Here is a 144,179-nt window from a genome sequence, read left to right on the forward strand (position 1 = left end):
ATATCCACCACTGATAGTATGTAGGCAAAAACATGTATTGTTAATTATTGCCTTAAAAGTAACGCCAAAGAGAGGACTATGCCTTGTTACAAACAAATAACAGTATTATAGGTAAGTCCATGAAAGGGGGTGCCAACCTCCCTTTCTTCCACAGATATGCTTCTTGAGAGTAGCAATTCAGTAGTGCAGTTGTTCTCAACAGAAGCCCGGTGATCTTTCTGTTTCAGCGATTAACGCCTTCTTCAGGGACCAACACTGGCTGTTATTAACATTCTCTGCGTTGGCCTGTTAATAACAGCCAGCGTTGGTCCCTGTATGTGTGGTGTGAGTGTGTGTGTAAAGATTTTAACTTCCCCTTTTCCACCCACATGGCTGAATCAGGGCCCTGCATGACTGATTTTAAAACCGAGGAGGCTCCGTTCACAGATTCCTCAGTGCCTTATCTGTTTGTGGGTTTGGGGGGGGGGGTTTGTTTTGTTTTTTGATAGTTCAGCCTGAGGAAATAAGCACTGAGCAGCTGACTCCTGTGTGTGTAATTCTGCACTGAGGCCTGGCGGCATTGTTTTTTGTAGACATTTTAAACCATTCTACTTTGGGTTTCCTGTGAGACATTAGAAGTGCCCATGCTGTCTTGCAAAACATCGGAAGCAAGTACATCTGAAAATGCTGACCAGAAATTACAAAACAATCTTATGCTGGAAACCGACACTGAAGAATACTAAGAGACAGGCAGCATCTAGACACAAGAAAATACTTTTCCAAAGAGAAGCAAAGGGCTGGTGCCTGTGACTCATACTGACCTTTAGCCTCCCCTTGTCTGGCAGAAGAGCCAGGCTGAATTGCTGTGTGTCCTTAATTAGTTCCAAGACTCTTTGTGAATGCTGAGGTCCTTGGATGTGCAAGTTAATGTACTGCATCTGTCAGTATGCAACCAGCACACCCCTTAGGCGGAGATGCGAAGATTTCTTGCAAAGGCATGGAGTAGCATTTTGTTTTCCCTTTGTGACTAACCAGAACTGCAGAAAGCATAGTCTGCACTAAATGGCAAATAGTTTTGGACTTGTGATTTCCTTGTGAGTGGAAGAGGAGAAAAAATATCTGGGGAGAGAGAGAGGGACCAAAAGCGGGCAGCAGGAAATTGACCTCTGATTTTTCCACCCAAACCCAGTCTTCTATGGAGAACAGCAAAAGGCTGCCATCTTGTGGAAAGAATTAGGAACTTCATCAACAACCCGACAAGGAATCTATGGGTGGTGGATTCAACTATTTGTTTATATATTTTATTTACATTATTTAGAGTCTGCCATTCTCACTGGGACTCACGGTGGATGACACAGAGTGAATCAAAACAATTCACAGGATGGGACATTCAGTTAAAAATGAAATAGGATTTGGGTTGTAAAACCAACCAACCGTCTAAAAAACAACTGAAAGCAAAGCATAAGTGTTAACATGATACATGAAAAGATGCAAAATTGCACAAGGGGATCTAACCCATAGCAAACTATATGCAACAGTACAGACCACAGTCCCCAATAATTTTTCCAAGTAACTTTGTGAAGCCTTTTGTACAGTTCTACCCTATTACCTGAGTAGAAAAGCCCTCATGAATAATTCAGTTTTGCATAGTTTGCTGAAAGCCAAAGAGAGCGGAAGCCTTCCTGTCCTCCTCAGGCAGGCTGTTCCATAAGGTGGGGGCCACACCAGAGAAAGCACGTGTAAGGGCAGCTGTTAATTTTGCCCATTTGGAGGTTGGCACTTGCGGAAGGCCTTGCTCGGATGAACGAAGCTGCTATGGCAGAGCACAGGGAGAGAGAGGGTCTCACAGATGTGAGGGTCCAAGGCCATGAAGGGCTTTGTATGTGAAAGCCCAATACTTTATATTGAATCTGGTAACTGATGGGCAGCCAGTGGAGTGACTGAAGACTGAAGAAGAAGAAGAGTTGGTTTTTATATGCTGACTTTCTCCACCACTTAAGGGAGAATCAAACCGGCTTACAATCATGTTCCCTTCCCCTCCTCACAACAGACACCCTGTGAGGTAGGTGGGGCTGAGAGAGTGTGACTAGCCCAAGGTCACCCAGCTGGCTTCATGTGTAGGAGTGGGGAAACAAATCCACATCACCAGACTAGCCTCCGCCACTCATGTGGAGACGTGGGGAATCAAACCTGATTCTCCAGATTCTCCACCGCTCCAAACCACCACTCTTAACCTCTACACCACACTGGCTCTCTTAACCACTATACCACAATGGGAGTAATATGCATGCTCCACCTAGCTGAGCTGCAGCATTCTGCACCAGCTGGAGTTTCCAAATTGATTTTGAGGGGAGATTAATGTACGGTGCATTACAGTAGTCTAAGCTCTATGTCACCTTGGCTTGGAGCCAGGTGGCCACTTTTTGAGGTAGCCTGAGTTGGAAGAAAGCCTCCTATGCAACTGCATTAACTTGCTTCTCTAGTAATAATGTTGAGTCCAGTATGACCCCAAGGCTCTTAGGTGAGTCAGCAAGGGTCAGCTGAACCCCATCAAAAGTGGGAGGTACAATGTCCTTCAAGACCTCCACCTTCTCAACCAGCATTACTTCTGCCTTTCCAGGGTTTAGTTTAGCCATTTAACCACAGCAGCCAGACAGCAATTTAGGACCGCTACCATATCACCAGGAGATTTGGATAAAGGTATATACAGCTATGTATTGTCTGCATATTGATTTAGGCTTTTAAGTAAAAGAAAACAAAACATTGGTTTTGAAGAAATGAGAAAGGACTAAAGGCTTTATATGAAAAAGCAGATGGCTGATCATCAAACCAACAAAAGTGGAATGGGTTTACAGTATGTCTGTATACACTCCTGTGTTTCTATTCAGAAGGTTGTGTTTTGTTGAAAGCTAACCACTTTTATTTATTATAAGGGGGTGGTTAAGCATGTGCTTAAAACTTTCCAGTTGGAAATTGTTAGGATTTAAAGTGCTTCAGTTTGCCTGGATTATACCATGATGATTTGCCTCAAGATGGTAGTGATCTGGTTTGTGAGAACAACAGAGTTATTAATTAATCAGAGATACATGTAACTTTGTCACATGTTTATCTTCAGAACAACTCCTTACAAGCACTCGGGTTGCCAGGTGGGTGGTTTCGGCAGGCAACTGCCCGCCAATCCACCCAGCCGCTCTGGAGCCACAGCCGCATGCGCACACAGCTGCACACACGTAATGACTTCCCTTCCAGGTTTACCCCTGGAAGTGCTGCATCGGCGCAGCTGCTTTAGCACTCAACCCCCCAAAATCAGGTGAACTGATCTCTGTTGCCTGGAGATCAGTTCTAATAGCAGGAGATCTCAAGCTACCACCTGGAGGTTGGCAACCCTATCCCAAATCTTGCACTCCCCAGGCTCCACCACTCAAATCTCCAGATATTTCCCTGCCCTGAGTTGACAGCCCTAGGTATTTAGTGTACTATGATTGATAGCAACTCTCCCCAGTATCAGAAAGTACCAGTGCCTGCTACTTGAGATTCTTAACTGGAGATGCCAGAGACTGAACTGTAAGAAACATATCACCCATATGAGCAAATCCATGATGTGAAATCAGTTGGTGGAGCCCCTCTCTGCCTACCCATGCCAATGGAGCTGTGGTTGGTGGGCACGAGGAGCAGGGTTTTTCCAGCTATTATGGCCAGATTATAGAATTATTTGCTCCAAGAAACCCTCCTGACCCTCTTAAGATGCTTTTATTTTGGAAAGCGCTGGTAGGTGAGGCTGATTCACCGATAAAATTTGCATTTGCTGTTTGCATTGCTTGCTGCCTATTGATATAGTTTGTTGCTACGCTTTGATTTTATGTGCTGTTTTACCTTTTTATAGCAGTTTTAAGTAATTTGTTCATAATTTTTAATAAAATATTTTCATGAGATGCCTTGAGTTCTACCTACACATAGAAAAGAATGATATACTCCAACAAATATAAACAAATACATAAGAATCCTTATACATGCAAAATATGTACTCGACCACTGCACTAATGGCCCCCTTACAATTAACCTGCATGGCATTTTAATCTGTTTAGTCCATAACTAAAACATCCCATATTATCTGAAAACATATTTTTGGCACCTCTGGGTGGTTTCTGAGTTTTCCATCTTTGTACCACTGAAAATCTTGCTGTATCAGGAAAGTCCAGTGCTTCATTTTTTAAAAACAAAACAAAAGTACTGGGGCGCAAGACTTAATCGAAGACCTGAACCTAAATTAAGAGTGCAGAGACATAGTGATGAAAAAATCACTCTGCATGTGTTCAGAGGCATTCCATTTTTTTATTATTACTTCATATGTTCTAGGTCTAAAGCCTAGTACTGAAAATGAATTCTGAGGTCACGGCCTAATGACTCCTGCCACAAATAATGTTTGAAAAACCTTATTCTTTTCTGATATTCTGCTCTGTTTCCTATCAAATTAACACATTGAAGGAAGCCGGTACTTTATTTTATTGCTCTCTTGCTTTCTGCATTTTATTTTAAAACAGATCTCAAATAGGCTTTGGATAATACATCCATTAATGTAAAGTGAAGTTTTAAAAAATGCTGCTGTTTTATTTTATTTTTTATACAAACTAAAACACCAGAGGTCATTGAATCCTATATTAAATACATAAATTAAAAAATAACCATAAAACTTTACATACAATAAGGATTCTCATCTACACGTTAATACATACAGTACATATACATGGCCAGCAGTGCTTATCAAAGGATCATTCTGCCAAATAATTTACAGTTTTCTTCTGGAATTATAGACACAAAAATGGGAGCAAGTTATATACAGAGGTCAGATGCCATGGAGAGAAAACAGGACTCTGCCAAGTAAACAAGCAGTTTGCGGAATTTAAACTGAGTGGAATAAAAAGGATCTGACTAGCTCAATCCAAATGGGATACAGTAGAAAGAAATGCTTTGGTGGTTCAGTGCGTGTTCATACTGTCCTTGAGCTGAAAATGGAAAGGTTTACCATACTTGCAAGTAACCAAGTGGTGTGTCCCTTTAATATGTCAAAAGAGAAAGGTGGTAGGTTGTGATGAGTGGGAATATAATACTGCTGAATGGTTTGTGAATTGCCTGTCTTTTGCCCATTTGTCTCTGAAAGCACCTTCTCCTAACCTGCACGGCACCAGACTAATCTGAGAGATCACTTTCAACACTCTCGGTCAATAAGACTGAGGAACCACATGGCAAAAATTGCAGGAAAAGAGCCACAGGGCACTGATAGTAAAACGAAAATCAGATGCCAAACTGAAACATGAGGATCTTCTAGAGATGGGTGGAACCATCTTGCTCCACTGCAATAAAAAGGTTTAGAGAACCCAGATTTTCATATGAACGTCCCAGAATCTGTTTTCAGATCTGGATGCCCTGATTCCACCTTTGAATCTTCCAGGATTCAGATGTGGTTCTGTAAGATTCTGTGACATTAGGCCAAGCCGTACATGCAGAGAAACCTTCTGTGTGCGAGAACATCCTTCTGTCCTGAAGAAGTGAGCAGTGGCTCACGAAAGCTCATACCTTGCCAGAAATTTTGTTGTCTTGAAGGTGCTACTGGACTCTTGGTCTTTTCTACCGCTAGTGACAGACGAACATGGCTACCCATCGTGATCTATCCTTTTGTCCTGTCATTGCAAACGCCTCTCCACATATACACCAAGGCCTACCACAGAAGCCAGAACAGCACTGGAGTCTGGGAAGTTCTTTGAGTGTCCTGGTACGGTTTCACCATGGGAGGACTTCCACAATGGCCACCAAAACTCACCAGTCCTTGGCCTCACATCCTCAGTCTTAGAGTACATTTTTATAAGATCTAATAGCATCCTACTATATACATTATATGTACAATAGTAAAGGTATGTATTTTTTTCATACATACATTTTAAGGGTAAACTAAATTTCATCTGGCTGACTAGGGGGTTGCAGAGTTAGTGTCAAGAAGTGGATATTGGGCACAGAATGTGTTGCGCTGAGGGGAATGAAAAAAAACCCCTTCCAACTCCCCCCCCCTTCAAGTCTCCAGAGCAATTTGACAGACCACTCAACTCTAGGGCTAACAGAATTTTCACCAAGTGGCTTTGAACCTGTCACCAAGTTTGTCGTCATCCAGAGCCTTTGTCAAAAGATATGCTTGTACGTATTAGATAAAGTGGGATGAGCATGCATACACAAAGGACATACTGCAATACCAAAGACAGAGCTTAGAACATGAAAGCTTTTTTTGCAGCACACTACGCTATGGAACAAAATTAGTCCCATCTTTCTGTACCATTCAAGAGCCTGAATTACAACTGGGATGCATGAGAGTTTAGCCATTTGTTTCAATGGAAATAGGAATACATCTTATAACAAGATTGGTGTGACGCAGAACAGCCATACACTGTCAAAGCAACCTTGGCTGCAGCAAAGATCTATGCCTATGATTCGTTATCCAGACCAAGCATGAATTACCGTATATCAAGGAGCCCAAATGGCAACAACACATCAAAATGAATGACATAGGTATGTAGATTACAAGTTATCTAGTGACATCTGCAATTGGCCAGAGAGGAGGAGTTACAGTGGTAGGCATATACATGATTAAACAAATCAATAATGTTAGATGGTCATTAACAATAGTAGGGACAATAATGTTCACATTTGGATTGGTTTTGATTAGAAGCAGAGCTCAAACAAATAATCGTGATACCTGGCATATGGATACACAAGGCAAATTTTTTCACACGCCAACAGTGGTTTTGAATGCAGAAATGGGTCTTTAGGAATCTGTCTGGTAATAGTGTGCACTTTTAAAACGGACATAGCAAAAATGGCAGTAGAAGCCCAAAGAAAACCCCATGGTAGACCCAAGGTCATGCTGCAGCATTCTGGGCTGCTGTTGTACAATTTGGAAGGGTCTTTAGTGTACAAGTGGTCAGTTTCCTGTGCCAGATGTACTAATCACAAAATCATGATCACGAATGAGAAATGCTACAACATTGGAGGCATACCTACGCCGTTATTGTACAGCTGCAACAATAATTTGCTCACTGTACATTTTGGGAATATGGTGCAACATATCCTAATAGTTTCTCTTGTTTTGCATTGCAAATATTGCATCACCCCTATAAAGGGGAAGCATACAGTGGTAGTTTCAGGAACTCATGTGTTTTTTGAAAGGGAAATTTGGACCAATAGGATGAACAACACTCCCTCCCTAGGGATCAGTAACTATTTTGGATTCTGAAGATTTCTTCCACCATAATTACAGAGCCACAAACAATTTGAATTTGTGCACTATGAATAGCACTATCAAGTGGTACAGCACAGACCATTTCATTTCTTTTTCAGATCACAGTAGATCATTCCCCTGGTGGAACAAAGAAGATGGTGTGGCTGTTCAGTGTTCAAGCACGATCCCATCCTTCCTCCCCCAGATTTTTGAAAAATGAGAACCAAATCCTATCCTCCAGCTGTATTCCATTATCGCCATATTTGCTAGGTTTCAGAACACTCTCTTATGAAACCACACTTTAAAAATCTATGCCACGCAACGGTTAAAAGTTCTACAAACCCTGGCTTCATCATCTGCCACGACTGCAATTATACAGCAGCAGGCAAGCCCTGCCATATGTGACAAAAAGATGGCATGCCAAATTGTTGTGCTCTCCATGCAGGACTGATTCTCTGCCCAAGGGCCTGCTCCCAGTGTTTCTCCCAGTCTCTTCCCCCCCCCCTTCAGTTTGCCAGGATAGCAACATCTTCAATAGCAGGCATTGGGAGAGACTGGGGTTGGCATTCAGCCCCCAAAAGGTCACTTATCCTGATACAAAGATAGGGTTGCCAGGTCCCTCTTCACTACCAGTGGGAGGCTTTTGGAGTGGAGCCTAAGGAGGATGGGGTCTGGGAGAGGAAGGACTTCAATGCCATGGAGTCCAATGGCCAAAGCGGCCATTTTCTCCAGGTGAACTGATCTCTATCGGGTGGAGATCACTTCTAATAGCAGGAGGTCTCCAGCTAGTACCTGGAGGTTGGCAACCCTATTCAGAGATATCTAGCAGAACATACAAAAAGTCAAACCACTAGTAGTAGCAGTAGGGTTGCCAACCTCCATAGTATCACCAATGACACAAAAAATAAGTACTAAGACACACACTGAGGACAAGGCATCACCTTAGTGGCAACAGTTAATAACCTGGGATTTCCCAAAAAGGTAAAGGAACTGCATTACATGAATACTGTGGCATTATTGCACAGACAGTCAATTCTGATGTACTTTCTCATATCCTTGCTCTGATTAGGCAGAATCTACACACACCATGGTAAGACAAGACTAGTTTTGAGTCCGGGACATTTGAATTTGAAGTAAGACAAGGATGGATTCTGAACTTCTTGCATGTGCGAAATGGCCTCTTGCAGGGCAATTGCCTATGCAAAGAGTTTGAGATGGAGTTCAGATTTGACATAGGGAAGCAACTTCTACCCTGACTTTTCATCTGATGCCATGTAAAAGGTGAATCTGAAGCAAAACAAACAAACTCTGACAAGCACAATCCCCTCACCCCCATCTAAAATGTTAAATTTTATTATAGAATATGGGCACAAGACCTACCTGCACAGCAGGTTAAGGTCAATCTAAACCTGCAGTGAAAGGTCAGTGTAGGACCTTTCCATGAGTTTCCCAGTTGCACTGTAGCAATGCTAACAGTATTCCAAGCACAATTTAACCTGATGATACACAAAAGGAATAGGGCCTCTATCCCTTTAAGACAGTGGTTTTCAAAATAAGCTCCTCAATGGAAAGGTCAGGAATGGCAGACCAGTATCTTTGAAAGATTGCTTTCCCACTGCTTAAAAGTGCAGTCGGAGGGCTGTGCTCCATGTGTTCTGGTGTTGTGTCATCAACCAGGCTCAGAACAATGTATGCTGGGAGATGTAGTTTTGAGAGGACAAGGAGCAGAAGCATAAAGACTGCACAGATATTGTATTCCTTATGGAAGTTTTACTTTTGCATTAGGGGTTTTGTAATTTCTTCTGTGAGTTTGTTACCAGACACAATCTGTCCTTCTTACTTCTGAAAAATGCATATCCTTTAGACTATATGAACTCTGACTGTTAACACTACACCTCTTGGCATTGGGTTATGATTTAGAGGTAATCTAGGGTTGCCAGGTCCCTCTTCGCCATCGGCGGGAGTTTTTTTGGGCAGAGCCTGAGGAGGGCAGGGTTTGGGGAGGGACTTCAATGCCATAGAGTCCAATGGCCAAAGCGGCTGTTTTCTCTAGGTGAACTGATCTCTGTTGGCTGGAGATCAGTTGTAATAGCAGGAGATCTCCAGCTAACGCCCGGAGACCCTAAGGTAATCTGTAGTGAAACTGTTCTCAGCAAGGCAGTCTATTAGAATGATAAAAAACAAATGGCATGGGGTTTGGATCCTAAATCACTGTGACATTGGCATTAACAGAAATTCCATCAACTGGCATTTCCATTTGCAGAGGGTGATTTTTGCTGACCCCGATATCTCTCCCCAGTGTTTCTGGGTACCCACTGACCTGCAGGAGCAGTTTTGTGGGGCACTGAAGGCTGCAGAGAGAGGCAGGGAAATGGTCTTCCTGTAGCATGACACTCTGTTTAGGAACCAAGCCACAAAATCAAAATTTTTAAAAAGTCGGAAACAAAGCTCCACATGACTGAATGACTAGTTGCTGTCTGCATGCCCTGTCGTAGAAGTCTAAATCCGGGAACATCACAATATTTCTGCTGTAGAAGCACATCTGTGAGATACAGTTGGCCAATGAAATCTGTAATTTCAAGGTACATGCTGCATGTTCAGCAAAACTGTCATGATGAAAGGAAAAAGTGATGACATGCATCCACCATAGGGTTGTCAACCTCCAGGTATTAGCTGGAGATCTCCTGCTATTACAACTGACCTCCCGCCAATAGAGATCAGTTCTCCTGGAGAAAATGGCCACTTTGGCAATTGGACTCTAGGGCATTGAAGTCCCTCTCCCCCTCAAACCCCACCCTCCTCAGGCTCCACCCCAAAAACCTCCCACCGGTAGCAAAGAGGGACCTGGCAACTCTAATCCACCAAGACAGTGTTGTTCATCCATTTCAATCCAAATGTTCACTGTATGAGGAACTGGTAGGAAAGCCTCAGCTTTTCAAAGAGCTGACATCAGAACAAGCAATGCATACAGGCAATAGGGAACCAGGCATGATGACTTGAAGAGAGAAGGGGTGCTTAAAGTGCTCTTGCAGCATTTTGACATTCAAAAGAACCCTATGGTTTTGCTGTCTGTCCATGCTAAGTTCCATTTTGGACACTAAGCAATGTACAACTGAAGCTCTAGGCTGCTCATTGTTATGAGAACCAGACAACTGCCAGCAAATGCTGGGCTTGCTTTATTTAAGTTTCTTGAATTTATTCAAACTGTGTGAGTGCACAGGTAAGAAACGTACTCCCTGTGACTCCACGGGGAGAGGAAGAGTCCTAAAATAGCGAAATGGAAGAGCAGGTCAATGGGGCCAACAAGGAACAGAACTCAGGTTGTGCTAAGAAACAGAAGCAAGTTCTGTTGCTGCCTTTAGCAAAGGGATGATGTTACCTCCATGCTAATTGATGGTACGCAGGATACAAACCAATGACTCTAAAAGGGAAGCTACATGAGCCAGGGCCACTTCCCCAAGAAAATCTAGCAAAATTGAGAGAAGTGTACTGTAAACTGGGAGATAAAAGTTGAACCTTAATTATGAACACAAGGCTGCCTTTAACACCTCCATATGCCTTTATGTGTGGGTGCAACAGCCAGAGAGTATTCCACGGGTGTCCTGATTTTGGTTCATGCAGCTGACCGAGAAGGTGGCCATGACAAGAGGAAACAAATTGTTTGTAAGTATTTCGTGTGTACATTAACAGGTGAGCTGAGGCAGAAACTCTTTTTGGAAGCTGAGGTCTGATTAATAGGCATCGGCTTCCTCTCTGACGTAACTATTTTGGAGACGGGAAACGCTTCCACCTTAATTCCAGTTACTAAAGGTACACTAAACGGTGAGGGGAATGAAAGCGGAGTTCTTGCAGGGTTCTTCATTTGATGTAACAAAACATGTCCAACACACTGTCCTTCGTGGAAGGATCTTGATGACAGATAAGGCTGCAGCATTGTTAGGAATCCTCAAGAGCATCGTCAGCCGTTCTCGCCACGTTGATTCTCCACACTCTTCCTTTCCTTGCTGCTCCAGACAGTGGCAAGGTCACGTTCAAACTGTATCTATCCGGTTGACAAGTTCTACCCATTACAAAACAAAAACAGAGTACATTTCCCCCCCATTTTGTTCACATTGCAGCTGTCATTGTTCCTGAGTTTAAAATCAGAGAGAGAGAAAAAGAGTCCCTGTATTAAGAAAGCCAGACTTTCCAAATTGACTGTTTTATTGTCCCCTTAGAGTTCTGAATACATTTCTTTTGCTCTGTTCCCTTTATTACTGAAGACTTTCATGGGAAGTTGGTGTTTAAAATAATCCTCCTGCACAGCAGGGATAGATTGTTCATAGTTAACTTTGGTTCCTTGCCTGACATACCTTCGTTCAATCTTCTGAATGTGGTTTCTTGCTGTTTCTTTAGCTAAAAAATTGAATTCTAGTGATATACGCTGATGGAATATTCTTTTCCCTCTTATAGAATTTCATTTAAGTGCAGCATATATTGTAGCTTTAGACAGGAACTGTCAAGTAACAAATCTTGAATAATGGCTTTGAACTACGTGGTGGGTGTGGTCTCGGCTACAGAGTGTTTTGAAGTGGTTGTAAACAGTGTTCTCTCCTTCATGGGTTTGGAAGCATCTGCCCTTCTGAGGACTTCTCTGTGTATTTCAGTCACCCTAAAAAGTAAGAAAAATATTACAGGAAAGGAGACTGCATTAATCAGATTCTAGTTGCCTACCTATTTCAGACTGCTCTTCAGGAAACCCTGTAGGAAAGCTAGACATTGCCTATACAGAAGTATTTAAAACTGCCCTTGAGATTTCCTAGTCCCATTTAGATAACACAGCACACAAAATTTTGATTCGATATTCAGCCTGGGCCTGATTCAAGTATCTAGTCTGTGATCCTAGTGAAACCTCCAGTGAATTTTTGTGTTTAATTCATTAACAGGCATAGAATCTTTTGACTTTAGATAAGGATCACGCAAATAGTTTCATTGAGAATTTGGCTTTCATCATTAGAAAACCATGAAGCAATTTGCTTAAACCTTTTAACGATAAATTTGATGTCTGAAGCACAGTTAAATATATTGATCCTCTTTTTTATATTAAAAAACTGTCACCTTAAGCTTATTTATAGCTCAAATGATATCTGTTTATAAATTTTTATCCTCCAAAGAACTCAGAGTGGTATTATTCCTTCTATATATAATAATAGATGAGGACATCAAATGTTAAGGTGAGTGAAGTGTCACCTGTCACTAAAGATAGTGGCAAAACAATATAATATATAAGTGGCTCCAGTTATAATTGCAGCAATATCATCATCATCCCTAGCTGAGGGAAGATGGGGTAGAAAGAAAAGCTTATCATCATCATCATCATCATCATCATCATCATCATCATCTACTTGTAGCAAAGTCAGCCAATCTAAGGATACTTAAATCCGGTGACTGGAGCTGTGAATGGGGAAAACAGATCTTACACTGTGGGGGTTCAAAAACTTGAAAATGATAAAAAGAGCTCCTGTAGCTTTAAGGAACAGATTCCCTCAGTGGCTGTTGTTGGCAAATACAGCATTCCAGTCTTCAGTTTCTATCAGTAAAAGGCAGGAGGAAGGGAAGGGCCCTTTCCAGGACTGTTTTGGCCTTTGATGGAGGGCACCTTGAGGCCAGGCCTGACTAGAGTTGCTAGCTTTAGGTTGGGAAACTCCTGGAGATTTTGTGGTGGAGTCTGAGGAGGGCAAGGTTTGGGAAGGGAAGAGGACTCAGCTTAATGTAATGCCTTACAGTCTACCCTCCAAAGGAGTCATTTGACAATTGGACTCTATGGCAATGAAGTCCCTCCTGTCCCCAAACCCTGCCCTTCACAGTCTCTGCCCCAAAAACCTCCTGCCAGTGGCGAAGAGAGACCTGGCAACCCTAGGACGCAGGGGAAGGAAAGAGAGTATGACAGTTTCCAGGAGGAGGGAAAGAGGAAATAGTGTGGGTAGGAGAATACAGAGGAAAGTAAGGTGCCACCCCACAAGTCCCTGAGGGTTCCCTACCATGTAAGTGGGCCTGGCCCAGAGGCCAGCACCACACAACTGCTTCACAGTTTTCCTAGGTAAAGGCTGCCCAGAGGAGGGGGGAGAAGGAAAGATTAAGACAGAATGGTAGATAAAGGTTGCCGGTGGAAAGAGAAAATAGTGTTGGGAAGTTGAGACATGGGAAAATGAACTCGGCCCACCGTTGCAACTGGCACTGTGCAATAGGGCTATAGTTTACCTGGGGAGAGAGCCAGCATGTTGTAGTGATTAAGAGTGGTGGTTAAGAGCTGTAGACTCTGATCTGGAGAAGCAGGTTTGATTCCCTACTCCTCCACATGAGAGGCGGAGGCTAATCTGGTGAACTGGATTTGTTTCCCCACTACTCCACATGAAGCCAGCTGGGTGAACTTGGGCTAGTCACTAGAGTTGTCAACTGCCAGGTAGTAGCTGGAGATCTCCTGCTAATTCAGCTGATCTCCAGCTGATAGAGATCAGATCCCCTGGAGAAAAATGGCTGCTTTGGCAATTGAACTCTATGGCATTGAAGTCCCTCCCCTCCCCAAACCCCACCCTCCTCAGGCTCCGCCCCAAAAACCTCCCACCGGTGGCGAAGAGGGACCTGGCAACCCTACTAGTCACACTCTTTCAGCCTCACCTACCGCAGAGTTAGCCAGCATGGTATAGTGGTTAAGTGGTTAAGAGCGGTGGTTTGGAGCGGTGGACTTTAATCTGGAGAAACGGGTTTGATTCCCTGCTCTTCCACATGAGCGGCGGAGGCTAATCTGGTGAACTAGATTTGCTTCCCCACTCCTCCACATGAAGCCAGCTGGGTGACCTTGGGCTAGTCACAGCTTTCTTAGAGCTCTTTCAGCCCCACCTACCTCACAGGGTGTCTGTTGTGGGGAGGGGAAGGGAAGGTGATTGTAAGCCGGTTTGAGTCTCCCTTAAGTGGTAGAGAGACACCCTGTGAGGTAGATAGGGCTGAGAGAGCTCTAAGAGACCTGTGATTAGCCCAAGGTCACCCAGCTGGCTTCATGTGTAGGGAGTGGGGAAACAAATCCAGTTCAACAGATTAGTGTTCACCACTCATATGGAGGAGTGGGAAATCAATCTCGGTTCTCCAGATCAGAGTCAACTGCTCCAAACCACAGCTCTTAACCATTACACCACTCTGGCTGAGCAGTGATTCTTTCCTTGTGAACATGGGAAATTTTACATATGTGCTATTGTAAGGGAAAATAAAGGCTGTCTTACCTTCCCAAGAGGCACAATGACATCAAGGCCAAAGAATAAAGGCAAGAGAGAAGAACAAGAACAGAAAGAGAAACTGCAGAAAGAAAGAAAAAATAGATGTTAGGTTGCATTTTTTCCTAAACTTTATTCCTAAATTTTTTCCTAAACTTTATTCCTAAATTTTATTATTTATTTATTATAATTTTTTTGGGGGGGTCACCAAAGGTTAAAGAGCCAAAGGATCTTATGGCAACTTACAACACATAAACAAATTTCATAATGTATAAGTTAAAAACCAACAAAAATCAGATAATACATATAAAATTAAGATATATAACTCAGCACCATACCAACGTCAGATATCAATTGACACTAAAAAGATATTAAAGGATCAATGATGTTTGGTAAATTTCCACAGAGACATGTACCCCCTAACTGAGAAGCTTAGAGCTTATGGAGGATCCTCTATTCATTGGAGAGATCCAGGCTATGTGCATAGGGCAATACATGTTCTGAAATTAAGGAGAGTACTCCTTGAGTGCCTTGGAGATACCATGGCTGGAGTATGATGCTGGACTTGTGTGAAGGACTTTAATTTCTAAAACTGGGCTTTTAAATAATTCCAAAAGGCAAAAATTATAGCATAATTGTTGTGTACTGCCTCTTTAAGAGGCTAACCCTGAAGGCATCAGTGCAAGCAGGAAAATAGGAAGGAGAGAGCTTAATTTTTCTGCTAGTAAGCTACAGGAGTGCAGGGCCTATTCAAACTGTTTACGATCAGTCCAGGGCAAACCTGGGCCTAGTGGACAATAAACATCTTTTAGCTAAGTGTTGTTGTATCTCCTTTTTCAAGCCAAGTTATCGTTTTGACGTTTCATTATTAATTAATGAATCATTAAGTTAAAGGAAACTGGGTGTTTGTTGTAGCTCCAATATATAATAATAACGGTTTATTTTGATGTGCAAAAATAGGCCCTAAGCAGTGATAGCCAGTGAATTATGAACAACATAAACTATCAGTGCACCAAGATGGAAAAAGGATAGACTGACTTAAAACCAAGCAGAGCAGGGTCACCTTGAGAAGTGGTCTGAATATCTATTCCTCTCCATCTTCCTTCCACTCTGCCACAAAATAAACTATGCTGGAATAAGATATGGGTTAAGAGAAGATCCTTTCTTTTCCTGGACACTAATACCATTGGTTTCTGGGTTGTCATTCTCACAAACAGTCCTGGGGAGAGAGAATTCCCTGGGGCCACTAGGTGGTAGGTTACCTATTGGGGCTGACACTAAGGGATGATACCAAAAAGTATTTTCCTTCTGGAGTCACCCCTCTGGGGATGTGATGAGTTCAAGGGCTGTTTCTTAACCATGTTGGTAATGTTGCTGAACTCCAGGTGTCACCTGGAGAACTCCTGGAATTACAACTGGTATCCAGACTGCGGAGATCAGTTTCCCCTGGAGAAAATGGCTACTTTGGATGATTGACAGTAGTATACCTTGCTGAGGTCCCTCCCCTTCCCAAACCCTGCCATCCCCAGGCTCCACCCCCAAACCTCCAGGAATTTTCCAACCCAGAATTGGCAACCCTAGTTGAATAGTTTATACCCCCTTCCTTACGTGAGAACCATTGGGGAAATCCCCTTCAGATAACAACTGGAGAGGAAGAATTGTTGGTGAAAGTAGCATTGCTATAGTGATCTGGCTAGAGGGTTTGTACTTCAGTGTTCTCTGGGCTGTGTGTGAGAGAGCTTGGGAAGAAGGGTCTGTTACTTTCTTCTTTTTTCTGGATATGTGATGTGTTTAGGGGAGATCTACAGGTAGGGTTGCCAGTCTCCAGGTGGTGGCTGGAGATCTCCTGGAATTACAAGTGGTCTCCAGGTTACAGAGATCAGTTTCATGGGATCAGTTTCATCAGCTTCATATGTACCAAGGAGTCCACTGACTGAAGAGGGCAGGGACACACCTGGTCTGAAAAAGGGATCTTTAGCATACTGCCCAGCAAAACCCTTGAAAAAGAGCAATTAAAGATTCTACATAACTTTGGACTAACCAGGGAATCCAGATAGAAAGGAAGATTACCCTTAGATAACAGGCCCAGGGCAAGTGGACAACATGTCCTCTGAGCATCAAAATGAGTGTAACTCTTATCTCTAGCATAGATCAATTTGGCCTCATGTTTTTTACATTAATCTACAGAAGAAAGGTCTTCCACCTTCAAATTTACAAGCAATAGCTTATGTTCAAAATGCTGGAACCAGGGAGCCTTATAAGAGTCCTTGAGGGTTAAGCTTACCAAGCTATCCTCCAGGGCCTCAAAAAATAGATGAAACCAATAATTAAAGGCACGTACCCAGGCACAAGTTTCTATTGAGCTAAGACCAAACTCATAACGACAGGCTGATGATGAAATGCACCTGGGGAGCCCTCCAGGTTAGCTTTATAAGTGTAAACAGGATAACAATTTTAATAGAAACAGCTTATTTCATAGTGGAAAAGAAGAGGTTTACAGAAAAGCTCTTGAAACAATACTGGATGAGAATCCATAGAGTGAAAAATGCAAAAGCACAGGGTGATTAACTCACATTAGTGATGCTAATAAAAGAAGTTAGAGTTGATAACGTCTGAAAATACTTTAATGTGCTGTACTGTTTCTTTTTAAATATATAAAGCAACCAACCTTTTCTTCTAAATCCTTTATCTGTCTCTTCTGGATGTCAGTTTTATCTTCTAAATCTCGGATCCTCTAATAAATAAATCACAAAGCAGGAATAAACTTTAGGTTGGATGAATTTTGGCTGAGCAAAATTCATGTAAGTTTCCCGAGCTAAGATCCGGTATATATGAGAAGGAGCTGTAACTTTAGCAGAATATAAAGAATCCAGCTACAGTTAAGCACTTTGGGATCACATTGGGCTTCCGTGGGGAGTGAAATACGGGTTTCATTTAGCAGTATCAACAAGATTCACAAGTAATTTAGCTGGATTGTATCTGTTGTTTTACAGATCATAAAACAAGGGCAATTGATAATACACTGCACACAACTGCACAATAAAGCTGCATAGATTTCTTCTGTGATCTTAATCTCACCTGATGTGCCTGCTGAAGCAACTCCATCCTCTCCTGTAGGATCTGGCAGTCATATTCTCTGCTTTTTCTCAGCATCTGTCTTCTTAATTTTTCTACAGCAGTCCTCAGTTCTTCCTGCTGTTTCTCACTTAGCAATTCTCCAAACTTTATCACCGTTTCTTGCTGCAAAGCATTGTACAAGGTAGCTTCAAGCTCCTGGATTCTCTAATCAACACAACAGCAAAATATGGTTATGGAATACAACCTCAGGAATCGTGCGGGTATCCACCTGCGCCTTTGATTCAAGCAGATCAATTTCCACTGTCACGTAGAAGCCAGACAGAATTCATAGGTTAAGATGAAAATGGGAATGTTATGACATTTATCTACAGCAATATGTATTACAATGTCTAAACTTTAATGAATATTGACAAGCACGTTTAGGTTTTTCCATTCACTTCAATGGTACAGGCAGCTGCAAGTACACAGGATGAGGGGTGCCATGAACCACCTTGGAAGACACAGATGGTCCAAGATTTGATTTGATTTATTTGATTTTTAGGCTGTTCTTTCCTGGCCAAGCCAAGCTCAGAGTGGCTCACAACCCTTTAAAACCATTTTTAAAAGTAAGTAATTACATAAAATACAACTGTAAAACCGGCGCCCATACTAATACAGCAGCAAATACATCTATAATATAACATAATAATACAGCAGCATTAACAGTTTACACTATTTGTGGGAAATAGCAGCAGCAGCAGCAGCAGAAGAGTTGCTTTTTATATGATGACTTTCTCTGTCTTTTAAGGAGAATCAAACTGGTTTACAATTTCCTTCCCTCCCTCTTCCCACAACAGACACCTTGTGAGGTCGGTGGGGATGAGAGAGCTCTAAGAGAGCTGTGACTAGCCCAAATTTCACCCAGCTGACTTCATGTGTAGGAGTGGTGAGAAACCAACCTGGTTCACCAGATTAGAGTCTTCCGTTCATGTGGAGAAGTGGGGAATCAAACCCAGTTCTCCAGATTAGAGTCCACTGCTCTTAACCGCTACACCAGACTGGCTCGTAGAGAGGGAGGAGGGAAACAGGAGAAGGAGAAGGGGCCCCAGCCAGATGGAAGACCATCGCTGCCCTCAACCATACGCTTGGCGGAACAGCGCAGTTTTACAGGTCTTGTGGAATTGTTTTAGATCCCTCAGGGCCTGAACATCACTGGGCATACTGTTCCACAGGGTAAAAAAGGCTCTGGCACTGGTTGAGGACAGCTAGATGTTTTTCGGGCCAGAGATCACCAGAAGACTTTCTCCAGATGAGCAAAGTGTTTTTTTTTTGGGGGGGGGTATATTGGGAGACTAAGAGCCTTAGTCTTAATGAGTACCCAGCTTGCTGGGGGTAAAGGGAAGATGACTGGGGAAGGCACTGGAAAACCACCCCGTAAACAAAGTCTCCCTAGGAAACATTGGGATGTGACGTCGCCCCATGGGTCAGGAATGACCCGGTGTTTGCACAGGGGACCTTTACCTTTTTATATTGGGAGAGGCAGTCCCACAGGTATGATGGTCCCAGACCATTTAGGGCTTTAAAGGTTAACACCAAAACCTTAAACTTGATCCGGTGCTCTGTCTGGAGCCAGTGCAGCAGGTGGAGCACACGTTGAATATGTACCTTCCAAGGGGTCCCCGTAAGTACCTGCACTGCTGCATTCTGGACCAGTTGAAGTTTCCGGATCAGTCTGAAGGGCAGCCCTGTGTAGAGATCTTCCTCATCCTCACATCACCCTGAAGCCATTTCATGCCTCTTGTATGAGTAGAGCTCTGCTCACAGAAGGGAAAAGGAGCAACTTTGCCCCCTTCCCACCACAGCAGCCCAACACATGTGGCTATTAGTACACACAAATCCCTCCATCCTGGGAATAAACTTTCCCAAAATTGGAAAGTGCTCAAGGAGAAGAGAAGATCCAGTGATCCTTGTGTCTGGGGATGGCCTCCCCGGCCTCCCCCAGCCAGCCACTTCCTCACATACCATAGGCCAAGACAAAGGCAGCCGGCGGGCTGGTGGCTTGCTGAGGCCCAGAAGAGAGGGGGGAGCCAGTAAGCTCACGACAGCAGAGAGAAGTGTCACTGCAGCAGAAGCCGCTACAAGTGGGATCGGCAGCATGGAAGAGGCTCCAGGACAAGAGGTGGACTCAGCCGGCCTCAGCAGGGCGCGAAGCCTCAGAGCGGGAAAAGGGAGGGGCGGGCCAAGCCTGTGCAGGAACACCCAAATTGCCTGCCTGGTTGTCGGTGGCAGGCTGGGCATGGGAGCCAACTGATGAGAGGGTGCAAGGTCGGGCACTGCCTCGCTTGCTGGGTGGGGCGTTGGAGAAGCCAGATTCCAGAGGAGGGCAGAGCTGAATACAGAGGATGGGGGAGACAGCATGCGGGATCATGGAGGTGGAGAGAGCTAGAGTCTGGGAGCAGCATGGGCAATGGGAGCGCCAAAGGTCATTTTCCCCAGCTGGGGAGATTTAGGGGTGGGGCTGGTAATTGGAGGGAGGGTAAGAAGGCCAGCACCCAGATAGCCAGAAAGGAAGTTGGCTGACCACTTCTGAAGAGGAAGGAACCAGGCAGCCAGGGAGAACCAAGATGCCTGGTTGAGGATCTGGCCCCTTTCTGAGGCCAGAGGAAGGTTCACCAACACCATGGCAGAGGTCAAGGGGACTGAGCAAGCTCAGGAGGAGTGCCACACCTTGCATCTTCAGATGGCACACCTCCTGAGCTTGCTCAGCCCTCTTTCCCTCTGCCATGGTGTCGATCACCCTTCCTCTGGCCTCAGAATGGGGCTGGACTCTCAACCAGGCATCTTGGTTCTCCCTGGCTGCCTGGTTAAAAAAAAAAAAGCACCATAAGCAGGGTTGAATTTATTTTTACCTTGCCTAGGAAAATGGTCTATCTCCTTAATACTTAAAAAAGAAACATATTATTTGAACATCAGTTCCATTAAACAATGAGAGCTCACTTCCAAGTCCATGTATTTAGTATTAGATTGCAAATAATCTGTCTTCTGTTCAAGTGTATGTGTTAGCCAAATAAAAACCTTCAAGCTAACAGCAAGTGGGATCGATATTCTAAATGGATGAACAAAGCACCTTGATTTTAACTTACCATGTAGGCTTGGTCGAGAGCTTGTTTCCTGTAGTCCAGTTCTTCTTCTAGATAACCTTTGATTTTGCAGAATTGCTCCTACAATTGATAACAATTTTGGGGGGAAAACCACAAAACTAATTAGTGATTCAGTTAGTTATTCAGTAATGATGGATGATCAGGCAATGGAGGGGGAAAAAAGGGAACACTTTCATATTCAAAATAATGTGTGTGAATCAAACACACCCAAAAAATCTGAAGGCAGTCTTATGTTTCGCCTTACCATGTCACTCTCCAGTTCCATCATCTTCTGGTGCAGGGCCGCTTCCGCCCCTTCAATCTGCTGTATCCACTACAGGACAAAACAATGGCAAAATAGTCTTATCCAAAATACTGGGAAATAGTTATTCAATATATTATACACAATATGATGCAGTAACTTCTATACATTTATATTTCTCCTGACTCACTGCGATTAGTAAAAATTTCTGCACAGAAATGAAAAGAAATGTGCAGCCTGTTGTTTGCAACATTTTTCGTCAACATAAATGACAAACAACGGAACACAAATAAAAAGAATCTGCTTTCTTTTCAGAAACTGGAAAATCAGATCATAGCATTTTTGCCTATGGTTGTTTGCATTATCAGGTGTTACTGTATAAATAGAGAGTTGCCGGCGCAGACCTGGAATCACTACGTACGACTCTTAGATGTCTAGCAGCCAGCTGTGGTTATTCCGTGGGACCTGTGCATTCACACATGCACACAGCTATTACTATTAATCTCTCAAGCACTGAAAATGTTTTGTCTACCCTTAAGGTGGCAAAATTTTGTGCACTGGCATGCTCAATAAGACAGAAGAAGGTAGCTTAAATTTTAAACACTGTTATTAATGATAGTTAATGTATAGACATTTAGGTGTTTTAAATGTACTTTTTGCTAATGTGTATATTAACAGATTGTGTGCAGGTGTGCATGATGAGGAGATGTCCTTGCCCGTAAAATGGAGTAGAGTACAGTAGTCATGTATTTAGACAAAGGATTTATCACCTTGGATCAGAAATGTGCTGTATTATTGTAATGGTAATATCCGATAATTTTAATATGGCTGGAACTATGTCAACTGTTGCTGGTGTTTGACTGTAAATAAACTTGATTTGATTTGAAAATGTTTTGTGAGGCTAAGCCGCTTTGAGCCTGGCTTTGGCCCGGAAGAGTGGGGTAACAAATAGAAATAATAAATAAATAAATAAATAAATAAAGGCAAAACCTCTACAGGTTTTGTGAGGCTAAGTACAGGCAAAAGTCTCTCTAACAGAGACTGGGCCTTTTATGCAGGGATGGTTCCCTGTGGTCACCCCCGCCGTCTACTTCAGGGCTTCCTTTTGATTATGCATGCCTTTTCCTCCCATCAGGGGTCGCCTCACTCTCCCTGCACGTTTTGCCCATGTTTTCCAGATTCTGGCTAAACCAGGATCTGAAAAACATGGGAAAAATGCACAGGGAGAGCGAGGCGCCCTCTGACGGGTGGAAATGGCATGCATAATCAAAAGGAAGCCCAGAAGCAGACGGCAGGGGTGATGGCAGGAAAATGTCCCTGCATAAAAGGCCTAGGATAGTGTGCACATCCCTCTAATGTCTTTTTGCAGTTATTTTCACCTGGCAAACACTGGTATGGTATAGGACAATTTTGAGGAGATCCAAATTTTATTATTATTCATTCCATTCATTCACTGGATCCAGTTGAGTGGTTCCCTAAATGGAATGATTTCCATCTGTGCAGCACAACTTTCATTATTTCACTATCATTCATTTAGTCTTAACTGTTACTGAAACTGCATACTTCCCCATAATTAATGAAAAGGGAAGTTGATGTCTGGTCTGTAGAATGTGGCTCATAATAGATATGCTTGACCCTGCAACTACACAATAGTACCTTTTCTGCCAGGGATAACACAGTGCTTGCTTGAATTATGGCCACTTGCTCTTCATTTCTTAAATTCTGTAAATTCAAAAAGCAGAAAATCAAGGAAGCAGCAGTAACTTTCTAAACAGGTAATGATTTTTTTAAAAAGAGAAAAATCCAATTTTGATTTCTCTATCCAGAGTACCATTATCATTGCAAAGATTCTAATGTGCTCTCGCAGCTCCCATGTCTGCAAGGGATTCTCTATTTCTTCCTCCAAATGGAGGAAACAACTTTATGTATGCAAAAGGATGCATGTGCAAAACTCAAACTAAATGAGGAAGTCTGCATACACACTGCTATGTGCCCATTACAAAGTGCATTTGACACTGGATTAGTGTCAGAGACATTCTTACCAACAAAAGGAAATTGGCAGAAATACTATATGATAGGAATCTCAACATAAAACTATAGAAAGGAACTATAACAGCCAGGAGAGTCACATCTGATTTATCACAGGGCAAACAATCTATTTTTTCTTCTGTAACCTTGCAGTTTTCCTTGTGTTGCTGTAAATAACATGAACTGGTCAGGTATACATTTTGTACTGTTTATCAGAGATCTCATGTTATCATGCTATTCAACTGCACTGTTTTATACTGTCTAACCCGCCTTGAATCTCAGTGAGAAAGCTGGGTTGTAAATAAAATAAAACCGAACAAAAGAAAATAAATTACTTACCCCGTTGTCGCCCAAGATGTCTAACTGCTTTATGAGGTCTGGAATACTAACATCCTAAGGAACAGATGGTACAAATAAGACTTACAAGAATTGTAACTTTTCAGAATCAGTATTGAGAAGAATTCTATACAGTGTCAGAGGGAGGAAATTTCTCCTAACTCCGCTTCCCAAAGCAGCTGCCTACAGCTCCAAAAATACAATGCTGAGTACTGGATACCTACATGAATGAAAAGCCAAGAAAAGTTAGAGGTTGAACTGAGGAGGGGGAGCAAATCACTCCTCCTGCCTGCTCCATGTCATGCTGACAGAAGGAGGAAGAGGGGGTGGTACGATTGCTTCCCTCTCCTCAATGCAGCAGCTCTTGTTGCATGACTTTTCAGCCATGTGGCCCCCCCCAACCCTCAGCCTCACTTTTTTGAGGCTAACAGATAACTGCTGGGGGCGGGGGAATCTGCCGCCGCCGCTTTCCACTGGCATTGCATAAAAGCCAGTCCGATGTTGCTTTCCCTATTAGCTTTTAAAAGGATTGAAAAAGAAGAAGAAGAGTTGGTTTTAATATGCTGACTTTCTCTACCACTCAAGGGAGATTCAAACCAGTTTACAATCACCTTCCCTTCCCCTTCCCACAACAGACACCCTTTGAGGTAGGTGAGGCTGAGAGAGCTGTGACTAGCCCAAGGACACCCAGATGGCTTCATGTGTAGGAGGGGGAAAACAAATCCAGTTCACCAGATTAGCCTCCGCTGCTCATGTGGAGGAGTGGGGAATCAAACCTGCTTCTCCAGATTAGAGTCCACCACTCCAAATCACCATTCTTAACCACTGCACCACGCTAGATTCCCCAACTGTATTCACTACTGCTGAATTAGGAAAAAAGAATTTCACCCAACAACCAAGCTGCAAAACCAGGATTGGGATGGAAGGTTTAGCATTTGCCAAAACCTTGTGTCTCCTCCTCTTTAACCAGGGATCTATTTAATCTAACAGTATATTTTCCACTGCCCGTGTTTTCCAGTCTGAGTAACAGCTCCCTATATGGCATTGTATCCAGTGCTTTCCTTAAATCAAATGAATATTACTGAACCACGCAGTAGTTTGAGCTGCATTCTGGCACGGGGAAGCACCATCCGCTGTCACTTTGTCTTCCCTATAGGAGACACTCAGCTGTGTCCCAACCCATGATTGCCGAACTCATGATTTCGGCACTCAAGATTGCAAACGTTGAAGGGTCTAATTAGCAGAGAAGCTTGGATAACCATGAGCAGATCCTCCCAATGTGCGGTGTCAGGTTCAGTTGACAAAACCATCCCCAGTCGAAGGGTCAACCCCCGTCTTTGACTGCAGCCCCTACGCAGCTGTTATTTATCAAAACATCTTTTCTAGCGCTCACCTTTTCTAGCACTCGGAATTGTGAGTCAGGGTCCTTGATCAAAACAGCGACTTCTTTTGTTCATAAAAGCCCTGTTCAGACATTAAATGAATGTGTGGAGGGAGAGGAATGGGGTTGTGCCTATGGGCTACTTGCCCAACCCACACACATTCCAGGGTCTTGTGCACTCACAGCCTATATAGGAATGCACATAGGCTTCTGTATTTGTGATCTGTTACCCTGGAAAATAGGGGATTATGCATATAGCAACCTATGAATATTCAGGTGTATCTATGTAAACTCTGCATACAGATAACGATGGGTAGCCGTGTTAGTCTGTCTGTAGCAGTGGAAAAGAGCAAGAGTCCAGTAGCACCTTAAAAAGGTAAAGGTAGTCCCCTGTGCAAGCACTGGGTCATTCCTGACCCATGGAGTGACGTCACATCCCGACATTTACTAGACAGACTATGTTTACGGGGTGGTTTTCCAGTGCCTTCCCCAGTCATCTTCCCTTTACCTCCAGCAAGCTGGGTACTCATTTTACCAACCTTGGAAGGATGGAAGGCCAAGTCAACCTTGAGCCGGTTACCTGAAACCGACTTCTGTCAGGATCAAACTCAAGTCGTGAGCAGAGCATTTGACTGCAGTACTGCAGTACCACTCTGTGCCACGGGACTCTCTAAGCACCTTAAAGACTAACAAAATTTCTGCCAGGGTATGAACTTTTGTGAGTCACAGCTGAAGAAGTATCCGAAAGCTCATACCCTGCCAGAAATATCGTTAGTCTTTAAGGTGCTACTGGACTCGGCGTACAAAATGCTTGAACACACTGACACTGGGGGCAGGGCCAGTGAATGTCATTCCAAAAAGCATGTCATGTGCTTACTTGCATCTAAATGACAGAATAAGCAGGACTGCTCCGGCATGAGCTCCACCTTTTTAGTGAGTCTGTCGACATACCTTGACACCTTCTTTCATGCAGTAGATCTGCAGAGCGCTTACACCATCAGAGAATGGGTGGATTTGGAGATTAAATGGTGGAGACCTTCTTTCTCTTTCCTTGCAATAAAATATAAAGGCATGAGAAATTATGCTTATGTTGGAATCGACAGAGTACATTGGTTAAATCCCACACTCCACAAGAGGCACAAGGTTGATGGGAGCTTCCCCACCTTGTCACCACTGGTAGATCCCTTTCTGATGCCAGGAATAAACTTTTCTAGGGGCAGAAAGGACTCCACAGGGGATGGGAAGCTTGAGAGACTCATATGCACTAACAGTCATGCAGGTTGGGCAGATGTAGTGGGGAGGGGAAAGGGGAAAAGATCCCTTTTTCTGCCTCTTGGGTGAGCAGAGTGCTGCTCATGGAGGAGAAAGGAGCAATTTTGTGCATTCCCCCTCACCACTGCAGCTGCCTGACCCATGTGGCTATTAGTACACGCGAGTCCCTCAGTCATGGGTATAAACTTCCCTGGGGTAGGGAAAGGGCTCCAAAAGGGGGAAATAGGGAAAGTTCCGGACCCTCAGTGCCTCCGCCTGGCAGTTCACTGGATCCGAGCCATTGTCTATTTATCAGATACCCATTCTTCATTTCATTTTCTAAAACAATGAGTTCTTCGTCCTTTAAGAAGAGGCAAAGACAGATGCATCATGTTGTTTGGGGAGGGGGGTTGCTGTTCATTTTTATGGCAAGGAACCGATGCCTAAAGTCAGTCGCGTATTTTGCAGTGCTGAATTCACTGTGCTTCTCTATGAATTATGAATAGCCTTTGGTTTCTTTATATATTTATAACATTCAGAATTACTTGGGGATTTGAACACTATTCATTGCCGGAGGCCTGGCTCGGAAGCCCCTTAAATCCTTCCAGAGCTGGAATGGTGCAGTGTGGGTGAGCCTAGCAGCAACAAATTTATGCAAGTGAGGATCTCAGTATTAATCTGTTGTATAGATGTTTTTGGTTGGAAGCTCGGGCACAGGCTGAATGGAATCGTGGTATACCACCGCAAAACAAGGACACAACAGTCCTGGCCAAAGAGTTCCAGCACAGACATCTGCCCTGTTCAGATGTTTGTCAACACATCCACTGAACGCATGTAGATTAACAGACCCGCATTAAAAGAGCGTGCTCTCCTGAATATGTTGTAAGACATCTTAATGGGATTGCCCTGAAGGAGAAACTTCAAGCATGTATTCTGATTTTCTAAGCACACTGTTTGTGGCTAGATATGGCAATTAAGACTTCCTGGTGAACCTACATAATCATTTCAATAGATATTGTTGAAGGCTTTCACGGTCTGAGTGCAATGGTTCTTGTAGGTTATCCGGGCTGTGTGACCGTGGTCTAGACCACGGTCACACAGCCCGGATAACCTACAAGATCCAATTTCAATAGATCTTTGAATGAAAAAAAAAAGGCATTAGTTTCATCACATGCTCCTGCTTTAAGCTCAGTTGTAATTGCTAATCAATTATGCTTAAAGATATAATCAAAGCAGATCAGTTCCAGTCTCTCTCCTTAAGAATCACTCATGGCAGTACAATAAGGAGTTTACAACTTCTTACTTCCAGTTCTAGATTTCGGAATTCCAACAGCTCATTCTGATCCCTGGCATCCTGCAGCTCTTGTTGCAACCGACTGTTGTCTGCTTCCAATTTTTCTATCTAGAAGGAAGACATAAATTTACAATTGGTTGGATTGTTTCCAAAACACTCAGACAGAAATTCGTTACAACCTTCCCTCTCCTGTTCCCATGCAGTACACTTAAGGGGGAAAAGTGTTCAATTGTTTTGGCTTAATTGTCAATGTGATAATGAAAAACATAACAAAGCCGCAAAGAAGTTACAAATCAGGTGCTGTAAGTTAGCACGCCCTGACCTGGATAGCCCCAGGCTAGAGTCCCATCAAATCTCAGAAGCTAAGCATGGTCAGCCCTGGTTAGAATTCGGATGGGCAACCTCCAAGGAACACCAGAGTCATGATGCGGAGGCAGGCAATGGCAAACCACCTACAAATGTCTCTTGCCTTGAAAACCTTATGGGGTAACCATAACTCAAAAGCAAAAGTTGGCACAGTTGCTTTTAAAAATGGAAAAATCAGATCAGCACATTGCACCATTTTTATATGTGCTGATTTGGGACTTTGGGGGGATTTTTAGTTTCCTGTGGTTGAAAAGAAAAGTACAGACAGCGCAGAGGGGCTTGACAACCCACCGCCCGCCTTTCCGGGACTCCCAGGAAGAGGGGCGGGGGTCTTTAAACCCCTCTGCCCCCCCGCGCCTTCAGGGGGCTTCCCTGAAGGCGCACGGGGGGCCCTTTAAACAGATCTGCGCCTTCCAGGTGGAAGGCGCAGATCTGTTTAAAGAGCGCCCCGCGCGCCTTCATGGAAGCCCCGTGAAGGCCCGCGGGGGGGGGATTTTCCCACGAACCTTGGATCTCGCCCGAATTTCGGGGATCCGAAGCGGGGGAGTTCGGACTTTGGCACAGCCCGAATTTAAAAGGGCCAAATTTTGCCGAAGCCGAACTTTCCCAAATTTCTTTTTCAACAGCCCTATGCAGAACTCATTTCCCCCCCCACCCACATTCCACACAACTCAGAAAGCTTTTCCTGAGAGATAGTGTGGGATGTATAATTGGGAATTCTACTTTGAAAAATCGGGGGAAATAATGGACTCTCCCTTTCCTGCACACAAGGGCACCTTTGGAACTGTACCAGTCTGGTTTTCTTCATAAACAAATTTTGGTAAAGTGTATCTATCTATTCTTTGTGTCAGTCTGCAAGCTGGACTATCATTTCTTGAATTTAGAAAGAAACAAATGTCTTCTGATGATATAATGAGGATCTGGGTAGGCTAGCCTACAGCTGTTCCACTTTTGGGCACCAAAATCCACATTATGGTGTGCCATGTGGGCAAGCATGATTGAACATACCTTATCCAAAAGCTCCTGATTCCTCTTAATAAAAAGTTGCTTATCTTCCACCCAGTGTGAGTCCTGTTTGATTAAAAGAAAACAGCTTAAAAGTAGTAATAATGCTTAGCATTTGTACAGTGATTCCAAGTGTTCAAAGCATTTCATGTTTATTGAAATGTTGTAATCCTTGACGGCACTTTACACACACACAATCCTTACCAAAACCAGATTGGAGATGGTGGGCTGAGGCTTGGAGGGAGTACCTTCTTGCCTAAGACCACCCTAATAAGTTAATGGCAGAGGTAAGATTCACACCAGGGACTTCCTGGTACCTAGCTCACTCTGCCAGCTCTCATACTAATTATTACTCAGCAGTGAATGAGGCATCTGCAGTACAAGTTTAATTATGGTATAAGTGACGTAATCATCAGTCATGAAACCCTAGAATGGCAGGTAGTGCCGGTGTCTCTCAGCATCCCCGGTTGCAGAACTGTGATCCGGCTATGCTGAACTTAACAAAAATACTTAACAAAAATATATGCAAGCTAAATCACCACGATGTGGACTTATTACTAAAGTCCAAAGCAATGACTTGTGTATTCTTATCCCACACTGAAAATCTCAGGATTTACAATGCAGAAGACTGTGATCTTTTGATCACCAGACCTCCAGAGTATTTTGTGTTTATGTCGAATCCCTCATGAAAGATAAGAAAGACTTTTCAGCTGCAGCCAGTGTGGCGTAAAAGGCCAGAGCACATTGGAGGACACTCAATGGGTGACTTTTGGCCCATCAGTCATTTTCAGCTTAACCTACCTCGAAGGATTATGGTGAGGATAAAATACAAGCAGGGGAGTAGAAGAAGAAGAAGAGTTGGTTTTTATATGCCAACTTTCTCTACCACTTAAGGAAGAATCAAATCGGCTTACGATCATCTTCCTTTCCCCTCACAGACACCCTGTGAGGTAGGTGGGGCTCAGTGAGCTCTAAGAGAGCTGTGACTAGCCCAAGGTCACCCAGCTGGCTTCATGTGGAGGAGTGGGGGAACAAATCCAGTTCACCAGATTAGTGTCCAACGCTCATGTGGAGGAGTGGGGAATCAAACCCGTTTCTCCAGATCAGAGTACCATGCAAGCTACTGACAGGAAGAATGGGATAAAAATGTAGTTTAAAAATTGTATTTATTTGTTTACTTCTTTTATACCTTGCCTTTCTTCCCAATGGGGACCCAAAGCAGGTCACGTCATTCTCCTCTCCTGCATTTTATCTTCACAACAACCCTATGTAGTACATTAAATTGAGAGGGCGTGACTGGCCCAAGATCGCCTTGCGAGCTTCCTTGGCAGAGTTGGGATTCATACCTGGGTCTCCCAGATCCTATTCCAGCACTCTGATTTTGATAGCACACTGGCTATCCTATCCCCCCAATCACTCCAGTGTGGTGTAGAAGTTAAGAGCGGTGGTTTGGAGTGGTGGAGTCTGATCTGGAGAACCGGGTTTGATTCCCCACTCCTCCACATGAGCAGTGGAGGCTAATTTGGTGAACCGGGTTGGTTTCCCCACTCCTCCACATGAAGCCAGCTGGGTGACCTCGGGCTAGTCACAGCTCTTAGAGCTCCCTCAGCCCCATCTACCAACCAGGGTGTCTGTTGTGGGGAGGGGAAGGGAAGGTGATTGTAAGCCGGTTTGATTCTCCCTTAAGTGGCAAAGAAAGTTGGCATATAAAAACCAACTCTTCTTCTTCTTCCATCTTTACAACAGTTATAGAGGACAGCAAAGTAGTCCCTGATCCCAGTCAGGGTCACAACTTTACTGCAAACACAGCATATGCTGACTCTCCAACACCTAATGCCCGGCCAAGGTGGAACACTGCCAAAGAAGCATTTACCCGGCAACTCACAGAGTTCTTTAATGCTACACTAGCGGTGGGTTGGAAGATAGCCAAATAGATTCTTCTTTGCTTCACTAGCACTTAAGGCACAGATGAGCTCTGACCAGTACTGCTGTCCGGAGATCTGGAAAGACCTAGCTTTTCCATGAAATGTGACTAATCCTGAAGTCTGGGGTTTGTATCGCATGTTTAATTGCATATGTGTTGAATGTAACATGAGAATTACCTCCCAAAATCAAGTGTGCATTGCACATGGATTGTGCGTGCATTCATTGGAACCTGTGAACAGGGCTTCTGTCAGACATTTTACGTAGAACTGATATATGGGTAGGGAAAAGATCTTGCATTAATTGGCCCTGTTTGGGCTGACCTTTAGGACAACGTGAGATCATGATCGTGAGGGCCCTTAAAACCCCTATAATGCAGAAAAGATAGACATTACTCTCCCTGTGCTGGTTCAACTCCTATTCAGTGTTACCACACTTAGTACCAAATTAATCAAGCATTCTGCTGCACATTCACAGTGGCTGCATTTCATGGATAGGAAAGAAATCAGAATTGTATCCCGCATAGCTGAAGACTGTCACTCTTTTCTGTGCTTCTCTCATATTCTTTGCAGGCCCTCTTTGGATAGTTGCTTTGCCTGTGAAGCATATTTTTGAGCATCATCTTATATAGCAAACCACATTGTTAACAGCTACAGACTTAGACCAAAGCAAATTACGAAACATGCTGTGTAAAGTATCTACCTGTCCTTTCTGGGCCAGTGTTTTTTCCAGATCTTCTATTTTAGCTTTATACCTCTGGACTTCAGCTTGGAGTTGCTCCTGTGCCTGTTAAAGTAAATGTCATAGAGTCATAGAAGCATAGAGTTGGAAGGGGTCATACAGGCCATCTAGTCCAACCCCCTGCTTAATGCAGGATCAGACTAGAGCATCCCTGACAAGTGCTTGTCCAGCCTCTGCTTAAAGACTGCCAGCGAGGGGGAGCTAACCTCCTCCCTAGGTAGCTGATTCCACTGTTGAACAACTGCTATATATCCTCTGCTGCTATATAAAGATTTTTCCTAATATTTAGCAGGTACCTTACCTCCCGCAATTTAAACCCATTATTGTGAGTCCTATCCTCTGCTGCCAACAGGAACAGATCCCTGCCCTCTTCTAAGTGACAACACCTTCAAATACTTAAAGAGAGCAATCATGTCCCCCCTCAACTTCCTCAGACTAAACATTCCCAAATTGAAATGTGCCTAATTTTCTTTGCATCTTATGTCTATATGCCGATTGAGTCCGACCACCATAGCTTTCGTCCAGTAGTATTTGACCGGTGGTAGCTCAACAATGGGTCCTGCCTATGGTTGCTCCCTCCCCTCCACTGTCTCTCACTACCTCCACCCAGGAGCTGGGACAGCTAACACTCTTTCACCCCTACTTCCCCAGGGCCATGCCCCCCACCCCAATCCACTGCCCAGGGCCACATGCCTTGTAGAGCCAGCCATGATTTGGCAGTATTTTAGGCAGACTTTCCACTCAGCTTTGCCTTTGGCTTGATGCGGGACCAGAAGTCTTCTGGTTTTAGAGTTATTAAATTTTCATACTCCAGCACTGAACTAGGCCATGTGTGCTGAGTGTGGAAAATTTCACCTTAGCGCCAGTGACCTTCAGTACATCCTCTACTCAACAAAATGACTCAACAAAACAGTGGCAGCTCTACTGAAGAAATTGTGTTGGTAACAGAGAAGACAGAAAAGTGAGAGAACGAAAACAGTTGCTGTTGCTAATATACTGGCATCATTTAACATTTTATTTCATGTCAAAAGCACATGTCTATGGCCCAGCATCTTGTCTAGTGTGCGCTGCATATAACTAACTTGGATGATTCTGAAACTCAGCACTGCAGTATCTTGGTTAGATTTTTGAATGGCCACATCTACCCGTTTCTTATTTGCAAATGCGTGCCCATGAATGGGAGGCAATGCCTACTCAGTATGGACACATGAAGCTGCCTTATACTGAATTAGACCCTTGGTCCATCAAAGTCAGTTTTGTCTACTCAGACCAGCAGCGGCGCTCCAGGGTCTCAGGCAGAGGTGGTTCACATCACCTACTTGCCTAGTTCCTGTAAGTGGAGATGGCAGGGATTGAACCTGGGATCTTCTGCATGCCAAGCAGATGCTCTACCACTGAGCCACAGCCCCTCTACTGAACCCAGAAAACATGTGGCATCTGTTCCATTTAGCAAATCTGCATTCATGCATACCATACAAAATGGGGATTCACATCTGTGTCAGTGTGTAAATTTCACATGTGTATGCTTTTTGAAATTACACTAATCCAGACTATATAGCCAAGCATACTGCAGATGTGTACCCACAATGGGTTGGTGTTTGATAGTATTTCTCTAGAAATGCACAAAGCCTGCATATGTGAAACATGCACTTGCTCACATTGATCCCTCAGCATCCTTGCTTCTCTCCCACTCTCCCCTCCCTCTACTATCTTTTTCTCTGTAAATGCAATCCTAAACAGCCTTAAACACTTCTGTCCACTGAAGTCAAAGAAGAGCGTAACTTTGTTTAGGATTGCCTTGTTAGACTGTAATCTCCTTGGAGTAAGGATCCTTTTGCTTATGCAGCTCTGAAAAGAGCCACATTCATTGATGATTATCTATAAATAACAAAGCCTACATACAATCTATAAGTAACAAAGCCTACATAACAACAACAACAGTCTCATTTTGCTACACCTATCCAGGCTTCTTCCAACGTCCATCTCATTTGCTCCCGTTATGATCAAATCTGGGATATTTGTGCATTGCCCTTGCCAAATGCTGACCTTGGCTTCTCGTTCAGCATCTATGATCCCTCCAGTTTGTTCCTGCAGTAACGCATATGCTCTCTGCAGGGCCTGGTATTCCTTTGTTAATTGCCGAAATCGCAGCTCTGATTCTTCAGCTGCTAAACTCTGCAGGAGAAGGAAGGACACCCTAGATAAATATCAGGTGCAAAAACTTTGAAAAAAAAAAAGTGGAATGCCTTATGGTGGCTTAGAATGGGCCTTTACTCCGAAGCCACAAATATTTCTATGTAGTGTTCAGGAGTTTAGAAACATTTTACAAAATTGTAATAGAAAAGGAGTAATTACTCTTGAATGCATGCATCAAAAATGCATTTTAAAGCAAGGAAAATATGATGTTTAACTATATAAGAACTGATCAAATTAAGGGAAGACAATCTCTGTCTGGTAAGATGAAAATAGCCAACAAGGTATATTCTTGTAGCTCATGTTATAATTTGTTTATTTGAATTAAACAAACTCTCAATTGTTCTTTTAAAAAAATATCTAAGATCAGAAGCAAGACATCTGAAAAAAGAGAGTTCCCAGTGTATTTCCCTCTTAATTTATGATTTTGAGTTAAGCAATACCAAACTCTTGTTCACCTGGGCTGTTCTGACGACTCAGTTGATTTAAGGGTGATGATCATATTTTTAAAATACCAGGAACCCCCCCCCCCCAATGAAAACAGAATACTGTACAAGGCTAGGGTTCACAGCAGGTAGCTTATGTGGAGAAATAAATCAAACATTTCTATCATGGTAGTCTTCCACAGAATACCTTGAAGAATTGCTTAACTCTCATGTTCACAAACGTTTTAAAGAAAGAGGCATTCTGTTTCACATAACTTCCTCCTCCTATGAAGACCTAATAAACTGATGTGTTCTGTGTTGGGTTCAATAATGTCAGAATGGTGTTTTGTTTTGTTTTTTAATTCTCATCAGTCACTGTTAAGGTCCCTGTAAACCACTGCCCTACCCATACAGAAAATCTTACTTCATCCAGGTCTTCATCTGGAGTTGCTGGTGTTCTGTCCGTCCTGAATGAAGCCATGGACGAGGTTTCAGAGTCCATGGAGTCATCATCACCCCCATAAACGGTGTCTAATATATGCCTCTAAAGAAAGGGGGGGGGAAACAAGAAAATATTACCAGTATTATCCACTTCTCATAAGCAATATTCAGTCACGAGTACAACTCCAGCCATTATACTACATTGTTCAGTACCTAGGCAGAGTCTGGTTGGCTGGTTGTACAGGTGGACTAGATTCAGAATTGGAAGTAACCCACAGAATCTGAACAAGAATCTGGCATGACTGCTTGCAAGGCTGTGCATAATGGACAAAGTGGTATTAATGGTGGATTCTCTTTGGTTTTATAATGCTAATGTATACCTCAACACTTCTTCTTGCTCTCCACTGTATCATAGCAGTGACAACAGTTGATGAATACATGTTCATGGTTTACTTTACAATTGTAGTAAAGTGATCGCAGTAAGATCAGAACACATGAGCACCAGGGTTCCAATCTCTTCCATTCTCAATTATAGTGGCTCCTACTTACAAAATATGCCATTCATCCTCAGGTTTTTTTAATAGTGTCTTCAGACTTGATAATTGAATTAAAACATCAAAGGAAAACATGACTCATCCCTAAGATGACAGAGTCACTTAATCAGCGGGTTTGAATATTAAAGTCCTGATTTCAGCATTTTATACTTGGCAAACAAATTGAAACAGGCAGACAGACTGATCAATGAGAATTTAAGATGCACTCATATTACACTGTATTATTTTCTCCACATAAAGGGCGACAATGCATGTCGTTTTAGCCTCCTTTATTCCCTGTTTCAGCCAGGATTCAGCCAGGATCGAATGTATGTGTTTTCACCGAACGTATGTTCGATCCTGGCTGAATCCTGGCTGAAACAGGGAATAAAGCGACCATGCATTTTTGACCCAAGAGTACAACATCACAGGATGGAAAACATATGGTATGCATGCAGTCAAATGACTTCTATTTTGCATCTCCCCTTTCCCATAAACATAAGCTCCAGAAATGCACCATGCTGGGAAACAGAGAAGTAGATTTAAAGTTACTACCAGTTTCATTTGGCTCTGTACTCCCACAGCTGGGAGCTGCTTCCTGGATTTACTTGCCATTTGGACAAATGCAATATTTCTGTTATATAACTTCTGGTATACAAGGACTAGTACAGGGGTGGGGAACGTCAGGCCTGGGGGCCATATGAGGCCCATCATTTGGTCTGGCTTTCGTGGGCCCTGGCAGATCTCTAGCTCAGAAGGATCTAAGACTGGCGATCCGCCCCTCCCGCGGACAGGAATAGCCTCTATTCAAGGAGGATGTGAGTTTGTTTTGCCAAAAAAAGGAACCTTCTTTCCCCCTTGCAGAAGAGTCATTAGCTATGGAGCTGCTAGGACCGCCCAAGAAACTGTGTTAACCCTTTCCCACCCGGGCCATGGAGAAACGTATATCCTTTGTACTACAAGAGGGCTGGGGGCAGAAGTGGCGACAATGGAGGGGTTAAAGGGGGCAGGGCCACAATGTGCGGGGGCGAGTTCTTAGCCAGTGTGTCCTCATTTCATCCCTGCAGGCGGAGGTAGCAGGAGCCAGCGTGCGGCTGGACAGCTACGCCCGGCTGGTGCAACAGACCATCCTGTGCCACCAGGTGGGCGAGTGCGCCACCAATTGGATGCTTGCCTGCTTGCCCGCATGGGGGGTCATCTGGGCAGCTGCCTGCTTGGGGCTTGGTCGGTACCCCCTCTCCCTTCTGGTTCTTTCCCCTCTAAGTCCTGCAAAAGACGCATAGGGTGGGAAAGTGTCAGATTGGGGTGTTACTGGACCAGGCTCCTTCGCCTACAAGCCCCGAGTGGCTTGTCGCTCACTCTGTCTTGTGTTTGCTGCCCTGCCTGAATCTCTTGGGCCCAGCTGGGGATGGCAGAGCTCAAAAGCGAGTCGGATTCGTGGCAGAGACTTAGAGCTGTCTCTGGTTGTGCCTCTTGGCTAAATGTTTGACCAAATATAGCAGGCTAATTTTTAAGTTGATAATTTTGTATGGCCTACAAATGATGTTATAAATATCCAAATGGCCCTTGGCAGAAAAAAGGTTCCCCACCCCTGGACTAGTACCTTACCCATTGAATTGATTGGAACACTGGATGCTAACTATGACGGAACTCCTCTTTTTATTTTTATTTTTTTATTTTTATTTTTTAATTTTCACACACACCAACCCTCACTATCTCTATTGAGACTTATAACTTATTATGACACTGTTGCCACTAATTATGACAGATCCCTTCTTTTCTATGAAAGGTCAGAAATATATGGTGCTCGAGAGGCTTTTTCAAGTACAACTTAAAATGATTTTATTTGTCTCTTTGGGGGGAATTTAAAAGTCAGGTTAGCAAAGCTACATAACAGGAATGTGGTTTGTAACAGAATAACAGAACTGAGGAACTTGAGATGGTTATGTTCAAGAGATATATTGTAGTTCTAAATGTATCAAAATGGTTCACAAACAAGAGTTTAAATTTTTATTTTCTACTGAGAGTGATTTCTCTTGGCAGTCACTGGTTTGTTTATTAAAATTAAGCTTCTTTTACACCGTTGTTCTTTAGTTGGAGGAGTTAGGGACATTACCATATTTCCCCAGTTTCTCCTTTAAACTGGCCTGGGATCACTCCTTTCAACAGAGCTATTTCCCATAAAATTCTTAGGGTTCACTCTATCAACCTTAGAGCTAGATAACTGGTTATGGATCCTTCCTGATCCAAGCCCCAAATGTGTTCCTTTTCACTCAAAGGAGAATCCTCCACCAGACAACTTGCAGCTCACACTGCTGTCTCCAAGGTCTGTCTGTTAACTTCTCTTTCAGTCAACTATCAGTTCTTAACTGTCAGAACTCTCCATTCTCAGAATTCTGTTTGAACCCCCTGTGAATCAAGGTGTTCTATGACCAGGGTAACTCTTTAGAGTTATCCATCACAACTTCAATTGGATTTGAGATTAATAGGGTGAAGTGAAAAAAGCATCTATTGAGAGGGACATATAAAACATTTGATGTTTGAATTACCTTAATTGGCTTTCTTTTATGCTTCCGGCGCCGAATAAGTTTCTCTCTGTCCTGTACAAGAAAATCAAGGAACAGTAAAAGTCAAAGAATATTTTCAAACAGCAAGACTGAAAGGATAAGAAGGATAGTAACAAAGTAGTAACCACTGAGAGATCTAGCCTTTTGCTTAGACCTGATCCTGGAAGCCAACACTTGGGTTTAAAAGGAAGATGGCAGACCTATTCCCTTCATTATTAATCGTCCGCCATTGATATCTTGCCCCCTTTGCTTTCCTTATGCCTACAACCTACCCGTGTCAACTCATCAATTATGTTCTGTTGTTCTATAACCTGAAGCTTCAAAAATTCAGTTTCTTGCTCTTCATTAGCTTGATCCAAGTCATTGAGAGATTTTAATTTCTTCAGAGGAGGATGTGTTGTCATTTTTTCTTTCTGTGAAACAATGCACATAAAAGGAGAAGAACTTAATGGTAGTGTTTTCTGCTTCTCTTGGATCGTTATGACCTTTCTTAAAAGGGTTTTTTGATTTCTGCCTTAAGTATAAAGTAATTATGTATGTCAGACAGTTAGGCTGTAATATATGTTTCCAATGGGTGAGTTTTAAGTGATATGTTGCTGCATGGGGGATATGCTTCTGTGTCCAGAAAAGTGCTGGTTACTTTTCTGAAATGCCAACATCCTGGTATGATCTATTGTGTTTTGGTCAATTTAGAAAATTCATTTATGTTAGTAGATTACTTCTCTAACTTTAATCTCTGGCGAATCAGACGTCCAGTTTTGCTTGAATTAAGTAATAGAAATGAATCTCTCATCATTTAAAGTTTTAATTACTTATTTTGATTTAATATTGATAATTTATTATGTTTTTATGGTATTGTTTATACTTGTAACTCCCTCAAGCAGTATTATGGAGACATGGCATATAAATTCCTTAAATAAATAAATATTTTTGAAGAGTCACTGAATGAATCTTTTCAAATACATTCAAATCAAATGTTGGTTTGAGTATTTTAAGTATAGTGGCAAGCAGGTGAGATGTGTTATAGGGAAAAACTGTTCAGATTTTATTTTATCCTAGTCTTACTTCACAATTTCCCCTTGCCTAAAAGCAATGCAAAACTGAGAATAAGTCAAGTGAAGCATATAAACCTTAGCTGGCTTCACCGAGGACTGGCTCAAAAATCAGCAGGCCCAGAAATCTCATACATGTGGTGTGACAAAGCAAGCAAGTTATGTACTCAAACCTGTGCGTATATAATGCACTGGAGTGCCCAAGAATGGGTCCTGTTGGGTAAGAAACCCTGCAAAATATGATCCTTTACATAAGTTCTTGGAAGAATAAAGGGTAGCATGAAATTGACTTAATTTTAATGATTGGTTTCAAATCCTTAAAATCATCACATTCAGTTATGAATAGGAAAAATATTCACCCAACAAAGAAGGATTTTGTCATGTGCCAGGAATGGCCTTTTGTTCTGAAGTCCCAGAAATCTCATGTGTGAAAATGTATGAGCACTGCTCAGTACAAACCATTTCTAAATTTTCCTTAGTGATTGCTTTGAGCTTGTCTTCCATGCGCTGCAGTGACTGCATGAGTTCATCGTTTCTCTTGGAGAGGCACTTATTTCTTTCCAGGAGAGGTTTGCATTGTTTTTCAGCTTCCCGAACACGTTTCAACTGAAACAATAATAATTAATCATAATTAATATCCACTCTTTGCTCACTTTTGCATTGATTTTCCAATCACGACCCAGGGAAGCTTCTAGAGTTTCTTATGGAATTGATGACAATGTGGTAATAATCTATATTTAAGCAGCAGGGCTGTAACTGGGAGGGGGGCGGGGCGGGCAGCAGCCACCCCTGTGGCATGCAGAGAAGGCAGCAGAACTGCCTCTCCTTGTAGGCACCTCTGTGTGGGTAGGAGAGGCAGTTCTGATGCCCTCTCTGCATGCCACAGGGGTGGCGGCTGCCCTCCTCAACTCCCCCTAGCTATGGCCCTGTTAAGTAGAGAGAGACAATGACTTTTCCAGAGCCCTGAAGGGCATTTGAAACAGGAACAACACTTCACAGAACATATATTTTCCCTCTTATTTGTAGGTTTCTGTAGCATTTCAAAAGCTTGCAAAACACGTTTGACCTGAGGCAACAGTGGAACACAATAAACGTGTAGTAAATTAAGGGTAGTGATGCCTATTCCTCTTTTTAAAAGAGTCATCATTTCCCAGACTTTAGTACAGCAATCTCATCAAAACGTTTGAAAGACAATCCAAGCAAAAGTAAGTGAATATGTATCTAAGAACAAAGTAGAGCATGTTAAGCAATCTACAAATTTAATCTACCTTGGAGTGAAAGGATGTTTCATGACCGTTCTCACCATGCATCTCATAGCAAGGAAGAAAGAATAATCTCCACTCCAGTTTCTACTAACTGAAGCCTGGGGTAGATAAGCTTTTCACTGTTGTTTCAAGAAGCATGTGCTTCTTCTCCCTCTTTCCAACCCATGCTGTGGGGTATTGAACTGAGAACTTTGCGTCTTCCTTCCTTCTAGGAGAAATGGGAAGCCATATGAATCATCCAGTAGGAATTACATAGTGACGGGCACAGTACTGTAACTACGGTAAGAAGAGGGGCTAAAATAAGGAAATAGAAGTCATATGGGGTAAAGCTGGGGTTTGTCAGCTGCGGGTTGGGAAATACCTGGAGATTTTGGGGGTGGAGCATGGAGAGGGGAGGGTTTGGAGAGGGAAGGGACTTCAATGCCATAGAGTCTAACTGCCAAAGCTGCCATTTTCTCCAGGGGAACTAATATCTGTTGCCTGGAGATCAGTTGTAATAGCAGATCTCCAGCCACCACCTGGAAGTTGGCAACCCTAGGTAAAGCAGAGCTGCTGCACTCACTGTTAGATGTGTTACCTGCCACTACCTTTTCAAACACAAGAGCAACTTATATTGCTACTAAAAGTGCTGGACCAGTTACTGAAGATAAGGGTCATGTTCATTTAGATAATAGAAAAACTGTTGACAGTGTGTGGGTTTCACTCAATCTAAAATAGCAGTAGAACATTCACCACCCTCTTTTGACGTGAAAAAGTAGACTTTCTTAATATCCCTTAACCTTTACATCCAGGAATACTTGGATGAGGATAAAACATGAGCCATCAGCACTGAGATTGCTAATTCAGTAATTCCACTTTATGAGGTCTTTCTCTTCCTTTCCATATAGCCTACTGAACCCCCTTCTGGAAATGCTAAGGGCACACACCAGTTCGTTCCGCTCATCGACAAGCAATGTGTTCCTATCCTCGAGCTTCCGTATAGTAGCATTGAGCTCTGCCATCCTCTTCTGGTTTCTGCGTAGATCCTGTGAAGGAAAAAGTTGCATTCATTTCATAGAAGAGCTGTATATAGGTGAACGTCCATAGATTTACTATTACGGTCCTTAGACCAAACATAAAATATTGGCACTACATTGCCTTACCCAACTGACAGTATAAAACAATACATTTTGGTTAAAACATTATGCAAAATATTACTCTCTTTAAAACGGTTAAAAATTGGTCAACAATATAAATTACAGGTGAACGTACATATAACATTTTTGTCCGGGATTGAGGCATTTAAATATTATGGCCGTGGAAGTCACATTGCTGTGGATTCATTCCATAGTGTGAATGTAATGTTTAAAGACTTAGACCCAATGACTTCCCTCCATGAGAAGTCTTCTTGTGATGGTAAAAGACGCCTCCCATAGTGGAAAGAAGTATCTGGATCCAACCCCTTGTGGATGGGGCAACTAGTATAAGATCTTAATACAAAATTGTACTCTCTGATCCCAGCTGGATGATAATTTAAGCAAATTTATGGGTGAAAATTTGTGCTTGGCCCAGGGATCTTAAATGTTAAAGTCATACAGTGCAGGAAAAGATGCTCTCAAAGCACAGCTGTAAATTTTAAAAGGTACCGAGACAGTTTTCCAGAATAAGACACCACCACAAAGGATTGTCCATCAAAAATTCCCACCTGCCTCACTGCACTGGAGAGGCCGGTAGGAATTTAAAAGGTTTTAGAGTTAGCACCTGGGCCTACGTATCAAACCCAACCTTAGTAATTTGTAGCATTAAACTGTAGCATTCAAATTACCACAAGAGGGTGTAGATCATATATCACAGATGGATGCTTTCCTCTTAAAAGCGAGAAAATGATGCAATAAGTGGTCTAAGCGGATCTTATCAAAGCCCCGGTGTTTGTGATGAAATAGAAAATTCTTCTTACAGGGCTGCTGCAGTGTTCAGAGCCATCTCCTGCTCTGCCCGGGATCTCTCTTTTGGGACTGCTCATGTTACATTCAGCCTCTTTCACTAAGAAGAGTTGCTCATCCAAAGCCTCTTTTTGCAACTGAAGCTTCTGAACGTATCCAGTCTGGGTCTCCAGCTCCTTCTCCAAGGAAAAGATTATTCTGTCTTTTGCTTTGATCTCATCCATCTGAATTAAGATACAGAAGGACAATATTCTTTCATGAGCACAGCAACAAATGGATGCAATTCATACTGTCGATGGGTTGAACGCCCTGCTTTTCTGCTCATTCGTTAAGGTAGTTTCCACTTCATAAAATGCAAAAGCACAGAACTCCCCATTTCACCTTAAGAAAAACTTTAGATTCAAACACAGATTTTGACCTATATTTAAGAATTCCCTTCCATCCATCTCCTACAGTTGCTCTCTGTTTATGGTAAACCTCCTGAGCTACATGACAGGCATAAAATCAACAGGTAAAGCTGTCCCTATCATAAAGCTTGTACTGATAGAATGGCCACTTGTCATCTGCTGTTGGGCCACAAAGTGAAGCCAGATATCAAAAATATAAGGATAGGTGAGAAAGCGCTGGGAAGGAAAGCAGCAAGGTATAGCTCCATCTCATCAGATCTCAGAAACGAAGCAGGGACAGTGCTTGGAAGGGAGACCACAGAGAAAGGCTCTGCAGAGGAAGGCAATGGCAAACCACCTCTGCTTCTCACTTGCCTTGAAACCCCCTTGTTGGGGTGGCCATAAATTGGCTGTGACTTGTCGGCACTTTACACACACACAAGAAAGAGCTAAAGCCAGGAAAAGCTTTTCTTTAAAAGGCATGGTGGTTTGGTGTTGCTTTTACATTTGGAGCGCACTGATAGGAAAACACCTGCAACTTTGTACTTTCTATATTTGAGATCATTTCATTTTTTTGCTTGTCAGTGTTTCATGTCAGTCCTAATTCCATGCTGATACTCTGCTTACCTATCCAGCAGAATAATATCAAAATTCTTTTGCTTCATTTCTACAAGGAAAGTCAAGGCATTTCCAATGGGCTAATGAATAAGTGGGGTGGTAGCACTTAATAGTGTATACAGGTTTCACAGGATGGGTCAGGGAAATCACATGGCAGTTCAGAGAAAAGTTTTAGGCATAAAGAAATTTTTGTAAAACCTCAGTTGTCTCCACAAACACAGATAAACAATACCCATGGGATGGGGTGGGGGTGGGAAAATCAATGGACCACCAGGTAATGTGTGGTACAGCTCACTTCTTTGAGCCATTTCTTTTACTAACACATTCCTTGGACTCTGACATGGTGCATTTTAGCATTTTCTGTATACTTCAGTTTGGATGATGTAAGCTAATCAATTAGTCAAAGAAATTGCTAGAGCTGATTCTGGCTTAGATCCAACCAGCTTTTCAACTGGTGAGAAAAGGAGATGGCACTTTCAATCACCCAAATAGGCTACTCTGGGGATTAGGGGACCTCCTTGGCAAAAGTCATGTGGGATGGGGATTGTAGTAAGGAAGGGAATTGGGTAAAAGTGTGTGAAAAACCTGGCTAGATCCAACCCACTGTTTCTTGGCAGAGAGGATTTGTGACTCTAATTGATATTCGACTACCAAAACCAACAGGTACTTTTACTAGGCAAAGCCATGATTCATCATGTTTTGCACATTGAACACACAGGTTAGCATGTTCCGTTCAGGTACCCAGTGTAGCTCTGCTGATCTATACCTGTTCTGATACATAGGAGATACTTTCACTGGCTCGGAGGAGACCCCATCAAACTCTGATAAGGCAGAAAAAATCAAGCCTTTGTTTTGTCTTACCTACTACTATTCTTGCCTAAAGTTTCAGGCAAAGCCATTTCTTTTCAGAAGAACCCAGGAACAATATCTGCTATAACTGGTTGCCCGCAGCTTTTTACAAGTTCCATGAATTAAAACTAAATCTGTGTTTAAAACCAAGTTCTCTCAGCGTGAGTCCAGAAAACTCAAAGGCCAGAATAAACCAGATGACAGCAATCACCCAGCAATCCAACAATGCAGGACTGGCTAAATAGGGAGGGGAAATATTACTTTAATTTGAAAAAGAAACACATGAGTAATTTGCTAATAACAACAACAATAATAGCAATATAGCATTTCCAGTACTGAATTCAAAGCTGCAATTCAGATCCTGCCACATGTTGCATCTCCAGAAATCTGAATAAGAGTTACTTTATTAAAAGTGAGGCAAGGTGACCAGGAAGGGGCTGCTCTTGTTTACAGTGGTGCCAGGTGGATTTAATGCGCCTTCAGAGTATGATTCAAAGATCAGGCTTTGTACAATGCTTCCAAATCTCTTAATTTACATGCTAGTTATCAAGGTCAATCCTGGGGTCTATATCAGTACTCCATAGAATCATAGAGTTTGAAGGGACCACCAGGGTCATCTAGTCCAACCCCCTGCACAATGCAGGAATTTCACAACTACCTCTCCCCACACACCCAGTGACCCCTACTCCATGCCCAGAAGATGGCCAAGATGCCCTCCCTCTCATCATCTGCCTAAGGTCATAGAATCAGCCATCTAGCCTCTGCTTAAAAACCTCCAGGGAGGGTTTACCACCTCCCGAGGAAGCCTGTTCCACTGAGGAACCACTCTAACTGTTAGAAATTTCTTCCTAATGTCTAGATGGAAACTCTTTTGATTTAATTTCAACCCGTTGGTTCTGGCACCCTCCTCTATATGACAGCTCTTCAAGTACTTGAAGATGGTTATCATGTCCCCTCTCAGTCTTCTCCTCTTCAGGCTCCTTTCTGGTGTACTCTGTAGTATGTGTTCACGCTCACACACAGAGTGAGCAGTTGCTGCATTATTTCTTCCCAGAGCTCTGTTTGCCACTGAGCCTCTTGCAGAACCATAGGAGAGGGATCTGTTGATTTTAAAAGAGTCACCACGCAAGTTGATAATTTTTATGGGAAGTGCTTTAGTGCTGACAGAATACTTCTTATCTAGCAATGTGAAGCAGGTAGGTGTTTTCTAAGCTATGAGGCCAGAAGAAGGAGAGATTACTTTCTTAATCAGCAGCAAGAAGTTCAGGATCTGAATTCTGTAAAATCCCTACTTTCTACTCTTTGCCCAATTTCCCCCCCACACACACATTGTCAATTTTTTTTAACTTTGAAAGAGCTTCTTCACTCCATGATCCCAACCAATTAGGCATCACATAGAGAACATAAGGACAACACAAAGCCAGATTGGATGTACACTTTTTGTGGATGTTACAGGTCAATACTGCATTAATTTGAACAGGTTGTGCATCCAGACACCATCTACATTCTGCCCCAATAGACAACTACTTGCATAGTTAATTTGTCAGCCACCTTGGTGATCCTTGTGAGGGTGGGAAGACAGGATATAAAATAAAACAACTTATGAGCAGCTGTATTAAGGGTGAAAATGTTCTAGCTTGGCCACCAGTGCGATGGGTTCCTCTCACAGCTATCCCCCCCCTGAGATCAGTTGCAAAGGGGGTGGAAAAGGGAAGATGTTTTTCATGGTGGGATGAAAAATGCTCATAAAACACACTTCCTGTTTAATCTTTACAGCCTTCTCTCCTCATGCTTAAAATATTAGCTAGAATCAGAGAAGCAGCACAAGGACAGCTTACAGGGTTACCCATACTTTCCCCAGCTGCCATAGTAACAGAAATGGCTTCACGTACAGCTGCTCTTGACTCACAGCATTTCCCCCCCAAGGCAGTTGTGAACCCAAGTACTATACATGAATTATATGGAGGCAACAATGGCTTGTGTGAACCAGGTCCTCTATTTGTTCAGATGCCCTAACAACACGAGAAATTAATTAGCATTATGTAAGTTTCGAGAGCCCCGTAGCACAGAGTGGTAAGTACTGCAGTCCAAGCTCTGCTCACGACCTGAGTTCAATCCCAATGGAAATCCCAATCCCTCAGGTAGCCAGCTCGAGGTTGACTCAGCCTTCAATCCTTCCGAGGTCGGTAAAATGAGTACCCAGCTTGCTGGGGGTAAGGGGAAGATGACTGGGGAAGGCACTGGCAAACCACCCCGTAAACAAAGTCTGCCTAGTAAACGTCGGGATGTGATGTCACCCATGGGTCAGGAATGACCCGGTGCTTGCACAGGGGACCTTTACCTTTTATTTACGTTTCGAGAGCTAACTTTGCTAGTCAGTCATGATGAACTGCAAAAGAACTCTGTATTCCTATTGACTTTGATCCACATGTAGGGTTGCCAGTTCCCTCTTCGCTACCGGCAGGAGGTTTTTGGGACAGAGCCTGAGGAGGGCGGAGTTTGGGGAGGGGAGGGATTTCAATGCCATAGAGTCCAATTGCCAAAGTGGCTATTTTCTCCAGGAGAACTCCAGCTAGTACCTGGAGGTTGGCAGCCCTAGAGGGGAGGGACTTCAGTGCCATAGAGTCCAATTGCCAAAGCGGCCATTTCCTCCAGATGATCTCTATTGGCTGGAGGACAGTTGTAATAGCGGGAGATCACCAGCTACCACCTGGAGGTTGGCAACCCTATCCATGTGGTATGAATGTGTGTGCTCGTGTATGCACAGGAAAGGGCAGGTGTGTCTCAAGCCAAAAAAGTTAGATTTCCCACCCACTACACTCCTGAATTTGCCTCTGTGCCTCTGTGATTGCACCCTTTACATAAGCATTGTGATAACCAAGTACTCATAAAACATTATGCGCAGGGCCTTTATAAGCCACTTGTCATCCAGACAGGTTACTAACCAGCCTGCGGATATCCCTTTCGCTGTCCCATTTGATCTTAGAGATAGCCTCCTGATGGGACTGGTGCTCACTCCGCAGATCACCGGCTTTGATCTTATCAGCCTGGATCATGTTGTTAAGGGCTTCGTCCACCTGTTTTTTGGCAGACTTCAGTTCAGTGATTTCCTGCAAAAGCTTAAGACGCTCAGAGTCAAATTGTTTCCTGGCCTCTTCACGAGCCTCAATAGTCAGTGCGGTCCGTACTTTGTCGCTGCTCCCTTCTCTCAAGGAATACAGTGCCGATTTAAGCCTCTGGATTTCACTATCTCTAATTTTCATTGTCCGTGCCATTTCCTGCTCGTGCTGTTTGATCAGGTTTTCCCGCACAGCTTGTAACTCCTTCATCTTCTCCTCGTGGAGCTTGGCTTTCAGTTCAGTGATCTGCACTGTCTGCTTACGCTGCTCCAGCTCCCGGATCCGCTTTGTTTCTTGGGTTTTCTCCCTTTCGAGTCTATTTACCTATGGAGCGAGAAAACAAAAGAGAAAGGGGCTGGTGTTACACAACCACAACAAGAATATAGTGCTTATTCAGCCTAAGGACACATAGATTCTACAGTGCTAATTTGCAAATGTCACACGGAATAAAATGATGATAGTTGAAAATTAAGAACTTGTTCCCAAATGTGGCTGAGACTTGAGCAGGTCTGAAAATTTAGCCTTAGCTAAGAAGGAAAACTCCAGTTTTCTGACAATTCACACCGTACCAGAAATGTGCAAGTTTACTTTGGAGAATACTTCACGGACCTAGCCAGCTGAATTCCATTCACTCTCAGTTACAGAGCTAACGTTAGATGGGATTTCTTTGCACTTTGAGAGTTCAATTCTTTGATTTGTTGTCTTCAATGTAGCCATTAAATGAAAATAACATTAAATGTGCTGGACAGTTAGGCTTTGGGTCAGCCTACAGTCTTGTATTCCATCTACCATTGGCAAGGTTACAGTTGTGTTCCTCCTCCACTGGTGCAAAACTTAAGAATGAAAGACTTCTATTTTTGCCATGCAAGGTATATGTCTGTGCAATCTGCTCATACCAAATCATATGAATAAACCAAAAACTGTGTTTGCCCTCTTTCTTCCAAACCAGGATTCTCAACTCTAGGGCTGCATTCAGACATCATAACCAGCTGACATTAAGCCACAATATGCACAAACCCAGCATGCTGCCATGCTCCTATGCCCATCCCTCTCCTCCCCACCTTCTTCTGCTCAGCAAGGTGAAGGAATCTCAGTATACTTACAACATCTAGAGGCAGGTGCAGACGTTAACAGGGGCTAGTTTTCCTCGTACAACTGGGATTCTAAGCTTGGACTAAACCATGGTTTGGCATCCCAGTTTGTGGAACGAAAACCAGCTCCGGTGAACCCATTCATACATCAAAAGTAACCGGATTTAGTATCTAATTAGGAATTCCTTCTTTGCTCTTGTGAGAGAAGGGAAAGATGGGTGTGTGTGTGCAACAAACACACAAGCACAGCAACAAGCTGGATTTGTGCATACTCTCACTTAATGCTGTGCTATCCCACTAAATCCTTATTTAATCTTGATTTGGAATCCAGGAAGGCAGATAGCCAGCCATAGTTGGTGGTGCACACACAATGTCACATTGTGGTTTATAGCAAAACTGGAAGACTTCGACTTTTGAATTGCATGCAAAAATGAGGAGGGGAGTGCAAGAGCCCAAAGAACCCCCAGACTGGATCTGGTAATGATGAACAATTTGACCCACACCACGGCTTTGAAAGTACTACTGGACACGAATTTTTCACCACTCCTTTGTCAGTTTACCATAGAATAAGATAATATACCAAGCTTACTGTGAAAGGGAATACATAGCTTTCAGTGCAATCCTGATTCTGGAAATGGACATTCACAAAGTGGAAGCTAAACATTGTGACTTCACAGAGGATAACCACCCCCTCCATTACGCAGACTATTTTGGAAGAATACAGTGATATCATGCATACTCTCTTATGGCATTTGACTCCTGCTCTCTGGAGACTTCAGTACAGTTGTGCTATTCTCTTTATTGTTTTCTTACTGGTCCAGCAGTCAGGTGAATTTAGCTTTATTTCAGCTATCTTTAGGGTTGCCAACCTCCAGGTGGTGGCTGGAGATCTCCTGCTATTACAATTGATATCCAGGTGACAGAGATCAATTCCCATGGGAAAAATGGCCACTTTGGCAACTGGACTCTATGGCAATAAAGTCCTTCCCCGCTCCAAACCCCGCCTTCCTCAGGCTCCACCCCCAAAATCTACAGGTATTTCCCCACCCAGAGCTGGCAGCCTTAGCTATCTTCCATCACACAGATGCATATATCTTTGTGTCGCTACAAGATTTGGTATTTGCTTTACAAGTTTCTTGGTGTAAGTATAAACCGACTTCAGCTGGAAAGATTGCAAATAAGGTGCCTTTATAGTTTTAAGAATAAGAGTTTGGCGTAGCCACCTCCATGTTCACTACCTTTTCTGGATCAATTGAGTAGTATCCTATATAAAGGTTATTGATGTTGTTGCGCTTGAGACCAGTAAGCCCAAGACCTAATCTTCCAGAGATATAGCTAGATCTCTATAGATTTTAGTTACCAGGCCTTCTCCCCTCCCTTGCCCTCCCCATAGTTTCACTATTAAATGCAAAGATTGTGAGGAAAAGGCAATTTAAATTCCATTAATTGTGAATTTCTAATTGCGGTTATAATACCCCATTAATCAAAAGTCTAGCTGTTTGTTGAGTATATATACTCTCAATCGCTGTTTGATTGGAGATTGGTTTATGTATTATAAATTAAAGGACATATTTAATAAAGATAAATTAATAGGGTTTAATAGAAATAAATCTAAATTGGAATTAATATTAAATATGGGAAATAAAGGTCAGATAGCGAGGATGTATAAACTCTTAATTGAAACAAATTTAGAGCAAGAAAGGATTAAACCAGTAATGGTAAAATGGATGAGAGATTTGGGTTATAATATTAATCTTGAGGTTTGGGAGAAATTATGGAAAACAGAATTCAGATTTACAATTACTAATGAAATAAGAGAGAATTTATATAAGATGTTTTATAGATGGTATATTACACCAGTGATGGTTAGTAAATTTAAAGCAGGAAATACTGATTTATGTTGGAAATGTGGATTGGGAAAAGGAACTTTTATGCATGCCTGGTGGGTTTGTAAAAAAATTAAAAAGTTTAGGAGAAAGGTAGTAAGGAAGACTAACAATTTGATTAATAAATAAAAATTGATCCAGGTTTTTGTTTATTAGGCATCCCTAAAGATAATATGAATAGAAATGATAGAGTTATATGTCAATATAGTTTTGCAGCGGCAAGGATTATTATTGCAAAATCCTGGAAGCTAGTAAATAGACCCCTAATTAAGGACTGGAGAGAAAAGTTATGGTTATATATGCGGATGGCTAAAATAACAGATTCCCTTCATGGGAAGGATGTGGAAGAATTTAAAATGATGTGGTCAAAAGCCTTCACATATTGGGACAAGCTAGCAAAAATGAATTTTACTAATATAGTGAACGAGTTGTAGATTCAATTTATGGTAGTCTTGATTATTGTTAAAATATTGTATTAATAAACTGCTTAGACACTTCTCTGGAAGTCGAACATGGTGGTGGGAGGAATTAAGGGCACATTGGTGGAGAGTGGTGGGAAAGGGTAGAACAAATGTAATAAGACTGTAAAGAATGTATTTTGTTTTTTTAATTTTTTTACATATATGTCATTCTTATTACACAGCTTTCTATATTGTTATACTTTTTTTCTTTTATCTGTTTGTATTTTTATGTTGGAAAATATAATAAAAATATTTAAATTAAAAAAAAATCCATTAATTGTTTTTTTACTTTCATCTGTCTATAACAGAGTATCTCCAGCGTCTCAAAGCCACTTTACCCATGGCAATCTTTTTATACAGATGAAACTTCAGTGTAGCAAAACCATCCATACATGGTCACACATGAAGCTGCCTTATGCTGAATCAGGCTATTATTCTGTTAAGGTCAGTATTTTCTACTCTAACTGGCAGCAGTTCTCTAAGCAGACCAGGCAGGGTCTTTAATATCTGACCCTATGTACCTGGAGACGTTGGGGATTGAACCTGGGACCTTTTGCATGCAGAGCAGACATTCTACTGCTGAGCCATGACCCCTACCCATTTCTAGTTAATTACATGCACACACAATGTTGAAAAGCTATAAACACCATTTTACCATTATTTCTATGGTCTTGTTGGCCTTGCCTACTAATATTATCAGCCAAATTTGCCCCAAACAGATTTTGGGAGGGGTCATTTATTACTGTTTTCCAGACCCATTTGATTATTGTGGAAGAATAGTAAAAGTTGTTATTCATATAATAGTACCAAGAATGTACATGGCAGTTTTCTAGAGTTGCCCATAGGCCCGGAGAGAAATGTCCTGTCCCTTTAACACAGACTTAATGTGTGGAAATGGGCAGCTGAAGCTTTTGGGGGCATAGAAAAAAAATAATATCACCCAGTAAAAAACAGTCCATTAAGGCCCTGTTAAAGGGATAGGGATTTCCCCTCCCCCCCAGGCAATTGGTAAATCAACACTTTTCTGTTCAATAAGCAAAAAGGAGACAGGCTGCTTCCCCAAGGAGCATGGAGTCTAATTCTTGTAAAACTGGGGATAACAAGAGGAGAGGTAAGGAAAGAGGGGGATGGATATAAGCAAATATTATTACACAGGTTAGGTTTTGAAATGGAAGACCACCCTGCTCATATTTGAAGAAGTGGTGTTGGTTTTTATACCCTCCTTTTCCCCACATTTAAGGAGTCTCAAAGCAGTTTACAATCACCTTCTCCCCACCCCCCACAACAGGCACTTTTTGTGAGGCAGGTGGGGCTGAGAGAGTTCGGAGAGAACTGTAACTAGCCCAAGCTCACCCAGCTGGCTTCATGTGGAGGAGTGGGGAATCAAACCCGTTTTTTCCAGATTAGAGTCTGCCACTCTTAACCACAACACCATGCTGACAGACGGTTGGGTTGCCAAGTCCAGATCGGGAAATTCCTGGAGATTTGGAAGTGGAGCCTGGGGAGGGGAGGGAGCTCAGCAAGGATGTGATGCCATAGGGTCTACCCTCCAAAGTGGCCATTTTCTCCAGGGGAACTGATCTCTAGTCTGGAGATCAGCTGTAATTCCGGGAGATCTCCAGGCCCCACCTGGAGGTGGATCAAGTCCTACTTTTCTCTTCTAGGGGAAAGGCCAGGTTTGAACCATGCTTGCCCCCATGCCAATTAACAGTAATATTTTTTTGCACTATGGCATTAATTGCTATACAAATTAGATTCAACCGTACTATGCTAAGAACACTCGCCTGGGAGTAAGCCTTGGGTTGCCTGTCCCTCTTAGCAACTGGCGGGAGGTTTTGGGGGTGAAGCCCGATGAGGGCGGGGTTTGGGGAGGAACTTCAATGCCATAGAGTCCAATTGCCAAAATGGCCATTTTTTCCATGTGAACTCATCTTTTATCAGCTGGAGATCAGTTGTAATAGCAGGAGATCTCCAGCTAGTACCTGGAGGTTGGAAACCCTAAGTAAGCCCCATTGAATAGACGAGCAGGATTCTGAGTAGACCTGTTTAAGCTTGCTCTCTAAGGGACCACAGCAGTGAATCATCCATTGTCGTGACCTCTCATGAGATGCTGCCCTCAGCTTTATCACTGCAACCCCTTAGCAAATGACTTTGGCTGGGAGTCTGCTGTTCTGCTGCTCTCTGTGATATTTGCTTTGAAAATCTTTAGTGGACTACAAGGTGTTATTAATAGAGATCAGAAGACTCCGTCGTGCACCTTCTGTTGCAGGCCACGAAACCAAAGCCCTCTTTTCAAAAGGAAACAAAGCAAATCCTGAAGATCTTGTTATATTTCCCTTAACATTTCCTTGCTCCACTCCTCCTAAAACCTGAAATGGCACTCTCTTATGCGTAGCACTGCCTGCCTTGAAAATATCTTTGGGCTCTTTTTTTGTTTTGTTTTGTTAACAATGTAGCCTAAATAACTGCAGGAAACCAGGAGATGCAGACAGTAAAGAGGGTGATGAGGCAATTGTCAAGGCAAACCTTCCTATCTTTCAGGTTTTGGCAACATGCCCATGGCTCTTAAGGAAAATGAGCTGCTAATTTGTGTCTAAAACTTAAGTACCAAAGAAGAAGAAGAGTTGGTTTTTATATGCCGACTTTCTCTACCACATAAGGGAGACTCCAACCGTCTTACAATCACCTTCCCTTCCCCTCCCCACAACAAACACCCTGTGAGGTGGGTGGGGCTGAGAGAGCCCTAACAGAGCTGTGACTTGCCCAAGGTCACCCAACTGGCTTCATGTGTAGGAGTAGGGAAACAAATCCAGTTCACCTGATTAGCCTCTGCTGCTCATGTGGAGGAGCAGGGAATCACACCTGGTTTCCAGATTAGAGTCCACCGCTCCAAACCACTGCTCTTAACCACTACACCATGCATGGTGTAGAAGAAGAAGAGTTAGTTTTTATATGCCGATTTTCTCTACCTCTTAAGGAGAATCAAAGTGGCTTACAATCACCTTCCCTTCCTCTCCCCACAACAGACACCTTGTGAGGTAGGTGGGGCTGAGAGAGTTCTGAGAGAACTGTGACTGGCCCAAGGTCACCCAGCTGGCTTCATGTGTAGGAGAGGGGAATCAAACCCGGATCTCCAGATTAGAGTCCGTCACTTTTAACCACTACACCATGCTGGCTGTCTTGGATGGAGGGGGATGTGTCTTTGAAGGCTGTAAAAAACAGTGCTAAACTGGAGAATTGGAAACAAAAGCTGGAATTCAGCTACCCATGGGTAAACCCCATTGACTCAAACAGGCTTCCCATGCATAACCTGTGGAGAGGATTGCAGCCAAACATGGCATTGTTTCCATCTCATTCAAAAATTCTTTTCTCTGGTTAAAACATGCTGCAAATTAATGACTATCAATCTCACTGGAGGGTGAAAGGAAGAACCTTCTGGAGCACAGAAGCCTGTCAGATAAATAATGCCATCTACAAGTCTTTCTTTCATCCTAGCCTCTCTACAATTAAAGAAACTGATTCCCACAGAATTGGTTGATTGTCCTCTGGGGTTAATCGTAACCATGATGTATGGGCAGCCCAGAACAGTTTTAATGAGGAAAGACTTCATGAAAGCTGGGACTCTGCTGCTTAGTTCTGGAATCTAGTGGCAGCCTAGATTTGCTGTGCCTGCTTATTGATGAAAGAGTCAAAGTCGTCAATTACAGCTAGCGGGACAGATAACGGGGGAAAATCTTCACCAAAAAGAACCTTAGGGACTTGGTATTGTAGCTGTGCTACCAATTCAGAATATCAAATCCAAGCTGCTCATTACAAATGAAATAAACATGATTATAAAATAGGACATTTGTGGGTTTTTTGGCAGCTCATATAGATGCACACATACCAAAATAAATGGGTCAAATCCCAAGGTGGTAGAAGGGACTTTAGACCACAAGTACATGTACTATTTTTAAATGTAAATAAAAAAAAAATCCTTGCAAGTAAACACACGGAAAAACTGAATCTAGCCCAGCCCGCTCCCATTTTGTTCTTGTAGGGAATTTATCATATGGAGAAGGAACATATAAGAATGAGTTAGTTACATACACAAAATACAGAACAAAAGACTAAGAGTCATCCTTTTGAACTGCTATTATGCAGTCAGGTAAGAATAAACATTTTGGATAAGGGGCTGGGTTTTGCATGTCTTATATGGCATATGGGATATTATTATGATTGTTTGTTTTGTAGAATATAAATGCACAGTCTGAGGAAGCAAGTTGTACTCAATGCGAAACAAGAGACAACCGGGATCTTGTAACATCTGTGCATGGAAATGGCGGGGATTTGCCTAGCTCTTGTCTCAAAGCAGAATTTAAATTTGTTATAAAATAGCATCCTAGAACTGCGGGGAAAGAAGGAGGCCAAAGCGAAGTGACTTCTAAAGGTTGGTAAAATCATAAATAATGCAAAGGCAGCCTCGAAGCAGTCCAGCAGGGCTCGTGAGCTAAATACCCCTGCATAATTGGCCATAATCTGTCTACCCCAGAAGAAGGGATGAAAGGCATCTTTTGTTAAATATTTGTCCTGTGATCACCTCTTAAAATCATCTGCCCCTTTACTACCAATTCTTCACTCACCTTAGATTTCTCCTGATGAAGCTCAATTTGAATGTCTGTTAGTTTGGTCCTGAGATCTTCATTGGCAGCTTGTAAGGACATAATGAGCGCCTCAGGCTTTTCAGCCTTGCTGCGTCCTTTTTTTGACATGGCTGTTGGCTACTGTGATTCTGCGCGTGAGAAATGTTTTTCAAATAGGAACGGCCATTTTTTACTTCTTTCCATCCAATTCGTCTCAGCTCTTACTGTGTGACATTACTCAAGATTCCCACATCTGCTCCTCTGGAAATCCTATAATAAACAAGATGGCAAAACATGTGTTAGAGAAGTCAGTGAATTCATGGCGAGATGAAAGAGAAGCTAATAAGGAACACCGGGGCACAACATTCTTGAATATGTTTCACAAACATATCAAGGACTAACCAAAAGTTACAAAATCCTCAACCAGATGTGTTCTGGAAGTTCTCAGTTCAGAATCTAATTTTCAAACATATGCATAGAAACTTGGCCAATGAAACTTTGCCATTTACTTAAGGGTCATAGAATCTCATTCCTCTGTTTCAGCTGTGTTTCATTTCGCGCTCAAATGAACCAATGCATTTGACCAATTAATGGCTTTGTTATACATTAAAACAGACCCGTGATCAACTAGGAACCAGTCGTGTTTGCTATCATTTTAAAGACTTTTTTATAGTCACTTCCATGCAACTAACAAAAGCTGTCTGTAGCTGGTGGTACTGGCATGTGTACTAAATGGGATAGCAAAAGAAAGTGGGTGAGGAGTTATACATCAGTAGAGTGGTTTCCGGCCTTCTCTCTAGAGTGCACGGTCTAATGGGTATTTGCTGATGTCACTCGTGTTATTAATATCACCTTGTATTTGTTCTGTCCCTTTAAAATTCTGTCTCTTCTGGTTCTATCTCCCCTGGTCTTTCTGTACTCCCAGCTATAAGAAGCAGAACTCCAGGGAAAGGAATGGGTGGGTGGAACTATGGCTTGTAGGGTTGCCAACTTCCAGGTATTAGCTGGAGATCTCCTGCTATTACAACTGATCTCCAGCCAATACAGATCAGTTCACCTGGCCGCTTTGGCAATTGGACTCTATGGCATTGAAGTCCCTTCCCTCTTCAAACCTTGCCCTCTCAGGCTTCGCCCCAAAAACCTCCTGCTGATGGCAAAGAGGGACTTGGCAACCCTAATGCCTTGGCATCTACAGTTGAATTAGCAGTTATTGAGGCACAGAACAGATCTCCAAACAGCTGCCTGGCAATGCTATGTGGGAATGGGTTTTTACTCTGAAATAAAATCTTATCTTTGTGTGTGTGTGTGTGTGTGTGTGTGTGTGTGTGTGTGTGTGTGTGTGAGAGGGGTTAATGGCTGTAGCCCTTCTGTCGTTGTACTGAAGAGGACAGAAATGCAATGGCAATGCATCCTGAAAGCTCAGAAAGCAGAAGGCAAATCAAACAACCTGCACATTAGTTTTTTGAACATTTGGAGTTGGCAATACATGAGCTTTTTTTGTTTGGAAGTCTGTCGGAAGACCCAGCTGGAGAAAAAGAGAATTTGTCACAATTCCCATACTGCTGATCATCAAAATGTTCAATTACATTAATTAAATGTGCAAGATAGCAGTAGCCCATCGGCTCAGGATAGGTTCCCCTGTTGATCCCAGTGTAGCCTGCCCCTGGGGCCTGATGCAAGAATACTAGTACCAGTAGCCTGTATGGCAGCCCCACTGCTCAAGCCTGCAGCTGTTTACTCATATGATTGAACCACTAGCGATTTATCCCTAAGAGCAAAACAGTGGGAAAGTGACACTTCTGAAGAATGCACATGCAGTGGATTCATTTGGACGCAAAGGAAACATCCGAGTTCAGGAGAAAGGGGAGAGGGAGGACTAAAGATAATTTTTGCCAGGAGATGCTTGTTTAAAATCATGAATGACACCAAATGTCCGTCACTATGGCTTGGAATGTTATTATAGCAGTGAGCAGAAACTGCTCCTTAGATATTTGTCTTCGTTGGCTGCAGGTTAAACCCCCCCCAATGTGAACTCTGTAATAATACTGCAGATGCCACTGTTTGCCAACTGCAGTCCTGCAGTCTGATCGCTGCTCAGCGTGTGCTGTTTTAAAGCCGGCTTCCTGTGAGAGAGCAGTGGCCCATAAAAGATGGATGCTTTGGCTTCTAATGTAAGATGCCATGGCTGTTTATGACTGAGAGCACAAAGAATGATGATTAAATATACAATTGATATACAGATGGAATGTCTCCATGCTACCCTACACAGCATGGAGACAAAGGAAGGTGCAATAGGAACAGAGGAACACATGAAGACCTAGAGAAAGAAAGAAAAATGAAAGATTGGAAAAAGGAGGATGAGGTACAGGAAATGAGTTTCCTGATACCTTTAAAAAGGCTTGCTTATTCCCTCTTGGTTTATCAGATGTAAACAGATTTTTAAAAAATATCTCTGCAGACAGACATATGTTTGGCATTCGTGTTTTGTTACAAATTTATGCAGGCAGCTGTGACACATTGAACTAGTGAGATAACAAGCATTAGCACAGATGCACTGGGAAGGCTTACTTGTACTGCTTAGAATGATGACTTAAAATTATTACCAGGCTACCAGAGGACTCTAATCTGGAGAACCGGGTTCGATTCCCCACTCCTTCGCATTAAGCCTGCTGGGTGATTTGGGGCCAGTCCCAGTTCTCTCAGGACTCTCTCATCCCACACGGAGGCAGGCAATGGCACAACCACCTCTGAACATCTCTTGCCTTGAAAACCCGACAGGGTTGGCCATGAATCAACTGTAACTTGACGGCACTTCCCACCACCACACTAGCCTGAAAGATGAGGTGCCCAGTGTTTTAAAATTAGGGCGTTGGGTGTTCAAGAAGCAGGTTTAGGACTGAATCAATACCATAAAATTTCAACACATGGTGGAAAATCAAAGCCAGCTCAAACTACCAAGCTGCCCTCCCTGCAATCCCAGAAGGCCCCAGGGCAAGGTTAAGAGGATGCTGAGTAGGCAGCAGCAGAGAAAGTGCACTCCTTTTCTTATGCCACCCAGGCTTCATTGTCCCGCCTTGGATGGATCCTGGTGACACAAGAGGAGGCACATAACTTCTTTCATGGCACTACTGCCCGCCTTGGATCCATCCAAGACTGGGTGCAGACAAACTTCCTTTTATTCTATCTGCTATCTGTCAAATGTGGAGCAGAGAGAAAAGAACCTCGGCAAGTCGCCTTGGGTGGAAATGGCATAAGAGGAGGTGTGGGCATTTTGTGTGCAACAGTATAAGAGGAGGTGTGGGCATTTTGTATGCAATGGCATTAGAAGAGGTGTAGGCATTTTGTGTTCAATGGCATAGGAGGACGTTGGGCATTTTGTGTGCAATGGCATTAGAGGAGGTGTGGGTATTTGGGGTGCAATGACATTAGAGGAGGTGTGGGTATTTGGGGTGCAATGGCATAAGAGGAGGTGTGGGCATTTTTTGTGCAATGGCATTAGAGGAGCTGTGGGCATTTTGTGTGCAATGGCATAAGAGGAGGTTGGGCATTTTGTGTGCAACGGCATAGGAGGTGTGGGCAGTTTGTGTACAATGGCATAAGAGGAGGTTGGGCATTTTGTGTGCACCATCATAAGACAAAGTGTGGGCATTTCCTGTGTTGCTTCTACTATGCCATCCAGCAAGCTGAAGAAGCAGTTCTGCAGCCCACCTTGATTGCCAGTGGCAACAGCAATGGCGCTGAAGGTGACAGCAGACAGGCCATACCTGCTGCCTCCTCCCTGGGAAAAGTCCCCCCAGCCTTTGTGAAGCCACAAGCAGCCCTTTGCGTTATGCAGTGAACAGACTCCGCTTGAAACAGCTGACTCAAACCATTTATATAAACAGCTAAGGATTATTAATTGCTGAAATGCACTGCTTACTCTGCTTTTGACATTTTTCCATACAGTTGTGCTCACGAACATAAGTGAATTGAGGTGATTACTGTAAACAGTAAGCGCTGACGGCAGTTAGCTGTTCAAAGTGGTCTGATGCCAGTGTTCAGAAAAATCCACAAACCAGGAGAGCAATCTTCAGTGGATAATTAGGGGGACAATCCCACTATAGTGTATAACTGCAGAGTTCAAATTAACCTCTGAGGAAATGAGAGGTGATTATCATTTGTACACTGCAATCTATGGGTATGGTACTACATGAAGTTTCATCACACACAAAAAGGACACAGATCTTTGCCTCCGAGGAATTTATGAGCCAACTAAAGCACAGAATTGAAGCCTTGATGTTTAATATATATTATTTTTCTGTTCATTTAAAATGTGTTCTATACCAGCATACCAGCTCTTGAGCCTATTAAGCATTAAGTTTAGAATCAAGCAAAAACAGACCTTAAATTTTTGTCCTTCTCTTTTTTAGTTATGTTTTCAGTGTTTTTATTTGTTTGTTGAATATTGACTGTCCTTTAATTTTTTTATCCAGGTCTGGGGCATGAGAAGGCAGTGTGTATAGTCCTCAAAGCCTGTTTTCTAATGTTTCTAGGGATGTGTATAGCTAGGGTTGCCAACCTCCAGGTACTAGCTGGAGATCTCCTGCTACTACAACTGATCTCCAGCAGATAGAGATCACTTCACCTGGAGAAAATGGCCACTTTGGCAATTGGACTCTATCGCATTGAAGTCCCTCCCTTCCCCAAACCCCACCCTCCTCAGGCTCCGCCCCAAAAACCTTCCACAGGTGGCAAAGAGGGACCTGGCAACCCTATGTACAGCTCCGGGAAGCTCACAAGCTGTGGGCCCAAAGAAGCTCCACCTGTCTGAGCATACAGAAGGAGCCCAGCTAAGGTAAACATTACTCAGAGCCCTTCAATATAAACTAATCCTATCCATCTGACTTGTAATTCTCAAGCCTTGCTCCAGCTCCTCCTACAGATATGATTAGCAGGGGAGAGGGGATATATTGAGCCCACATTAATAGAGCTTGCCTAAGAGTTATTTCTACACTTGATCTTAGCCAAAAGGCCGAGAAGCGGTGAGTTATTTCAATAGGAGCTTACAAATCCTCCCTCCCACACTTAGGGAAAACATAGCTTCCTTGTTTCCAAGGCTCATGGTCTAGTCTGTTAATCCCCCTTGAGACTCAACAAGAATTTAGATGGAAAATACATGTAGGGGTGCCAGCCTAGAAGTGGTGGCTAGAGATCTCCTGCTATTACAACTGATCTCCAGCCAACAGAGATTAGTTCACCTGGAGAAAATGGCCACTTTGGAAGGTGGACTCTATGGCATTGAAGTCCCTCTCCTCCACAAACCCTGTACTTCTTAGGCTCCACCCCCACAAATCTCCAGGTATTTCTCACCCAGAGCTGGCAACCCTACATGCTATAAGTAAGAAATTAAAGCATTAGAGCTTCCCTGAGCCATGTCCTGTGGGCCAATATATGGGAGGTCCATTTTTCCTTTGGCTCTCATTTCCTAAGAACCTTTGTTCAGATATGTTCAGTAAGTGATTTGTTAGGAACCACCTGAAAATGCTGCTTCAGCACATTTCTGTTCTAACACATGTAAAAAAAAAGAAGCAACATTATTATTTTTGACACAGCAATTCAGCCTAGTTATAGATTTATTGGACATTAAATTCTTCTGCTGTTTAATCTTGGAGGGTAGCAGTTAAAACTATGTAGTGAATACACATTGCAGTTGATCCTGCGGCGAGACTGTCTGTCTACAGCTGCACTTAATGTACACCACAAAATATGAATCTGGTTAAAAGTGACCTTGCAAGATCAAAGGTATCCCTAAAGACAAGCCATATGGTCCAATAGCAAGAGAAGGCCAGGGCTCTTCTGGTAAGTATTTTGCTGTATGACCCAGCCAAGCACCCTACCTGTTACTGCTTTGGTAGTCTTCTGTGAAATGGTCATGCCATCAAATTTCCTCTTGCTACGGGCATTTTGACATCAACCAGTTAATGTGCAGCTGCATGAGTGAACTAAACTGAAGCAACCTTCAGTGAAAAGAAACTTGCCTGGGGAGTAGGGTTCCCAGGTACCTCCTGGCAACCAGTGGGAGATGGGTGAGTGGGTGGGCAACTTACCAGCAGCAAACTGAGGCCTAGGCCTCTGTTGCTCTGGAAGTAGGGTTGCCAGGTCCCTCTTAGCCACCGGCGGGAGATTTTTGGGGCGAAGCCTGAGGAGGGCGGGGTTCGGAGAGGGGAGGGACTTCAGTGCCATTGAGTCCAATTGCCAAAGCGGCCATTTTCTCCAGGGGAACTGATCTCTATCAGCTTTCTCAGACTAACCTAACTCAAAGGGTTGTTGTGTGAGGATAAAATGGGGGAGAAGGGGAATGATGTACACCAGCCTGAACTTCTTTGAAGAACGGTGGGATAAAAATGTACTGAATAAAAAAAAACGGAATATTCTGTAAATTTATTAAAAAGCAAAATGGGGGGGGGGGCGCAGGGAGCCCTTAAATATTGTGTTTGCTTCTCAGCTTATCTTTTAAACACTGGCCAATAAGAGAGAATATGTTCAAAATGCATGTGGGAGACCCAACACTGTTCTCATGATTAAATGCTTGAATTTTTTTGTCTCTCTGTGTGTGCCCTGGGCTATTTCAGGTATTAATAATTGGTAATTTTAAATGTTACTATTAATACATTCATATACACTTATGGGCAACAACATCTCTAGTCTCATACAACTATTTTGGAGCCAGCCATTACCCTGTAGGTTCAGTACAAGCTTGTAACACACCCTTCTTCCTTATGTTCCTATTATGTACATATAGTTTCACAAATCATTCAAGAATATTTTATTTCTGAAATTATATAAATGTACAGTATGATGGCAATGACTTGCAGCTTGGGTTGGCTTTTCCCCGAACCCCACACTCCTGGGAAGTATGCCTATTCCTTCCCCCTGAGTCCTCAGCAAAGAAATGTCACATGTAACTGGCATCTTAATGGTTATAAATCTCCTTTCATAAAGTTTTGTAGGGAGTTAAATATTTTCTAAGCCAAATGTGTATCAGGGTGTTTTTGTTTTTGGCTGGGGGTCTTAAAAAGTACAGGTAAGGCTCATACATTTGTTAATAATACTGACTAAAAGCCAGACATCATCAGAGCCTTGGTATGGTGACCTTTGCATAATAGCCAGTTCAGACATGACATGTACATGGCCCTTGACCAGGCATGCAGAAGGATGAAATTTACAGCCTTGGATACAGATACTTCTCTTCTGTGATGAAAGGCTACACAGCGTAATGCCACGCTGCCAGGCTGTTATCATTTGCTGTTGACACCTCATACCTGAATGCATCTTGTTCAATGCCTCCTGTATTCCCATTACAAAACTATTTCTTGCAGAGCGGAATGCTCACGGCACCAGTTCTGTCAAATCAATCGGCTGCATCCTGTATAACCATTGAATCCTGGATTAAATAATCCAGCAGCGGAAGAGTTCTGAAAAGGTATGGCCTACAGGCAAAGAAGTCAGATGCTTGTATCCAGGAGCTTTTTACTTAGGCTTCCTAACCATTGCTCATTCTAAAACTGATGTGTTATTAGGAATGTGGTGACAGAAGCTCACCCCTTTCTCTACACCCATAGTTTATATTTCTTCTCAGGTGTGACCTTTGTTCCCTTTTCCACCTGACCCTCTGTAATCGAAACAGCCTTGTGATCTTTGTGCACTCTTCTTATAGACTGCAAACACATATAAATCGCATAATGTACACAGAATAGGGTTGCCAACCTCCAGGTGGTGGCTGGAAATCTCCTGCTATTACAACTGATCTCCAGCCGATAGATATCAGTTCACCTGGAGAAAATGGCTGCAGTGGCAATTGAACTCTATGGCATTGAAGTCCCTCCCCTCTCCAAACCCCACCCTCCTCAGGCTCCACCCCCAAATCTCCAGGTATTTCGCACCCTAACACAGAATTTCTGCATGTTTTGGTGTGAAAAGTCAGGAGAGAAATCATGACCAATTTTTAGAGATGATTATTCACACAATGAAGTCAAAGCACAAATTTACCTATACAACAAAGTTCATGTTATCAAGGCTAAGCAGCTGAAGGAAAACCACCCGAGCTGCTTTCAAATATAACATTTTGTAATTCAGCAGTTGTGCTGAGGCATGCAGAATTTCATTTCTCTCTAGTCTGATTTTCATTTTTTCTGTGCAGCACCAGGGGAGGGAGAAGATACACATACACAGTCGTATACCTTCCCTAGAAGAAGCCATGATAAGATTTTAAGGCGTCCTTTCCTCTAAGATCTTCTGTATTAAGATACATTTGTGAAATTGGATCAATACAAGCAAATGTTCAGATTTTTCCTCATACCCAGGAATTCCTGTTATAGAAAGTGAGTAAATATAGGACCATCTGACTTTGCTTTGGCAAACAACCATTGGCCAAAGAGATATGATCCATTCTTTGCCACTTATAATTGTCTGAAAATGATCCATTCTTTGCCACTTATAATTGTCTGAAAATGCCTCCCAGCTGTATTGTAAGAATATATCTGAAGCATGAACAGCAGACTATCTTTCTGTCTTTCCCTGGTGCTCTTTTCTCCTCTCCTCCAATCTGCAGCGATGTTAACCCATTGTTATTACTGACAACGCCAAGTTTGTAACATATCAATAAGAAGTAAATGCAAGTCTCTCACATGGGCCAGTTTGGAAAACTGAAGGTGCGATTTACTTCTAAATGACTTCTAAATGAAGAACTCTGGGGGAAATTCTCAATGGCCTTTGACAAACTGACAATTCAACAGGAAGAGTAGATTTTTCAGTCAAACCAATAATATGCTCAGAGGTTAACTGTTGATAATAAGTACCCTGTGAATGCTCATACAATTGCCACTCTTTTTTCATCATACCGTCAATGAACAAATTTAGTATTAGAAGCAGCAAAAGACTGAACCAAACTGGAGCATGTAGGGGATGAAGCTTAACATCTCTTCACGCTGCTTCACATGCAGCTGAGAACCAGGGTGGTTTTGCTCAAAATGCAGGCAGCCATGTTAGACTGCTAGTCAGCACCAACTCACATTAATTTGAGGATGTTCATGGATGTATATCAGCCCTTAATAAATAGGGTTGCCCCTGCTAGTAGTGGGGTATCCCCTGCTTTGGTGCTCCGCCCCCAGTGGGGGAACTTACTGCAGTAAACTTAGCCTGAGGCTTCTGGTGTCCACAACATGGCGACTTCATTTCCAGCAGGCACCTGCAGTGACATCATCGAGTCACTGACAACTAGGGTTGCCAGCTCTGGGTTGGGAAATATCTGGAGATTTGGGGGGCAGAGCCCGAGGAGGGTGGGGTTTGGGGAGGGACTTCAGTGCCATAGAGTCCAGTTGGCAAAGCGGCCATTTTCTCTAGGTGAACTGATCTCTATCGGCTGGAGATCAGTTGTAATAGCGGGAGATCTCCAGCTACTACCTAGAGGAGCAACTGTATTGACAACTTTGGTATACACTTTGGTATTTGGGTAAAAATAGCTTCTACCATAGTTTTGCCCAAGTACCCACGGTCATCAGCAATGTATTGACGTCACTTCCAGTGCACGCCAAAAATAACATTGCTGCGTTGTGGACGCCAGAAGCCTCGGCCTAGGTTTACTGCCGGTAAGTGCCCCCCCTGCCGCCAGTTGCCAGGAGGCATCTGGCAACCCTATTAATAAAGTAGTTAACCTGCATAGTGGTCTCTCATGTTCTTATTTGGGGGTACTGGTACAAAAGCTGCATTAACAAGTATGAACCTTAACTGAAAGATGTAGCTATTGGGAGTGGCTGGGAGGACCGATGCAAAAGAAAGGATGTCTACACGTACCTCAAATCTAATCCTGTACCTGAAAAACTTTACTGTCCAAAATTCAGTGGCAGTGGCGCTACTCTAACCAGGTCATTTTTGTTGTCCTATTCTCCCCAGATAATCTGGGACCATTGTAAATCTGGATACCTGAGGGAAGTAAAACGCATACAAGAGAATAGAGTTTCGCCACGTAGACTGCTATAGTACTCCAGTATGAACGAGGCTGCCCATGAGCGTTCTCATTCAGTATAGGCAGTTTACATTCTGAAATGGCCTTTTCAATGATCAAAGCAAATAATAATGTCTTTGCAAAAAGAAATTATACCCTTAGGTGGGCAAGAAATTAAGTAGGTCAGTTTGGGCCTAGAATATGACTCTTTTTCAGTATTTTCAATTATAGTGGTATTCCTAGTGCTTTATGGTTGTTACTTATCTCTGTTACCTTACTTTGTTCTTTTTATCAGTTTTTGCGCCATGTGCAAGAAGAGGACATGGAATGGTCGTGTATATTTTAAAAACGCAATCCAGGAGTCATGGAATAGGTACAGTTCCTCATTCTGCTTTATAGTTTTGAATTTAAATGGCCCTAAAGTACCTTCGTTATTTTAACTGTGAAATTGTGGGGCAATCAAAATGCACAGAATGAATGATCTTTCAAGCTGTGAAAGTGATGAATTAATGCAAATGCCTTTGTTTCAGCTTGCAACATTGCTGGTTTGCTGGCTGCTAATGAATGGCCTCCACTTTTGTTAAGCCATGCACAGTGCATTCTTTAATAAAACCTAAGCTATTTATCAAGAGAGATGCGTTTGTGTAGGGTATAACAAAAGTGTTCATTTAAAATACTTTTAAACAAAGAAATATCCACCTCATGTTTGCTGGGTTGGACACTAAGGGAAGGCAAGAATAGATGAGAGAACTCTGGGCTCTCAATAGATAACCCCAATCAGTAGTCAAAAGAATCAAGTCTGCAGATCCAATGCAGTGCAGCACTTGCAATGCAGTACTTCTGGGTGAAAACACATCGCAAGGGGCCGTTTACCACTCAAACTCCAAGTTTGAGTGGTAAAAGGTGCCTTGCAACGCCTTTACAGAAGTGCCACATCGCAAAGGGCCTTTTACCACTCAAACTGGGAATTTGAGTGGTAAAAGGCCCTTTGTGATGTGGCGCTTCCGGGTGTAAATCGCAAGTGACGTGTTGCGGCAGGCAGGCATGTGTGCATGCACCGACACTCAGCTGGTTGGCGGGCAGCTAGGTGGATTGGCGGGGGTTGCCCACCACCACCTGGCACTTGGCAACCCTAGCGAGTCAGCCAAGCATGATCAGCAGCAGAAGCCAACCCACCCAAGTTCCTACCAGAAATGACCCTGGCACTGAAGCCCCAGGGAGCTCTGACTTAAGAGGCAGGAAGAACCGAACGCACTGGCTTTTGTAAAGGAGAATGGGTGGGGCAGACTGCTATTTAAAGAAGTCCGTAGGAAGGACCAGTGAGCTCACCACTCCAAGGCTTGTCACTCCCCAGGGCTGGATTGGGGAGGGAAGATTGGCTGGATCCAGGATTGGCCCTCCCTTGGGAAAGCATTTAAAGGGCATGCCCAGGAGCAGCCAGGGGAAAAGAGCCAGAACCATTGCAAGGCAGATGGGAATTGGTAAATGAAAGATCAAAATGGGGAAATTGGGTGAAGAGAAACCCATTCTTTTTTCTCTATCCTGGGGTACTTGCCCAACTAAAAGCAACCCTGGAGTTGAAGGGTGAGACAGCCCTGGACTTGGATAGGGTTGCCAGGTCTCTCTTCACCACCAGCAGGAGGTTTTTGGGGCAGAGCCTGAGGACGGCAGGGTTTGGGGAGGGGAGGGACTGCAATGTTATACAGACCAACTGTCAAAGCGGCCATTTTCTCCAGGTGAACTAATCTCTATCGGCTGGAGTAGTAACAGCAGTAGTAATAGCAGGAGTTCTCCAGCTAGTACCTGGCTGTTGGCAACCCTAGACTCAGACCCAACCCCGGCGGAACCTGACAAAGGTGTTGTGGAAAGAATGAAGAAAAAGTCTAGATGTTCTGGTACCGAGTATTAGTACTTTTAAGGGTTTTATCATTGTTTTATTGTGTTTTTAATGTTTTATTCAATTTGTAAGCAGCCTTGAGTTCTGCAAGGTAGAAAGGTGACTAATAAATGTTTTAAACAAACAAACAAAAACCTAACTAAATAAAAGACATGCATACTTAATACAGTTAGAAGCTATGAGTTGAAGCCCATGGGTCCATTCCACTAGCACAGAACATGGACCCTCACTGTGGTAGAAAAGAGCCATTCCACCACACAGGAAGGCTCCTGGTCCCGAAGGAAGGCTAGAAGCTAGCAGAACAGAGTCCTAATATCCAAACCAGTGTAATTAACATTTTATGGAGCTGGAGGGAAGGTTGGGAACATATTCTGCATTGTTGTATGTGCAAATGAAAGCCAATTTGTGAACCTTTTATTTGGGAGGGGGGGTTCCCACTAAATTAATGTTTATAGGACCAGCTTCAGATAATGTTGTTCTTTTTGTTCCCTAGGTTTTATTGTGGAGTTAAGATAGAAATGCGGGCTGCCAATGGCAGAAATTGCACTGTACAAATATTTCTTTGCTCTTCTTTTAATGTTTAAATTATCCTGTATTCATTGCTCAATTCTGGCCTCCAAACTGGAGTTTAATTGATGCTCTTGTGCCACTTTTGACATACTGCTGCATGGTCTTGCCCAGATTGTTCTATCAACATATTTAGGGCATCTTGAAATCTTAACATTCCACTTGGACCTCCTGTCATTCCATGTGATTTGTATCCACAAACAAATGGCAGTGAATGTCACTTTCCTACCAGTTGCTGAAGAATTCATCAGGCAAAAGCTCTAGGAAGAAGAAACATGCTTTTCAGTTTGATAATCGAAACACGCTTTTTCTTTTCTACCTCCCTGAAGTGTCTACAGTGGAAGGCCATAACTCATAACTCCAAAGGAGCAAGGCACTGGAATGGGTTCTGCTAGGCAAGCAGATCTTCCCATCCAGTTATCTCACCACCAGCTGCCAAAGATATGTTCTGTTTTCTAAAGGGACTTGGACCAAGTTGACAGCCTCTAAACAGAGACACTCGCCCTTTCCTAAGTAATAAACAGTGTTATTTTTCAGATCCAGTCTTCTGATTGATAAGACAAATTTTTTTTGCCGTCAAGTCACAGCTGACTTACAGCGAACCCATAGGGTTTTCAAGGCAAGGGATGTTTGGAGGTAGGGCCCTGAAGAAGAGGCGGCGGCACTATGTCCAGAATTTAGAATTAGTGAAGAAGATGGCATCTGTGGAGGATCCAAATAGCCTATCTGAATCAGCAACCCAGATCAGGTAGGATCAGCGGGGGGTGGGGGGGCATATCCAAATCTTAGAATCAGCAGGCATGCCACTGAAGGCTTTCCCTTCCCATTGATCCAGAGCCCACAGAGTCCAGATCTCACCAGAGACAACAGAGCCTATCTGGAGTTGACTGACTGCTGGAGGAGAACAAGAATCCAAGCATACATGTATGTCCCTAAAGAAGCCACAGAGCATGACCTTTCAGAGCCTGCTCAAAAAGCTCAGTCTGGTTATGACCTTTGTCAGAGAAAACTCTCAACTTTGAAGCTGTTTGAGGTAGTATATAGGGTTGCAAGATCCCCCTGGCAACTGGCGGGGGATGGGGGGGACTTACTGTTTTCACCGTAAAGTTTTGCCCAAATACCAGAACACCTCTTATCTTAGGTGCGGTGGAACACAGGCAGGGTGGTGCTGCTGCAGTCGTCTTGTTTGGGGGCTTCCTAGAGGCACCTGGTTGGCCCCTGTGTGAACAGACTGCTGAACATGATGGGCCTTGGTCTGATCCAGCAGGGCTTTTCTCATGTTCTTTTCTTATGTTCTTATGTCTCCCTTGGTATTGCCGATGTGATGACATCACTTCAGGAAGTGATGTCATCGTGCTGGCGATGTCGAGGCCTAGGCCTCATTTTAAGCCCGGTAAGACAACTGCTGGCCAGCTGGCCAGCGCCAGGAGGAGGGCCCCCAAAGTGGGGGATCCTCCACTTCTGGAGGGTGGGGGGTCTGGCGACCATAGTTCTATAGCTGATGTCCGTCCAACTCAGCTCCAGACACTTGTGACCTATATGCAAAAGCATTGACCCACCCCATGCGCACCCTACTCCCTTTATGCATGTTTTCCTCTTTTTTCTCATTTTTAAATATATATATAAATACACTGTATCATATTTTACTTTGCCATGTTGGTTTTTAGGTATGTCATGCCTGAGAGCTAGGTGGAGGTATTAATTTATGTTGCATAACTTTACAAAAGCTATAATAAAGCACCTTGGGTTGTGCAGGTAAGTTTAATCTAAATAACAGGTATGACCTTATGATATTTGAGAAGGTCACAGAACAGATATTAATTGTAATTTTGGACCATAGAAGGGAAACCTATTTGGGGCTTATTTTGTATTGATGAAATTCTCATTTTTCAGGGACCTTCCCTGAAATCTGGCTTCATGAAAGCAGTGTAATGTAATACACAACACCCATAAATGACCTTGAGACACTACTAAAAATAGAGTACTTGAAGGTAGAAATAAAACAAGCAGTCCATTTATTTTGCATGCCTGTTGTTCACATACATGCACACATTCTCTACTCAGCCATGAATCTTTTTTAAAAATCTGACCACCAAGAACTTGACCTAATGGTCAATTTCATTGCTAATCAGAATAGCACTCCTCAGGGTTTCTTTTAGGAAAAGATCCCACCCTTTATTATGTATGTGAAGGTAGAAAGAGCAAACAGGAAAATATTACATTCTCATTTGATGCTTGTCAAGATATCCAGGCTGAAATGCATGACAGACTTCATTATTAGCTTTGCACTTTATTTGGAGGTTAATATACCTCCAACCATGCACCTGGAGACTGGATTCGAGATCTGTACAGTCATTTGTCATAATCACAACATTGGAGTAATCTCCAAAGACTGGTGTTAACAAACACAGTTTATTTTTCATTTACAACTAGACAATCCAGAGAGGAAAAGTCTTGGCATAACATTTATTTTATGAGCATTACCGATAAATCCTGGGTTTGCCACTGCAATAGATTCCAGGGAAGGGCAGCAGAACCATGAGAACACCAATTCCTCTTCAAGACCAACAGTAACAAGAGTACCTCTGTCATTTGCAAATCAACTCACCATACTCTTAAGAAAAACAATGTCAGCCTTTCTTGAGGCCAAGGAAACTAAATTTACAGCTACTTAAATAAATTGTAATCAAACAGAAAAATAAGTGGGGGGAAGGCCTAATTTTTCAAATTTTCCCACCAAAAGACTTCTCTCTTACAGGAACATCTGTACTGATGTGCTACAGCAGTATCAAAGTCACTGGGGGAAGGAAGGAGGAACAGGAATACAAAAGGTCACTACATTCTCTGTATAAATGAGGGGTGGTAAATGACACCCGTAAAGAGCCCCCCCCCTTTATGTTACAGTCGAAGAAGTGTTATGCAGTGAATTACAGTTCATGGATGTCTAATAAAGTTCTTTTTATTGTTTCAGTTCTACCTCATGCATGGAATGATAATAAAGGATTTTTGTCTCTGCGCCATAAATGCAGATGGTGTATTGGCAAGGTATGGCAACCATAGAGGAATATGCTGCAGAAGGAGTAACTTTTACGAAACTGTGATAACTAAGTGGAAGGAGATGATTTTAGGATTTTGTTTTAGACATTGATGTATTATGATTCATGATAAGTTCACTTCTGGAGCATTTTTTTTCACTTGAAAACAAGAATAAAACTGTGACAAAACAGAAGAAATTATCCAATAAAAATACTAGTCCCTTTTCTGCATGTTCTGACTGCAGCCTCTGATTTCTCCTGTCTTCATCTATCCTTCACCACAGTTGAGCTACAGAGGTGGTTTCCAATAGGGAGATATGAGACCATATGGTGCCCTTCAGATCCGTTTACTTTTGTATTTTCCAATACACTGAATATCCTTCTGGCCTTCCAAATGAGTTTCTCTCTTCTTTTAAAGGATGCTACCATTTTCTGGAATTCTCCCCAATGTTTTAAATAGAAGCCAAGAAGCAGAAATTAATTAGGTGAAGCATTCCCTGGAATGAAGATGAAATGGCGACCTTGCACCACATATGTGTGAACACATATTATTATGCATAGTTGTTTTTTTAAAAGAAGTTCACAGTACCAAGAGGATGGAACAGAGGGACAAAGTGAAAGGTAAGCAACAGAACCAAGGAGTATTGATATAGCCATATGTTGTATGTCTCACAGTACCTGTACAAACAAGGATCAATTCATATTACCTGCTTAATAAGGGAACACATGTAATTAAGCTTCCAGTTCTGAAGGAGTCAGAAGAAAGAAATCACAAATCAAATGCAAGATCTGCAGTCACTCTTCTGGGGTGAAGGCAAAACATAAGGCTGTGGATCAAACTGCAGCCATGTCCAGGAACCAGCCTCCAGAATTCAACTGTATAGCCTCATCTGCAGCAGGGTTCCCCAATCTTTTAAAGCCTGTGGGTACCTTTGAAGTTCTGACACAGCATGGTGGGCACAGCCACAAAATGACTGCTGCAACTTACCCTCAGTCACTTAAAGATCTTAAAAAAAAAAAACATGCACAGGCAATCAAATCTCTAACAGCCAATCAGAAGCCTTGCTGGATAAAAGTCTCATCTGCCTCTGCCAACTTTCTAAAAACACTTGGCGGGTACCAGAAAAGGTGGTGGTGGGTGCCATGGCACCCATGGAAACCACGTTGGGGACCCCAATCTACAGGAAAAAATGGGGCTATGAGCAATTGTCTGCACAGGCAATTGAAAGGATTGGCTCTGTACAGATTAAGGTGGTAGGCCGTTGTTTATTTCCAGGTTTTAAAATCTATCCCTTTAAAAACCTGCCATTAGAAAAGGATCTAATGAAGACCACCATTAAGACTTGGGGGGGGGGTTATGTTTGAAATTATGGATCTGATTAAACTAGTAAAATTAAACTGATCAAAAAGTTAAGAGATCTTTCAAAGGCTCAAACTAAAATTAAACTGATCAAAAAAAGTCATGAGATCCTGCAAAGGCAAATATCATCTGAGGCCATCCATAAATTACTATTGCAGTGGTACATCTCTGCAAGTTTTGATTTCACTGAAGATAAAAGGGAAGGTGGAATTTATACAACAGAGGAAAGTGGCAGGTGCCAACTGCAGAATTCTCATTCATGTGTACACACAGCTGTTCTTCATCAATCAGGGTAAATAACGTATCAAAGGATCCTAAAACTTCTCCCAGTGAGACCAAAGCTAACATCCAACTGCCACATTTCAAACAGAAGCAATAAATACTTGTTCCTTTGATTAATCTAGTGCAATACCATACACTGATATAGTTAAAAAAAACGATCTGTTAAAATCTATTCTGTGGGTGCTTTTAGAGAGGCAGTGAGGTATAGCAGTTAGGGAGCCTGACTAGGATCTGGGTAGGGTTGCCAATCTCCAGGTAATAGCTGGAGATCTCCTGCTAGTACAACTGATCGCCAACCGATAGAGATCAGTTCCACTGGAAAAAATGGCTGCTTTGGCAATTGGATTCTATGGCATTGAAGTCCTTCCCCTCCCCAACCTCCTCAGGCTCCACCCCAAAAACCTCCCGCTGATGGCGAAAAGGGACCTGGCAACACTAGATCTGGGATACCTGGGTCCAAATCTCCATTCTGCTATGAAGTTCACTAGGTGGCTTTGGGCTAGTAATTCTCATTCTAACTTAACTCCCAGGGCAGGACTGCTGAGGGCCACCACGGGCCCCCCACATGACCCTGACCCAAACCAAATATCATAATAAAACAAGTCACTTGCTGACTGTTACCATGCATCTATAATAATAAAAGGATGTGCATGTCCATATGTCTGTCCATTTGTGGCATGCATAACTCATCAGAAAATTAAACTAGGGAAAATGGCCAGCAGCTTCAGGATGATCATGGGAGTTCCATGGCCAAAAATGAAAGGAACCGGAATATCCTGGCCCAAATGTCCAGACACCCCCCCCCCCCAATTGCTATTCGAGATGGAAGCTAAGTTCTAACTTCTGTTCCTCATTTATTACCACTAAGGCAGATTAAGGCATGTAAAGAGGGAGAAAGCATCCTTTTACTACTTTGATAAATTATGGGGAAATATTAACTCCCCCCCTTCTGTTCGTAATATTAACAAAGTTTTGCTGCTATTAAATATGTTCTAGGTTGGGAACCCGGATGGATGAAAAGGAGTTGAGACTAAGATGGAAAAATAGGGGGAGGGAGACAAAAATTAGAAGTGGAGACAAAGGAATGGCAGATCATGAAAGAAAGACAGCAAAAGGAGTAGAAAAGCGTGGAAAAGCGTTAGAGAAATTAAAGACAAGACAACAAAGGGTTTTTATAAATTATTGCTACCACACACTAAGAGGCCTGCCTCTTTGCAAGATCTGGCTGTGCAGACAAAAGCTGGGTGGAACTAAAGAAAGAGGGAATCCGCAGAAAGCTGGAGATAATGACCTTATAAGTAGCCTGCATCCTGGCAGTGACTGTAGCTTGCCCTGGCTGGCCTTGCCTTGCTTCAGTGCTGGCTGATGGATTTAGCAGGACCTGAGAAACAAGGGTTTCCCTCAGTGTCTGAGAAAGGGAGCTCTGACTCCTGAAAACTCATACCCTGAAAATCTTGTTGGTCTCTACTAACTGTTTGTCAGCCTCCTAGTGAACATTGCACAAAGGCGCAGCCAGGAGAATCTGAACAACTCTGCCTTCCCTGTGCTTCTAGTGGCTGCAGTGCATAGCTACATTAGTTTTTAAAAAACTAAGTGCATTCCAGGACTGCAGCATGAGGCTGACTTCAGCGCCCCCCCCCCCCAGCTGACTTGGGCCCCTGGAATGTTGTCCCCCATTCTCCCACCCTGGCATCTCTGAGGATAAAATGACAAGGGGACAACCGTGTATGCTTCCCTGACCCGAAGGGGACCAGGAAAATGTATTGGATCCTTTTTGTAGACACACACCAGGCTCAGGCAAGGTCTGTTTCACAGCTGGACACCTAGTATTTTCAGTACAATTTTGGAAATACTGAAAAGCAAATTTTATATATTTAATGTATATGGTTATATTTAATGTATTTGCTCTGATAGCATGGCATTGATTAGAAATTGTAATGCCCAGATATAAGGGCTGGTTTAGAACACTATGTATTCATACGCACACACATGGAAGCTTTGGGAACATTGGCATCCACAACTATAAGAGGCCAACAGATTACATTGCTTGCCTGGTACGGCCTTTCACCAGTAGAGAAAACAGTGTCTTTGAATTACCTTCATCTTTAGGAATGTGGTTTCTAGTTACTAAGATCACAAGACCTAGAACTTGCTTAGAGACGCCTTCGGGCAATATCTATAGGCTATGCTAATTAGAGTGAAGTAGACACCTAATGTGCATTGGTGCTTTTGTGTATCAATCTGCTTGTCAGCAGCCATGGGCCTGCCCCATGCGAAATGCATAAATATTTCTGAGCTTCCTTTGTTTCTCGGGTGAGTAACTCTCTATCTTATTTGTGGGTTATTTCATCCCAGGGTCTCTGTTTAGCTAAATAAAGAACTGTTGCTTATTTTAACCTCCTCCTAGTTGTCTTCATTGGACTCTATAAGACAACCAGGCACTTCAAAATAACCCCAGTTGCCAGGTCCCCAGCAGGTAACCGGCAGGGGATGGGGGTGAGGGGACTTAATAGTGGCAAACAGAGCCTGGAGGAAGGCCATTGTCAACATGATGACATCACTTCCAGATCCAGGCAAAAACTCTATGGTAGAAGCCAATTTCTACCAGAGTATCTGGGCAAAAACTCCAGTATCTGGGCAAAAATTCTATGGTAGAAGCCAATTTTTTATTCATAGATTCGCCCAAATACCAGAGCTTCCCTGTGATTGTTGGTGACTTCCAAAAGTGACATAATCACATCAATGCCGGCCTCCCTCCAGCCTCCATTTGCAGCTAGTAGGTCCCCCGCCAGCCAGCTGAATGGCATCAGGGAAGGGCGCTCAGGGCAGGGAATCCCCTGCACCTGGTGGGGGAACGGCAACCCTAGAAATAATATTGTCGAAGGCTTTCACAGTCAGAGTTCATCGGTTCATGTAGGTTATCCGGGCTGTGTGACCGTGGTCTTGGTATTTTCTTTCCTGATGTTTCGCCAGCAGCTGTGTCAGGCATCTTCAGAGGAGTAACACTGAAGGACAGTGTCTCTCAGTGTCAAGTGTGTTGGAAGACTAATATATAAAGTCAAAAAGGGGGTTGGGTTTGAGCTGAGTCATTGTCCTGCAAAAGTATCAAAGGTAATGTGCTAATCATTGTCCTGTAAGTATCAAGATAATGTGCTAATTAGGGTGTGGTATGTTAATGTGGAACCATTGTATCCTGAAGTGATCTGTTAACATGTGGAATCAAAGCTAATCTGCATGGCTATTGTGGACTGTAGTCTTTGTTAGTCTGGAGTTTTTCAGGACAGGAAGCCAAGCCTTATTCATTCTTAAACTCTCTTCTTTTCTGTTAAAGTTATGCTGATGTTTATGAAATTCAGGACAATGACTCAGCTCAAACCCAACTCCCTTCCGACTATATATATTACTCTTCCAACACACTTGACACTGAGAGACGCTGTCCTTCAGTGTTACTTCTCTGAAGATGCCTGCCACAGCTGCTGGCGAAACGTCAGGAAAGAAAATACCAAGACCACGGTCACAAAGCCCGGATAACCTACAAGAACCTAGCAATAATGTCTCCCCATATTAACAGACTACTCTGTACCGACAAAAGTGCTGTACCAGATTTTTCAAATGACCATTGCTTAGGCCATAGGCCATGCCTCAAAGACACACATGTGTCTGGCAAAAGCATGTATCCTTTTTAGCAACAAGTACATCTATGTTTAACTTACAATAGCCTTCCTAACCAATTCAAATGACAAATCTTACTAGTTTTTGAGCACCTGTACTTTTGATGCATATCATTTTACAGTGCAATCCTAAACAGAGAAAATGTGTAAATCTGTTTAGGGTTTGCACTGTTAATTATAAGAGCCTGATTTCATTGTATTTCACAGACTGTCACCTGAACAAAACATATGTTTGAAATAACCTGTCATATCTAGACAGTGCCTGATGAAAAGTAATTAACCAAACAACACACATGAGTATTAGAAAGAAGTGGGAGTATTCCCCCCTCCCCAAACCAGAAACAGAGTAGCCAGAAGGCTTTCGTCCGAAATTCCATTTTCTCGGTCATTGCGTGAATGGCAGTTTTATTAGCATTATGTACAATCCCTTTATGTTTGGATGGTAGGTCTATCACCTTCGGTGGTCTTCAGCTCCCATAAGCACATAGCTGCTATATTTCATGTATTTATGAAAGCTTAAATATTTCATTATTTGCAACCCTCATTCCTTCCAAAGCCAAACCTCAGCAGTTGCCACCGAGGGACAGCAAAAAGCAATGTACATTGTTCCAGATGAACAATTCATTTTTGTTTTAGTGAGATATTAATAGCACAGGGAAAGACCGTACAACTCTTGTTAACCCGGGAGGGCATGCATTATATGTTTCATTCGACCAAGCTGTATTTTAGAGCTAGACTAAAAAGCCTGTTTTTTTTTATGAGTTGGATGATAAGGAGAAGCTGGTTGTGGATGAATTTTTAAAAGATGTATATTAAAAAAAAAAGGGTAAAGGTCCCCTGTGCAAGCACCAGGTCATTCCTGACCCATGGGTTGACGTCACATCGCGATGTTTCCTAGGCAGACTTTGTTTACGGGGTGGTTTGCCAGTGCCTTCCCCAGACATCTTCCCTTTACCCCCAGCAAGCTGGGTACTCATTTGACAGACCTCGGTTGGATGGAAGGCTGAGTCAACCTTGAGCCGGCTACCTGAAACCAACATCCATTGGGATCGAACTCAGGTCGTGAGCAGAGCTTGGACTGCAGTACTGCAGCTTACCACTCTGCACGACGGGGCTCCTATGCCTGTATATTAATGTATATTAATCAGCATACATTAAGGACAGAGCTGGATTTCTGCACAAAATAATTAAACCACATTTTAGGGTTGTATTAGATTATGAGAGGCCTCTAAATAACCCCACCATTACAAAATTACTCTTTTTTTGGTAATGCTATGGGGATTTTTAAACATCCAGCTCTGGCTAAGCAAGACCACAATTTGTGGCAAGAGATTTTAAATGAGGGCTGCAGCAAGTTTGTGGGAAAATATTTGAGACCCTAATTCTGAATTCAGTGCCACTACATGAATCCTACCAGAACTTCAATGGGCAGAATTGTCAAGGAAGTCCCCCCCCCCCCGCAAACTCCTGCTGGTTGCCAGCTGCTGGCTAGCAAACCTAGAGATCCCAGTTCAAATCCCCACTCTGATATGGGACCTTGCTGGGTGACCTTGGGCCAGTCACATAGCCTCAACCTAATCCATCTCACAGGGTTGTTGTGACAACAAAATGGAGGAAAGGAGAATGATGTAAGATGCTTAGGGTCCCCATCGGGGAGAAAATGGAGTATAAAAGAAGTAATAACATAAAATAAATATTATGAGGTTCTTTGTATGGCATTTATTCATGTATCTGTGTGTATCAGAGAGTGAAATACCATTATTGGGGGAATTACAAGTGTACTGTAATTGATGCTAAAATGATCCCTCAAAAGAATGACTATCTGAATTATCTTGCTGGCATAAAGAAAAAGAATCCTAAACACATTTCTATGAGTATGGCCTTAAAATATAATTTTCAACAGTAAACGTGTCTTTTGCCTGCTGAATAATATAGAATAATATAATATACTGCTTCAACTGCATCTTCCACATATCAGCGTAAATGTAATCAATGGAGTAGTTCATATAAAACTCCAGAGACGGGAAACTATTTGACTAAGAAAATCCCAGTGAGCTTCGAGCAAACCCCCTCAGAGCATAGCTGTCTTTATGCCAGATTCATTTGTGCTTTGTGCATTGCTGGCTTCCAACATCAGGTGGTTTGTATTTCCAGCATCATGAATTAGTTGGGACTTTAAAAAAATAGGCTGGCCTTTAAGTATTTTCAGTGTCATTTACAACTGGTTAATTAGGGATTGTCCATGAACCAAAGATTAGAGGGTTGGTTTTCCCCAGGTGTATTAGAGCTCCTGACTTAGATGGTCCAGGCTAGCCCGATCTCATCAGTTCTTGGAAGCTAAGCAGGGTTGGTCCTGGTTAGTATTTGGATGGGAGACCACCAAGGAAGTCGAGGGCCTCTGAAGGCCACTCTCCTTGAAAACCCAGTGGGGTCACCATAAATTGGCTTTGACTTGACAGCACTTTCCATCACCATTAGAGCTCCAGCAACTTTCCTTCACAAATTAAAATCTCACTCTGATTGTTCCCCATCCATTAGGGCTGCCAACCTCCAGGTACTAGCTGGAGATCTCCTGCTATTACAACTGCTCTCCAGCCGATAGAGATCAGTTCACCTGGAGAAAGTGGCAATTGGACTTTATGGCATTGATGTACCTCCCCACTCCAAACCCTGCCCTCCTCAGGCTCTGCCGGTGGCGAAGAGGGACCTGGCAGCGCTCCCATACATAAACAAAGTACCATCAGGAAATATTCTGGATAGTCACATTGTCAAGCATTTAAAAAAAATAAATATTTTTACTGAGCCCTTAAAAAAAAAATCAGAAATCAAAACACAACAAATCATGAAGAAAAAGCATAAAAAATAAAGGGCAGGTGTTTGTGTGTGTGGGGGGAGGAGGTAAGGTTGGAAGGAAACTTGGACAGAGAAAAAAGAAGAATTGGAAATCAATGGGTTAGGATTGTCTATAAGCTGGGGGCGGGGAATGACCTGTTCCTTTAATAGAGCTTAATGTATAAAAATGGACAACTGAAACTTTTCCTGGCATGAAAGTAAAGAACATCCCCAGGTAAATAACATTCCATTAAGGCTCTATTAAAAGAAACATACATTTTTCACCAGGCCTGTTGGCAACTCTACAATGGATAGCAGGACAAAGTAAGATACTGCTGATCTGTTCTGATACGTAAAAAAAGCTATTGTGTCTTTTTTCCGTAAAGGTACTTAAAAATTATATTTTAAAGATCAATTTGGATCAGTTATCTTTCTACCATATTTTTATCCCACCTTTTCCCCAATGGGCTATCTAAGAGCAACGTAAAAGGCCGTTGTCTCCTCCATGTTATCCTCACAACAGCCCCCATCTGTTTGTCACATATTTATCCTGACCTTCCTAAGAGGAGCTCAGAGTGGTATATAGGGTTGCCAAGCTCCAGGTGGAAACTGGAGACCGCCTGTTATTACAATTGATCTCCAGATGACCAAGATCAGTTCCCCTGGAGAAAATGCCTGTTTTGGAGGGTGGATTCTATGGCTTAATATTCCACTGAGGCCCCTCCCCTCCCCAAACTCCAACCTCCCAAGGCTCCACCTCCAAAATCTCCAGGTATTTCCCAACCCAGAGCTGGCAAAGCCTAGTGGTATATGTGTTTTTCTCCTCCTCCATTTTATTGCTACAACCACCCTGTAGACAGGTTAGGTAGGTAGGTAGGTAGGTAGGTAGGTAGGTATGGAGAGAGAGAGAGAGAGAGAGGGAGGGAGAGAGGGAGGGAGGGAGAGACTGGCTCAAGGTCATTCACTGAGCTTCATGGCAGAGTGAGGATTTGCACTCAGGCCTCCCCAATGCTATTCCAGCTGGGCAGTTCTAAGCTAAATTACACAGTCCACTTAAGTCACTGGCTTTCGAAAAGTGTCACTCTGTTTAGGATTGCACTGCAAAACACTAGCACTCTAAAATGATACTTTTTACAGGATACTTTTTACAAATCACAATTTAGTAGCAGCTCCACTCAGATTCAAAACAAGGCCCAGAGAGGTTGTAACTGTAGCATCCAAGAAATAACCTCCTTGGAGAATTCATCGCACTGCTTAGGAACAGCATCAATGCACGGCTTTTGAGTACAGAGAATTTACCAGCAAGGGGTTATGGCTACATTTAATTAGAACTGCATGTATTAAAAAGACACATTTGCATTCCAGTCTCTTCCTAGATCAACTTAGGCTCAGCTGTGTAATACTAAGAGGCAGGGGAAATTTATTTTTATTCTCCCTCTCAGAGGTCCGAGGCAAATATTAATTCCACAGCATGACACACATTGAATGTGTAGATAACGCGGTAGCAAGGCAGAGTGAACTATAAAGAAGGAAGTGCCTGAAGCAAAGTACATTGTTATCTTCAATATCAAATGTTAAAAGATAAATGGAACTGGCTGTGTCGAATCATGGAATCCCTAATGTATGCCTCTCTTCCTCTCCTATTCTTCAGAATTCTCTAGCACCTTATCATCTAATTCTGAACCCTACTCTTTTTTTTGGGTCTGTTTTTATCAGTCATTAGGGTTGCCAGGTTCCTCTTCACCACCGGCGGGAGGTTTTTGGGATGAAGCCTGAGGAGGGCGGGGTGTGGGGAGAGGAGGGACTTCAGTGCCATAGAATCCAATTGCCAAAGCAGCCATTTTCTCCAAGTGAACTGATTATTGGCTGGAGATCAATTGTAATAACAGGAGATCGCCAGCTAGAACCTGGAGGTTGGCAACCCTATCAGTCACATATTCTACTATATTTTATTTGCTTTTGCAATTTAGCAGCATGCTGGATTGTACACGAAGAAGTACATTGTTTAGTACTGCTACCAGTAACAACAGTAACGACAACAGTGGCAGGCAATGGAAACCACCCATGTTAGTGTCTTGCCTTGCAAATCATATGGGGCATCCATAAGTCAGTTGTGACTTGACGGCATTTTCCACCACCACTACCACCAGATATGGAAGCAGGAATTTCTTTGCCCCAGTACCTGCTGTTATTGAAATGTGCTAGTCATTATATCCTCAAAATCTCAATAGGCAGGTTGTTTCAACCTTTTTGGTGCCTGACCACTAGTAAACCTGATTATGATAGAGAATTAAATGTTGGGTGGCATGGAGACACAATAACAGTTCCAGAACTGGTCAGGTTAGGAGGATGTGGACAAATCCCACACAACTCAAAATCGTGTTTTTTTTAAACCCATCTCCCTATTTTTTTTTTTTTATGAATGTAGTTTCCATACCAGCTGTCTCGTCCAGCACACCAGCCCTCACTTGAATGGCCTAGGCTAGCTTGATCTCATCAAATCTCAGAGGCTAAGCAGAGTCGGCCCTGATTAGTATTTGGATGGGAGACCACCAAGAAAGTCCCAAGTTGCAACATAGTGCTTTTTTGGTTTTGTTCACTGTAGTGAATCTAGCCTCCTTTCAATCTGAGCAGCTGAGGGAATGCAGAGACAACACGTACACTGAACTGAGATGCAGCAGAAATCTTCTGCGCTTCTACAGATGCCTCACAGATGCTGCTTAGTCCCAGGCTCTTTGGTCTTGGTTGACCTAATGTCAATAAAATCCCGTACTTGTCCTTTTTTCTCATGTTGTGCCTGCTACTACAGCGCAAGAGGTCTAATAACGGAAGGGTTAGAATTTGTTTTATATGTATGTTTGAGCATATTGGTGTGTGTTTTGCCTAATTCAGGTTCTCTTGTCTACACTCAGAAGTAGTTGAAACAAGCTTGTTCCATTTTGATTTGCTGGCTATTTTGCAGCCTTATTTCCCTTACAGGAAAGGTCCATCTGACTGCCTTTGGGGGATATTTGATCATCACAGAAATGTGCTCACATGTGGAATGAATGGACCCAGAGGCCTAAGGCATAGAGAAGTGAATTTATTGAAAATATTTCTATGCTGCCTTTCCATCCAATTCAGGGCCCCCAAAGTGGTGAACATTAAAACATTAAACCATGTGTGACATTAAAAACATTTATATCTATTTAGGTATTATATAGGGATGCCAGCTCTGGGCTGGGAAATACCTGGAGATTTTAGGGGTGGGTCCTAGGAAGGGTAGAATTTGGGGAGGGTCTTCAATGGGGTATAATGCCATAGATTTCACCTTCCAAAGCAGAAATTTTCTCCAGGGGAACTGATCTCACCTGGAGATCAGTTGAAATAGAGGGAGATCTCCAGACACCACCTGGAGGTTGACTACCCTAGACATTAATGATTTCCTTGTCATGTCAATAATCAGAAGGTGAGCTGAGGATCCTTTAGCATGTCATGCTTCATTATACAGAGTTCTTTATGATGTAATCAAGTGCCTGATGCACCCAATCTAATTTTGTCTGTGTGCTGCATAGTTAGTTAATTTAGAGGAGGTTGGCTTATTTTAGACTCAGCGCTGTCAATCAATAAGTATTAGAACTGGAGTGGCACTGACAGAATTGCAGAATAAGCAGAACAAGAGAAAATGCTAGCTCCGTTTTCTGCTTCTTCTCAGATAAACTGTAAACCACAGAGGCTACTGGATGTATCTCAAACAAATTGCAGAGACACCATTAAGATAGTTTCAAACGTTTGACGTCATTTTAAAGCCAAACCAATTGACAAAATCAGATGTGCCAATAGGGTGTATGGCATAGTGTGTCCAGTACCATGTATCAAGCACCGCCAGACTAGTTACAACAATTCAAATGGAATTGTGCATACAGCATGGGGGTCCATGCATGTGTGAAGGGTGCCTGCCTCCCTAGAACCCTAAATTTGCTTATTTGCAATATGTTCACTGACATATACGCACTTGCTACAAGTCAGATCTAGAGGGATGTTTGTTCTTCTCCCCTCCCCACATTATGTCTCCATACTTCCTAAGATGCATACGAAAAATTATCACATACAAAAAAGACCATAGATAATACTGCCTGAAGATCTCTAATATATCACAGATTTACAGCTCGAGTTAGTTAGTGATTGAAGTTTAGAACATATGCAGAGCATATTCTCCACAATCAAGCACAGGAGTGTACTCCATTGTCAGGGTATTTTAATCCTAAAACAACAGTATTTCAGTACTAGTAATGGTACTCCCTTTCGTATGAAGCTGCTGGTTTAAGAACCACAATAATTAATACGTAGAAGAGAGAAATTACAGCTCTTTAAAATTGATTATGAATACATCAGCAGCACTTAAATGCAATCAAGTAATTCACAATTAATTGTCCCATCACTTCAATGTGCAATTTGCCCTACATGCCACATTAGACATGCCATATGTCAGGTGAAATGTAACAGCTTCATGCAGCAGCTTCCAAACAAGCATAATCATAGTAAAGTAAACATACACACAATTTTCACAGATGACAAGGACATGAATGCAGGTATTTTTTCTTATAAAGCATAGTAGCTGAAGTGGTCTTAATAAGGTTGCAAGCTTCTAGGTGGGGCCTGGAGATCTCTTGGAATTACAGCTGATCTCCAGACTACAGAGATCAGTTCCCCTGGAGAAACTGGCTGCTTTGGAGGGTGGACTGCATGGCGTTGAACCCCACTGAGGTCCCTCCCCTACTAATACATCTTTCTCCTCCCTGCTCACTCAACTGTCACGTAAAAGGGGAGGCCACAGCATCAGTCACTGAGCAGATAACCTAGTGGGGAGGAGCAACACGAACATTTCAGCATTCAATTTTTTTTAATCTTCTTGGGCTATCAATATAAAGGCAGAGCTCACGTTGCAACGAGGGCTCATTATGCTCTGTGCTTATCTTCCACCTTCATGACAGAATCATTTCTTTGCATTGAGCTTTTGTGGCTGTCCAGAAGCATCCTGATTACATCAGTCCATTAGGAGAAAGTTGAGGAAGATGGATTGTGACTACAGGAATGTTTTGACAACTTAGGTTGGAAGCAAATGTGAATAGTTCAGCGGCAGACATAATTATGCTGTCTCCTAGAACACTAGTGTGATCCCCCTTCCTACCATAACAGTGGCACAATCTGCATTGTTCTCCCAGACCCAACTGTGCTGGCTAAACTGAACAAGGATTGTGGCATTTGTGAGTAAAATGAGAAAATGTGCTACTTTTTCAAATCTTTAAATTGTAATTTGCCTTCTTACAAAAACTCACACTTCATTAAAACAAACAATTAAAATTCACATTAGTTCAATTAGACATTATTAAACAAACACTCTAAACCAATTAAAGTTGAACCAATATAAAGACATTGATTTTCATTTAGTTACACAAAGAAATTAAGCAAATTAAATACAGCTGATTGAGACATGGTTTCCACTCCTACTAGTGAATCTGAGGGTGCCCAGACTCTACAACACAACAGCTTATATCATTGATATCAGCTTACTTGAAAAAGAAATGGGAAATTACCAAAGTATTTTTTTTTTTAAAGGGGGGATTCAACCTAACATCTGTCCCAGGGAATGGCAGAAGCAATCATATGTCAAACAGAAGAAGCCTTGTTGAGGAAAAAGAACAGCTACTGTGCCATGTGGCTTTTGTTCATACGGATCCTGCTATTATATTTCTGTTAAAACATTTAGAATTTATGGAAATTGCTCCAATCAATTTGGACACAGGGAACAAAAGGTCACAGAGCATGTGCTCCCGTATTATCAACTGTAAGAGGACTTCCCCTCAGTCAGTCTGCCCATGCAGCAAGAGAGAGAAGGCCTAGAGGTGGGGTAGGGTTGCCAGGTCCCTCCTCACCACCGACGGGAGGTTTTTGGGGTGAAGCCTGAGGAGGGCAAGGTTTAGGGAGGGACTTCAATGGCATAGAGTCCAATTGACAAAGTAGCCATTTACTCCAGGTGAACTGATCTCTATCAGCTGGAGATCAGTTGTAATAGCAGGAGATCTCCAGCTAATTCCTGGAGGTTGGCAACCCTAAGCAGAGGTCCATGGACACCTAAGGGGTCCATGGATGGGCTTCAGAGGATCCTTAAACCAGCTGCAGGAAATGTTTTTTTCCCTACTGATTTTCTTCCTGTCACTTTGAAAACGGTTTTGTGTGTGGGGGGGAATCTTTTAATGTTAAATTATATTTGAGCATTCTTTCACACCAAACAAGTGTAAGCTGGTATGGGATGCTACTGTACATGCTCAGGTAGCATACAGTCATTGTTGCAATGTTATGACACTTAGAATAGTTTCCCATTGATAGAAATTAAAGAAAGCGTAGCCTGCCATTAAGTTATAGACATCTTTTTGTCTACATCGGGTCACGGTAAAGTCTGGCGTTTATTCAGTTTATAGGCTGCCCTTTCCTGGTCGAAGCCAGGCTCAGAGCGGCTAACAATAGTTACCCCTGTTTGGCAAAGAGAGCTATGGGATCTGTGATTCTATTTTCTACTACATACCTTTGCAAGTCAGGGTTTCCTGCACTTGTCATAAAAATGAAAATAAAAATGAAAAGTCAAAATTGATAGGATGTCAAAGATGACAGTGCACATTGCCATGTCAAAGACCACACCACAAAGACCACTTATTCAAGCCAAACAGCAGCAGCCTTCTTACTGAAACGTGGTTTTGGGCAGAATTTGGGCTTGCCAACCTCCAGGTACCAGCTGGAGACCTTCTGTTATTACAACTGATCTCCAGCCAATAGACATCAGTTCACCTGGAGAAAATGGCCGGCTAGGCAATTGAACTCTATGGCACTGAAGTCCCTCCGGTCTCCAAACTCCCTCCTCAGGCTCCACCCCAAAAACCTTCTGTGGTGAAGAGGGACCTGGCAACCCTAGCAGAATCTGCACAATTTTTATTTATTTCATTTTTTCCAGGAAGTGGGCATTAAAATAATTTATATGCAAAATTTTGTGCAGATATTTATATGCTTTTTTCGGGGGGGGGGTTCTCCATAGCTTTCATCAGATTCTCAGAGTGGTCTGTGACCCAAAAAAGGTTGAAAACAACTGGCTTAGAGCTTGACTGAGGGAACTGCTAATTTCTTTGCAGGTATTTAATGGGCCCAACAAGGGAGAAACTGCTTTATAGTTTCCCTCTTACATAAAGAGTTCATCAAACTGTTAGTTAGTTGGTGGTTAACATATTATTTAAAACTCTGCTGTGAGTCAGTCTGACCCACAGCTGGAGAGAGAAGTCCTAGACCTTGATTGAGGGAACGGCTGATTTCTTTACAGCCCCAAGCCAGAGAAATAAAGCATCAAGAGCATCAGGAGGAGAAGGAGCCACTGAAGCATGCATGGGGAAGAAAAAGCCCTGCAAGTCTTTGAGTTAACATTTTAGACTCGCTCTTTTCTTTGTTTAACTGGGCACTATCTGTTAGGGTTTGTCTTTGTTCTGAATGCCCATTCTGAAGGGCATTGAAGATCCTGTCTTTAGACAGGAGATCCTGTATCCTGTTTCTATGTTATGTTCATAGCACTTATAATTCAGTTATACCAGCAGTTGTAAAGTTGTTGGGTTATGATACATTTGTGACCTTGAGAATTACAATACCTTGAATGTTTTCTTTTTGAAGCAATTTCATAATCACTTGACAAACCACAAGGGTAGGGTTGCCAACCTCCAGGTAGTAGCAGGAGGTCTCCTGCTATTACAACTGATCTCCAGCTGATAGAGAGCAGTTCACCTGGAGAAAATGGCTGCTTTGGCAATTGGGCTCTATGGCATTGAAGTCCCTCCCCTCCACAAACCCCACCATCCTCAGTCTCTGCCCCAAAACCTCCCGCCGGTGGCGAACAGGGACCTGGCAACCCCCACACAAGGGTGCTGTCATTTGTTGACTTGAACCACTCCCAACTCTCCAATTGGTAAATAAAATTTAGGAGATGGATCTATGTAGCCAGGGTTCTGCTGGGTCACACAATCACTGGCATAAACTTTTCAGTATATTGTCGAAGGCTTTCACGGTCAGAGTTCATTGGTTCTTGTAGGTTATCCGGGCTGTGTAACCGTGGTCTTGGAATTTTCTTTCCTGACGTTTCGCCAGCAACTGTGGCAGGCATCTTCAGAGTAGTAACACTGAAGGACAGTGTCTCTCAGTGTCAAGGGTGTAGGAAGAGTAATATATAGTCAGAAAGGGGTTGGGTTTGAGCTGAGTATTGTCCTGCAAAAGTATTGTCCTGTAAGTATCAAGATAATGTGCTAATGAGGGTATGGTATGTTAATATGGAACCATTGTATCCTGAAGTGATCTGTTAATGTGTGTAATCCAAAGATAATCTGTATGGCTATTGTTGAATGTTGTCTTTGTCTGGAGGTTTTTCAGGGCAGGAAGCCAAGCCTTATTCATTCTTAAACTCTCCTCTTTTCTGTTAAAGTTGTGCTGACGTTTATGAATTTCAATGGCTTCTCTGTGCAATCTGACAAAATAGTTGGTAGAATTGTCCAGTCTTTCAGTGTCTTGGAATAAGACCCTGTGTCCTGTTTGTGTCAGTCCATGTTCAGCCACTGCTGATTTCTCAGGTTGGCCAAGTCTGCAGTATCTTTCATGTTCTTTTATCCTTGTTTGTATGCTGCGTTTTGTGGTCCCGATGTAAACTTCTCCACAGCTGCAAGGTATACGATATACTCCTGCAGAGGTGAGGGGGTCTCTTTTGTCTTTTGCTGATCGTAGCATTTGTTGTATTTTCTTAGTGGGTTTAAACACTGTTTGTAGGTTATGTTTTTTCAAAAGTTTCTCCATCCTATCACATTGGACCACATTGGAAAAACCACTTCTTACATCAAAGATTCAACTCACTTCATCAACAAAATCAGTCCGTTAAGACTCAATCCAAAGGATATATTAATCAGTTTTGATGTTGTATCCCTCTTTACCAAGGTTCCAGTAAAAGACACAATCTCATTGATTAACCAGATTTTTCCAAAAGATATAACGGCCTTATTTCACCATTGTTTGACAACAAGTTATTTCCTATGGGATCAAGAATTTTATGAACAGATTGATGGAGTAGCTATGGGAAGTCCACTCAGTCCAGTAATAGCAAACTTTTACATGGAATATTTTGAAAAGACAGCATTAGAATCAGCACCTTACAAACCTACAGTCTGGTTCAGGTTCGTAGATGATACATTTACCATTTGGAGCCATGGTGAAGAAAAATTAATGGACTTTCTAAACCATCTTAATAATATCCATCCAAACATTCAGTTTACCATGGAAAAGGAAATTGAGGGTAAACTCCCATTTCTTGATACCCTTGTCATCCGTAAATCAAACCTTCAGTTAGGTCACAAGGTCTACCGGAAACCAACTCACACAGATCGCTACTTACACAAAAACTCCAACCACCACCCCCGACAGAAAAGAGGAATAATCAAAACATTAATGGACCGTGCAAGACGGATCTGTGAACCACAGTTTCTCAAGGAAGAAACTAATCATCTAAATCACGCACTGCTAGCAAACGGCTACTCCAAGAATGAAATCAGAAGGGCCATTGAACCAAACAAAAATCAGAAAACTCAAGAAAAACAGTCTCCCATAGGAAAGGTATTCTTGCCATTTATTAAAGGAGTCACTGATAGGATGGAGAAACTTTTGAAAAAACATAACCTACAAACAGTGTTTAAACCCACTAAGAAAATACAACAAATGCTACGATCAGCAAAAGACAAAAGAGACCCCCTCACCTCTGCAGGAGTATATCGTATACCTTGCAGCTGTGGAGAAGTTTACATCGGGACCACAAAACGCAGCATACAAACAAGGATAAAAGAACATGAAAGATACTGCAGACTTGGCCAACCTGAGAAATCAGCAGTGGCTGAACATGGACTGACACAAACAGGACACAGGGTCTTATTCCAAGACACTGAAAGACTGGACAATTCTACCAACTATTTTGTCAGATTGCACAGAGAAGCCATTGAAATTCATAAACATCAGCACAACTTTAACAGAAAAGAGGAGAGTTTAAGAATGAATAAGGCTTGGCTTCCTGCCCTGAAAAACCTCCAGACAAAGACAACATTCAACAATAGCCATACAGATTATCTTTGGATTACACACATTAACAGATCACTTCAGGATACAATGGTTCCATATTAACATACCATACCCTCATTAGCACATTATCTTGATACTTACAGGACAATACTTTTGCAGGACAATACTCAGCTCAAACCCAACCCCTTTCTGACTATATATTACTCTTCCTACACCCTTGACACTGAGAGACACTGTCCTTCAGTGTTACTACTCTGAAGATGCCTGCCACAGTTGCTGGCGAAACGTCAGGAAAGAAAATTCCAAGACCACGGTTACACAGCCTACAAGAACCAATAAACTTTTCAGTGTTCAAAAGAAACTCCCTGCTTCCCCTTTCACCAGAGGCAAAGCTGCTAGGATATAGTCCACTGTTTCCCACCTGGTCATAATATGTAGTCCAGCTTTAGAATTTGTGAAAGACTTTATAAATATAAATATTATTCATTTATTTTTCATTTAAATTATGCCGCCTTTCCATTCAATCAGGGTCCATGAGGAACATATAAACATTAAAACATTAAAACACCATTTAAAATATATAATTCAATGAAAACGCATGAACAACACTAGAAGGAGAGCCAAAAACTGTTACTGGGTGTATGCCAGACAAAACAAAACTAAAAGACTTCACCTGTTGGCGAAAAAATACCAATAGAGGGAGACAGATGAATCTCCCTTGTCCTGGGCAGTTCCAAAGGTTTGGTGCCACAATAGAGAAGGCCCTTTCTAGGGTCGCCATCCGTCTAGCCTCAGATGGTGGAGGCAACTGATGCAGGGCCTCTGAGGATAACTGGAGTGAGTGGATAGGTTTGTATGGGAAAAGGTAGTTCTTAAGGTATGTTGGTCCCAGGCCGTACATTGCTTTAAAGCTCAATACCACCCAGTATAGGCAGAACAAGTCCCTACAACCTTCTTCAGTCAGCACTCTGGCTGCAGCATTCTGTGTCAACTGTAGCTTCCACAATATTCAAGGGCAGCCTCACATACAGAACATTGCAGTAATCTAATCTAGATGTTACCAGGAATGTACTACAGCAGCAAGATCTTTTCTGTCCTGGAAGGACAGCCAAGGCTGCTGAAAGCTTCCCAGATTCCAAAATCCCATTCTGTTTTTAATAAATGGATACATGAAACTCACATGTATTTTGGTGTAACCTTTTATCCATGAAATAAGCAAGGACAAGTTTCAAAGAATATTTGACCCCTCTGTTTAAAAAATAATACACAATGCAAATGGACTGTTTTTCTCCCTCCTGAGATCCATGCTTATTAGTTTTAAGGGTGTTACAGTTCATTTACTTTCACAGTGAAATATTAAATTCTAAATTCTTTCCATATATTTCTGTACACTTTAGTGAACAGATAGGGGTAGCGATTCAATTTTGTCAGACACAGTTGACTGGGATTTTGCAGTTTTTTATTATTGATAGACAGCTTTAGGCACAATGTCAAGCTTCTGAACTTTGAAAAGGAAATAGTCACTCAAGAAAGAAAGGATCCATGCCAATAACTACTTGATTTTAAGAAAGGAAATATTTTTTGGGTTTGGTGAGCTGATGGTAATTTTTGTTTAGGTAACAAGAATTATGTGCAATTATGGAATAAATCATTGAAGAAGCAGAAAAAAAAATACCTATCTCCTAAACTGACCGGACCTCTAAAATATTCAGTTCTGTGCAATGTATTGAGTTGGATCCAGCACAAAGACCTTGTGAAGTCTGCACAACAATCTCTAGTTTTTAAGGAGCTGCCCTTACCCCAGCAGTAGGGTTACCAACCTCTAGGCGGTAGCTGATCTCCCACTATTACAACTGATCTCCAGCTGACAGAGATCAGTTCCCCTGGAGAAAATGGCCGCTTTGACAATTGGACTCTATGGCATTGAAGTCCCTCCACTCTCCAAACCCCACCCTCCTCAGGCTCCACCCTCCAAATCTCCAAGTATTTCCCAACATGGAGCTGGCAACCCTACCCAGCAGCCATTTCTCATCCATTTCTGATCCTGGGAGAGTTCTTTTCCTGGGTTTGTGGGACCTGTATGAAGCAATAGCTATGCTGCAGCAGGGAGGTAGAAGGGGATGAAATCAATTCTATCAGTCTGGAGTCAATGGAGAACAGTCTTTGATCAAGGCTTTCAGTCTCAGCAATAGCTTCTTATGATTAAGTCCATATGTGTTTCATGTACCTTGGAATCATTTGGATTTTTTTAGACATACTTTATTGCAACCCTGCCAATGCCTAGAGTCGTATAACTGTCCCTCAGACAAATCACAGATTCCAGGACTGGTAGAATAGAGCACAGGTCCATGTACATGACATGAGTTCGTAATATATACTTTGTTGGTAGAAAAGAGTTAAACTATAGCCCTGCACATGAACAGCCAGCCACTGTGTTTTTAGCCTCTAATGCTGAGATGGATGAGAAATTAGGAAGACCTGGGAGTATTTGCACATGTGATACTAAAAAAACCTTCATAACACAGAGGTCCAGTGGAACCTTAAAGATTAACAACATTTATTTTTAGCATAAACGTTTGTGAATCAGAGCCTTTCCCCCCTTTCTTCTCTCTACTTGTGTCAAGTTTAATAGCCATCCATCACAGAATTCGGAACAAAAATTGGATGTATACTATAGGCCAAAGTAGATTTTATGTTTTCATTACAAGTAGATTTAAACAAAAGCAAAGTCCGAGTTTCATATATGAACATGTCCTTGGAAAAAAGGAATGGGGGAAAAACAATTTCTGTGCATTTATCCCTCCTTCTTAAGTGACTGCATGCGAGTGAACTTAAATTTGTCTGTCATTCCAGGATGTGAAGGGCATCAATGAGCCTAAAGGTTTCAACGGACAGAGTTTGGGTTGCCCTTCCTTTAGTGGATGTAGATATATGACCAGAGAAATGCCCTTAGACTTGACAGTCCTTATGAGCTTAGGTTCACCAAAATGGATCTTAGAATCATAGAGTTGGAAGGGACCACCAGGGTCATCTAGTCCAACCCCCTGCACAATGCAGGAAATTCACAACTATCTCCCCCCCCATGCCCCCAGTGACCCCTACTCCATGTCAAGAAAATGGCCAAAATGCCCTCCCTCTCATCATCTGCCTAAGGTCAAAGAATCAGCATTGCTGACAGATGGCCATCTAACCTCTTCTTAAAAACCTCCAGGGAAGGAGAGCTTACCACCTCCCGAGAAAGCCTGTTCCACTGAGGAACCGCTCTAACTGTTAGAAAATTCTTCCTAATGTCTAGATGGAAACTCTTTTGATTTAATTTCAACCCGTTGGTTCTGGTCCGACCTTCTGGGGCAACAGAAAACAACTCGGCACCATCCTCTATGTGACAGCCCTTCAAGTACTTGAAGATGGTTATCATGTCCCCTCTCAGTCTTCTCCTCTTCAGGCTAAACATACCCAGCTCCTTCAACCTTTCCTCATAGGACTTGTTCTCGAGGGATCTTCCCCTACCTTCCCTAGCACACACACCCCCAAAAAAATTCTCTGTTGAGGGTTGGGAGTCCCTCATGAATAAAATGCACCATGACATGTTGGCTGCAGTTAAGGAGGGATAATCTGCTAAAATTGTCCACTGCACACTTGCGCAAGCAGAAACTTCATAGGATCCAACCCATTGTGCCCATGGAAGCTGTCCCACACTCTGTTTTTTCCCCCTTTCCTTTTCAGGGTTCTTTGCATTTCAAATAGCCTTATGCATCTGTTGTGAGCTCTTATTCCTTATGCTTGACACAAAAGGAACAGCTCGCTGTTTGCCAGCATATTCCCTTTCCACATCCCTTTGTCTTAATAAGACAGAACAGGAAATATATTGGTCTTTTATACACCCTCCACCCTCCACTGATACTTTTCAATGTCATGAAGTGTACATGATAAAAAAAGAATAAATGTCCCTGTGCCAGCCATTAACTGCTCTTCCTTGCTATTCTTCCCTGAAGTGTTCAACATGCTGCTGACATGCACAAAGCAAAGAAATGCCTTGATGGCAAATAAATCTCCTTCCACTGGAGTCTCCTTAGAGAGCCACATGTTTTTCTATTGTTAAGTGATCCCACTTCCCTGAGCAGTGAGAAGTTCAGGTGTATAGAACTACAAGGGCTAGTGTCCTTTGAATAAGAGAGCTCTAGAGACTTACGGCTTCTTTGTAACGGCTCTGTTTGAATTACAAACATAAAAGCAGGTAACAAAACCACAGATCCGACATGAGATTCCCAAAGCAACAGAATGGGCCCATGCAGGCTCTATGTTGCTTCCAGTGTTCACTTTGACTATCTCTGTCTTCCAGTTAAAACTAAAATGGTTAAATATTGGGAGGTGGAAGCCCCACAAAAAGTGCAACATAACTAACTTTATTGTAACCTCAATGATACATTGGAAGGATTACTTGAACTGAACTGGCCGCTAGCAAGAGCAAAGCTCTTTCGCTAGAAAGTGAAGTGGCTGGTGCTAAACCCAAAAGCCAAATGACACCTTTTTAAAGGACCAACCAAAATGACACAAAACAGTGTGCAAACCTTTGAGTTCTCCAGAACACTTTATCAAGCTGGAGGTTGCGGCCTCTTTCTTCCCTTGCTGAGTGGCCAAATTCCAGCACTTCCTCAAATGGCCAATTAGGGTTGCCAGCTCCAAAGTGGGAAATACCTGCAGATTTTTGGGGTGGGCGGGGTTTGGGGAGGGGAGGGGCTTAAATGCCACAGAGTCCAATTGCCAAAGTGGCCATTTTCTCCAGGTGAACTGATCTCTATTGGCTGGAGCTCAGTCATAACAGCAGGAGATCTCCAGACACCACCTGGAGGCTGGCAAACCTAGGGCCAATACAATACAAAAACGGCAGCATTTTGTGCCACTCCTAGTTGAAGGAAGTCACCTTCCAATGGAGAAAGAGATTTTCATAAGTAAAAAAGCAGGCTTGATCCATACCTAGAAAGTGATCTGGGCTGCCTTGAAAGTGGGGGGAAAAAGGATTTCTCCACCCTTTCTACTACTTTTTTTGTACATGAAAGAGAAATGCAGCCAGGTTCCCCAGAGCTCCTTGTGAAACCAAAAGCATTCAGAAGCACTTTACAAATTACTGGATGTGATGAGCAACGCAGTGGTTGCACAAAACAGGAGCCGTTCTATACTCTCCGGCTGGGTTCAACACATTTTCCAGAGGAACATAATCACCTGATTCTCTGTACTCTGAAGAATGTCATGCTGAAAACTGAGGATCTAGATGGTCAGTTGTTTGGAGACAGTGTAAACTGCCTTTTACTCTCTCTTGCCTTCCCATCACTGACAGTTAATTACTCTGTGCGTTTTTTCAGTGACTCTGTGCCACAATTCTCCAGATTTGAAAGATCAGAATGTAGAAGCCTCTTAAATATATACAGCCTCTGTAGATGTGAAGAGTTTTAAACTGTCTGGTTTTAGACTGTCTAGTTTTAAATGGTTACATAGAGTTTATTTTAAATTTCAATTATTTCCTATATTGTATATTAACTTTTATGGATGTTAAATGTTGGATGTGAGCTGCCCTGCGCACTTGGTAGGGAAAGGGCGGGATAAGAAGAAGAAGAGTTGGTTTTTATATGCCGACTTCCTCTACCACTTAAGGAAGTATCAAACAGATTCACGATCACCTTCCCTTCCCCTCCCCACAACAGACACCCTGTAAGGTAGGTGGGGCTCAGAGAGTTCTCAAGTGAGCTGAGACTAGCCCAAGGTCACCCAACTGGCTTCATGTGTAGGAGTGGGGAAACCAACCCGGTTCACCAGATTTGCATCTGCCACTCATGTGGAGGAGTGGGGAATCAAACCCGAGTCTCCACATTAGAGTCCACCGCTCCCAACCGCTGCTCTTAACCACTACACCAAGCTGGCTCTCTCCTAAACTCACATTTCTCAACCTTCCTTCATTTTTTACACCATAGACGTTTTTCGGCCCTTAGCACAAGCACATCAACAGCAGCTGAGAAATCACTTTACAGGGAACACATGAAATCAGTCTGTTTAAGTGGTACCTCATGAGGAAGCCATAGGTATGAAAGAGCACTAAATAGTACAAACAGTATTAGGGAAGGGCAGTTGAGAGAGAGAGAGAGAGAAAGAGACTAACAAAGCATTCCTGACCTTTAAAAGCGAAAGCCCTTAGAAGGCCAGGAAGGCACTGTGCCGGCGATAGGGCCCCACACACCGGTGTCGGAGCTACTTACACCGGCGTTAGTGGCCCCAACGCAGGCAGGGAGGCCCGGACGCCAGTCTCCGGGCGCTGACATAGCAGCGCCGCCCCAGGACGCCGATGGGGCCTTCCGGAGGAGCGTAAAGACTTGCGCTGGCATTCTGGGGGGCGTTCTGTTGTCCTGTTCCCAGGGCGGGCTGGGGGGAGGAGCTGCCATTAGGCAGCCTCCTGTCCCCTTTCACCCCGGGTGCGCCGGCGGCGAGAAGAGCAAGGCTGTGCCTGCTTTTTAGCAGGCGTAGCCTTGCTTTTCTCTATGGGGCGAAAAGCCCCATTTAAAATTTTAAAAACCTTTAGAAGGCTTTTTTTGAATTTTTGGCGCCCGGGAAATGGGTTAGGAGTTATTCTAAACCAGTGGTCAGCAAACTCATTAGTCAGAAAAGCCAAATATCAAGAGCAGAACGATTGAGATTTCTTTTGAGAGCCACTGTCCTATGTGCTTCCCCCTGCCCGCCCTCACCGGGAGGGCGCCCTCTCTCCCTCCCCTACAGCACCAGTGTGGGGCTTGGGTTGCCAGAGCTCAGGGCCAGGCCGGGAAGCACCGGGACCCTTGCGGATGGGACAGGCAAGGCAGGGGGCTTTCCTGGGACATGGGGGAGGGCTGGCCACGTGAGGAGGGAGGCCGTCATGGCGCTGGGGGGCCCAAGGCACTGGTGCCAGCTCGGAGTTGGGGGTCGGTCCCCCCGCAAGGGGCCGGCCCGCGCCTGCCTGCATGCCCGCCAGCCCCAACCCCCATGGGGCAAGCGGCCCGCTGGACCGACCACCCCTTCAGAGCCTCAGTCCCCCGCAGAGATGCAGCCCCAGCGGGGCAGAGGTGGCTGCACCGCATGGAAGCGCTGGCCCGGGAGCTCGCCAGCCACCCCGCAACCCTGCCTTCCTCTTCGCGGCTCTGGGAAACCACCTGCGCGCCCAGCTTTCAAACGGCCAGGCCAGCCCCTTCCTGCCAGGCTGGCTCCGCCCGGGGGTGGGCACTGCTCACGGCAGACCCTCCTGTCAGAGGCATGGCACCGCCGCCCCCTCCTCCTCCTCCAGCAGCCGAGCGCGGGGATGGGGCTTTGCGAGGGCCAGGCCCCCGCCTCCCCCAGCCTGTTCCTGCTGGCGGCTGAAGAGTGGCCCGGTCTTGCGGGAGGAGTGGGCGCTGCTCGCTGCCAGCCCGGCACACGTGTTGCGGCGCTGTGGTCGTGCGTGAGGCAGCCGCCACCCGCTCGCCTGCTGGCTCCTCCCGCCTGGGGCGCGTTGGAGCCCGGCGGAAGCGCGCCACCTCTGCCTGGCTGGGCGCGGGGATGCAGAGGAGCCGCACTCAAGGGGCCAAAGAGCCACATGCGGCTCGAGAGCCGCGGTTTGCCAACCACTGCTCTAAACCAAACCATCCCCAACCTCTATTCTGCGGTGAGCCTGATAGGGCTGAGGGAAAGCCTTCCTCAAAAGGGCATATGGTACCCATTAGGACTAGTGCACACATTAATATCATTAATATAAAAATAAAACCGAACCCTGAAGAGGCATTTATGAAATAAGCAATGATCAGAATCCTGTCTTGTCACGTTTACTGGTGAGGTGATGCTGGAGACCTGTGAAGGAGATGATGGAAGGGTCAGAGGGGAGATAATGCAGAAGTGGGTATGGTACACCATGTCAGACTGTCACAGACCATGTTATGAATGGGACTCCATGTGAATCTAATGTGAGGCAGCATCAGGAGTATGCAAATGGATTATCTACTACACTTGCTGGAAGAGTGATTGCTATATGAATAGCAGGAAAAGTGTAATTTGTGATAATTTGTAATGCACATTAACTCAAATGGGGAAGATTCACAAGCCTTAAACTACACGTGTCTGATTTTAGATTTAGCTGAAATTGTCAGGGACAATTACATCGGTCTAAAACGCACAGTCACTTACTCCGGTTTCTGCCCAGTTTCCTCCCTGTTTATTCCCTGTTTCACCCAGGATTAAATCCTTGCAAACGAACAGCACCTAATTTGCTGCTGGCTGAGCGATGTGTCGACCCAAAATAAACCCAGTTTTGCAATCGAGGAGCCAAACCATTATCCCTGGCTCGTCTCAGATAAACACGAGCCGAGTCTTCCCGCGTCACAATGGCCCGCCCGCCTCCAAACCCCTCCCCTCGCAAGGCTGTCGTTGGTCAGTGTGAATCGACCAATCACCAGGGGGAGGGGGCGTTGCTTAACGACCAGGAAGTGCGTATCTCCGGCATTTTCTGTTCTCACGGACGGATCAGCACACAGTTTCACCACGGATCAACAAAGGTAATGCGTACAGATTCTCCCCCAGCCCGGGTTAATTTAATCCTGGCTGGAACGGGGAGGAAACTGGGCAGAAACCAGAGTACTGACCGTGTGTTTTAGACCATCGTTGTCAGTTTCTAGCTACTAAAAACAGTGGAGCAGGTTACAGTGGTGGCAAAGCCAAGATAGTCACAATTTAGGAGGAGGGATGTATGTGTGTATATCAGCAGAGGCTTGGGTTTACTCCATCCACTGATGGTAATGCTGGTGGCTGGACAGGAGAGGGCGGGACAGGAGAGGGCGCTTCCACCATCCCCCACAAGCCAGGTATTTGGCGGCATGGCAGGCAAACGAGCGGGGAAGTGGGGAGGGGGAAGTGGGAGCTGCCACCACCACTGTGCTCTCTGGCAGCCAGCTTAAGAACATAATAACATAAGAAAGGCCATGCTGGATCAGACCAAGGTCCATCAAGTCCAGCACTCTGATAACATAGTGGCCACCAGGTGCCTCTAGGAAGCCCACAAACAAGACGACTGCAGCAGCACCATCCTGCCTGTGTTCCACGGCACCTAATATAATAAGCATGCTCCTCTTATACTAGACAGAATAGGTATGCATCATGACTAGTATCCATTTTTACTAACAGCCATGATTAGCCCTCTCCTCCATGAACATGTCCACTCCCCTCTGTTCCAAGCTTATCCAGCAACTTTACTGCAGTCACCCGAAGAAGAGAGCAGCCAGCCTTTTGCTTTCCCCCCTCCCCCCTCCCCAGTTCCAGGTATGCTGGGCTGCCACTTCCTGGGCCCCAGTCCTGCTTTCACCTGTGACTGCACACCCTTGTGAACCTTCCCCCAAACTTTGGGTAAGCAGGGATTCAGGAGTAAGTGGGTTCCTCCTGCCCAGCCAGTTCTGATTCCCTTGCTGCAAGTCTCATAGGTCCCCCACTTTAAGACCTCTCAATCTACCCAAGGGGTAAGGCTTTACAGGGCAGAAAACTTTGATCTGAATGCTTACCATACAATACTATCTTGTTAATGGCACATTTGTACCTTAATGACTCTTTTAAGATGGATTAAATTGTCCTTTTACCTAACTGAGTTGGAATCACTGAACAGATCTTTCATAAATTGATACAAGCCTTTATAAGTACTGTTTCTGAAATCAATACTGATACAAGCCTTTATAAGTACTGTTTCTGAAATCAGAAACAGTGGTCAGCTGTCTGTGATTCACCATTCCTATGTTCACAGCTCTACGAAAGGCTGGTCATTCAAAACTCAAATGCTTAAGCACATTTAGATCACCATCGGCTCCCTCTTTAAAATGTGAACAAAAAACTCCCCTTCAAAGCTGCTTCTAACTCCATGGAAACTGTCAAAGCCAACAGGAGCATTATTGTTAGTAACAGCGACTCTGAGAAAGCAAATCTGTAATGCTTTCTTGAAACTATAAATTGGTATTCTCAGTGGACTGGATACCTGCAAAATGATAATTGGATCTGGCTTGTTTCTTTCAAAGTAGTATTGCATACTTCCATACAACTGAGTAAATTTACTATCAGTGAATCAACTAATTTTATCAAGAGGCAAGTGAAAGACTACCAGAACCTGCTTTTTTATGCACAGTCCCCCAGGGTTGTCAACCTCCAGATTAGGCCTGGAGTTCTCCCAGAATTACAACTGATCTCCAGACCACAGAGATCAGTTCCCCTGGAGGAAAAAGGCAGCTTTGGAAGGCAGGTTTATGGCATCACATCTCTGCTACTTCTTGGATTGTACTGAGGTTAATACCATGCACTATCATGGCAAATTATATATCACTTAACATAAGTAAATCTTTCAAAGAGCCCAGTTTTACAACCTGTATAGATAGGATATTGACCAATGTCTTTATTATGCTCAGTTACATAGGCAAACTCTGGGCCATGTAAAGTGTCAATAAACCCTAGCATTCAAGAAAGATTAACTTGCGTCTGTGCTTTTCTGTGGTTCTGTCATAAGGAGCATGAAAGAACTTCCAAGATATTGCTGGCAAAATAGTTGGAGAATATTAGTCTATTGTCTCAACTGAAAAGAAGCTTGTTTACATCACTGTGGGATTTGCAGCGGGGCACAGAGTAATGAAACACCCACATCTGCTGATGGCATGTACTAAGCGGAAAAAATCATATGGGTCAGACTGTGACCTACAAAAATGTATGAAGCAGTTCAAAAGCTCAGACAGTACCTTGCGTGATTATCCCTGGCTCAGTGATGCCAATAAGAAACACCCTTCAGTTACTGCCTGGTTATTTACTACTCACACTACTAAAAAAACATATTAAATTAACTCTTGTTTTCTAAAGGGTCCCCCTTGTTACCAAACACATCCCCCAGCTATAAATTTTCAAGGATCTAGTTTTAATGTCCACTCCTGTGTATTTTATTTCTATTTTAGCCTTCAGTTAACTGTGTTTTGTGCATTTATTTTCTCAGGGAGACTGGCTTCACTTTTAGATAACAGCATGCGACAAGTATGGCACACATCTCTGGGTATTCATGCAAAGAGTGCTTATGCCTTCAGGTGAGGTAAGGAATGTGGGAATCAGCATTTGCTGGAGAGATGAGCAGGCTGAGGGTAGGAGACAATCTGGCCAGGCAAATTGCTTTGTGTAATCACACAATAGTAAACCAACTGCGACTGCAATGCCTTTTTCAATGCACAGATGCAGAAAACAATGCAATAAAACAGCAAAACAACAATCTTTTGAATATTATTTTTCAAAACAATGAACAAATTAATTGGTAACAAAAGAATTCAATGATGACAAACTAGAATCAAGCCACTCCCTGACTTATGGTCCAAAACCTGATGTTGAAACTGAAATGGTAAGGGATCATGGGGTGCATCAGGAAGGAACACCTACTGGCTTAGGCTGGTTTGTGGCATATAAATCACAACAATAGCTAACTACATATCTATGATAAATATATGCAAAACAATACCAACTGTATGCATAACCACACTTATAATTATTTCTATCCCAAAGGAGCTTGCTGAGCACAATTAGGACTTGCATCTGGTATTAGTTAGTATCATGTTCGCTTTAGAGAAACATGATTAAAGGGCTGATCCTTAGACTTCCAGCTGTTTCAGACACAATAGCAGACTCTAGTCCAGCGGGCAACCTTCCTGAAAGGTTTGAGGGCCCTTCATGTGTCTGGAAGAAAGTAATAAACACGGGCAGCAGTGGTATAACTGAAGCAGTGCAATACAGGCATCTGCATACATAATGGGTGAAGAGATCTTGTATTGATAGTAGCGAAAGCAACAATCAGTTGGGTGGAGGAAGAGAAAGGTGACCTGTGCCACTGGTCAGCAGCAGCAGATGGGCTTTTGGGGAGGGCACCAGAGTTTCTGGGTAGGAGTAGCCTTTCAGAGAAGTAGGAATTTGAAACTGTAGTAGTAATACTCTTGAAGGTCTGCAAAACCAGCCTTAACTTGCAATAGAACTGGTTTCTGGATGAGGCACAGAAGCATGGAGTTGGGAGGGGTCCCCGTGTGTGTGTGTGTGTGTGTGTGTGTATTTTAACAAACACAGTCAAGTTAGGGCACTGTCTGAGAGCCATAGTTGGTTGAGGCTTCCAGGTTCCATTCTTCTACTATTGTGTGTTTTCAGATACTTCTTTTGAAGAAGAAGAGTTGGCTTTTGTATGCTGACTTTCTCTACCACTCAAGGGAGAATCAAGCCGGCTTATAATCACCTTCCCTTCCCCTCCCCACAACAGACATCCTGTGAGGTAGATGGAGCTGAGAGAGTTCCAAGAGAGCTGGGACTAGCCCACGGTCACCCAACTGGCTTCATGTGTAGGAGTGGAGAAACCAACCCGGTTCACCAGATTAGCCTCCGCCGCTCATGTGGCATTAACCATTTTTTTTGGCATTAACCATGCCAAAATGGCATTAACCATTTTTTTTTAAAGAATATAGCCATGTGGCATGGGATACAGGCTAAGTGTGCTGTAGTTGTTTGGCAGGAAGGAGGAACAAGAACCATAAAAAGAACAAAGAAGGAGGAAATGGATTGGGGAAGGAATGGAGTCCGTGCTCCAGCATGTCAGGTCTCCTGCCATTATGAGAGCTTTAGTGGCAACTTTGTTCACAGGTTCCATTGGAAAACAATTGGCAAGTGCTGTTGGATCATCTTCAGCACCCATTAGTTCAAACGTTGTCTTGATATTTTAATCAGTCTGGGAAGGATCCCCCCCTTTGAATTAGTACTCTCTTGCCAGTTTTGCAAGTTGTATGTTACAACACTGTATTTTTTAAAGCTAGGAATTTTGGGAAAGGAAGCAAAAACCACATCACTGGTAAATATGCCCTCTTCATTCTCTCTGGTGGGAATATATAAAAACATATAGTTTGTATTTAAGATCCACACAATTTTTAAAAATTTATACTCACAGGGAAGCTGTATAGCATCAACGTTTTAGTAAAATTAAAGGCGCAAAGTGTCCGAAGGCACAGTAGGCCCAAGCCACATAATGCACTGGTGTTCCATCTTTCTAGACACAGGATCCACCTTTAAATCCCAAGGGGAAGCATGGTACTCCCTGAGCTGCAAGCATGTGGCATGAAATCACATAGTATCACAATCTCAGAGCATTTAATATGACAGGAAGAGGAGAATGAAGAAGAGGAACCAGAGGTAGGACTCCACCAGTTTGGGGACTTGGCATGCAGTAGGGAGGTGGGGTGGACAGGCTAGACAAGGGGACGATTTGGGAAGGCAAGGCAGAACTTTGACAAGGAGGGAGGGGGATTCGGGTTGCCAACCTCCAGGTGGTGGCTGGCTATCTCCTGCTATTACAACTGATCTCCAGGCGACAGAGATCAATTCCCCTGGAGAAAACGGCTCCTTTGGCAATTGGACTCTATGTCATTGAAGTCCCTCCCCTCTCCAAACCCCATCCTCCTCAGACTCCACCCCCAAAATCTCCAGCTATTTTCCAACCCAGAGCTGGCAACCCTAAGGGGGAATTGAAGCTACCGGTTCTAAAAAAGAATTCTGTCCGTTGCTAAATGACCTCACCTTGCCATTTTGCAGCTCCTCTCAATGTGTATACAAAGCAACACAAATGGGACAAGGCTCTTGCATACATATGCACAAGCAGGAAGTCCTTCTGAAAAGCAGCAACAAAATGGCACTTGGATAGGGCACAAGTGGGGCTTTGTGACCCACCAGAAGGTCTTCTTGAACCACACGTTGAAGACCACAAGTGTTTCTAGTGAATTGGTCCATGAATCTGCAACTTCACAATTTTACAAATTTTAGCTTACTCATTCTTCACTTGAATATTCTGTTGTACGGGAAATTGAAATAAAACAAGTTCATACGTTATTATATTTCATATAAGCAGCAATTTTAAGATTGGAGGAAGGCTACATTGAAATCAAGAACCTTGTTTCCCAGTAATCAAGGTTAGGATTCTGGGGGTAATCATAAATACTGCATGTTTTATGTCCTTCCCTGCTGCAGCCTTTTATTCCTTACAGTGATGAAGTATGGAGAGCTATATATCACATTAAAATCAATAGACAGAACATTAATAAATAAAACAGCAATAAATAATGGGTGGGTTCTTACTGTCTCAGAACCCTTATGGCAGCCCAAGGATGCAATCTTGGCCTTCTTATTAGGCAATAAAGCTTTTTGAGAAGTAGATGATTATTTGGCCTGTAAGATGACTTTCTTCAGCTTGCCTGATGGCCTGGCATTGCTGAACACCAACCATTTTGTATTGTGTGAGATAAAGGGCAGATAAGGAACTGCAGCTGCATTTAGAAAAGCATGAGCAAAAATGCCTACTAAGTCAGTTCTGTAGTGAGAATCACTGGGGGCTTATTATAGAGGCAGATATGGCACGTTCTCATGATAAGTCTGTGCAGATATGAGAGACTGTGCTGCTGCTCTGTCCACCAATGAATGCAGAGAAGGGGTGCTGCTGTGCCATTCCCACTCTGCCTTTAGGCATATTAACAGTACACGTTCTGGTGTCATTGCTGAAGAATATGTTTTATATTTGCAGTAACTTATTTTTCAGCGACACCAGGAGGGCACCAATGGCAAGTGAAGTGATAGATGGAGTCATTATCCACAGCCCTAACAGTGCATTCCTAAGAGGAATGCCTGCACCGGTCATTAGAGGCAAAGGTGGCATATCTCGGCTCTCAAAAAAGGGACGTTCCCGGCCCAAAAGGACTCAGGAGGCCGCCTAACAGCGGCTCCTCCCCCAGCCTGGCACCAGAACACCCTGGGAATGTCTCCCAGGATGCCGGAATGTCCCAGGGACGCCTCCTGGGATGCTGGAACGCCCTGGGGATGCCTCCCGGGACGCCGGTGTGGGCTTTGACAGCGTTCGGATGCCGGCAGAAGGCCCCGTCGGAGTCCCAGGGTGGCGCTGCAGCGGCAGTGGCCAGCTACCTGTGTCCGGGCCTTCCTACCAGCGTTCAGGCCACTAACGCTGGTGTAAGTTGCCCGGACGCTGGTGCGGGGGCCTCGGACACTGTCTCAGCGCCTTCCTGGCCTCCTAAGGGCTTTCGCCGTTTGAGCTCAGGAATGCGCTATAAGAGTGCAATCCTATGCAGAGTTACTCCAGCCTAAGCACAATGACTTCAGTGGACTTAAACTGGAGTAACTGTGCATAGAATTGCACTGTCAATGTGTGTGTAAAGTGCTGTCAACAGGCGATCCCAGCAAGAGGTTTTCAAGGCAAGTGATAAAGGAGAGGAGGTTTGCCATTGCCTTCTTCTGCAAAGCCTTTGGTGGTCTCCTAATCCTTCTTAGCTTCCGAAATCGGGCTATACTATACCATTCCACATTCCCTGCACTGTCGATCCACTATGTAATTTTTCTACAATTAGCACAACCATACACTGAATACGGACTTGTCCATTAGTATTTCCTCTTTGATTGGAATGAGATGGAAGGACACTACTGACCTGAGCTATGTGTATGGGCAAAGCTAATTAGCAGTAAAACTATTTTTACTATTTGCTTTTATATACTGGTGAACAAGTTGCTTGAATCACATTCTTAACCAATCAGCTTCATTTCACCAGACAAGCACAGGAAACATTTCTGACCAACACACACTGCATTTTTAGCTTCAAATACAAGATCCATCTGGGGAGGAAATTGGCTTGATTTTAAGGTTTGGTCATCTTAACCTGACCAGCTTCATGGGTATTTTCACACATGTTTCATTTGGAATTTTCCAGATAAGATCAAGATAAACATAATAAAAACACTGAATAACTAAGACAGAGTTTCACACAAAGTATTAAAATATTAAATGAAATATTAAATAATATTAATAACATTTTAATATTACATGAAACATTACATAATAATATTAATAACATTTTAATATTAATAATATTGAATGAAAATAACTCTAAGTAAATCATGCAAGTACACTTTTAAAAGCCCTTGACACTGCAAATTAATTAGTACCTATTTTGACCACAAAAGAGTTTACTTTCCAAAAAGGTCCAATAATAATAACAGGATTTCCATTTACACAAAATGGACAAAAAACACTGACCAATTTCCAATGAATTTATCAGGTTATATTTAACTGTAAATGAAAAGTTAGATTCTCATAAGTGCTTTACCCCCTAATGTCTAGTGCCAGAATTCACCACAAGAACTCATCCTGGTTTCCCATTTCCTAGCAATTTCTAATCTTAATAGCAGGTGTTCAACCCAATGATTTCCATAAATACCCAGTAAGGCCTATTTTCATGCTTTGTAACAGCCAACATTTGTCTTAATTGACAAGCCTCATAATACAGCCTTATCCTAACACAATGCCCAAATCATTCAATAGTAATATTTCCAAAAATAACTTCTAAACTCCGTCTAGCCGTTTCGTTATCATAATGAAATTGTTTCAAAAGAAAATCCTGTCATGTTTTTTTTAATGAATTGGTAAAATTTAAACAGGTAAGATCTGAAATTAAAAACAAAACAAAACAAAAACTTCTGCCAAAGCTACCGCGTTTACCATTTACAAGAACAGGTTCATACTCTGCTAGTACGGCTCTGGTGTCATGTAGCCAAACAGAGTCATATCCCTTTTCTCTACCTGGATTTTGAAATCCCAAATTTGTCTACTTCTCTACAATTGGCTATTTCCCCCTCCCTTTTCCCCACTGGCCCTTTCTGCCCATCTTGATTAGATAGGTTTTTCAGAACCTGAGAAAAGAACACAGGACAATTCATTTTCTGATGATTATCCAGAATGTAGAACAGGACTGCTTGGGGCTATCCAAAGCCCTGGAAATGTTTGGCAAGCTCCATTTAGAACAAAGGATTGTTTGCTAACCAAGGAAGTTTGGGACCCTGCTGAGACAAAGCATCACACCAAGTAGTAGAAAATACTTTCTTGCCTGAAGGAAATGTCCTTTTACTTTTAAATGCCATGTAAAAAGTGATTTCCTTTGTAATGGATTCATTTTTATGTGCCTTTGGTCTGTCATGCTTGGCTTAACCATGCTACTGCTATTGCTATAGCACATGTGTATCAGATTTGACTCCTAGATAATATAGTGGGTTCTTTTTATAAGACATTTCTAACATGTTTTGCCACACACACACCCTGGAAGAGCTAGGCAATGGCAGGTTTTGTAGGTTTTGATCCTTTGGGTCAGTGAAATGGAAAAGATGGAAGGTAGGTTAGAAAAATCAGTATGGCTGTCATGGGATCTCATAATTCTTCCTTTAGAAAACAATTCTTTTGCCTCCACAAATGCCAAGTTTTCAGATTCAAATAATGGTAAAGGGTATTTTTTACAAAGTGATCTACATGCCATGTACCCTCTTCATCCTGAATTAATGCAATTGGGATGCATATCTACAGCACATTTGTGATATAATAGCTGCCTTAGCACAAACACATTTCCTGTGGCATACAAGTTATCATTGTCATCTATAGAAGTTAGGGGTTTCATCCTAGTTTGAGTATCTGTCCATAGTAAACATATATTACCAATTATGCACATGGATTATGTTGTAGTGGTATAGAGTGGTGCATATTTCACATTTCTGCATTCTCATAGAAATTTAGCATTGCATGCAGCATCTTAAGAACATAAATGTTTTTTCCCCAAAGAAGACAGTTGGTTCTATTAATAACCAAGGTACATTTGAAAGTGCATGGATTGTCAAAAGCCACCCAAAAGGCTATGCAGAATTTCCACTACTCAGAGCACTGGGCATTAATTGCTCTGCATAGTTTCTTGATACAGAGCAATTATAAATGCAGAGCAGAATAAATGCTGCAAATTAAAGAAAGAAATGTAGATAGGCTTAACAAGATACGATGGAGGGAGGGCTGCACAGATTTGTTGTTGTTGTTGTTTTTAAATCCACGGTGTGGATTTTTGGAACAGTTTACACACGCCAGGGTTGGCAAAAAGTGGTAAGGGAATCTATGATGGTTGAGATTTAGCTTTTGTTCTGTGTCGCTTTGTCTCATTCTGAGCTTGCCTCCTCTACAACTGGCTTGCATCCTAAGCAATGAGAGCAGAGCAGAACTGCATAAGCAGCATCTTTCCTGCCTCCCTCATCCCACTTCAGTCTTCTTTGACTCTCAAAACCGTCCTGTGAGTCACTGCCCCCTACCCAGATCCCCCAGGGTGTAGTGAGAGGGAGGGATTGGCAAAAATCACCTTCCTGTCTTTCACAAGCGCAAGTACCTAGGATGAATGAAAAATAAATAGCGCAAGCGGAAAGGAAGGTTAGGATCCAAATCTTTGCCATTAGTGAATGATGAATAAGATGCTTTGTTTACTGACTATTTAAAATAGTTTAATTTCTCCTCTTTCTCTGTACTGCTGCAACTTTTAAATGTTTTTGGAAGTTGGTTTTTTTTGCTGACCACTTGTTTTATGCAGATTTTTATTCATTGTGTGTTAGTATGTGGTCTTAAAATTGGTTTTAAAATTTTCATAATTATATTTATATTTTATTCTTGTTTTATATTGGATTTTTTTGTGTAATGCAGAAATAAATCCAATTCACAGATAGGAGCACCATCCATCACTTTTCTGTCAAGCCTGCTCTCCCCAAATCCCAGTATCTTCTTGGTAAGTCTTTTTTTCTTTCTTGTCTGCATACACCTTGGTAATTGAGGGAAACCGATTTGGATTCTTGTATTTTGGAAGTATTGATGACTTAAAATAAAAAAGCCTGGTTCTGAAAAAAAGATTAAAAATACAATAAATTTCTACCAAATATTTGTAATTTTGACTATTTAATACTTAGCTGTTCCTTTCCACCAGTCTGTAAGGGTTATGATGTTCAATCTGAACATCCAAGGAAAGTAAAAAGAGGCAACGTGTCAAGAAATGTTCTGTCTGGGTTTGAGGATGTATTTAGCGGAGTAATGGGTTGAGACAGGCAGCTGGCAATAGGCCTGCCCAGAGTGACTGTAAAACCAGAGGCATCCTGATTTTCAAGTTGTCCCTGTAGGATAACAGTCAGTGATTTTGCAACATACGTAATAAAAGCAAACATTTAAACCTATCCCCTGGGTTCTCATTTCTGTATGTGGTGCACAGACACAGGCTTGGAACGCAGTGAAAAGTGGGCATGAAACTCCCCTAGTTCACCAGTTTAGGCCGCATGTGACAATGACCTGCTCCTTTGGAAACACCAATAGGATACAAAGAAACATCCTGTGGAGTTAAACTGTGCAGGTCTCCCACTAGGGTTGCCAACCTCCAGGTACTAGCTGGAGATCTCCTGCTATTACAACTGATCTCCAGCCGATAGAGATCAGTTCACCTGGAGAAAATGGCTGCTTTGGCAATTGGACTCTAGGGCATTGAAGTCCCTCCCCTCCCCCAAACCCCACCCTCCTCAGGCTTCACCCCAAAAACCTTCCGCCGGTGGCGAAGAGGGACCTGGCAACCCTATCTCCCACTACAGAGGGAGACCTCCTGACCCTGGCCTCCCACTGCAGCCTGGCACAGCAGTGAAAGCAAAATGGGTGGGTGTGAGTGCCACTGCAGCAATGCCACAACGTCAATTCTGGTCATGGAACTGGAAATCACATCATGTATAACCGCAGTGCTCTAGCAATCTCCCAATTTGGGGATTACTAGAATGCTGTGGCAATCCTGTGATGTCACTTCTGGTTATGTGGCTGAAAGTGATGTTGCAGCATCACACGAAATGTAAAGATGTGGTAGGTGGAATACACAAAATAGGAATTCGGACACGAATCTTCTGTGTGGCTTAGGGTTGCCATGTGCCCACTTGGAGTCTCCTGCCCTAGCAGGCCTCGCTTTCCATCCCTCCAGTGGCCAATGACAGAAAGGAAAAGGAATTGCTGCCAGTGACAGCGTGCATCACTTTCTGAAAAATCTGGAAGTGGCAGCCCACCTCTACAGGAATTGTGGGAAGCTTTCTAGGGAATCCTAGAGAGATGTGAAGTCACTTCTGGATTCCCCTTGAAGTGATGTCTTGCCCCATGTCTAGGGTTGCCAATTCCAGGTTGGGAAATACCAGGAGAATTTGGGGGTGGAGACTGAGGAAAGTGGGATTTGGGAAGAGGAGGGACTTCAATGGGGTATAATGCCATAGAGTCCACCTTCCAAAGCAGCCATTTTCTCCAGGTGAACTGATCCCTGTCCCCTGGAGATCAGTTGTAATAGCAGGAGATCTCCAGCTACCCCCTGGAGGTTGACAATCCTACCCCTGTCCCTGCCCCACCTCATCTCCTGCTGGCTGCTAAGGCTGGGCCTGGCTCTCCTACTGGAGGTCCAGAGGATTTCGTAGCCCACATACATTCTGCACTCCTTGGACTTCCCCTATGCTCTTCCTTCCATCCAGTCACCTTTGCTCAGCCTGAAACCAAGGGAAATAAAAGCTACATCATGTGGAATGAGGCCTCCTCTTTCTAATTTTATAGCACACTTTATAGGGTTGCCAGCCTCCAGGTGCAGTTTGGAGATCTCCTGGAATTACAACTGATCTTCAAGCTACAGAGATCAATTCCCATGGAGAAAATGGCTTTACACCATACTGAGGTCCCGCCCAAGGCTCCATCCCCAAATCTCCAGAAATTTCCCAAACTGGTGTTAGTTACCCTACTTGCACAAAGAGAGGAAGAAGAGCTATCCTTGGGCCTACTTGGCTACTGCTTTGGTTGAGTGTGTCACTGTGGTCTCCATTAAGAGATACAAATTACCTCCCTTTCTCTTGATCATGTTGGGTGTTGTAAAATGTGCCCATATTTATGCAATCTTATATGTGAAGCATTAACATGCCAGTATACTGTTTGCCCATCCTATGAATCTATTGGAATGCCAAGTTTGCATGCACTACAAAGAATGTACACGGATAGCTTTTTCTGAATGGCCAACATTACATTTAAATCAGGTCTAGAATTTCCCCTGGATCTTCCAGATAGTTGTTTTGTTTTTGCAAATAAACAGTTCTGAATTAAGTGTATAAAGTGCCATCAAGTCGCAGCCAACTTATGGCAACCCAGTAGGGTTTTCAAGCCAAGAGACTAAGAGAGGAGGTTTGCCATTGCCTTCCTCTGCATAGCAACCCTGGACTTCCTTGATGGTCCCCCATGCAAATACTAACTTGTGCCGACCATGCTTAGCTTCTGAGATCTGACGAGATCAGGCTAGCCTGGGCCATCCAGGTCAGGGCAGTTAAGCACATAGGCGTCTCAAATTGTGTCTGCTGTTGCTGTTCTTCAATTTAATACTTGGCTTCTGGGATGTAAATGCTCTCTAGAATATAATGTACACTACAGTAGAAGCTCAGCATAACCCCAGAGGGAAACCAGGAATTTATTTTTAGATGCATGATTTAAAAACTATTAGCACTAGACACATATGACAAGATTCTTCCTTATAATATGACTGCTGTAAAAGTGTCTGCTATAACAACATAAACTGCACTAATATAAAATTGACTGTGATTGAAAATATTGGGGTGTAGAATTTGCTTCTCTGATTTCAGTCCACTTCTTAGTTACAAAAGTTCAGCGATAAAGAAGTGAGACCCACACAACTTTCAGTATAAATTAGTGCTTCTATAAAGTGATTTGTGAAAACTGAATTGTTGGTTAGTATATAATGAAATGTGAGAGTCAGCATGGGGTAATGGTTAAAGTGCCGGACCCAGACCTGGGAAACCCAGGTTCAAATCCCCACTCGCGCCATGGAAGCTTGCTGGGTGACCTTGGGCCAGTCACACACTCTCAGCCCTGACACTGGCAAGTATTTGGATGAGAGACCTCCAAGGAATACCAGGGTTGTGACGTGGAGACAGGCAAAAGCAAACTACCTCCAAAGGTCTCTTGCCTTGAAAACCCTATGGAGTCGCCACAAGTCAACTGTGACTTGACGGCCAAAAAAAAGTAAACTACCTCCAAAGGTCTCTTGCCTTGAAAACCCTATGGAGTCGCCACAAGTCAACTGTGACTTGACGGCCAAAAAAAAGTAAAGGCAGCTCACAGGACCCTAATTCTAAACATTTCTTGGGGTCTCACTTTGCTAGAAATTTTACATACTGTTTCCCTGGTTTGAGTACCACAAATTAAATCATTTCTTGTAATAACGAAAAAATATTCATACATTTTCCTGCTGGATTACAGTTTTAATAATATGAAAAGGTCAGGGTAAAGGAATGACCTATCAATACTGTTTTCTCTTCTTATTAAACAGAGATGGAAGCAAACCAATTAGACAAGACCTGCACTGGCCATTGTCAAAAGAAGTAGCTGCAATAATACTTCAAAGGCTTGGCATTCCATCCACATGCAATGAGGAAAAAGATGGTCACACTGTGAATAGATCACCTTGCTTTGGGGGAAATACCTGCTGCTGTGTATGTCATACAGCATAAACTAGGTAGCCTGGTTGCAGTGAGATGCTGGCAGGGCAGAAGAACTTACCTGTGTGTCTTTGCACATGCTCATCATCTTTTATTAATTGGGCCATTTATTACCTGTGGAAAAGCAGCTACATGTGCCGCACAATGCCTTCCAGCGCAATGCCTTCCCTGACTATGAATCTTTGGCATGTTAACATTGCATGTCTCACTAAGATAGGGTTGCCAAATCTGGGTTTGGGGTGGACCCTGAGGATGGCAAGGTTTGGGACGGGGAGGGACCTCAGCGGGGTATAATGGTGTACAGTCCACTCTCCAAAGTAGCTGTTTTCTCCAGGGGAAACGGATCTCTGTAGTCTGGATATCAGTTGTAATTCCAGGAGCTCTCCAGGTTCCACCTGGTGGGTGGCAAGCTTAGGCCATGGATTCCATTTAAATGAGACATTGAGTATACGCAATGTTGCAAGGGTAAGTTCTTCTTGCCCCAGCTTTCCTTTTAAATTAGACGTGTGCTTTGTGAATTTACCCCTACATACACAGTGGGTAATAACAGCAAAACTAGAAGAAGCCTTTTTGAACTACAGTGAAATTTCTTCTATAGCAATGCAGCTGTTATTGAACACTTATAACATTACTATAATAACAAAGAAAAGGTTGACTATTTACTCTACTAAGAGTATTGGCTTTCTGGCCATGAAGATGAACAAACCATTATGCATATGATCCATTCAGAATACTATGGACCATTTAAGGGCATGACAAGACATCTGGGCCTTACATCTGACATATCTGCTGTAAACTATCCTGTGTATCCACTCCCCAGAGTCTATGAAGGAAATGCACCCCTCTTTTCTGAGCAAGAGAACTTTTTATTTAAAAAGAAGGTCACCGTCAGCATAGCTACTCAATCTATCTGATGGAGAAAGCTTTTACTTTCACAAACTCGAACCCTCCAAAACCTTGTTGGTCTCTGAAGTGCTACTGGACTCGGATCTAGCTGTTCACTTAACACAGTTATTTCCCCCCCCCCCAATCTAGTAGTGGACACTAAACTGAGCAACTGATATAACTGTATAAGGAAGCGCTGCTATTGCCATAGGGTGCCATTTTGGATCTTTTTCCCATGAGGATGCCTCAGCAAAGACATTTTGCCTTGAGATGCTAGATAGCCTTGCTTCCAGTAATTTCACACTCTCCTGCTGCCTATCCAAGACCACCTGTACAAGCTTCTATCTACAATTGCAGCAGCAGCATCTCCGCTTTGCTGCACAGCCCTTCCCCCATCAGTTATCACCGTTCAGGTCACAAGAAATAGCCGCTGGATGCTTGTTACAATTGCAGAATTCCACACAGCAAGTCTAGTAGTAACACTGGCAGTACTCGAGAAGAATCACATTTGTTGGATAAATGATAAATACTGGGGCTTCTGGCCTGTTTCACAGCTATTTTCTCACACAGCACTCAATCGATAGAAAGCTGCATCCAATACTAGCTATCTGTGAAGCATGATACACATATTTTCAAACAACATTTTCTTGAGGGAAAATGTGTCGTCTATGCACTGGAAATGAAAAACAGCAAAAATTGATTGTAAGGAAATCAGTATACCTCCTGTGGACAACCCCCCGAGTCATTAATTTATCTTGCGCTTATTGTATCACTGGCCTTAAACAAATTCTAAATTTAAGAAATTATCATCATCACAGTGAATTCCATCCTCCTTGCACTCAACATACTAACAATGGGATAGTCCGTTTCTCTGAGGTGAAAATATTGATAAAGAAAAGCCTCTTATGATTATACGTCTCTTTTACTCCCATTAGCCCCAGATTAATGAAACAGATCCGAACTGAAATGAATTAAGTCATCTTGTTTAAGTGATCCTTATCCTTAGGCTAAAAGCCCTACAATTTCCTATGAGAACAAAGTGGATATTTGTTCCCCATGACCAGTGTTGACTCATGGTAATCAGGAATGATAATGGCCTACACAGGACATCAACACTACAAAACATACAGTTGTATATTGTATCTTCCTGTTAGCACTTATCTAATTCACTGCATATACACATGACAGCACCTAAATCTGGACATCTAGCTTTTCCCTGGATTTCCACTGGTGGAGTAAAGGTGAGAAAACTATCCAGAATTCCTGTCCATACTAATATAACACATGATAATTCAGTAGTGACACAAGCATACAATACTATGACCAAAGCCAGAATTACTGAATAAAATTGGTTATTCTTATCATTATACTTTCTACAATGAAATGTACTTTCAGGGAGAATTTGACCTACTAAATAAACCTCTAAAACTGAGGGTATCATTCTTCAGACTGTAAAACATCTAAATGGAGAGTGTAAAATATGAACACACATTATAAAGGTAAATAAGGTGCATATTCAGTATCTTTGTACTCTCATTTATAACCATGACAGCAAGGTTGTGAATTAGGATTTAGTGCCATATAACATACCAAACAAATGATATGGTTCTGTCCTAAGTGGCTGCAGGGAAGCTAAGGGACCATAAATCACTCATGCCATCCCAAGTGGAATGCATTTCCAGTCGGTCAATTGCAATGAAAACAGCACATGTACTGAACGTTGAGACCTACAAAGAGGTCCAGGTGCCTGTAGAATATGCACACATGGGAGCACACACACACTCATGCACACACTGCACCCAACCCAAATCCTGAAGCAGTACATTAAAAATTATACAGGACGATACCTATACACCTCCACTGATAAACATATCCACAGATCAATCACGGATGAAATCCAACAGTGCCTATATTTATATATGGCTTTGCTGCATTGGATTATATTACTTCACTAGGGCCCAGCCCAATTTTGGGCAGTTACAAAAACGAATCCAAACCTTTCGGAATTTTTAACAAGGATCCTCTGCCATTTCTAATTGACAGTCATTCTCAGAATGTCCCATTTTGCTGTGGGAAACAAGGCTTCCGCCCTGTACCTTCACCACGAGGAGGGTGAAGATTAATCTCAGAGCTGTATTTTCCTAAACGGATGCCTAATCAGCCTTCATCCCTCTCCATCTTCCTTTCCCCTCGCTCTCACACAACACCCCTCCTCCTTCCCCTCACCCTTTCCCAGTAGCTCCCATGAAAGTCATTGTTATTCCCCGGCTCGGATGCTAACACCCACAACCACAGAGCAAAAGATTCATCCCCCACCGCCAGATTTAAAAAAAAAAAAAAAAGGTCACTAATAACAAGCAATAAGGAAACACAGGGAGGAGGCCAGTGCTTCTGCAGGGCCCATGCTCACCATGTCGAAACCGAGGGAAGGTGTTGAAAGGCGAGGGATGGGCGAGCTGAATCCATTTTCCCTTCTACTGAGGTGGCTTCAGAACACAACATCAGCAGCTGCTCCCCCCCCCTTGGTCGGTGATGCTGAAGATGGAAACCACCCACCAGCAATGGCCAGAGCCTCAGCCCCCTCCCTCTTGGAGGAGGAGGTTGATGAGCTCATTGAGGAGAGAGCCTGGAAATTGCAGCACGCGCCGCCTCCTCCCCCCTCCCCTGCTGCGGTGCCCAGCTCTCCCTGGGCGCCATGGCAACGGCCATAAAAGATGGAGAGGAAGCAAGGAGATGGGGGGGGGGGAGGAGAGAGATGCAGGCTCTTTCCAGCCAGGGAAAACGGCTTTTGACAGGCATGCAAATCACAACAGAGGCTGCTAATATTGAGGGGGGGGGGAGAAAGAGGGTTGCATTCTCACCCAAGCAGGTCAGGGCAGGGCTTCGTACAGGCTCCACGTGTCTTAGTCATGGGAACCTCTTTTTCTCTCTCTTCTGAACCATGATTTGAGCCGTGCTGTCGGCGGAGTCTTTTCTGCAATGAGAACTGGGGGTTAAATTGAACGGCGGAAAAGTCAAACTGAAGGACATCCGTCGTTAGGGAGCTTTACACGCTTGTCATGGGTAGCTAGCAAGCCAGTGCATCTTTCCTTGCTGCTTAAGAACAGAATATGCAAATATGGGCGTTGGAAAAATAGCGTGAATTCCTGTGTCTGTTGCAAAACATATCCCACTCCTGGCAATTTCTGATACTCTGGCAACACCCCCCCCCCACACACACACCAGATCGACACAATTACTATGAAATAAATATGCATCTTGCTATGGCACAACCGTTGTGGCATGTGCCTTCTGTAGCCTCTTTGCCAATAACTATCAATCTAAAGAACATTATGACTACTTGGCTGTTTTGAGTGTCCACCAATCTTTTGGATAAACTGGGCTGTATTGTTTAGCGATTTCTGCTTTCAGCGCCATGGTAATTTAGCGATGCGATGCTTTCAAGGGTTTCACTGACCAGTTAAAAAATTACACTTGAATGTTAAGAGCATCACTTCACAAATTCAGTGCCATTTTTAAGCAACATTATTTTGTGCATAAATGATGTATTCAGAGTTAATAGAGGTTTTAAGCATCTAAGCTGTTAAACAATAGTCAAGAGTCCGAATGATTAATACATTGTTGATAACCGTGTCTAAGTCAAAAGCTATTATAATGTATGGTAGCATGGCCGAAAATCCAGTGTAACCAGATTACTATGTCTGTGTAATATATAGCTACATATATATACACACAAACACACATATATAGGATATGTCTATGCCACCTCTTCAGAGTCCTGCTCAGGCCAGCTTACAATTTAAACAATGTCAGAATATTAAAAATAGGTCATTAAAAACAAGCCATTCAAAACTAGCCACTGGAAAGCAGAAAAACTATCCATAAAACAGCTGGTAAGAGTTATTTATGTAATTCTTTTATACTCCGCCTTCTCCCTGATGCAGATCCAAAGTGGCTTACATCATTCTCCTGTCTTCCATTTTATCCTCCTAACAACCCTGTGAGGTAGGTTAGGCTGAGAGAGTGTGACTGGCCCAACTTCCATGGTTAGGCTGAGAGAGTGTGACTAGCGAACTTCCATGGCATGAGTGGGGATTTGAACCTGGGTCTGTCAGATCCTAGTCCAACACTATTAACTACACTGGTAAAATCCCTAGAGAGCCAGTGTGGTGTTTAAGATTTAAGAGTGGTGGTTTGGAGTGGTGGACTCTGATCTGGAGAACCAGGTTTGATTCCCCACTCCTCCACATGAAGCCAGCTGGGTGACCTGGGCTAGTCACAGCTCTCTTAGAGCTCTCTCAGCTCCACCTACCTCACAGGGTGTCTGTTGTGGAGAGGGGAAGGAAAGGTGATTGTAAGCCGGTTTGATTCTTCCTTAAGTGGTAGAGAAAGTCGGCATATAAAAACCAACTCTTCTTCTTCAAAGCCTGGTGAGGGCAAAAGATGTGTTTTGGCCTGATGCCTAAAAGAAAGTAATGTAGTAGCCGGGTGACCCTTAAGGGGTAGGGCATTCCAAAGGTGAGGTGACACAGCAGAAAATGCCCTGTATCTTACTGTCAGCTGCCTCATCTCTGAAGATGGGGGCACAGAGAACAGAACTTGAGAGGCAGACCTTAACTGGTGGGCTGGATAGTATGGGAGGAGATGGTCTTTCAGGTACCTTATATGTATGTTCTTTACCTACTGAGCACACTGCCTTTCCTGCAGTTTCATCGAGTTTCTATACAACCTTATTGAATTATAACATTTTATGCTGGTATTTATTTTTATAACTATCAGGTAGAATATACAGTAGACATTACGGTAATTCTTTAGCCCTTTTTAGTAATTCTATTTTACTGCATGTGCAGGGAGAAGAAGAAGAGTCGGGTTTTATATGCCGACTTTCTCTGCCTTTTAAGGAGAATCAAACCGGCTTACAATCTCCTTCCCTTCCTCTTCCCACAACAGACACCTTGTGAGGTAGGTGGGGCTGAGAGAGTGTGACTAGCCCAAGGTCACCCAGCTGGCTTCATGTGTAGGAGTGGGGTAACCAACCGGGTTCACCAGATTAGAGTCCGCTGTTCATGTGGAGGTGTGGGGAATCAAACCCGGTTCTCCAGATAAGAGTCCACCACTCTTAACCACTACACCACACTGTGCTACAGGTGATCATGCTGGTATACATGATAATCAGTTTGTCTGAAATACACATGTATTTGCAGCCTTGCTACACAAGTACCAGCATGCTATGGCATCTAGAAAAAGTCAAACTAAAGGATCCTGAGGGTTCTTGTTATGTGTGTATTGAAACTGAACAAAAGTTAGCAGAAGAATTACTGCTTTGAAGTAGTTTGGATCCATTGCAAGAGTGGACAGTGCAAACAAATCTACATTTTGAAGCAAAATAATTTGATTTTACAGCTTTAAAGTGGTACTCTTATAATAAATTGGTATAATGTGGTTCATTTTATTTTTAATTTGGTATGTATATATTTGTGGTTTCTTCACAATATACTAAGTAAGGGTATGATGGTCCTTTCCTCATGCTGTTTGAATCAATACTAAAAAAATGAGGGGGGGGTGAGAAAGCAAATATATACAAGGAGATTTCTAATATGATTCATAGAATATGCACTTGGATTTGGGTGCAACACCAGAGAGCAACAATAAAAAGATCTCATTTGAAGCCACCCGTAGAGGAATGTTTATGGATGAAATTTGGAATAGTCAGGGAATGTTACTTTATTTAACAAAGGCCCAAAGCTATCTGCAAGGTTACCTTCTTCTTCTGAATACATTTGACTTACATGATCCAAGCAAGCTTCTTCAGTCTATGCTGAAGTCTCAAAAATCTAACTGAAATACCTATTATCATGCAATCATGTCTGACAAGCAGGGATCCACAAGACTTGCAGGGGATCCAAACCCCCTCCACACATACTGGGATACCTTCTTGTTCCCCCACTCCTGCAGAGGCGCTGCCTGTCTGGCAATTGCCACTCCAGCTTTGGCTCTCCCCTTGATTCTCCTATCCACCTAACGACAATCCTAGAGGGCGGGATCCCATTCTTCGCTCTGCCATGGGCCGGCCACTCACCGGGCAGCCCACTTGGCTGCAGCACCACACCTCCACTTGCCTGGCTGATGTGGTGGCAGCAGTGGGGGAGGGAAGGTGGCTTGTGGCATATCCTGCTTCCCCCACCCTCACCTGTCCGCCTAAAGGGATGGGACGGTCCTCCCCGATCCCTTTCCCCTTCCGAGCCAGGCAGGAGTATGGGGCGGGAGTGGAAGCTCAAGAGGCCCCTTTCCCCCTTCTCCGACCACTGGCCTGCAAAAGAGAGGTGGTGGTGGAAGGGCTGTCATTGGCAGCTAGCGTGGACTCAGCTGCCTCTCTTCCGCCTCCCCTGCCTGCTCAAGGTGAGCATGGGAATCTTGTGTGCACAACTTCTCTCTCTTTAGGAGGATTTAAAACTCCCCTCCATATTTGTTGCTTTCACATTTTTTTTACAAATCTAGGGGAGTCCCCTGGGGTTTGCAGAAAAATGTCTCCTCTCAGACACTGGCCCCATTAGCTGGCTCTATTAACCTTCACAGGTGCCAGGTTCACAATTAGATACATTGATTTGCATACTATATTTGAATCACAATGTATGGGGCTTGTCACGGTGCGTGTGTGTGTTTGTGTGTGTGTGTCTGACATCTCCTGCGTTACATTCCAGGCTCACTGAGTGTTATCTACTGATCAGAGCTGCCGAGTAATACTGAATAATAATCCCTTTAAAATCCATCCATCACTCTCTATTGTACCCACTGAAGTTCATCACTCTTCTCTGGAAAAGAGGCACTGAAATACTACATCATTTCTTTAAGCCCATGCCTTGATCTGCCACTTTCCCGCAAGAGTTTAGCAATGATTTAATGACTTTCCCTGAGGGCTAGCATTGTCAAGTGGGTCATGCTCTCTAGGATCTTGTAGGGACCTGAGTGACCCCATCACCTGAAGGCTTGCTATCCTTGTGTGCCTTATTAAAACCACAATCTAGAATGCCATGGGTGATTGTGTTCTGCCACCTGAATGACATTTGATTCTCAGAAGATGTCTGTAAAAATTCCCATTCAAGGAAGAGACTGAACAGCATTTGCCCCACTCATTGAAAAGGTCAGCTGTGACGGATGAAGGGTTAATATTCAGTAGAAGCTGAGAGACAAGGAGTGGGTGGAATCAAAAAGCTCTTTCTGGCCGAAAACGTATGGTCATTTTGTCAGGCAACTCTCCCTGGCATGTCACGAATCTGCAGAGCCAACATGCGTGGCCGTCTCTGGCCTGCGTGATCTACCATCCCAATCCCTGAACTTCCCCAGGTCTTCCTGGTGTTGGGTTGTCATGACTTTAATGTAATGTTCGCAACAACTGCGAGAGCTTCCTGGAGCATTTCAGCATCTGGGTTGACTTCCCTGCTGGAAGAAGCCAAGCCGGCCTGACGGCAGCAGTGGCGGCACCTTCCTGCCCTGGGACCCCGTGCTCTCACTCTCCCCCTCTCCCCCCCCACTCCCACACCTCCAATGGCTCCCCCTCAGCTCTGCCTGGGGGATGGCAGAGCGGCGGCAGCTGCTTCACCAGCTGCTTCACCACCTCCACCTGCCGCCAGCTTCCCCTTGGCTCCACCCGGGATTGGATGGGAGTGCAGAGCAGTGGCAGCGGCTCCTGCCCAGCCCATGCATGTAATTTTTTGAAATCACGATAAGAAGGCATGTGACTACACAGGGACAAAAACCAGAGAAACAAGCCATGTGTTAATGGCCCCTGACAGCTCTGAGAGAAAGAAAGGATTCAAAGATTGGTAACCTGCGTGTGAAGAAGCTGTGAACAACCCTGTGAACTGATTACTGGCAGATAGTAGGAAGAAGGGGGGGGGTCATCATATCAGCATTGGCATCTAGCTGGGACCTGTGGCAAATCTTGCTGGTGGCAGAAATGAAATTATTTCATATTTTCCTTTGGTTAATTTGTTTTCCTTTTATTAACTGAGCTAGAAAGAACTGAGCGTATATACACAATTAAACAAGCATCCTGTGCATTGGTCACTGAATGGCTTTTTGGACCCAGTTCCTGCTAGGTTTAGATGAATGAAACATACCTTAGTCACAGAAGGTAGTAGTGAGTCACTATGCCATAATGGGTCCTGCAAGCTTTGAATATGCACTAATAGATCTGCAACTGATTATGTCTAAGTTCAGATGTTTTGACCCATGGGATTGTTTGGAAGAACAGATAGGGTCACAATTAGGTTCATGACCTGGGTGGGATCATATAAAGCTACTGGCTGTATAAGTTGGTGCTTCCATATGGAAGGTCACAGGCATGTTTCCACTAGATTGGTACAAACGTGGAAGCTGAAAAGAATCCTGCTATGATTATGCAAATCAAATTGCCCATCATCCAGTGACCCCATCACCTATCATAGCTATTGCATGGTGCTAAGAAGAATCTGAGGTGGATGCCTGAGTGAATACAGCTAGATTTGAATCCAGTAGCCCCTTAGAGACCAAGACGTTTTGTGGGGTATTAGCTGTCAAGAGTCAAAACTCCCTTTGTCAGATATTATGTGGAATATAGATCTCTGAGTCCTTATATCCCAATCAGAAGGTGGAAGGGGTTTTGCAAAGAAGGAATTCAGGATGCAGAGGTACAATGAGCATTGTAATCAGTTTGATTAGAGCAGAGGGGAAGTGCTTGGGGGCAGAAAATTAGCATCTGTAGTGAGATAAGAATCCTTTGACTCTATTCAGCCCCTGTGGGGGTCAATTGTTCTGAACTTGTGAATGAAATCAAGTTCAGCAACCTCATGTTTGATATATAACACTGGAAGATGAACAAGTGAATGAACCTGAGATGGTATGGCTGGTGTTTTAGGTCCAGTGATTGTGTTGTCAGAATGAATATGGGGACAGAGTTGGCATCTTGGTTTGCTGCGACCCAGGTATCAGAGTCTGTGTCCATGTTAGGCAGGGCATTGTTGTGGGTGAGAAGGTAAGGAGGTTCTCTTTGGGCAAGAAAAGGTTGTCCTCCCAATGCCTGTGAGAGAGGAGTGTCACTGTCCAGCACAGGTTGTAGGTAACTGACAATGTGTTGAATCATTTTGAGCTGAGAGTTTTATGTGACCACCAGTGGTGTTCTGATGATCCCTTGGTATCATTCTGGCTTTGTTGACCTGTTTACTTCATCAGGTGGGTATTCTAATGCCAAAAAATGTCTGTTGTAGCAGGTTAAATGCCCTCTAATACCATACTACCATAACTGAATGCTCTTGTAGGGTTGCCAGGCTGTAGCTGGCACCTCCTGGGAGAATTTAGGGAGAGGGGACTGGCAAAGTGATGTCATGGGATGCTCTGGGATTTCCAAAAATGCTGTGGTTTTTGCAAATCTGAGTGCCCATTTCCTTCACACACCAGCTGGCAACAAACTGGGTTGCTGGAGGTCTCTCTAATGCTCTGCTGGGCAGCCTTGCAGTCACCTGTCCCTCCCCTAGGGCAGGGCAAACACCTTTCTCCTGGCTAATGAACACCAAGAGCAGTTTTCTCATAGCAGACTTCTAAGCAAGTTGCCCTTGAAACAAACAAAACAAAACAAAAATACTTAGCTTCATGCTTGCAAAGGTTGGTGAATTGATGTGGGATCTCTTCTTCACCCTCAACTCTGCCATGAAAGCTTGCTAGGTGACCTTAGGCCAGTCACACACTTTCAGCCTAACCTACTTCACATGGTTGTCGTGAGGATAAAAATGGAAGAGAGGAGAACAACGTAATCCACTTTGAGTCCCCACTGGGAGAAAAGTAGCGTAAATGAAGTAAAATTAATTAATTTAGCATTCTAAAAGACAGTATTTGTAACCTTGATGATGGTAAGCAGGAGTAATGTGCATAAGGCTCAGATTTAAATATAATGCTAACAGTCAAGAACAAGTTATCCATGGAAAGTTGCACGCAGCCTGCATCTTGTTGAAAGTGAGCTCTCAGTCCCTCTTCGTCACCAGTGGGAGATTTTTTGGGTGGAGCCTGAGGAGGGTGGGGTTTGGGGAGGGGAGGGACTTCAAGTGCCATAGAGTCCAATTGCCAAAGCGGCCATTTTCTCCAGGTGAACTGATCTCTATCAGCTGGAGATCAGTTGTAATAGCAGGAAGTCTCCAGCTAGTACCTGGAGGTTGGCAACCTTAGCCTCTATGCATGTAAAAGCATTCCAGAGCAATGCCTGCCCAGGCTACAAAAATCCGGCATGCTAATGTTGCATGCACAGAGATTCCCATTTAAATTAGATGCTGCTGTTTCAACATCACATGGGTAAATTCTTGCCTGCTAACATTATGTTTAAATCAGGCCTAAGTCCTACAAAGTGGGAGGGGTGAACAGAACACCTGCAGCTGCACATGATCAGAGGAGGTTTTTGTCTGGCTTTCACTCTCTACTTCATTGGTGAAATGATGGAGCAAAAGTAGTTGTGTGTGTGTGTGTGTGTGGGAATCCTGAGGAGACAATTTGGCCTTGGCAGTATAAGCAAGGGAAGGGTTGGTCCGGTATTCTTTGGCATGTTCCGTCAGCTTACAGGATTCAACTGGAGGCCTATAGAAATCTGGATGTGATATCTTTATGCTTGGACGAGAAATTCATACTGAATTCCAACATCTGGGCCCAGGACTGAGAGGACTGTTGTTACACCAGCACTTTACTGTAAATCCTTAAACTTAATCTCTTCTCAGATTACTGTGATTTGAATTGTAGACTATATTAAACAAATGTAGGAGTTCTACATACATAGATGCCACTATGAAAATTTATATTCTACAAAAACAAATATTTGCTACTAAGTAGTGACTTGGCCAAGGTCACTCAGCTGGCTTTGTGTGTAGGTAAAGGTCCCCTGTGCAAGCACCGGGTCATTCTTGACCCATGGGGTGACGTCACATCCCGACATTTTCTAGGCAGACTTTGTTTACGGGATGGTTTGCCAGTGCCTTCCCCAGTCATCTTCCCTTTACCCCCAGCAAGCTGGGTACTCATTTTACCGACCTCGGAAGGATGGAAGGCTGAGTCAACCTTGAGCCGGCTACCTGAAACCAGCTTCCGTTGAGCTCGAACTCAGGTCGTGAGCAAAGCTTTAGACTGCAGTACTGCAGCTTACCTCTCTGCCCCACGGGGCTCCTACTGACTTTGTGTGTAGGAGTGGGGAATCAAACCTGGTTCTCCAGATCAGACTCCACAGCTCCAAACCACCGCTCCTAGCCACTACAACACGCTGGCTCCCTTAGTGAGAGCTGTGGGCTGACAAAGGAGGATTTGTTCTCAGGAGTAAAAATCAAAGGAACATGTGTTTGATCAACACAGGATCAGCAACTGGTTTTTAGAGGCAATATCTCTTAGTTTTTAAAGTGCGTCTTGGATTGAAATTGGGAGATAGCTTTGAAGGAAAGATAGTTTTCAAAACCAGGGAGAGGGAAGTCAACTCAGGTGTACTGAGTGACACCTAAAGGGTTGAGGAGAATTATTCTCTGTAGTTGAGAGTGAACCCAGTCCAGTTTAGGATTAAACTGGTGAAGTGATTCTAGTAGTTCGTTATTCCGGAAACTGAAGTAACTGTGTGTTTCAAGTACTCTTAAGTGAAATCTAAACAAGAAACTGCCCAATTTCAGCAAGCCTCTCAGTCAGTGAAACAAGTATCTAGCATTTTAAAGTGAATTGAGTTACCATCTGAAACAACCAAACCTTTCTTGTGAACAGATATTTAGTGTGAAGTTCCTATTATTAATTTGTTGATGACCAACCTATTACCGTTCTGAAACCAAGTTTGCCTGTTTGAACCCTCATCCTACGTTGCTGTTATTAATAAAATCTGTTATTTTGAACTTTACCTCACCAAGCCTGTAGCGTGCCATCAATTTCTGACAGACGTATTTACACTGAAAGATTGTTCTCCCCCTTGATCCGTGACAGTCCCTGACCTCTTGCAGTCTACTGCACTATGATTGCTAAGCTGCAAGCCCAAGAACAGAACCAGAAGCTCGGGCAGCCTGTCATAAGAGCTAGCTCAACTGTTTCCCTCTCCGTTCAAAACTCAAGGACCCACTTCACAATCCAATTTAATCCATCAGCCAAAGGGAACAGCCTCCCTATTGTTCAGTTTAGCCCCATGTTATTAAAACCTAGCATATTATTTGCAATGCTGCCATGAAGGATGAGCAAACTGAGGGGAACTTGAACTATGATTAAAAAAAAGCAAACACTTTCCTCTATGAGACCTGTGAAGTTACAGGATCTCAGCAACTTTCAATTTCACCTCTGTCTTCCTTCATTAGCCCAAGTCATCAAAATATTATTTGCAAAAATGGAATGTGACATCTGAATTTGCAGCTCTAGTTGGGTTTCACCTACTGGGTTTTCTCAGCAACTTGAAAAATAACATACTGTTCTTCTATACTGTCAACAAATTCACTCTTAAACTCTCTTTCTTAGAGCATGTCAAGCTGAAAACTGGTAAAGGAAACTGGTAAAGAGGAAGTTGAAAGGAACAGTTAGGAGGGTTAAATCTCTTGAAAAGGCTTGGGGGTTACTCAAGTCCACATTAATAGAGGCTCAGCTAGCTTGTATAACGCAGGTCAGGAAAGGTAGTAATAAGTCCAAGAGGTCACCACCATGGCTAACAGGTAAGGTGAAAGAAGCAATTAGAGAAAAAAAGTCTTCCTTCAGAGACTGGAAGGTTTGCCCAAATGAGGAGAACAGAAGCAAACACAAACTTGCACAAAGGAAATGCAAGCAGATAATTAGAGATGCAAAAAAAGATTTTGAGGGGCATATTGCTAAGCACATCAAAACAAACAATAAGAAATTCTTTAAGTATATTAGGAGTAGGAAACCAGCTAGGGAAGCGGTTGGACCACTGGATGACAATGGGAGTAAAGGAACTCTAAGGGAGGATAAAGCGATTGCTGAAAAACTAAATGAATTCTTCTCATCTGTCTTCACTGTTGAAGATACAGGGCAGATTCCTTCTCCTGAACAGAGATTTTGGAGAGGGGAAAATGAGGAACTGAGGCAAATAGTGGTAACAAGGCAGGAAGTCCTAGAACCGTGTTGGCGAACCTATGGCACGCGTGCCACTTCCGGCACGCGTTGCCCTCTCTGCCGGCACGCGTGGTTCCTCCCAGCTGCTGGCCTTTCCGGCTCTGCCTCGCCCCAGATGGGGGAGGCTGTAGGCAGGCGGCTGCCCAGCTGGGCCGCGGGGGCTTTGAACCGCTCGGTTCAAAGCCCCCCTTTCCTGGACTCCTTGCCGAATTTTTCCACCCCAGCCTCAGTCCCGATCCCCCCCCTGCCCAGAGCCGAGGGGGGGTGGAGAACCCCCCCTCCCTGCTGCCTCCCGCGCCACTCCCGGGCCTGGCCGTGGGGGGAGAAATCCCTGCAGGGGGTGCGCGCATCAGGGCCTCCCGCTGCTCCTTCCCCGGCCGTTGAGCCTGGCCTCCTCGCCTCCCGCTGCCCGGAAGAGGGGAGCCCGTCGCCGCTTCCGCTCGCTGACGCTGTCGCGCCTCCTTCGGCGTCTGGTGCCCCTCCGCCCCCCCGGAGGGTGTTCCTCCCAGCCGCCCTTCTCACTCCCAGCAGCCGGCTGGCCGGCTGTCCCCCGCGGCCCTCTGGAGGGGCCCACGTGGAGGAGTAGGGTGCGCGCGTGCACACACACACATGTGTCAGGGGGGCTGGACTCCCCGCCTGCCAGAAGGCCCCCCACCCCTCTTCAGTTGGGCCGGTTCAGGGGCGTCTGCCCTTTTTGCCTTTGGGGAACCTGCGGGGGAAAGGTAGGTGGTGGGGGTCGGCTCCTGGCTGGGGATGGTGTCGTCGTCGCTTCGCCCCCCTCCCCCCCGGCCAGGCGCCCAACTGTGGAGGTTTGTCGGCGGGCGGAGGAAAGGACGGGTGGGAGGGGCTTTTATCCTGCCGTCCTGACCCCTTTTCTCCCCCCGCGGGTGGTGGCTAGCCCCCGCCGGTGTCTGGGAAGTCCCGAGGTGGCCCTGGGAGGCCTGGGCTCAGGACAGGGGTTATTAGCCATTTGTGAATGGGAGGTTTTGCCTTGGACTTGCCACTGAGATGCACATTTACCCCATCCAGAGTCTCAAAACTGCATGGGGGGGTGTCTATTTGTGAAAGAGAGGTTTTGCCTTGGACTTGCCACTGAGATGCACATTTACCCCATCCAGAGTCTCAAAACTGCATGGGGGGGTGTCTATTTGTGAAAGAGAGGTTTTGCCTTGGACTTGCCACTCAGATGCACATTTACCCCATCCAGAGCCTCAAAACTGCATGGGGGGGTGTCTATTTGTGAAAGAGAGGTTTTGCCTTGGACTTGCCACTCAGATGCACAACTCAACAATAAGCCCCCCTGCAGAGTTTTGAGAATGCAGATGGGGAAAATGGTGTTTGTCAGTCATTGCCATGATTTAATTTTATGGATGACAAAGGATAGTACAGTTAGTTCTGAAAATGAAATCCTTAAAGTGTGGAATTCTCTGCCAAATAATTTTAAATCAATTAAAGCACTTGGGATTGCTTTCCTTACTTTGTTTGAATCATTTTATGCTTGTGAGCATAAGATGTTAACGTATGAGTTTTTTTTTTCTAAACTAAAACCTCAGTATTCAGGTTAAATTGCCGTGCTGGCACTTTACGATGAATAAGTGGGTTTTGGGTTGCAGTTTGGGCACTCGGTCTCTAAAAGGTTCGCCATCACTGTCCTAGAACATCTAGACAAACTGCAAACTAACAAGTCACAGGGACCAGACAGTATTTATCCTAGAGTTCTTCAAGAACTCAAATGGGAAATTGCTGAACTTCTAACAAAGATATGTAATATGTCGCTTTGATCAGCCTCTGTACCAGAGGACTGGAGAATGGCCAATGTAACACCCATTTATAAAAAAGGTTCCAGGGGGGACCCAGGAAATTACAGGCCAGTTAGCTTAACGTCTGTTGCGGGTAAATTAGTGGAAAGCATTATTAAAGATAGAATTGTCAAGCATATAGAAGGGCAAGGTCTGCTGGGCAAAACCCAACATGGCTTCTGTAAGGGTAGGTCCTGTCTCACTAACCTATTAGAGTTTTTTGAAAGCGTCAATAAGCATGTGGACAGGAATGAGCCTGTGGATATTGTGTATTTGGATTTCCAAAAAGCTTTTGACAAAGTCCCCCACCAAAGACTGCTAAGCAAACTTCATAGTCAAGGGATAAGAGGACAAGTCCTCTTATGGATTGAGAGCTGGCTGAAAAATAGGAAGCAGAGAGTAGGAATCAATGGTCAGTTCTCCCAATGGCGGGATGTGAGCAGTGGGGTGCCTCAGGGATCTGTGTTGGGACCGGTGCTTTTCAACCTATTCATCAATGACCTGGAGTTGGGGTTAAACAGTTAAGTAGCCTAGTTTGCAGATGACACCAAATTATTTAGGGTGGTTAAAACAAAATCAGACTGTGAAGAGCTCCAGAAGGATCTCTGCATACTGGAAGAATGGGCATTAAAATGGCAAATGAGATTCAGTGTGAGCAAGTGTAAAGTGATGCATATTGGGGCAAAAAATCCCAACTTCACATATACACTGATGGGATCTGTGCTTGCAGCGACAGACCAAGAAAGGGATCTTGGGGTGGTAGTGGATAGCTCAATGAAGATGTCAACCCAGCAGCTGCTGTAAAAAAGGCGAATTCCATGCTGGCCATAATTAGACGAGGAATAGAGAATAAAACTGCTGATATCATACTGCCCTTGTACAAATCTATGGTGAGACCACACTTGGAATACTGTGTTCAGTTCTGGTCACCACACCTAAAAAAAGGATATTACAGAGCTTGAGAAGGTGCAGAAAAGAACAACCAAAATGATTAGGGGACTAGAGCAACTGTCCTATGGGGAGCGGGTAAGACGCTTAGGGCTGTTTAGCTTGGAAAGAAGGCGGCTGAGGGGAGACATGATAGAGGTCTATAAAATTATGCATGGTTTGGAGAGAGTGGACAGGGAGAAGTTTTTCTCCCTCTCCCATAATACTAGAACACGGGGTCATCCTCCTCTCTAAACTCTCAGTGGATTGAGCAATTTAAATTCCCCTCTCCCTATTTAACTAACTCTCAGCTACTCTCATAGAATTGCCATGTCCCTCTTCGCCACCGGCGAGAGGTTTTTGGGGTGGAGACTGAGGAGGGTGGGGTTTGGGGAGGGACTTCAATGCCATAGAGTCCAATTGCCAAAGCGGCCATTTTCTCCAGGTGAACTGATCTGTATCGGCTGGAGATCAGTTGTAATAGCAGGAGATCTCCAGCTAGTACCTGGAGGTTGGCAACCCTATATTCTCAACAATTTATACCGTCAGGAGCATATTTTGTCATCATCAGGTGTATTTTTTTAAGAGGTTTGTATGGTTAACTTACAAAGTCATATTTTTCTAAAGTCCAATAAAGTCCTTTGAGTAGGGGGAACACTGTACATGGACTGGCCAGTTTCCTATCTTGAGAGCTGTTTATATGCTAATATTAAAAGCCCTCTTTCTATTAATCTACTTCTGGATCCAGTCCACAGAATGATATTAAATGAATAAACAAGCCCAAAAGGAACGCAGAATGGTTTATGTGCACAGTCAAAAAATTCTAAGAAAGGCAGCAGATTCCTTTTTAAAAAAGGTTTGCCCATTGAAAGCACAAGAGAACAAATTCTGGCAAATATAATGTAAGATTACAATAAGGCAAGTGAAAAAATGAATTTGAGATACATGTTGCTAAAGATATGAAGTCAACCAATTTTTTAAAAATTAATTTTATCCAAAGCAGAAAGCTGAAAGGGAAGTGGTTGAAATATTAGAGCACACCCGAATAAATGGATTGCTAGAGGAAATAGGATGATTGCAGAGATTCTGAATAATTCTTTTTGCTGAGTCTTCACAGTTGAAGATGTTGAACAAATCCCTTGCGTGAACAGCTTTAAAAAAAAAATGATAGAGGGTTTCTAATTCAACTTCAGATGACTAGAGATGAAGTAGCAGAACTGATTGACAAATTAAAAATTAACTCATTACCATGTCCAGATGGCATACACCTGAGAATTCTGAAAGAACTCGAGTGTGAAATTGCTGCTATACCAAAAATAGTAAACTTTGACATTTTCCTCTAATTTTATAAACCAGCTTTATTGCATCGTTTGTTGTGATATACTGTTTCACTGCACTTCTCCAGTTTCTTACTCCTGTTTTATTGTATAATTTCCCCCTGTTCTTATTGCATTCTTCTTTTTAAATCTAGTTTGAATGCATGATTTGTTGTAAATATTATACTTCATATCCTGCTTGTGAGCTTCCTGGAAGTAGCTAGATGACTATGATTGGAAAAGAGATCTTGGACTTGATAAACTTTTTGGTGTCGTCTTAACTAAACGATGACTTGTCCTTCATTAAATTACAGATTAGCCTACAGGGCTTCAGATCATATTCATTGCTCTGGCTTTCTCAATTTCTTTAAAGTATTGATTCAAGACAGCATCTTTATTGAATTAACTAATGCAATCACAGAATGGCTGCATTACATGGATCCAGTCAAATAAATTATTCTTCCACTTGGGCATCATCAAAGAAAAGTTTATGCAAATTATTCCATTTGCAACAGTTGTGCTGAAAATGCTTCTGTAATACTATTTGATTAAATTGTTTGCCCTTTGGAGGAAATGGTTCCTGTACAATATCATCTTGGAAATGATAAATAATAGAAAATTAAAGTGATGATTTTGGAAACTGGAAATGATTTTATGGAGGGGGGGGGGAAGCATATAATTTACGCTTACCTGAATAGTCTATGCAATTACCAGGAACAATGGGCTGTTTATAGGCGATTAATAACAAGCAGTGTCTTGTTGTCCACCATTGTGGCAATAGCAACTTTTGATGGTTGAAGCTTACATCTACAGTAGGTTTGCAGAGGAATTCCTGGCCCTTAGAATGTCGCACTGGAGTCTCACAGGTGGGTGACCCAAACCTTTTTTGGCCCATTGCTACAAAGTTCCTGGGGCCATGTAAAGATTGTCTTGATAACTACTGGCATCCATGCATAAAGGTCCTGGCACCAGAGCAGGGTGATAAGAGGGCATTTTACAGATTATACATTTTGCATCACCTTCTTGAACCATTCTACTGCCCCAAACCTTTATTCTTTAAGGGGCCAAAGTGCACCATGCAAATGTCCTTATGCTCACACTGGCACATATTCAGCAAACGAAGCAGCATGAGGGAGCAACACATGTGCACATGAGTATACAGAATTGCACAGATTTTCCCTGGCATGGTGGTTGCTATATTGTGGGCAGTTGTGAATTTGCTGATGTTTCCTTATTTTATGGTATGGTTATTTAACACGATCCCTTAAGGTAAAAAGCCTTTGCTTTAGTTTCACTTGTGTTGCTGGTTGCTGGCTGTGGTTGATTATGGCCTAGCAGGGGCCAGGCCAGGCTTTGGCTATGTTCTAATAAAGTTCTGGAATTGGTGCTGTGGAGGTATTACAGTGGTGGAAAGTGCTTCCAAGTTGCAGCCAACTTAAGCCGACCCCTTAAGAGATGTTAAGAGGTGGTTTGCGATTGTCCGCCTCTGCATAGCAACCCCAGACTTCCTTCACATGAATACATGAAGCTGCCTTATATTGAATCAGGCCCTTAGTCCATCAAAGTCAGTTCTGTCTACTCAGACCTGCAGCAGCTCTCCAGGGTATCAGACAGGGGTCTTTCACATCACTTTCACATCACCTACCTGCCTTGTCCCTTTAAAGTGGATATGCCAGGGACTGAACCTGGGATCTTTTGCATGCCAAGCAGATGCTCTATCACTGAGCCACAGCCCCACCCCTATGGAGGGTTGGAAATTGCCAATGTAATATTTATTTTAAAAATGTGATTCAGCAGGTGTTCTCCCATCCAAGTATTAACCAGGGCTGACCCTGCTTAGCTTTGGAAGTCTTGATAAGATTGGGCTAGCCTGGGCCATCCAGATCAGGGCTTTCTCAGGCAAAGGGGCTCTGAAGGGCAGACTGTACCAGGATCTGTATCTTTTCTTCACTTTCATAGGAAACTGATTTTTCACAGATTATATGCAAAATCCAATGTTGCCATTTCTTGAATGGATTTTTGTGATCTGCACCTTGTCTACACCAGAGAAAGGTTAATGCTGGCCATTTTACCAAACCTCTGCCTGCTACAAGGTAAAATTCTTCTTACCACTTAGCAGTGATACAAGCAACCAAGCTTACACTGAGGTAGTTTGGTTGTTGGGATAGGATGATAGATTCAGCAAGTTCCACTTGTTTCAGTATTCACCTTTGTTCAGACTTTTTCCTTTTGGAAGAATTCATTTGAAAATAGACCCCAGTTAAGCAATACCTAAGAGAGCACCAGTGGTACTAAACAGATAATTTTGTGTTCAGGCTTTGAAAAAGCGTGATGTTGTGATGGTACCAATAACAGCTTTAAAAGGTCTTTTTATTTTTGATACTGTATAATAAAATGGCCACAATGGTTTGTTGAAATCAAGGACCTATACCTTTGTTCTGGATTGCAGCCTTAAACTCTCTGAAATAAAAAATGTAATTCATAATATTAAAAATGAATAAAGTAGCAGTAGTTTCCCCTGTTGTTTAATTATATCACCAATAATTATGGTACATAGATATTTGTATGTCTCTGGACAGTCCACACACTAACCTGGACAACGATCAGATGTGCATGGCGAAGAGAGCACTGACAAATTACCCTCTACCTATAATATTTAATGTGGGCACTATAATGTATGCACTGATACATCTACAAACCCATCCCATAAGTAGAGATAACAATTGCATTCATCTGTGTATACAGTGTGTGAGAGCCAGATAATATAGATTTTTTTTCTTTTTCTCTCCCTCTCCCTTAATACTAGAAAGCAGGGGGGCTCAGTGAAGTTGATGGGCAATTAATTCAGGATGGACAGCAGAACCTCATCACCGAATGAGTGATTGTGATTATAGGATTCACCACCAAAGATGGCTTTAAAAAAAAGGATTAGGTAGATTCATGGAGGATAGGTCCATCAGGGGCTACTAGCCACGATGACTAAAGGCAGTGGTACAACTGCCAGTGCTATTAGGCAACATTAAGGGAGGGCCATAGCCTTTACGCTCTGTTGTGGAACCTGAGAAGCAAATGGTTGGCTAACGTGTGAAACAGGATGATGGGCCAGTGGTTGAAAATGGCAGGACATAGTTGAGGGCAGCCACGGTTCCATCATTAGCTTGCCTCCCTGCACCATTTTGGTTCCATCTGTAGTGTATTCTTACCAATGCGCATCAGCTTCCATCTGAAGATCCCACCACTACTGAATACTGACATAGGAATTGTTATAGAGCCACCTGGTTTTAGGCTGTCTAGTTTTAAATGGTTACATAGAGTTTATTTTAAATTTCAATTATTTCCTATATTGTATATTAACTTTTATGGATGTTTAACGTTGGATGTGAGTTGCCCTGCGCACTTCCTTGATAGGGAAAGGGCGGGATAAGAAGAAGAAGAGTTGGTTTTTATATGCTGACTTTCTCTACCACTTAAGGAAGAATCAAACCAGCTTACAATCACCTTCCCTTCCCCTCCCCACAACAGACACCCTGTGAGGTAGGTGGGGTTGAGAGCTCTGTGACTAGCCCAAGGTCACCCAGCTGGCTTCAAGTGTAAGAGTGGGGAAACCCAGTTCACCAGATTAGCATCTGCCGCTCATGTGGAGGAGTGGGGAACCCGGTTCTCCAGATCAGTCTACAGTTCCAAACCACAGTTCTTAACCACTACACCATGCTGGCTAGAAATATAATAAATAAATAAATATTTGAAAAGCATGTGCTCTCCTCTATGTCATAGACTCTGGTTCCCAAATTCAGGGAGCATGTGAATTGCCCCTCCAAAGACAACAGAAATGTGTTTGGAAAACATATACCACATGGGCTAAGTCTCTGGTTAAACAGAAAATTGAGGAAAACAGCACAATGGTAGATGTTTAGTGCTTTGTAAGATGCTGCCATCTAGTGGCCTTTCTGAATACAAAGGGCGGGTAGCCACGCTGGCCCATTAAAAAAAAAAATCTGAAAACAACTATATTGAAATACCTTTTGTTAGGACCAACTAAGGTGTCAGAATGCTTATGCTTATTCATACTAGATATTCAGTTTGAAAAAAAGGATGGGGGAGGGAGAAAACGATATTTCAGGATAAGGAGAAACAGTTCACAGGTCTAACAGCTTTAAAAAAGGATATAGGCAGTGTTACACATAACACAATTTGGTCAGGCAGTGTTAGGTGCCAAAGAGATACTTGGCAAAGAAATAAGCAATGGCTGTTCTCCCTTTGAAGGAAAGTACAGACCATTTGTTATTCATATCAGTATGTAGTGTTCACACACTGAGGTCCCCTGTAAGGCAGACAGCGGAAGTTAAAATAGCAATGTGGTAGTCCTGATATAAGCAAAACTGGCAATTAATTTTAGGCGCATAGTCAATTAAAGCCAAATTCGGTAGTATTAAGTCATTAGGTCACCCTGCAAAATAAAATCCCATAATTCCTGAATAAGAGTGTTGTATCTGAAGTTTATTCTCTAAGGGACAAATTACACAGGCAGGTTTCATGGAAACATTAAAATCCCCCCCCCCCTCCCAGCAAGGCAGAGCCACAACAGCTCTTTAGTAGCAAAGGCCTTGGGCAGTGATGGCGAACCTTTTAGAGACCGAGTGCCCAAACTGCAACCCAAAACCCACCTATTTATTGCCAAGTGCCAATACGGCAATTTAACCTTAATACTGAGGTTTTAGTTTCGAAAAAACAACTCATACATTCACGTATTTTGTGTTAAAAGAAAAACACAATAACAGAGCTTTCAATGATACAAACAACTTTTTATTGAAAGGTAAAAGTTTGCATTTGGCACGCATCTCTCCAGGACTCGTCCTCTGCTCAGCCACCGGACATTATTGTACATAAGTAAACAATTATACTGTGCCTGAACCTCCTCAAGAAGTGCTTGAAATGTCGACAATTCAGAGCACGAGCTATGATGTAATTCACCATTTTTGTGACATCTTTGAGGACATTGTCAATTTTTTTGAACAATTAATGTGATTTTTGCTGTTGTGTGCATGCTGATAATTTGTCTACCCTTGGCTCATACTTTGTAAGTTTGAGAGCAACACATGCAGCACTCAGGTTATCTATTAGTCTGTTTCTGGTGTCAGATTTGATATAATTCAAAGCTGAAAACAGCTGCTCACAAGCATAAGATGATCCAAACAAAGTAAGGAAAGCAATCCAAGTGCTTTCATAGACTTAAAATTATTTGGCAGAGAATTCCACGCTTTAAGGATTTCATTTTCAGAACTAACTGTGCTGTCCTTTGGTATCCCTTCTATCTTCTCAAGTGTTTCACGCAGGTCATATAATTTATTTTTCCAGATAGAGCTTTCTTGAAATTCTATTAGCTCCATTTCCAGATTTTCTAAATCTAACCACTGTAGGCAGGAAAGATCAAGTTCTTCAAATTTGGCTTTATCTGGAGAAGTAAGAAAACACAGGGTTGTCTCCATCTTACGGAACTGTAAAAATCTGTTACTAAAATTCACCTTTGCAGCAGCTACAATGCTAGAAAATTCCTTGTAGATTTCCTGATGGCTTGTAGGATTGTCTGCAAATGTTGTAGAATTTTCTAAATGCTTTTTTAGATGGGCGGGGCCCCAGACAAACTGAAGATGGACGGGCCCCCGACAAACAGCTGAGCTGCCCCACAGCTCAGCTGAGAGGGGGGGCGTAGCAAGGTGCTCGGTCACAGCCTCCCGGTCCAAACTGAAGATGGGCGGGGCGCCCGACAAAGCTGCGGCGGCAGCTCAGCTGAGAGAGAGGGAGGGGCTTGCCCTGGTGCAAGGAGAGGGAGGGCGCCAGCGCAGGCTTGGGGAACATGGGCTTGGGGAGAAGGAGCACCGCCCTCAGCACCCTCACCACGGCAACACGGCACAGCCCTAGGCAGACACGACGGGTCCGTGCGTGCCCACAGAGAGGGCTTGGTGTGCCGGCAGCGGCACGCGTGCCATAGGTTCGCCAACACGGCCCTTGGGGATAATCCATCCTTCTCTGAATTCTATCTCTCTCAAAATGCCATAACTGAAAACATTACTCCACCTCTTCCTCTCCTTAGTTTCTTCTCTTCCCACAGATAGCATTCATTTTTCTTCCACATCATGAGCACAAATACATTTCTCCTTCTCACCCCTTGAGAAGAGGATTTTAATTGTGTTTTTAACATGTGAAAGCTCTCCCATAACTTACCTGGTGCAATGCTGTTTTACATGCTGGGTTCATAGAAACTAAAATGATGTATCATCCTCTGAAGTTCACTTCTTACACAAGAGTCTAGGCAGGAAGACTGACTGTGTAGACGCCACTATTCTAAGGTAATCCTGGGAAAAATGAAGAGGTACAGCCAGGGCCGTCATCTTCATTGGCTTTGTTTAGCACAAGAAACATGTGTCCATGAATTTCAGTGGAATATTACATTATAAAGGGAAGCTAGAGCTTTGGGCCAGAGAGACAGGAAGCTAAAATTTAAATTAATCCCTCAAATTAAGAGGGGAGGGGGAATGCACCCACCCATTATCCATGTCTATTTGTAAATCTGTGTCATATCATATATGAATGCATGCATCAATAGCGTCATTTCCATTTTTAAAAACACACACACAGTGGGAGAGACGTGATTCTTTTTTCACTCATATCAATTTAAAGGGGAAAACTATGCAGTGTGCTGTTCATTTCCTGTGCACTATGCATGTATTTCATATTTGGATGATACATAGTGGTTTGGATACCAACAAAAATCTAATTTTTGTGTGATTGTTTTTATTGTTTTAGATGTTGTATTGCCTTGCATATATTGTGATTTTAGGCTTGCTACCTGCCCTGAGCCCAGCCTTGGCCAGGGAGGGAAGGTTAGAAATCCAATAAATAAATAAATAAGCGGACAAAGGACTTCTTGGCCTCCCCCTTCAACTCAAAATGCCCTTCAAAACACTGCTCTTAGGGGATCAGGACCCCCCCCCCCAGGGGAGAGAGGAAGATCTGTCATGGGACACTGGAACTGGTGAAAATTGCACCCCTTACATGTGTGAACATGATTGGCAGAATCCAGCCAACTTGTCTAATGAGAAATAGCCTGTACATAGTGTAGCCTATACATAGTTAATAACAATATAATGAACTGATACATGGGTTCCCTGAAGTCTGCTTCACACAGAGGACATGACATTCATTTCGGTCACTGATTTTAATGTTTCATTCAGTTTAAATTGTACATTAAATGCCATCAACACTGGCAAGACATTGTGCTAATACTTACATTTAAAATGTACTTAAGTCACAAGGATAACCTAGAATCATTTTTCCCCAACTGGAAATATTAATAACCATTCCATTGTACTAGCTTATTGCACTTCATCAGAATTTTTTTTTAAAAAAACATTCTATTTCTATCATATCAGTATAAATTTACTGATGTTAATACTATTTTGTTCTGGTTAATAATACCAAGAAAATTATCAATCCTGTAGAAAAGCATTAAGAGACCGATATTTTAAAAAATACCACTCATGGTGTATTTCTTTGTCCTCAGGTTTATACATGGGTCAAAGAGTATCCTTGTATTCCTGGTAAAATCTATCAATGTTTTTTTCGCACTAGGTTATATTATCTCAAGCACACAATTTGCAAATACCCAAATCCCCCCCCCCAAAAAGAAAAGAAATAAAAGAAAAGCTGAGGTCACATAAAATGGATCTGATTTACATCAACTAGAAAAAAAATTCAATTACTGGAAAATGTGCAGATAAAAAACAAACACACACCAAGACCTTTAAACAGGAGACAGAAATTATTCAATTTCTTACTGTAATCTCTGCAGGTGAAACGTGATCATTCATACAAAAAGCAAAAATAAAATACAATAATTTAAAAAATATTTTTCTTCTCTCTCATTCAGAAATGTTTATTGCCACAATTTTGTTAAAATTCACCAAGGAAACTAGCAGAGCAGTCCTAAGTAAAGTTATATCCTTCTAAGACCATTGACTTTAATTGACCAAGATGGGTATAACTCTGCTTAGGATGGTACTGTAAAATAAAATCCTAGGCTCCTTCACCAGGAGTAAGGCTTATTGAGTTCAGTGGGATTTACTTAGGAGTAGACAGGTTACGATCTGGCTGTTAAAAGTTTTAAAAGGCTTTTCTGTGCACTAGCACAAATCTGCAGGGCCAAGGCACGTCCAGTCAATTATGATCTTTTGATCACACTGCAAAATTGCCCCGTACCCCCATCTGCACTGCAGATGGGTGCATGGGTAGTACACTGTGGCTACAGGAGCGATCTGTCTCCTGTTTAAAGGTAAACAATTCATCGCACCATCATTTCCCCCCCTCCACAGCCAAAGCAGGTGTGTGATAGTGATAGTGTGACACTCTAGATGCAGTCTAAGAAAGTAGCATGAGGTTTGACAAAATTGGAATAAGTGCTGGAGGAAGGCTTTAACACAACCCCCAGGTTAATATCCCAAAGTTACATACTCCATTCGTTTCTGACTTTCTAGGTTGTTTCTTTTCATGCAGTTTGTCAGACAAGGAAATCCATCTTGATGTACAAATGTATGGGGCATTTTCTAGCATGTATACTCAGTTTATGTAAGACTCTGGTCCTTACCATTGCCCTACCATGAATAGAGTTTTACACATCTAACAATTTCCTGTGGATGTACAGCAAGGGGCAGACTGGTAGTGGCTGGCAAGCTGTTTTTCAGAAAAGCATCTGCTTTTATTGATCTCAACACCAAGGAACCCACAGTGGGGTTCCAAACAACCTCATGAATTCTTGGAACACTGTAAACCACTGAATTGCTCTACAAATCTCACTATGTGGGTGTCTTTCAAATCAAGTATTTTACAGGATGTAGCCTAAAGCATAAGATCTGCTTTTCCTCTTTCTGTTAAACTATCAAGATCTGCTCCTAAACAAGTCTCTGTTTTATGGAACGTCTCACTCTGATACTACAATCACAGAAATCATAGACCTCTATGCTGTGCTTAGCACATCTAGACATTAGCTATTTTATAAAGTAAATACCATATTTGTTGTATGACGCTAACTAATTAGGACTATTATTTTGAACATGTACAAGGGCCGGGGTCTCTGTTGAGTAAAAATTCCACTGAGTAGAGCTAGATCTATTTGTACCAGTACAAAGAGGTCTTCACTGTGACATTACATTTGGGATGCTGTACATTAATGGTAGATTCCCATGACATGAAGGTCAAACACACATTGAAATTACAGCAGAATGCCGATGGGAATAATTCTCTAATATTCTGTGCAATTGCGAGGCAGCATGGTTCAGCAGAGAGAAGACTAATACTTGGGTTCAAATCCAAATTTAGCTATGGACTCAATGGACATCTTTGTACAAGTCACTATTTCTTGGGTTGATTTCTTCATCTGAATAATGGGAAACAACAGCAACCTACATCATAGGATCATCATATCAATAAGGATTACAAAGCACACTAAGGCATCCTAAAGCAATAAGCAATTGATTAAAAGAGATTCTTGCCTCTGCTACTTATGGAACAAAACTGTTGACCAACAACCGTCAAAAATGTAAAAGGCTGTGACAATAACTCCCTTGGAAATACAAGGCAGTCATACAATTCCACTTAGAAGTTTAGTGTTTCCATGTGACTGAATTTAAGAGTGTCTTGAGAACTTTACATGGTTTGTTCACTGAAAGATATGAGGAAACAAGGCCAATAACAACAATAAAAATGCTGCCATTTCCAGAAAGACCATAACAAATAAGGCAACTGAAACTTGGTAATGAAGTGTATAAATCCAGCTGGATTTTTTTTGCAGAATGTGGCTACTGCCATAACCAGACAGGCAACCATTAGAAAATTCCTGCAAGATCCTGCCCATTGCAGCAGGATGTTAAGCACCATGACTGGAAGCAAATCCATTGTTGAACAGGGCAACATGCACTTATTGCATCTGCTGCATACCTCAGGTCATGGTAAAGTCCCAGTACCATGGATGGCACCAGTTCATTTGCTTAATGTTTGAATAGGCTTTTAATTAGAATTATAAGTGCTATTTGCTATGCATAGGAGGACTCCTTCTTCGAAGGTTTCTTCGATCAGTGGAAGGGAACCTTTAGATTCACCCCATACTACTCCCTTGTTCAATTTTTAGATACTTTTGTATGATCTAGGAGAGCTGACCAATTATTACAATCTTTTTAAAAAACACAAACAGCTTTCATGTAATAACAACAAATAAAGCTGTGGGAATTGGCCTCGGAGTTGTTGGTAAGATCTCTTTCCCTTACTCGATATTACCAGTTCACACCCCGGCCACCTATCACTCTTAATCCTTGCATCGCCCCTGAAGGATTTAATCCAATTCCAATTTCAACGTGACACTGATGAATCTCCGGTATGCTAACACTGCATGTATAGTGGCCAAGGAGCCAGTTTAAATGATATACCAGAATGTGTGCCATGTTGCACGAGTAAGCCCTTCTATCCTATCCTACCAATGTTGCACTTAAATCAGAAGCGTGAGAAAGCAGTTTATGAAGAATTGAGCGGGCACGCTGCAGAAATCATACTCTGGACCTGGGGTTGCCAGCCTCCATGTAGTAGCTGGTGATCTCCTGCTATTACAACTGAACTCCAGCCAATAGAGATCACTTCACCTGGAGAAAATGGCAATTGGACTCTATGGCATTGAAGTCCCTCCCCTCCCCAAACCCCGCCCTCCTCAAGCTCCGTCCCAAAAACCTCCTGCCAGTTGCGAAGAGGGACCTGGTCAGTGGTGGCCTGGCCATTGTGTCAGCTTGCCCAATGGCAAGTGGGCCCTGTGGGCTCCTGATGAAGTGGCCCCCCTTAAACATTAGACAATATGTTAAAAATAAAAATTAATAAAAATTAAATGATAGCCTTACAGTTGTGGGTGCGCCCCCTTTGTCTCCTGGCAACCAATATTTTCAGACCCAGTCCGCCACTGGACCTGGCAACCCTATCTGGACCTCTGAGAAAGTCATGAGATGAGAAATCACAATCTGAACTGTGGATGCAAAACAGTAACAAAAATTAACTTCTCAGTTACTCTCTTATAAGGGAAAATTAAATAGGAAGATAGTCTAAAATAGAAGAATGTGATTTTCTCTGCCTGGGACATTTTCTGAAGGTATTTAATCTTTAGCTCCTTTAGAAATGATGCACATTTTTTTCAGAATATTTGCAGCTAAAAAAGAATTGAAGTTTATGCAGCAGACAAAGTGGTAAAGACAACAACTATGATTTGAAATCATCATTATGAAAATCCTCTAGCGGTAATCAAAGAACCTCAGTGTTGAAAACTGGGTAAAACTGAAAGGAAACATCAGGACTGTCTTCAAAGTTGTCACACAATTCAAAAATAAGTTCACCTAATTGTTGCTGAGGGATTGTTTGCTACAAATTATAATCCTTTGTTAAAATACACACGGTCCAATTCAGGGCTGAGGTCTTGGATCTTGGCTTGTAATTCTGACTCCAGACGCGTTACAGACATGGAACTGAGCAGAAGAAAATAAAGACATTATATATTAATTAATTATTGTTATTATTATGCAGTCTAATTAGTGGTAAAACTATATTATTACTTTTTAAAGAGTTCAGTCTATTAACTAATAAGCATGATTAGTATGAAAGGTATTTTATCAACTCTAAAATCCTTTGCAAGAGTTTTAGTTAGTCCAAATAGTTAGCTTCTGTGTAACATTATAAACCACACAACGAGCCATATTTTTCAAGTGCTGTTTTGGTTGGCTAAGGATAACTGGTATAGCATGTTAATATGTCAGCCAGGAAAATGAACTTTATGTGAATTGTTAAGCTTTCACTTGTAAACTGAAACTGAAATAGCAAGTCATGAATGATTGGAAGACCTTTAATCTGATTGTTAACATTTTAAGTTTTACTATTAAGAATGAATAACATGAATTTAGTATGCATGGAGACATGCAGTTAAAACCAGCATGTGTCACATTTAGGACGGTTAATATATCAGCACTACAGAATACCCACCTAGGTGTGATGAATGCTGATCCATCTCAGCATAGCGTGGAACGGGCTTTTTGCTATTACAGCTTTTCTAAGTGTTTTCTAAGCCAAGAGGGCAAATGTTGAGTTACATTGTTTTGAGTTCAATACAAGTCAAAGTGCTATCACAAAAGAAGCAGGGGAATTCTGCTTCCATTAACACTGATCGTTCCACAAAATGAAATGTCTATTCTTGCCAACAGACAGGACTCACATTCGGTTTGAAACATCTCTGTTACTTTTGCCATCAAGTCACAGCTGACTAATGGTGACCCTGTAGGGTTTTCAAGGCAAGTGACATTCAGAGGTGGTTTGGCATTGTCTGCCTCTGCGTAGCGACCATGACATTCCTTAGTGGTCTCCCATCCAAATACTAACCAGGACCAACCCTGCTTAATAGCCAAGATCTGACGAGATTGGGCTATCCAGGTCAGGCCTTATTTCCCATAGTCTTATCTATTTCAGCAGGCTGCAGCCCAGCTCAGTTGTTCAAAGTACATGCACTCTAAGTATACAAAATGGAGTGGGATTGTGCCCACTGGCCTCATCCTCATGAGTATCTGCAGCAAGCCATAAGTGTGTACAAGTTGACATGCATGTACTCTGTGTACGTGATCATGAGCATCAACTGAACAAGGCTGGTCTTCAACAGATAAGGGATTCTCAGCATTTGAAAACACCCAGTAGGCTTCAGTTTTGGTGGCCAGCCAGGGAAAAAGGGACAAAGAGAGGGATGTTAACCTTACTTACCTGATTAATCTCTGTGCTTTGGGTATGGAAGCAGAAAGTCCCTTTCCTGGGGGCGGGGTAGGAAAATGAAGAATAAACTAACTTGTGGGAAGGGGCTTTCTATTTAGTCTGGAAGAGCAAAGGCATAAAACCAAGAAAACTTTGACTAGAACACAGAAAACTTTGAAACAGTATAGACAGAAGAGTGAGCGATGCAGTTGAAAAGGATGTGATGGAATTCCCTCTGCTCATACTTAGAAAAGAAATTAATTAGGCAGGAAGCATGGTGTATTCCTAACCAGAGTCACACATTTCCTAGTCCATTGAACTCAAGGGGCTTACAAGGGTGTAATGTTCCTTAGGACTGCATTGCAGATCTTCTTTTTTGAGGGATATCAGCAGGAGGATATCCCTGAAGACCACGTAGACCATCAGTAGATCACCCTGATCATCTCTTTAGCAAAGGAACCTCTTCTATTAAAAGATGCTGTAGTCTCAAGTGGTCGGAAAACTTCCTGGAACAAAAACGCACCCCCCTACACTCATAACTAGAAGGAAAGGAGGAAAAAAATGTACCATGGGGCAAAAAGCAGTCAAGGCCAACACTAAACAGGGCTAAGAGAAAAGCTAACCTGCTTCCTAGCCTATGACAGGCAATGATAGACTGGGAACATAGAATTTCCACCTTCACAAAGTCATTTCCCAACTTTTTGCTTCTAGTGTTCCAAGGGAGGGGGACTTCTAAATTGTGGGATGTCCCTCTGCTCATATCCAGAAAAAAAAAGAATGAACTTCAAAGTAAAGGCGGAAGGAGAACAAAATGGGGAGGGAGGTAAAATGTCACAGGCACAATCTGAGTGACTTAAAAAGGAAGCCAGACAAAGAGAGTGAATTGTTAGTGGAGTAAGAAGAAATACATTATTGGTCTCACCCTTCCAGTAAAGTTACAGAGGAGTTGCAGTAGTAGTGGAAGAGAGAAACACTGTGGGTGCTTGAGGAAGCCTGTTACCAGGTCCTCCAGGTGCCCAGTGCAAACTGAACTAAGAATTTGCTAATTGTCAACTACTTCCTTATGATATATCTTTTTTTTTTTTTAGGTGTAGATAGGTGATGTCTAACTGAACAGAGAAGATTTTAAAAGTATGGCACATGTTTTCATCTATATTGGTGGATTATCTGGCACAATTGTAACTCTCATCATAGAAAAAATAATACGAAAAGCATGCAGTACCTTTTTTGAGGAAATAACGCACAGCATAAAGGTGTGGCAAACACCAAACTGGAAAAGACAAACAATAACTTAAGTTACTTGCAGTAATTGTTCTTGAAGTATTAGGAAGGTCTCCTTGGGGTGAGTCAATAGGGTCATCTGAGCTTTGTAGGAAGCAACCATATATCCCTGTACCAGCCAAGAAGTGCAACATCATAACCCTTTCGCTAATTACCAGTGTTGGGAGGGTGGAGGTTAGGGAGGGATGCCTCTGTTTTTCTCAAGGCTTTTTATTCTCTTCAGTCTCTCTCTCCTAACATGGCCATTTCAGCTAAGCATGCTGTGGCCCCAGATGGCTTTCCTCCTTGCATTTTTGTTTGCTTTGTTTGATCCCAAACCCAGATGAGATCAACTGGATATTTGAACTTATATCCTGCCTTTATCTGAGGCCTGGAATTTTTTTTTTTTTTTTTTTTTTGCCTTTCTCCCTGTAGCTGGTTCAGAAAAAGTTATTACTTCACTTGATCTGTGTTATTTGCACTACACTTAATAAGACTTGGACAGTGTCACTAGGTCAAAGTTTTAGAGTCTTTTATGTCGTGTTGAAAATGAACATTTTTTTGGGGGGGGGGGAAATACTCAAACAATTTTTGAATTTTTTTACTCACCAAAATCCAACTAATCCCACTTGAATGGGGGCACTCATCCACGGGAACCGCTGTGTCAAAAACAAAATTATGATACATGATAAACATGTTTCTGCTTCACTGCATATACACCACTGGAGATTTTGGATAGAACACTTTTAAAAGGCATAGTAACACTAAAAATGTATGCGGAGTGCAGGCAAAGTTAAATATATGGTTTACCACTGGGCAACTGTCAACACTCCTAACTCTTAGGGCCTGGTGTAATGAACTTCTGTTAATAAAAAGTCTGCAGTGCTTATTTTGTCTATCTGTTCTCAGTAGTGGGAGGTAACTTGACAATGCAGACAATCATAAGTAAGATTGCATGGCTCATATAAGGCAGTTAAAGATGAAAGTAACTCTTTCGGGTCATTACAGCAATATTTCTGTAAGACGGATACAAGAGAGGAATTCTTTACTATTCCATTCTCTTTATTAAAACAGTCAACTGAGCACTTTCAAAATGCAACACAGTCATTAAAACAAGTAATTTACAGTATTTGTAGTGTGAGCAACTAACAGTGCATTCCTGAGCTTTCAGCGTGGCAGAACAGCGGGGAGGAGGCACCGC

At 43.0% G+C, this 144,179-nt stretch overlaps 2 protein-coding genes across 2 annotated transcripts in view; both read right to left on the reverse strand.

Annotated features, from left to right (window-relative positions):
* Window positions 1-11,299: 11,299 nt before the first annotated feature.
* Window positions 11,300-114,283, reverse strand: JAKMIP2 (janus kinase and microtubule interacting protein 2). The gene is made up of 22 exons (XM_056858026.1): window positions 114,179-114,283; window positions 54,705-54,974; window positions 46,471-46,968; window positions 41,687-41,896; window positions 40,677-40,775; window positions 38,945-39,091; window positions 37,706-37,846; window positions 37,416-37,466; window positions 34,317-34,436; window positions 33,321-33,449; window positions 31,236-31,319; window positions 28,614-28,676; window positions 27,249-27,347; window positions 25,646-25,744; window positions 23,317-23,370; window positions 22,606-22,671; window positions 20,953-21,021; window positions 20,691-20,768; window positions 17,569-17,772; window positions 17,159-17,224; window positions 14,500-14,572; window positions 11,300-11,894 (listed from the first exon to the last, which is right to left on the reverse strand). The coding sequence occupies exons 2-21, from the start codon at window positions 54,831-54,833 to the stop codon at window positions 14,522-14,524; spliced, it is 2,457 nt and encodes an 818-aa protein (XP_056714004.1). The 5' UTR covers window positions 54,834-54,974; window positions 114,179-114,283; the 3' UTR covers window positions 11,300-11,894; window positions 14,500-14,521.
* A 25,892-nt stretch (window positions 114,284-140,175) lies between these two features.
* Window positions 140,176-144,179, reverse strand: part of SFXN1 (sideroflexin 1) — a 22,699-nt gene continuing 18,695 nt past the window's right edge. The window contains exons 8-10 of the mRNA XM_056856508.1: window positions 143,588-143,637; window positions 142,941-142,988; window positions 140,176-140,454 (exon numbers count right to left, since the gene is read on the reverse strand). Coding sequence (XP_056712486.1) covers window positions 140,358-140,454; window positions 142,941-142,988; window positions 143,588-143,637 — 195 coding nt within the window. The 3' untranslated portion in view covers window positions 140,176-140,357. The remainder of the gene's footprint in view (window positions 140,455-142,940; window positions 142,989-143,587; window positions 143,638-144,179) is intronic.

This window comes from Euleptes europaea, chromosome 1 (assembly GCF_029931775.1).
Source record: "Euleptes europaea isolate rEulEur1 chromosome 1, rEulEur1.hap1, whole genome shotgun sequence".
Classification (NCBI taxonomy): Eukaryota; Metazoa; Chordata; class Lepidosauria; order Squamata; family Sphaerodactylidae; genus Euleptes; species Euleptes europaea.

Bases quoted from the DNA above. Each gene is read 5' to 3' on its own strand.
- JAKMIP2 (XM_056858026.1), bottom strand. From the start codon at position 54,833: ATGTCAAAAAAAGGACGCAGCAAGGCTGAAAAGCCTGAGGCGCTCATT. The intron at 41,897-46,470 runs GTTAGTAACCTG...ATCTTAATTCAG, and splicing joins AAAGGGATATCCGCAGGCTG to ATGGATGAGATCAAAGCAAA. The intron at 23,371-25,645 runs GTATGTCGACAG...TCTGTTCCTTAG, and splicing joins GCATGAAAGAAGGTGTCAAG to GATGTTAGTATTCCAGACCT.